This window comes from Callorhinchus milii, unplaced genomic scaffold (genome assembly GCF_018977255.1).
Source record: "Callorhinchus milii isolate IMCB2004 unplaced genomic scaffold, IMCB_Cmil_1.0 Scaffold14, whole genome shotgun sequence".
Lineage (NCBI taxonomy): Eukaryota > Metazoa > Chordata > Chondrichthyes > Chimaeriformes > Callorhinchidae > Callorhinchus > Callorhinchus milii.
This window is the reverse complement of record NW_024704755.1, coordinates 13,340,357-13,481,381: the sequence shown is the minus strand read 5'-3', so window position 1 is coordinate 13,481,381 and position 141,025 is coordinate 13,340,357. Positions and strand designations below refer to the sequence as shown.

Sequence of the window (141,025 nt, the reverse complement as noted above, 5' to 3'; positions counted from 1 at the left end):
AAGTACTTGTAGATAGAATCTGTGTGGATAAAAAAGACAGGGTGTGTGTTTTTTTAAGCTCAGTTGGTAGTGATCTCGCCTTTGAGTTAACAACACCACAACAAAAAACAACAAAATTATATTTATATAGAGCCTTTCACATCAGGAGGATGCCCCAAGGCGCTGGATAGACAGAGTTACGGACCCGAGCTGAGGGAGGGGGAGGGCAGTTGGGGAAGCAGGGAGATTGAAAGCACGGTCGAAGAGGAAGGTCTTGAGGGGGGTCTTGAAGATGGCGAGGGAGGGGGCGAGACAGAGGGACTGCGGGATTGAGTTCCAGAGGGTGGCGGAAGGCCCGCCCGTCAATAGTGGGGCGAGCAAGGCGGGGGATGTGAAGCAGGCCAGAGCCCGCTGAGTGGAGGGAGTGAAGGAGGGTGCTAGGGGATCAGGAGGTCGGAAAGGTAGGGGGAGCAAGACCGTGGAGAGCTTTGAAGGTGAGGACCAGGATCTTGAACTGTATCCTCTGTGTGATGGGAAGCCAGTGGAGTTGGGCAAGGATGGGGATGATAAGGTCAGAGAGCCTGGTCCAGGAGAGGATATGGGCTGCAGCGTACTGGATGATCTGCAGCCTGTGGAGGGAGGAGTTGGGAAGGACGATAAGCAGGGAGTTTGTGTAGTCGAGCCTCGATATAATGAAGGCGTGTATGAGGGTTCCTGCGGCCTGCGGTGTGAGACAGTGGCAGAGCCGGGCGACATTGTGGAGTTGGGAGAAGGCAGAGTGGGTCATGGTGCAGATGTGGGGTAGAAGGATAGTTGAGGGTCAAACAAGACCCCAAGGTTCGGGACTGGCTTAGTTAAGTAGAGTGTGCAACCATGGATTGTGGTGCTGTCAGCGCCTGAGGAGGTGCTGACGGGAGCCAATCAGGAGAGCCTCGGTATTGTTGACGTTCAACTGAAGAAAGTTATCTCTCATTCAGAACTTGATGTCTGACAGACATTCTGGTCCTGGAGTCAAGGATGGAGTCAACCAGAATGTATTCTGGAAAGTGGCCTTCAGGAAGCTGTGACTTACCAATTGGCTCCAGGGTCAGGCTCGGTGGTGTGTACCAGCAAGTGGTCAACTTGTCCACCATCTCCTCCTCATGCATGGGGTAGAGTTTATGCAGGATCTTGCCTCTCCGCAACCTGTTAACTGGAGAGGAGACGCGTGAAGTCAGATTCACAGGACTCTAAAGGTTGGCAGCCACATGGGCCAGGCCATAACGAATGCAAACAGATTGGTTTTATAGACAGAGGAACGAACAGATCACAAAGGTAAGAAAGTATTGTTACATGAAGCACTTTGAGATGTTTTCTGATCTGAAAAGCACCATATAAATGTAAAATGTCCTATTGTATGAAACCTTGGTTAGACCACATATTGTGTGCAGTCTGATCTTCATACTACAACAAGAACAACAAAATTACATTTATATAGCGCCTTTCACGTCAGAAGGACGTCCCAAGGCTCTGGACAGGCAGAGTTACGGACCTGAGCTGAGGGTTGGGGTGGGCGGAGGGCAGGGGGGAAGCAGGGAAATCGAAAGTACGGTCGAAGAGGAGGATCTTCAAGGGGTCTTGAAGGTGGGGGAGGATATTGAGACACTAGAGAGATTTACGAGGGTTCTATAATGCATGAATTGATTGGACGGGTTGGAAGTTTTATCTCTACAGTTGAGAGGCTAAAAGAGGGGAGCTGATAGGGATGTTCCAGATTATAAAAGAAAGGCTGCTTCTACTTATTGGTGAGTCCAAAACGAGGGGGTAGAATACAAAATAAAGGATAAAATTGTTGGAGGGAGCCAGCAAAGCTGCCAGGAGATCAATGCTTTCTCAGACACTGTGTGACCTGCACTCAGCACTGCTCTTTGCTGCTTCACTGGGAAAGCTTGGGAACTCACAAATGGCTTCGCCCGAATACAGGGACTCAGTGGGATATCCCGGAATGTGATGTTCATTCACAGCCTTGATATTCTCCAACTCCCGCTTAACAATGAACTGGCGCTCGGCTAGAGTCAGGAACTCAGTGATGTTATCTGGAAAGGAATATGAGAGTCATTCAGTTTGACAAATAATTGAAATAAGGTTCAAGTACCGATGACGATGATGATGATTGATGATGATACTACTACTACTAATAATAATCCTTGCATTTGATATACTGCAGCCACCTTATCACATCATTGAGACGTCTCAAAGTGCTTCACAGGATACACTGTAAAGCGGATTGACTGTGTATTTTGTGGGCGAAACATGGCAACCAGTTTGCGCACAGCAATGTCCCACAAATAGCCATGGAGTCAGTGACCAATTTTATTTGGGGGTTTGTTGGCCAGGACACTGGGAGAAGCTCCACTTTCTTTTGAAATAGCGCCAAGTGATCTTTAACATCCACCTGGACAGACAAATGGGACCTCGGTTTAATGTCTCATCCAAAGTATAGCTAGACTATGTGATTCTAAGTCCCGACATGGGGCTTGAACCCACAATCTTATGACTCCGAGGCGAGGCAAGAGGCTGACACACACAGGATTGCCTTTCATCCAAGTGCAAATGGTACCTGCAGTTTTGAAGTTCCCCTTGTCTCTGTTGGAGAACGTGACCATGGAGCCGTCTTTGTATGGTTTATAAAGTCCCAGGACCTCAGCCGCCCTCAGAAGGGCATGTCGTGAAGCAGAAACGAGCAGCAAGTTCCCATCATCATCCTCACCAGGGTGGACCATCAGCTCAGCCCCTGGGGAGAGGAAGCAGCCCTGAGGTCAGCAGAGGGAAGACGGAAGGAGGTGTACGGAGAAGGGGGTGCGGGCAAAGAGAGGGGGGAAGGAGACAGGTGGAGGAGAGGGAGCCAGGTGGAGAGGTGAGGAGGAGGAGGAGATGGACAGCGTGGGGAGAGGGAGAGGGAGATGGGCATGGGGGGGAGAGGGGGAGGGAGATTTGACTGGGGTGTGAAAATGAGGAAACATCAGGAAGAGGTGATGTGTAGTCTCGTACCCCCCATTCGCTTCTCGGCCTGGATTCTGGACATCAGCCATCGTTTGGTTTCGAGGCTGACGTTCTCCATCAGCTCCACAGCCACCAAAGGTTCCACAGTGTCAGACTGGCAGCACTGACAGCGAGGTCTGGTCCACGAGCTCATCATGGCTCCTCTCACTTGCACTGTCTGAAACACAGAGACCCACTGTGGCTTTAACAATGATAATAATAGCAACAACAACTTGCATTTATATAATAATAAATGCCTAATAATAATCTCTGCAAAAAACAAAACGATAATCAGTTGGTCATTTTCAGTCCACGACTGTTTGTGGGACGCGACTTTTGGGGAGAGGTATTGGCGGAGACGGGCAATGCGTCAGAGGTGGAAGAAAGCAGTGCTGGTGAGGGACCGGATGTGGGGGAGGAAGGATAATTGGGGGTCGAACCTGATGCCTAGGTTGCATACGGGTTCGGAGAGTTTTAGGGGGAGGTCAGGTAGGTGGAGGAGGTGAGAGACGTGAGATTTTAGATGTTGACGAGAGCCAAAGATTATGGCTTCCGTCTTGTCAACGTTCAGCTGAAGGAAATTTGCGCTCATCCAGCCCTTGAGATCTGACAGGCAGCTGACAGAACATCAGGGGATGGGAGTCGCAAAGAGAGGTGGAAAAATAGAGTTGAGTGTTGTCTGATTACATGTGGAAATGTACCCCATGTCTGCGGATGACATTCGCAAGAGGGAGCATATAGATCAGAAAGAGGAAGAGGCCAAGGATGGATCCTTGGGGGACCCTGCAGGTGACCGAGTGAGAGCGGGAGGAGAAACTGTTTGTGCAGATATACTACTGGCGGTTTTTGAGGTAGGATTCGAACCAGGCGAGTGCGGTCCCACTGAGGTGGATGATGGAGGAAAGGTGGTGGAGGAGGATGGCGTGATCGACTGTGTTGAATGCGGCGGAGAGGTCCAGGAGGACAAGGAGGCAGAGGGAGCTCTGGTCACAGATAGAGAGGATGTCATTTGTGACTTTCACAAGCGCAGTCTCTGTACTGTGGGCGGAAACCGGACTGGAGGGGTTCGAAGAGGGAATGGGAGGAGAGGTGTGCGCGAAGTTGGTTGGCAACAACGCTTTCTAGAACTTTTGAGAGGAAGGGCAGGTTAGAAATAGGGCGGTAGAGGCTGGGGTTTGAGGGATCTAGGGAGGGTTTTTTCAGGAGGGGAGTGATGACAGCAGTTTTGAGAGGGGCAGGAACTGATCCGGAGGAGAGGGACTGGTTGATGATGTCAGCCAGTAGTGGGCAGAGGAGCGGGAGCTGGGTGACCAGTAACTTGGTGGGGAGAGGGTCGAGGCAGCAGGTGGTGGGTTTCAGGGAGGTGATGGTGGGTGAGAGGGAAGAGGGAGAGATGGGGAGAAAGGAATGTAGAATGGGGCTGGTGGTAGGAGCAGATGATGAGGAAGGTGAGGTGGACAGAGAGGTGGATGTTAAGTATTTTAGATGAAAAGAACTCCATGACCTCTTCGCACTTGGCATTTGATACAAAGATTGAGGAGGCCTGAGGGGGTGCACGGAGGAGGTAGTGGGTGGTAGAAAAAAGGATTTTAGGGTTGTGTTTAGCCTCCAAGATGACGTTGCAATGGAAGGCCGTTTTTGCGCGTGTCAAAAAATGACGATAGCTGTGGAGATGCTCGAGCCACAGTTGGCGGTGAACTATCAGGCAAGTTTTCCGCCATCTGCGCTCAAGCAGACGGGTTTGGGTTTTTAGGTGGCGGAGATGGTTGTTGTACCAGGGCGATCAAGTTTTGGAGATGGTCCTGGAGGACGAGGGAGTTGAAGATGGAGGAGAGGCGATCATGGAGCAGCTGGACGGCTGCTTCAGGATCTCCACGGGTGGAAGGCAAGAGGGTTAGGATGTTTGATGATGAGAGGGCCTTTGTGAGGGTCTCAGGGGGTAGCCTTTTTCAAGGGCAGTAGAGGATGGTTGAGGGCTTGGTGGAGGAGAGAGGGATGTGAGAGGAGGAGATGAAAAAGTGGTCCGAGATGGCCTTGTCCACTATGCTGAGGTCGGAAATGTCAAGGCTGTGAGTGATAACGTGGTCAAGGGCATGACCACGGTTGTGGGTGGGTGAATTTATATGAAGGGTGAGGTTTAGGGAGGAAAGGAGGGCAGTGAAATCTGCAGAAGTAGTGCAAGAGGAGTTTAGGTGGAGGTTGAAATCATCCATTATGAGCAGGCGTTCGGAGCAGAGGGACAGGGAAGAGAGGAGAGTAGAGATATCTGTGTGGAAGGAGCTGGGGGGCTTATGGGGGCAGTAGACAAGTAGGATTTTCAATGGGAGAGAGCGGTGGAAGAGAGTGAGGTGTTCGAAGGAGGGGAAGCAGCCAGAGGAGTAGGGGATGAGACCAAGGAAGGCTTTGGAAATGAAGACCACCCGCCGCCATGTTGGATTGGACGGGGGGCGTGAGGAAGGTGTAGCCTGGAGGAGAGGCTTCCGCTAGGGGGACGGGGTCATTGGGGGATAACCAGGTTTCGGTGAGCCCAAGAATGTCAAGGTGCTCGTCCAGGGTGAGGTCGTGGATGGTGAGGACTTTATTTGAGAGGGAACGGACATTTTGGAGGGAAATGCAGGTGAGTTTGTTGGAGTGGGGGGAGGGAGGAGAGAGTGGTGCAGAGAGGATTTTGGGTTGTACAGGAGAGATAGTTGTGCAAGAATTATTATTATTATTATATAGCCCCCCCCCACGCAAGGTAGTGTCACAGATTGCTTATACCAACACATTATGATTAGTCGATTGCGGATTGCTTTCCAGGAGTAATAATTCGTCCGATTTTTTTAAAATTTGGTCACTCAATCCACTTTACAGTATATCATCAATAATAATAACAATAATAATAGTCTTTGCATTTGATATAGCGCCTTATCACCTCTTCGAGACATCTCAAATAGTCACGGAATATACTGTAAAGTGAATTGACTGTATATTTTATGGGCGAAACACGGCAGCCAATTGCGCATGGCAGTGTCCCACAAACAGCGGATGAGTGACCAATTTTTTTATCATTCTTTTGAAGGGATTATTAGCCCCAGAAAAGTAACGCGCCAATCAACTACTCAACCAGGTTCCTACTTACTGCTATGTGAATAGAGGTGGGGTGGAGGAAGGAAAGTTAAAAGTTTTGCCCCCGCCCATGAGTTGAGCCTGGGTCCTCTCACTCTGACCACTATGTTAAGGCACTTTACAGTACTGTACACACTTCTGGTTAATTCAATTTGAATCCCATCAGCTTAAGTGCGCACAGCGGCTTATAACTACTTATACTATAATATATATATATATAATTTTATAAGGTTCCTCTCCCCCTCCCCCCTCTCCCCTCCCCCCTACCCCTCTCTTCTCTCCCCTTTCTGACTCTCTTCTCTCCCCCTCCCCTTCTCTTCTCTCCACCTCCCCCCCTCTCTTCTCTCCCGCTCCCCCCTCTTTCCCCCTCCCCTCTCTCTTCTCTCTCCCCTCTTTTCTCTCCCCACCCACCTCTCTTTTCTCCCCCACCACCTCTCTTCTCTCCCCCTCTCTTCTCTCCCTCCTTCAACAACAACAACAACAAGATTCCATTTATAGAGCGCCTTTCGCGTCGGGAGGACGTCCCAAGGCGCCCTCTCTCCCACTCCCCTCTCCCTTCTCTCCCTCTCTCCCCCTCCCCACTTCCCTCTCTCTGACTTGCCTTCAGAACCAGTTGATTAAAGCGCTGGTCACTGGGCAGAATCCTAATCCAAGTAAATATGTCCCAACATTTACCCAGGAACTGACTGTCCCAGGCTTCTATAAGGCTCAGCAGTTTCAGGTTCGTTGTCCCGCTTCAAAGCCGTCCACAATTACAAAACAAGATCAAGGTCGAGAGCAAGGGACTCAGTTCACAATGCGCAAAGTGCCTCTCTCCAAGGGAATACTGTTTGTATGTGATTTCTCCTCCCTCCTGGCGATGAGTGGAATAAATCTTCCTGCTGAGTGGTGGAAATAGCCTGAGTAGAGGTGATGGGCGTAACTTTTGTGATGTAACGGATGTGCTAGTTAATTCGTGTCCATTAATGAGCACGCCATTAATTGCATTGGAATAGAGGAGAGCATTCTCTCTTCCCAACCTTTCCCAGTTGTCTTGGCCAGCAATCCTTCATTTGAACTGTCCTTCCGCCTTGTACCTGTGTGTTGGGCCCTCACTTTCGCAAATCGTCAGCCCAGTTTGCCTCTCAGAAACAGTCACTACGCTTCTCGGTAATCAGCTCTCAGTCGCCAGGGTCTGCTGGCCATGCCTTTCTCAACGATGGGGTGTGAGAAGCCGATCGCACTGAACTTTACATCTGTGCTGATGATAATCCTTCTGTTTGATATAGCGGCGTTAACATCAGAATATCTCAAATCACAACAACAGGGCAGGTTACTTACAGACAATTACATGTAGTGATGCAGCACAGACACAGACCATTCGGCCCAATTAGTCCGTGATTATACTCCCAGTTGTCCCTCTCGTATTCGTACGGACCAAAGTCTGTCTGCCCACCGGATATTAACCACCACCAGTGTGAGAGGATAGAGTGCGGCAGCCAAGAGCGAAGAATGTGCCGTCTGAATGTACAGGATATGCCGTCTGACGGCACAGGATATGACACTGCCCAGTGACCAAGCTGAGGAGCAGGTTCAGCGCAGAGCACAGCACAGCACAAACCGCTTTTACTGACTAGAGAAAAGCTGAATGAACGTTAAAAGACGTAGAAGTTTACCTGCTCTCACACTCACACTGATGTCTCGGGATGGATCATGTTGGGAGCCGGGGTTAGGAACTCTCAGTGCTGGTATGTGGAGGACAGGCCTGGAGCCCGGAGTGCAGTGTGTGCACCATCCCCTCTCTCTCGCTCTCTCTGTCAGGCTTCAGTATCGGAGAGCTCTTGTCCTTCAGCCCACTTGAAACTGCCGAAAACATCAACAGAATCAGCACCAACCGGTCAGGCTGCTCTCGGAATGTGGCCGTGCCAGGAGCCTCCCAGCTCCACCCAGGCACAGCTCAGGAGCAAAAGGCAAACCCCCTCTTAAGTGTGAGGTGAGTAATGACGGGACTTCACACTGGCTCGGGGTGTGTGTGTATGTTGGTGTGCATTTATGTGAGGAGCTACACCCTCAGGGTGTGTGTCTGCTGTCAACCAACGCCCATGTGTGTGTACTCTGGCTACGTGACCAAGAATGCAAATAGACTTCCCCATCTTAGCTGAGAACAGCAACGATCTGTATTTGTTATAATGATGATCGTTGCCTTTTGATAAAGCACCTATAACATCGAAGCACCTCAAAGCGCTGTGCTAGGAATTGCTGTCGGTCCAAGTGACTGCTCAAAGTCAGTGAGGAATGATTGATGTTGAGTTGCATGTCTGTCCAGGCAGCCTGGCAAGTATTGTCATGCTGTTTATTCATGATTTGGCAAAGTTTAAGGTGAGAAAGGATAGGGTCTGGCATTGATTGCTTCACCTGCAGTATGGGGATACGCTGGTAGCTGGGAGGAAGGAGAGTATGTGGGTATGCGAGTATTTTGTGTGAGTGCGTGTATGAGAGAGTATTGTGTGTGTGTGTGTGTGTGTGTGTGTGTGTGATTATCATGAAAATGCATCATCAGGAATTTCAAATATGTCAGGCTGAGACAGAAATACCTGTTTTAATAGTAATAATAATAATAATCCTTGCATTTGATATAGCGCTTTTCACGTCGGGAGGACGTCCCAAAGCGCTTCACAGAACACACTGTAAAGTGATTTGACTGTATATTTGTGGGTGAACACGGCAGCCAATTGCGCATAGCAATGTCCCACAAACAGTCGTAGATTAAAAATGACCAATTTATTATTGTTTTTGGTTTTGGAGGGATTATTATTAGGCTCTGTGTGGAGTAAGGAAACTTGCCCAAGGTTTCGCCCTCTGCCTGGAATTGAACTCAGGTCTCTCACTTGCAAAGCGAGTGCTCTAACCACTGAGCTACAGGACTCAGTTTTAAAAAAAGTACAGTTACCAGGATGGGTGAGAGCCAGTCAGAATTTAATGTGCCACTGAGCCCATTCGGTAGAACAAATACTATACAAATACAAATAGAGTCATAAAATAATAATAATCCTTGCAATTGATATAGCAATTGTGGAGTCCTGTAGCTCAGTGGTTAGAGCACTCGCTTTGCAAGTGAGAGACCTGAGTTCAATTCCAGGCAGAGGGCAAAACCTTGGGCAAGTTTCCTTACTCCACACAGAGCCTTATAATAATCCCTCCAAAAACCAAAAACAATAATTAAAATTGGTCATTTTCAATCTACGACTGTTTGTGGGACATTGCTGTGCGCAATTGGCTGCCGCGTTCGCCCACAAATATACAGTCAATTCACTTTCAGTGTGTTCTGTGAAGCGCTTTGGGACGTCCTCCCGACGTGAAAAGCGCTATATCAAATGCAAGGATTATTATTATTATTGCGCCGTTCACATCTCAAAGTGCTTCACAGGATATACTGTAAAATGTAGTGTATTTTTTAGACAAATGCGACAGCCAATTTGCACACAATGATGTCCCATAAACAACCATGAATAACATCAAGAGGTTTAGTTTCTCATGGGAAGGAGGTGGCCTCTGACAATCCAGCGCTCCTTGTGAGGTTTGTGTGGAGTGTAAGCACTGGCGTGGGTTAGTTGGGCCGAATGGCTGGATTATCCCATGTCGCCCTCCAACACTGTGGTGGTGTGTCAGCCAAAACTCATGACAGTCTCCCACTGACACCATTCGAAAGAGAAGGGAAACTTCTCATAGTGTCTTTGGCCAATACATTGGATTGATCAGCAGCTTGCACTTGTATAAAACCTTTCCCTGAGAGACAGGAGCAAAGCCTTGTTCAGGCTATTGGGTCCATGGAGATTCAATAAGAGGAGCCCAGGAGTGTTCGTGTGTGAGAGAATCGTCAGAGCCCAGTGGAGTACCTCACCAGCACCGCTTTCTTCCACCTCCTACGCATCACCAGTCTCCGCCAATACCCCTCTCCGAAAGCTGCTGAAACCCTGGTCCGTGGCTTTGTCACCTCTCGGCTGGACTATTCAAATGCCCTCCTCTCCGGCCTCCCCTCCACTACCATTCATAAAATCCAGATTATTCAAAACTCTGCCTCCTGCATTCTCACCCGCACCAAACCCCGCTCCCTGATTAACCCAGTCTTTGCCAGACTGCACTGGCTGCCTGTCCCAGAGAGGATCGACTTGAAGATCCTCACCCTTGTCTTCAAATCCCTCCACTCCTCTGCACCCCCCCCAACCTCTCTGACCTCCTCTTCCTCAAAATAGTGTTCGTTGCCTTCATTCCTCCGGGTCTGGCCTCCTCCTTATCCCCCAAGTCCTCCGCTCCACCCTCAGGGGCCGTGCCTTCAGCCACTATGCCCCGAGGCTCTGGAACTCCCTTTGCCTCGCCCCCTCTCTTCCTATTTTCAGGGCTCTGCTGAAGACCTTTCTTTTCAACCGTACCTTTGGTCACTTTCCTTCCCTTCCCTTCCCCCTGGCTCGGCCCCGGGATCCGTTACTGTGAAGCGCTCTGAGATGCCGTCCGGCGTGGAGGGCGCTATATATATCGAAATTGTTGTTGTTGTTGTCTCATCGCCTACAAGTCACTGAACTGTTTTGAGTAGAACATTGAGGTGAGCACCCAAGCTTGAGATAAAAGGACGCTCAAAGCTTTGTTGCCCTGTGTTGCACATCTCGTTGGAAGAGTTGGAATCAACCTTTGCAATCTGTGCATTTCTATACGTAAACTGGCTGCTACATTTTGCCCATAAAATACGCAGTCGATCCACTTTATGGTGTATCCTTAGAAGCGCTTTGAGATCTCTTGATGACGTGATAAGGCAGCATATCAAATGCAAGGATTATTATCATCATTATTCCTTTTACAGTTCAATCACTCGGGTTTGATTAGACCATTAAGTTGCCCCAATCCTGAAGACTGCCATTATCCAGTACATTATACTGATGGTGTCTATTATGCAGCATTTCTTAATGAGATTTCTTAAGTAAGAAATTGGTGTGTGTCCTTCCACTGATCAGAGGTCAATCATATCAGGCCAACTCGAGAGAATCCCATCCTGAAAAGAGTCCGAGGAGGAGCTAGTTGCAGACTTGTGGATTTCCTAGTTAAGAAATATCGTAAAATAGACCCCAACTATGTTTGAAGTGAATGTTTTCAATAAAAATATAATAGGCTCTCAAAAATCATCCCCACCCTCCGAAAATTTATCCCTTTCCAACCCACTCAGTAAGGATATTTTCGGTCTCCTGTGTTTGCGACAATCACATTCCATTGTAGGCAAAGGGAAGCTTATCAGCCTCAGTGTTTACTCAGTCTGAACTCTCTGACCCAGTGACAAAGCAGAGCCAGAGAGATCTCTCAGTCAGTGCCCCTCAGATCCTCCCAGACAGCCTGAGAGGAGGGACGGGGAAATGAAAGACTGTCTTGAAGCACGGGTGGCTCTGGTGCTGGTGTTGGTGGCTCTGTGCGTTCAGGACTCGGACTCGTCCATGTTTTGGTTTGTCAATGTTTTCTTTCCACCCGTCGGCCCTGAAGACGCGAAGCTAAACCAGAGTGAAGGAGCCCCTATTGTAATTGGTGAGTGATGATAAAACACCTTACATTTGGGACATCTCAAGTGGAGAGGTGGAGTCCCGTAGCGTAGTGGATAGCGCGCTCGGCTCGCAAGCAAGAGGATCCGGGTTCGATACCCAGGCAGGGTGAAACTTTAGGTAAATTTCTTTACTCAGCACGCCTCTGTTAACCCGGCAGTAAGTAGGAACCCGGTTGTTGGTCGATTGGTGGATCGCTTTTCAGGAGTAATAATCCCTCCAAAAAATGTTTTAAATTTGTTTACTCAATCCACAACTGTGTGCCACTGCTCTGGGCCACCAAAGTACACAGTCGATTTATTTTACAATATATCCTGTTCAGTATTTTGAGGCGTCTCAACAAAGTGATAAGGCGCTGTATCAACCTCAACCCCTTATCAACCTGTTTGCTCCCTCCGCTTAGCAGGCTCCATCCTCCTCCACATTCCCCATCCGGTCCACCCCACCATCGGCGGTCAGGCCTTCAGCCTCTCTGCCCCCACCCTCTGGAACTCCATCCCACATTCCTTTTGCCACACTCCTCACTTGCCTCCTTCAAGACCCTCCTCTTTGATCGTGGCTTCGGCCACCTTCCTACCCTCTTTGCTCTCCCTGATCCCAACCATCCCCTTCGGGTCCTAATCCCTCACTGTTCAGTACTTTGGGACGTCCTCCCAATGTGAAAGGGCTCTACAAATGTAAAGCAGGGTGAGGGGGGTGCGGGGAGGAGTGGAGGCAGCTCACCTGAACATTATTATTGTTTGCTATGTGGCCATTTAACTAATAGGAAACTCAAGTGGTATCAGAGCTTCCAAAACTTTCCCAGGTGTTTGGGGTTTAGGTGTTGATGTGATCAATTACTTTGGCGCTTTGCTTTGCCCCACTCCCACCCCCAACTATGTAAAATCAAGTTGTGTGAGTGTGTGTGGGGATGACCCCAGTTGCTTCTAATTCTTGACTGGTTCCGGATTAAATGTCTCCTCATATCAACTCTCCCACTTTATAAATCTTATTCCAACCCTCAGAAGAAAACCAGTGAATAGAGTGGCGTCCATCACAGAGAGTGTTGCCTCCATCCTCTGTGTTTTTCTGGGATGCTGCTGTGCGCAATTGGCTGCATCGTTTCACCCACAAAATATACGGTCAATTCATTTGACCGTATATTCTGTGAAGCACTTTGAGACGTCTCGAAGACGTGATAAGGCGCTGTATCAAATGCAAGGATTATTATTATTATTATTATTATTTTCAGGGCTGCCTTTTAATGAATTCCCATGATGGCACCACAAGATTGGTCTGGATGAAGAAGTCCCTTCAGCCCATCTAATCTCATCCCTCCACAACAACCACCCTCCCTTAGGCCAGTGGTGCTAGACCATGTAGTGGCGGGAGGAGAGAGGGAAGAATTGATCCTCTCACTTTGCTTGACCTGTTCCAATTGTTGGATCTCTCCAGAACCGCTTGTTCTCTCTCTTGTTTAATTACACTAAACTCGAGAGGTTGTCTGCTACCTTGCTCAAGTGGTTACTTGCCCCACATGAGCCTGATCGGTGATAGTGAGTGAAAACAAGCTCCTGATCCACAGCCAAGCTCAACCCTCGCCCAACATCAACACGTGAGCTTTCAGCGGGAGTCTCTGTTACGAACACAAACCGTTCATGATTTTCTCTTCTCTAATTGTAGCACCGTTACCTAAGGCTAGAATCCACAACCTTCCGGCTCAGAGGCAAGAATGCTCACAACTGAGCCTGGCAGACCCCTAACAATGCTTTCAGCGTAGAACAACAGCAACAATAACAAATCACAGTTGCATATATAGTGCCTTTTGTGTTGGGAGGACGTCCCAAAGTCCTGGACAGTCAAGGATGTACACCTGAGCTGGGGGTTGGGATCAGGAGGGATGAACGCAAGGAGCTTGGGGATAGAGGGTGAGACCAGGAATCGTACCTGCGACATTCTAGTTATACAGCCCATTGCAGTGCCAGTTCATTCACCCGCTAGACTATCAGGGGAGCTGAGAAATGATTCACCCTGTGGTATCATAGCCTTTAGAGTATGGAACCTCAGTGTGGTTAACCTGTGAACTGCCTCAGTTTGGGCCAGGTTATAATTTAGCCATTAAACTAACAGCTTTATTATCTACCTGGCTCCCAAATAGACCTTGCAAACTTTGTCTTTGATTTGTGGTGATCCTTCAGCCATATTTCCCTCACTCTCTGGAACTCTCCCCAAATGTTTCTCCCGGGAGGAGAGAGCGGCGGATAATAGCAGCGGCGGTGTTCTGGAGGGATGAGATCAGATGGGCTGAGGGATCTTTTTCATCCAGACCGATCTTGTAGTGCCACCACCACCAACAAATCACATTTGTATTGCGCCTTTCATGTCAGAAGGAAGGCAATTCATTAAAATGCTTTCAAAACTCTGTTCAATAACCATAATATTCCTTGCATCTGACATTGCACCTTTCACTTTGGAAGGACTTCCCAAAGCCCTTCGCATGATTTACTGGAAAGCGTAGTGACTGCGTACTTTGTGGCAAACATGGCAACCTAATTTAAGCATAGCAATGTCCCACAAACGGCCTTGAAGTGAATGATTAATTTTATATGGGGGATTGTTGACCAGGATATCGGGACAGACTCCCTTCTCCTTTCAAATAGTGTCTTGGGATCTTTAACATCCATCTGAACAGACAGGACCTAATGGTCACATCCACAGGATGACACCACTGATAATGCCCTCTCTGCACTGCACTGTCAGTTCAAAGCCCTGACCTGGAGTTTGAGTCCCCAGCCTTCTGAGGCGCGAGTGCTGATACCTGAACCAGACTGACACCCGACTGTGCCTTCAATCATTTCGCACATTGCTCGGGCTCCCTACTCTTCTCTGCAAAGCACTTTGAAAACTTAGCTACGTGAAAGGTTCTATACAATTGCATAATTGTTGCATTAATGAGTGAAATGTTTATTCAATGTAATGAGTGAAGGGTTACCGAGAAATGTGAGCCGAGGCCATCTTTCTTCACGATATTACTGCCCAGAGTTTGATCTTTGTGCTCAAATAGAACTCTAACCCCTTGCTGCATGATTACAACTCAGAGGTCAGGTTTTATCACTGTCTATTGGGATGGATTTTGAGCTCTTGTCGAGAATGCTTTGGACTGTGACAATGCCAGTCTTTGAATGAAAGACAATGTAGAAACGTGCAGTGTTGACCTTTCACAAACTCATCTGAAATGACTGTAATGGGCTTCATAAACTAAGTGGTATTTTTCTTGTTTGTCTCTTCCTTCAATCTGTTCGTGAGGACAAAGCTAAGTGAATTGGTCCAGTCACTTAGCTTTGTCCTGTTCTGGAAGGCCCAAACCCAAAATTCCACCTGGTCTTAGCTTATAAGACTATTCTGTGTTGTGCTTTCAATGGCTAGCTATGTGATTTTAGCTGGTTAAACTGAAGCAGTTTCTCCAATGCACACTCTGGGGTCCCTAAGCCTTGGTTCTTGCCAGCCTGTGCCTAATAATTTTCACAATTAGGTAAGCAGAGTGCATCCCTCCAGGCAGAGAGTGCACATTGCATTCCATCTCAGCTGATCTTGAGACCTTGTGATAGAATTGAGTATTAATATATTGGTCACATTTTCTGCAGTGAAGTGACCAGCAGTAATCAAGCTCTCTATGTGGTCTCTTCTTTCAAAGTGCCTGGGAATATTGGAAATCAGCTGGAAGGGAAACTGAACAAGCCCAGCCTGGTCCATTGGCTCTGCATGAAGAAGACCCATGACTATGTCACACTCTGGCTCAACTTGAACACCTTCATGCCGATTGGAATTGACTGTTGGATTGATAATGTCAGGTAGTGCGAATATTTACATTCTTTTCTGTCATTATTAATAACAATCCTTGCATTTCATCCAGCACCTTATCACACCATGGGTCAGACCCCATCTGCAATACTGTGTTCAGTTTCGAGCACCGCACCTCAGGAAGGATATTTTGGCTCTGAAGAGGGTGCAGCGCAGATTCACCAGAATGATACCGGGGCTTAAAGGGTTAAATTATGCGGACAGGTTGCATAAACTTGGTCTGTATTTCCTCGAGTTTAAAAGGTTGAGGGTGATCTGATAGAGTTTTTTTTAAAAAATAATAAAGGGATTTGATAAGGTAGATACAGAGAAACTATTTCCTTTTGAAATAAGTAGGAAGTGGAAATCTGCATATGAGGTGTTACTGTTCCTATGAGGAAATCTGTCTATCGGGTGAACAGACAGCATTCTGTTCAGTCAGCACCAACTCAGTGTTTAATAGGGAGGTATGATGGGGGCTAGCATTCACCTATGATAGATGAGTTTTTTAAGCAATCGCTGCATGATACAGTGAGTGATGGTCCATACATTCACCACCCACTGACACTAGAGCTCATACAAACACTTGGCTGTTTGCCACCTACACGCAGGAATCACCCGCCAGTCATCACAACCCGAGGAAACGTAACATTCCTGGCGCTCGTTCCCTGATGGCAGAATACTGTGTGAACAAAAACTGTTCTGAAATCTAGTAGAGGGACATATTGCAGAACCCACCCTTGGGATGCACGAGACACGAGGTGTCAGCCTGGCTCAGTTGACAGCTGACAGAAGGTTGTGGGCTCAAGCCCCGCGTGGGGATTTGAGCTCACAGTCTAGACTGAAACTCCAGTACAGTGTTGGGAGAGCACTGTAATATTGGACTCTAAGCAGAATCCTGCCTGCAGATAAGGATTAATGGACAGTAGCACACACAGACTTCTTCACTAACAGTAACAGTTATTCTGTTCTGGGGTCTAATTGGCCAGACTGGTGCTTCTGTGTGTTCACCTTGTTTATTTCTCAGTTTTTGACACAAAGTGAACTTTTGTAGACTTGTTTACAATCAAACTACACGGAAATCCACCAACGCACCTGGAGTGGAGACCCGGGTTCCTGGCTTTGGGAAAACCTTCTCTGTGGAACATCTGGACAACATCCAACTGACAGGTATCATACTGGGGGGGCAAAAAGCTCTGAAGTGTCAATAAACTTGTCTCCTGTGAGCAACGTTCTCTTTAAATGTGTCGATTTCTGCCTCAAGGAACTGTCAAGTCTTCACCAACGCTGCTTTATAATAGGTATTTTAAAGATAAAACTTGCAGTAGTGCCTTATCAAGCTAAAGGGCTTCAGTCAAGAGGTAACTTTGAAGTGGAATGTATTATAGACAAAACAGCAGCAATAGCTCCCATTATTATAAAGCTTCCTTCAAGCTTGTAAGAGCACTTTACTGAGCTGGGGAGGGGGGGAGGGCAGATGACCATAAGCATGGACAAAGAGGGAGGTTTTCAGGTGGCTGTTGAAGGTAAACAGCGTATGAGACAGAGGGGTGGCAGGAGTTCCAGAAGATGGGAGCACAATAACCCAAGGCTCAATGTCAAATGCGAGGATGATATTATTCTCTAAACTGTACAATGAGGGAGTGGGGACACAAGCTCAGAAGGGGGAGAGTGAATCTGTTCCTATTTTCCTGTGTGTGACCTATGGCATATTGTGCTGTTGGCTGGCCTTTTGGAACATAAGAACATGAGAAATGCTGGACGAAAAAAGACCAAGGTCCATCTAGTTCGCCTTCCACCTTCCTGGCGGTCGCATGCACATATGTCCCAAACTACTTATGTACTATATCCCATAATGTTATTTCCTTAAAGAAAACTATCTATGGGGAAGAATCAACACTTCCATCTTCCTAGGGAGCCTGTTCCACAGGTTCACTATTCGCTCACTGAAATAGCGTTTTCGTAGATTAGTTCTGAATATACCGCCCCCCCGACCTTCAATCGCAGGCTGTGTCCTCTGGTTTTACTATTCTGGACAAGTTGAAACAGCCTGTCATGATCTACATTGGCTCGCCCCTTTAGAATTTTAAAGATAGCAATCATGTCACCTCTCAATCTTCTCTTTTCTTGATTGGCTCCCATCAGCACTTCCTCACCTCATGCGCTGACAGCATCACCATCCATGGTCGCACACCTCACCTTACTAAGCCAGTCCGGAACCTTGGGGTCTTGTTTGACCCTCAACTTTCCTTTCTACCCCATATATGTGCCATGACCCACTCTGCCTTCCCCCACCTCCACAACCTCCGTCATTGTCTCACGCCGCAGGTCGCTGAAACCCTCATACACACCTTCATCACATCGAAGCTCGACTATACAGATTCACTGCTTGTTGGCCTGCCCAACTCCTCCCTCCACAGGCTGCGGATCATCCAGAGCTCTGCAGCCCGTGTCCTCTCCCGCACCAGGTTCCGTGACCCTATCACCCCCATTCTTGTCCATCTTCACTGGCTTCCCATCACACAGAGGATACAGTTCAAGATCCTGGTCCTCATGTTCAAACCAATACACGGTCTTGCTCCCCTCATCTCTCCGACCTCCTGACGCCCTACCACCCCTGTTCACTCCCTACCCCAACCCCCAGGGTCCAAAACTCTGTCTGTCCAGCATCTTGGGACATCCTCCTGACGTGAAAGGCACTATATAAATGTAATTTTATTGTTTTCGTTGTTGTTTCCAGCATGAACATGCCCAATTTATTTAGTCAGGCTATGAACGGAAGCTGCTGTTGTGTTTTCACACAGGCTATCTGCACACGCTGGTGCAGTCCTTGGTGAACCTGGGCTACGTTCGAGATGAGACTGTGCGGGCAGCTCCCTACGACTGGAGATTCGCATCAAGTAAGTCCAGAGAGCTCGGTGCAATCCGTGGGCTCGACCGACGATGCTGAACGTACTGAATTTGGCAACGTAAGAACTGTACAGCTGTGAACAAATGGCTGTCACGTTTTGCCCACAAAATTCACTTTACAGTATAAACTGTGAAGCGCTTTGAGTCGTCTCAACAATGTGATAAGGCGCTATATCAAATTCAAGGATTCTAATTATTTCAGATGACTTCCCATTTCAGATTGACACAATGAGGTGGTTTGATAGGTGCCATACATGTGAGAGGGGCTATACACATGCACAAGTTATCGTCAACGTCTCCAGGGCATGTGGGGGAAATGTTCCAATTTTACAAGGTGGCTCTTGCAATGTGGTTTTCACACGTGGTGCTTTTCTGCTTCACAGTTGAACAAGAGGAGTATTTCCACAAACTGAAGAACCTGATAGAAGAAATGTACACCTCTTACAGGAAGCCCGTGTATCTGCTAGGCCACAGCTTGGGCTGCCTGCACCTCTTACACTTCCTGAACAACCAACCCCAAGCATGGAAAGACAAGTTCATTCATGGATTCATATCGCTCGGTGGGCTGTGGGGCGGAGCCATTAAATCGCTCAGGGTCCTGGCCTCAGGTATCAATTTGCCCGGGGATTGTAATCGGCTTATTACACCCACAACACCTGGACAGTGTCACAGCTGGAATCATGCGCTGATGCTCTTGTGTTCCTTGTAATTGTGAAACTCTTTCCCAATTTTACGTCCATCTCGCTCCCTCTCACCCTGCTCCCTCTTCCTCTGCCCCCTATCCCTTGCCCCTAACCCCTCTGCACCTGTTTTCAAAACCCTCCAAAAAAACCTACCTCGTCAATCTTGCCTTCAGGCACTTCCTCTGAACCCACCTTTCTTCCCACCTTGCCCTGGAAACCCTGCAAAGCACTTTGAAACCTTTCCTAAGAATTATTATTGGTATTGATGGTCCCAAACCCAAGAGAAAGAAAGTAATGCAAGACAGGCCTCACCTCTTCTCCAAGGTGGGACCTCCAAAGGGATTTTTCTGGGACATGTATGTGTTTTTCAAACACTTACTTTCTTTGACAGGAGACAACTATGGCGTGTCTCTTCTTCCACCCATGAAGGTCCGAATACAGCAACGAACAACCACAACTAACCCCTGGATCCTGCCCACCAAGCAGGCCTGGCCCCCCGAGCACATCTTCATCTCCACGCCCACCTACAACTACACGTATGATGACTACAGAAAGTTCTTCAGTGATATCGAGTACGAGGACGGCTGGTTCAAGTGGCAGGACAGCAAAGAGCTGCTCTCTAACCTGCCCGCGCCAGGCGTGGAGGTTTACTGTGTGTACGGTATCGGAGTGCCCACACCGGTGACTTACATATATGACGAACACTTTCCCAACGCCCAGCCTGTGGGGTTTCTCTACGAAGACGGCGATAACACCGTGAGCACCAGAAGCCTGTCTCTGTGCAAAGGATGGAAGGAGCAGCAGAAGCAGAAAGTTCACGTCATCGAGTATCCTGGCCTGCAGCACTTGGATATAGTTTACAGCAACCAAACACTGACTCTCATTGAGGATATTGTGCTGGGGTCCTATTCCGAATCCTATTCTGAACGTCAACACGAACCTAGCAACTAGACCTCGGTGATGGGACAAGGCAGGGCCATGTCGCACAATCCTTTCCAGTTCTTTATCGATACCAAACCCACAGCTTGGCCAGAAGCAGCTTTTTGCCTGGGGGAACGGTCAAAGCATCCAAGGAACTCTTCATTACAACAATCCCATTCTCTGCTAAATCAGCGTCAGACTGGCTCAGTTGGTACTTTTGCTACTGAGTCAGGAGGTTTTAAGTTTAAGCTCCATGTCGGGACTTTGAGCTCATAGTCTGTCTCTCCAGTGCTGTGTTGAGGCAAATCACAACATCATCGGAAGTGCTCTGTTTCGAATAAGACGTTAAGCCAATGTCCCGTCTGCCTGTTCAGGTGGACGTAAAGATCCCACACCACTCTTCGAAAAATGAAGAGAGTTTCCCTCATCTGGTGTCTTGGCCAACAATCCCCCAAATACAATTTATAACTCACTTCATGGCTGTTTGCAGACACTACTGTGCATAAATTGGCAGCCACATTTGCCTAAAAATACACAGGCACTACATTGTACAGTACATCCCATGACAAACTTTGGAATGTTTCAGAGTGTAATAAGAGTTAACATCAGAGGAAGAGATTATTATTGTTAGATTATCTGCCATCTACAACATTCTAATGTCATTAATATTTATATGCAGAAATTTTGGACTTTCCTAGCCATAAATTCTTGAAACCCGTCCATTTAAACAGGAATGATTACTTCAGACATGGTTTGGTTTTAGCAGTGATTTCAATAAATGGGATTTATTCTCTGGGAAACCTATCTTGTTTTTTTTAAAAATCTTTGACAATTTTTAAAGAATCTCAAAGGCAACGTTGAGTTCTGTCTCAACTCTTTCAGCCTCTGGGCAAGGCTTACAGTTCTCAAGACAGACCATTAGGTGGAGACATTGTAAAGGAGGGAAGGACTGTATTCTCAATCTATTGTGGCTGTATTTTGTGGCAGCCAAATTTTTGCACAGCAATGTCCTACAAACAGCCATGAACTGAGTGACCAATTTTTTACTAGGCGGTTGTTGGACAGGACCTCCGACAATGCAACACACCCTCAGCGCTGCATTGGGAGGTCAGCCTCAACTCTGAGCTCGAAGTCTCTACGTGACCCACAACCTTCTGCCTAGGAGATGAGGGTACTACCAACTGAGCTTGGGTTACACACATAACTAGGGTGGAATGTGTGGTGGGGGGGGAGGAAGCAGAAACAATATCTGGGTGTGCAAAACAAATCAAAGGCTCCTTGCAGCCTGCAGGAATATGATGGAAAAGAATATGCATATGAAATTTCTAAATCTGTAAGAAATGCAGTATTTTTGTTTAAAAATAAAGCAAACCTTTCTGACTTTAGAGTTTGTGAAAGATTTGAGCCCAACCAACCCCAATCTGGTCCCACCCCTAGTTCAGGTATAGTTAAGCACCTTGGGACGTCCTCCTGACTTGAAAGGTGCTATATAAATGTAAATTTGTATTGTACTGTCACTGGCATGAAATTAACTGCTGTAATTTAGAGCGAATGTTGTTGCACCTGTGGGATGTCCTATATAATGGAGCTTTGTTGGAGCTTCAATTTATGTAAATTTCAAATTACATTTTTTTAAAAAAAGGAGTCCATTTTTTGGATACACTTCATTGATTCGCTGTTACAATATCCTGTTTACTATTAAGATCCCATGACACTATTCGAAAAAAGAAATGGGAGTTTCTCCCAGCATCCTGGCCAACAATCTCCCAGATACAAATCTTGTGTATTGTTGGCCAATCATTTATTTGTCATTCACTTTATGGCTGTTTGTGAGACATTGTGTGCAAATTGACTGCTGTGTTCGCCAGGAAATACACAGTAAATCCTGTGAAGCCCTTCCTGATATTTCAACGATGTGGTAAGGCACTATATTGATGCAAGGATAAATATTATTATCACCGTGACTGCTAGGTGCGAACAGTGAGAGGTAATTGAGGTCTGGCCTATCTTTAACTTTATTTTTTAATGTTGTCACTGGTCACAGATAGTCACTGGTCTGACCTTCACCCCTCTGTATGTAATATGTCGAGATTCTAGATCTGCTTTCAAAGGACATTTCTAACCTGACTATTTTGTCTCAAAATCTAAGGTCGTGCGAAACTGTGGAATATTCTTAAATTCAGCCGATTCATCACAGTTCAAAAAGAACCGGCTTCCAAATTACAACTAAATTTCAGAACTTTCCACAAATCTGTGTGGTTCTTAAATCTTAAGACGCAGGGGTTTCATAGGCTAAGACTAGGTGGAATTTCCAGCCAGCATTTCATGATGCTTTTTCCTACTGATGGGAGGACTGGTGTTCTGGAAGGATTAGATCAGATGGGCCGAAGGGCCTTCTTCATCCAATCCTCTCTCATGATCTTCTGTGGACCTTTGTGGGTCGAACCACTATAATACAACTGCTTCTTGTGTGTGATTGGTACATCAGTGACAGCAAATGCTGGCTCCCAAGTCTGATCTTAACATGTTTCGAGTGTTGTATATTTTGTAGCTTATGATGTAAGAGACAATCAGAATCATAAATGTCTTGCAAATTGGACCGTCATTTTGAGGAATAAGCACAATAAATACAACTTCCAGTAACATTCCCTCATGTCCTCATTGCTGCCTACAATACTGCTTTATTACTATCATTCATCAGCTTGCCTGATGTCAGTTCAGCTCAGTTGCTAGAATTCCCATCTTTTGATCAGAAGGTTGTGGGTTCAGTGCTGTGGGAATGCTGCATTGTCAGAGGTGCCTTCCTTCAAACAAGACATGCAACCGAGTCTGTCTGTGAGGACGTTAAAATCCTGTGGCACTTCAAAAAGGGGAGTTCCTCCAGTGTCTGGCTAACAATGCCCCAGATAAAATTGTACATTTACTCACTTTATGGCTAGCCGTTTGTGGGTTATCACTGTGTGTAAATTGTCTGCCTACAAATACAATCTCTAAAACTCTGTGAGGCATTACAACAAGATACAATCCTGTATCAAATGCAAGGATTATTATAACTCTCTCTTAGATAGGTCAAGCCCTATTTTATTGTGATTACAACAGGGTTTATTTTGGCACTTGATCCAGATTCCAGATGTATCTAGTTCACAGTTTGTAGACGACTTGCTATAATCCCTTTACAATCAACAACCAGGACCGTATCATCAATGTACCTCACATTCTTTAGCAATTTCCATTGATGTTAAAACCAGCTTCTCTGTCGATGATGCTCTCTCTCTCACTCACAATGAAACCAGTGGTTACGTTTAAAAGATTCCGAGTGGTTTGGGGTGATTTGCTTTGCACAGAGTTGTTAAGATTTCTGCACACTTCACTGTAAATGGCTGAAGCCAAGTGTACAGTCATACAATTGTGCATGTGTACGACTTTTTTAGTCTGATTCAGTCTTTGTGTGTGTGTGTTTTTTTCTCTCTCTCTCTCTCTATATATATATAAATATATATCCTGCTTTTTCTGCCTATCTCTCACCATCTGTCTTTTGTTCTCTTTTTCAAAGAAACCTTCAACCCTGCTGTTTTAGCTGGATTTGAACCTACGTCCAGGGGGAGGGGGTGAAAGGGCAGAATCAGACACACTGCTTTATCGGAGAGAGGAGACCTTCCCCCATTCTGTCTGGGGCTAGATTTGTATCCAGGTAATTCAGGCTTGAAAGAAAATGAGCCAGCAATTCAGAAAGCAGGTAGTAAACTTTATTAAGAAAAGAGCCCTGGCTCTGAAACCAGTAGCCATAACACAGGACCTTAAGGAGCCCCAAGAAAATAGTCTCCTCTCATCTGATGGAGCCGGTCCTTCGAAGGGTACAAACTGCAATACGTATCTTGTCTGACTCCATGCCTGATGGCAACAGAGATTCCACACAGCTGGAGCCAAAATATATGAATGGAGGAGTTATTGGATGGAATTTATTCTGAGAAATTCATTCTCAAATCCCTGGAACAGAACGGAAGGGAAGCGGATTATTTGATTTGATTTCCTTTCTTCCCAAATACCAGCATCCAGTCTCTGCTTCATACAGAGCCCAACAGCATTGATACATGTGACAGTTTGGGTAATAATAATCCCTCCAAAATAAAACAATAATAAATTGGTCATTTTCAATCTACGACTGTTTGTGGGACATTGCTGTGCGCAATTGGCTGCCGCGTTCGCCCACAAATATACAGTCAATTCACTTTACAGTCTATTCTGTGAAGCGCTTTGGGACGTCCTCCCGACGTGAAAAGCGCTATATCAAATGCAAGGATTATTATTATTATTATTATTATTATTCAGATCTATATATAACACGCACGCAGAGTCTGATCCTGAAATCAGTTAGCCTGTCTCAGTCAGTAGCTCTCTCGCCTCTGGGACAGGGTTCAATTCCCATGTCGGTATTTAAGCTCTTGGGCTAGGCTAACACTCCATTTCGTACTGATCGGAGAATTAATTTATTGGCAAGTTGCAGTCACCATCGCTTACTGACATCTCGTTTCATTAACCCCACTAGTCAACTGAGCAGCACTTTCCACATCTGCTGCTGGCAGTTCATTTAGTGGAGCTCACAGGCCAGTGTACATACCCCATCTCCCAAAGAAAGCCTAAGCAAGACATAAGGAAAGGATTTTGCCTCGTATGTGCACGTGGTCGTTTGGGTGAGAGGTTAAGGGGTCTGGATGTTTAGCCAAAGATCCCACAACGCTATGGGGAAAGAGAAAGAACCTTCTCCCATCTTCTCCGACTTTTGCCTGTTCAAAAAAAACAGTCACTCCACTTGACAGCTGTTACTAAGTCCTTTGAGGCACTACATCACATTGAAGTATTAGTATTGGAACGTCCTCCCAACGTGAAATGCGCTCTATAAATGGAATCTTGTTGTTGTTGTATAAATGATATTCACTATTTGTAAAGTAGATAGGTAGAAATTATTCCCATTGGTCAATAAGTGAGTCAATAATTAGGATTATATAGGATCCTCACCAAACAATAAGGAAACAATAGGGAAACGTTAGATATTTGACAGAGATTATTATTAGGATGTAGAATGTCTGATGAAAATGTCTGGTTGAAGCAGAATCCATGATAGTTTTTACAACAACAATAATTTGTATAATGTATATAGTGGGTTGACACAGAGTGGCGACTCTGTGCACTTAAACGGAAATGTGGGAGAGGGCGAGGTGGAGGGAGCCAAAAGATTGTGGAAGAGATAGGTCTTGAGATGGGTTTTGAAAGATGGGGAGGGAGGGAGGGAGGGGACAAGGTAGAGGGACTCTGATGGATTTCAGCAGTGAGCAATGATTAGACAGGCTAGGACCACAGAACAGCAATGGTCCTGGAATCAAAGGTGGAAGCAGAAAGTTAGACTCGGGTGTCACCACATACATGTGATGAAGCGGAGAGGGCCATGGGTCGAACCCTGAGGAGCACCACATCTCACTGCGGGGACAAGAGGAGAAACCAATGGAAGGCATGAAGTGAATACGCTGGGACAGGTAAGAGTGAAACCAGCAAAGGACAGAACCGTGGAGGTGGAGAAGGGACGGTAGAGAAGGACAGGGAGATCAGTGGCAGAGAGGTCAAGGAGTATAAGGAGGCAAAGGCTGCCCTGGTCCCAGATGAGCAGAACATCACTGGTGACTTTAAGGTTTAAGCCTTCATCTTTTTTTTTGGTCAGCCGGATGTCTTGACACATATGGAGACCCATCACCATGCTTAAGAGTATTCAAGTCAAGCTGAGAATTCCATGCATCCCAAGTCTCTACCTGAATGGCAGCACCTCCAACAATGCAGCTCTGGAGCATCAGCCTAGAGTGTGAGATCATAGGAACATAGGAACATGAGGAGGCCATTCAGCCCTTTGAGCCTGTTCTGCCATTTGATTAGATCATGGCTGATCTGTACTTCAACTAATCTTTTCAATTCCAATTTCCCACTTTCTCCCCATATCCCTCAATAGCCTGACATACCAAAAATCTATCAACTGGGATAGATAGATCCAAGTTCCTGGAGTGGAGGTTTTAACCCAAAATCTTCCGACCCCGAGATGAGAGCGCAACTGACTGAGGCCGCCTTCACGTGAGAAACAAATGCCATGCACAGCCAGTTTCTTATAATGCGCACACTTTCTCTCACTTGCTCCCTTCCGCATCGTTCATCCCTCTCCCGCTCTCCTCTCTCTGACCTGTTCCGGCATATGTGGAAAAAAGACACCTTTAAACCGACTTATCGAGTCCCGTATTGGTTAAAGCACTCGCCTCGCAAGCGAAATGACCCGGGTTCGATTCCCAAGTGGGGCAAAACCTTAGCCAAGTTTCCTTAATCCACACATCTCTGTTTACCTCGCATTAAGTAGGAATCTGGTTGTAAATCAATTGTCAGATCACTTTCTGAGGATAATAACACCCCCAACACCCCCACCCACCACCCCAAAAAAAATTATATATTTGGTCACTCAATCCATTACTGTGTACAATTAGCTACTGTTTTCGCCCACGAAAATACAGTCAATCCATTTGACATTTTATCCTGTGAAGCGTTTTGAGACGTCTCAACGACATGATAAGTCGCTAAATCAAGTGCGAGGATTATTATTGTTGTTATTATTATTATTACCAGCCTCGCGCTGTCACTCCACGGCCACTTCCCGGAGCCTTGACGGAGCGGTGGGGCTGACTGGGGAGAGCTGCATGTCTTCGGCCTTGTGGGGGTGACAGCTGAAGCCGGCCGTTTTGGCGGCAGCTTTCTTGCCGTTGCTGGTCCGCCAGGATATGCGCCGGGAGATCTTCCTGACGATGCGGTTCAGACGGTTGTCCTTCAGCTGGTAGTCGCTCTCGAGTTCCTCCCAGGAGATCTCGATGTTCCCCGTGTACCAGAACACCCAACCGATCAGGCTGACAAAAACCACAATGGCTCCAGTGTAGATCAGCAGGTCCCCAAAGTCCCTTCCCTCTCGTTGGAGCTTGGCAAAGATTCCCACCAGCAAGGCAATGAGCCCCAATATGTCGAGGACAACTGCAAACCACAGAGCGACCTTACAGCGGCCTAGCCCTGTGCAAGCCATTCTCTCTCGCTCTCTGGGAAGCTCGGTGCTCACACACACTCTGTGTTTACCTGGCTTAAATGCTGCTAAACCTGTTCCGCAGGTATCAGGTAACAAGGGAAGAGGAGGGGACTGGCAGAAGCAGGGTGAGGTCAGGCAGATTTTTCAACCGTGAAAAGCCAGAGGGCTTTTTACAGAGAACAAGCCTGCCCCTGGGGTCTGAACGCTGCCCCTCTCCGAGTCAGTCCTCTGGTTGTGAGCCCATCATCGCTAGGTGATGTAACTCTGCCCGTCTATCAGCTTGAATGAGCTATTACATAACGCCCGCATTTAATTAAGTGTGCGAATTACACAATGAACCAATGAATCAAGTGAGCAAATTTCGCCTACAAATACACAGTCACTCCATTTCGCAGTAAAATCCCGTCAAGTGCTTTGAGCCGTCTTTCCGACGTGATAAGACGCTATACCAAATGTAAGGATTACTATTTAGTAACTTTTAGACGTCCTCTGGACACAAAATAATAATAATAATAATAATAATCCTTGCATTTGATATAGCGCTTTTCACGTCGGGAGGACGTCCCAAAGCGCTTCACAGAACACACTGTAACGTGAATTGACTGTATATTTGTGGGCGAACGCGGCAGCCAATTGCGCACAGCAATGTCCCACAAACAGTCGTAGATTGAAAATGACCAATTTATTATTGTTTTTGGTTTGGAGGGATTATTATTAGGCTCTGTGTGGAGGGATTATTATTAGGCTCTGTGTGGAGTAAGGAAACTTGCCCAAGGTTTCGCCCTCTGCCTGGAATTGAACTCAGGTCTCTCGCTTGCAAAGCGAGTGCTCTAACCACTGAGCTACAGGACTCCAAAAGAGGCCAAATCAAATGTAAGGAATATTATTCTTATAATGGACCTGATAACATGGTCAATTATAATGCACCTTGTTATAAGGAGGGGGAGAAATTTTATGGGTCTCGACTATTGCCTTATGATGGACAGGTAACGGAGTGAGATTGAGGGATGTAATGAGAGAAGGAAAGTGTTAAACAGCAGAGAGTTCCTCAACATCAAATAATAATCCTTACATTTGATACACTTACAAACGCCACGTACTCCCAGTGCTTCATAGGGAATTACTGTCAAGTGTAGTGACTGCGTATTTTAGAGGCAAACTGGTCAGCCATTTTGCCACCCAGCACATTCCTGCCTACTTGCACGATGAGGCAAATGGTCAAATAACTTGAGGGATTGTTGGCCAGGACTACAGACGTCCCAAGGCGCTGAATAGTCAGGGATTAGGGATTAGGACCCGAGCGGGGGTGGGGGTGAAGGGGGTTGGATCAGGGAGCGTGGAGGGCAGAGAGGGTGGCCGAAGGTACGGTCAAAGAGGAGGGTCTTGAGACATGCTCTGAAGGAGGCCAGAGAGGGAATGAGGCAAAGGGAAATTGGGATGGAGTTCCAGAGGGTGGGGGCAGAGAGGTTGAGGGCCTGACCGCCGATGGTGGGGCAGGCCGGGCGGGGGACATGGAGCAGGCCAGAGCCTGCTGAGCGGAGGGAGCGGAGAGGTTGATAAGGGGGTTAGTAGGCCAGAGACGTAGGAGGGGGCAAGGGCATGGAGGGCCTTGAAGGTCAGGACGAGAATTTTGAACTGGATCCTCTGAGGGATTAGGAGCCAGTGGAGCCGGGCGAGGGGGGGGTGTGATTGGGTCATGGAGCCTGGTGCTTACGGCACGAGCGATTTACTGTCTCATGGAGTCCTGTAGCTCAATGACTGGAGTCCTGTAGCTCAGTGGTTAGAGCACTCGCTTTGCAAGCGAGAGACCTGAGTTCAATTCCAGGCAGAGGGCGAAACCTTGGGCAAGTTTCCTTACTCCACACAGAGCCTAATAATAATCCTCCAAAACCAAAAACAATAATAAATTGGTCATTTTCAATCCACGACTGTTTGTGGGACATTGCTGCGCGCAATTGGCTGCCGCGTTCGCCCACAAATATGCAGTCAATTCACTTTACAGTGTGTTCTGTGAAGCACTTTGGGACGTCCTCCCGACGTGAAAAGCGCTATATCAAATGCAAGGATTATTATTATTATTATTATGTAAAGGACGGCACCTCTCAATGCAGCCCTCCCTCAGCACTGGACTCTTAATTCAATCGGTCATTCATTTCCCGGCTGCTTGTGGGACACTGCTGTGTGCAATTTGGCTGCTGCGTTCGCCTTAGAAACACACACAGGCACTGGACTCGACAGCGATTATATTTGGGAACATCCTCCCGAAGCGAAAGGCGTTGTTGCATCAATGCAACTCGTTACTGTTCTGGTTAATTTCCCCGTGAAGCAGCTTCGATACTTACGGACTTTGTATCAAAGGAAAGTATTATCTACAGCGCTATGATGTTGGGGCGTGTTACAGTGTTGCGGCTGTTATTATGTATGAAGGAGTCTCCAAACCAAGTTGAGGTCTCCACGCGTCCCACCGACACGTGGAAATCCCAGAGATAGATGGTTGGAACGGAACGGGCGCTCTCTCTCTCTCTCTCTCTCTCTCCCCCTCCCTCCCTCCCTGGCGGGACGCACCCTGCTATACCCAATTCCAGAAAGTATTAGGCGCAGGTGGGCAGGAGCCGAGGCTCGGGGACCCCGGAGTGCGCGTTGGGGGTAACTGCCGGAGTCCTGACCGGCTTCAAAAGACAACCCACGTCGCTCGCCCTCGAATGGTACTGCGACATCCTTACGGATGGATTGACGGCTGAGCTGAGCCGAGCCAAAGAGCTGCGTCCTCGGCTTCGATGGTGAAGGCCGCCTGAGGGGGGCGCCTTAACGTCGCCTCTTCGGGTTGGATGGAGCCTGTTGGGTGGGGTGGGGGGGGGGGGGAGGGGGGCGTGTTGTGGCTGGCGTGGCTTGCTGTGTGATGTGAGGAGGGCAGGCAGTGAGTGGCAGGAGAGCAGGCAGTGAGTGGCAGGAGAGCAGGCAGTGAGTGGCAGGGGGAGAGCAGGCAGTGAGTGGCAGGAGGGGGGAGCAGGCAGTGAGTGGCAGGAAGGCAGGCAGTGAGTGGCAGGGGGCAGGCAGTGAGTGGCAGGGGGGGAGCAGGCAGTGAGTGGCAGGGGGGAGCAGGGAGGGTAGTGGGCAGGGGGGCAGGAGGGCAGGCAGTGAGTGGCAGGGGGCAGGCAGGGAGGGAGGGTAGGGTAGGGCAGGGGGCAGGAGGGCAGGCAGTGAGTGGCAGGAGGGCAGGCAGGGAGGGAGGGTAGGGTAGGGGCAGGGGGGCAGGAGGGCAGGCAGTGAGTGGCAGGGGGGCAGGCAGGCAGGGAGGGAGGGTAGGGGCAGGGGGCAGGAGGGCAGGCAGTGAGTGGCAGGGGGGGGGAGCAGGCAGTGAGTGGCAGGGGGGGAGCAGGCAGGGAGGGAGGGAGGGTAGGGGCAGGGGGGTATGGGCAGGCAGTGAGCGGCAGTGAGCGGCAGTGAGGGAGGATCGGTGTCTGATCTCACGTCTGTCTGACTGTGGATACATTGTGTGAGCGGCGTTCTGACCCGCGGGCCGCAGCGGGCCGCAGCGGGCCGCCTCTCTCTCTCTCTCTCTCTCCCCCACCCCCTCCCACTCTCCCCCTCCCTCTCCCCCCTCTCCCCCCCCCACTCCCCCCCCCCTCTCCCCCCCCACTCCCCCCCCTCTCCCCCCCCACTCCCCCCCCCTCTCCCCTCTCCCCCCTCTCCCCCCCCCCCGGGTGTGCTGGTGATGATCCCCGGGCAGTGATGGCCGGGGCGGTGCCGGTGCCGGTGGTGGCGGTGGTGGCGGTGGCCGCCGTCTGTCTGTGCTGCTGTGTCGGCGGGTCCTGGCGAGGGGGCGGCAGTGGGACGAGACCCCCCGTCGTGTTGGGTGAGGACCACCGTCAGGGACTCCCCTCAGTTTCATTCCGAGGCGCTGTGGGTTGTTGTGCAGTTCATGTTTTATCAGTGATTTTTTTTTCCCCTTAAAAAAAAACGTTGACATCTACAACCCCCCCCTCCCCCCCTCCCCCCCCACCCATCATTTGGATCTAATCCCCCCCTCCCCCCACCCCCCACCCCACAAAAAAATATTAATAATAATAATAATTTGGTCACTCGGTCCACACACGCGCGGTTTTTGGCTGCTGCGTTTTGCCCGCGAGGTCACGCGGTCGCTGCGCTCCGCGGCCGATCCTGCGAAGCGCTGGCGGGCGGCCCCCCCCCCCCCCCCCGGTGAGGTGGGGGGCACCGCCGCGGTGAGGGCGCTGCGTCCGATGCCGGGGTTCGTGACTGTTCGACGTCGACCGGCGATTCGTTGGAACCGTCGCAGGGGTCGTTCCACGGCGCTCGCTCCAGGTTTCGCGCCGCAGCCTCGTTCCGCTTTAGATCCGCCCGCGAAAAAAAAAGCGCGCGGTCGCTGCGCTTCGAAGAGTATCCTGTGAAGCGCCTCGAGGTGTCTCCACGACGCGATAAGGCGCCATGTCAAATGCAAGTGTGGTTATTGTGATTATTATTATTATTATTATTATTATTATTATTTAGATGCTGCCTTTTAAAAGCAGCCTCCAGACCCGATCCCGGCTCGGGTGCGTAGCCATGATTGTCGAGCACGTTGGAATGTCCTCCCGACGTGAAAGGCGCTATACGCATGTAAGAATAATAATACAGTACTTGCATTTGATATGGCAACTCATCACGTCGTTGAGACTCCCGAATTGAATGTGAAGAAAAACTCGTCTCACGGGCTATGAGACTGGTTGCAGTTTCAGGCCTGATCTCCCGAAGCTCGTGTAGTGTTAGCCCAGGGTGGCGCAGCTGCTCGTGAGCGCTATCAGCAGTCACGATCCCTAGGCATAGCATTCACGCTCGGCAAGTAATCTATCGTCAGTTGCCCAGAGCTTAAAAAAGGCTTGTGAGACATTGAAGGGGGAGGGGAAGCTTCCTGATATTACAACGACAACTTAGATTTATATAGCGCCCCTCGCCCGGGCTAGTGTCCCAGAGCCCTTGACAGTGGCGGAGCGCGACACGGAGCCGGGGAGATGCGGAGGTGACCGTAGGCACGGTCAAAAAGGGAGGTCTTCAGGCCCGACCAGAAGATCGGGCAGGAAGGGGCAAGGTGGAGGGATAGAGTAAGAGTGTTCCAGAGTTTTGGGGCGTCGTGGCTGAAAGCACAGCCGCCAATAGTGGATCGGAGGAGGATATTAATATTGATTTCGTAACAACCACTTGAGAAGTATGTGTGCCACATAAAAGACTTGTAAGCAGAATAGAAGCCCATGGTATTAAAGGGACAGTGGTAGCATGAATACAGAACTGGCTGGGAGACAGAAAGCAGAGTGTAGTGGTGAACGGTTGTTTTTCTGAGTGGCGGGAAGCGTGCAATGGTGTCCCCCAGTATTGGGGCCATAGCTGTTTTTGATCTATATAAATGACTTGAAAAAGTAGGAGGATTTTTTTCACACCGCGAGTTGTTGGGATCTGGAATGCATTTCCTGAAAGGGTGGTGGAAGCCGATTCAATAACAGCTTTTAAAAGAGAAGTAGATAATTATTTGGGGAGGACAAGTTTGCAGGGCTATGGGGAGAGAGCGGGGGAGTGGGATTGAATTGGTTAGCTCTTTTCAAAGAGCCGGCAAAGACATGATGGGCCGAACAGCCTCCTTCTGTGCTGTATAATTCTATGATTCTATGAAATGATGTGGGGCACAGGGTGGAAAACTGTCAAACCTGCCGTCTGCTAGTTTGGGAAACGCGTTAAGTTTGAGGTGGTTTCTGTACTGTGCTACGATCTTCAGACAGAGCACTGCTGTTTACTGTGGGTAAGGGAAAGGAAGTGTTACCAGGGAGAGATGGCATCGACACAGAGTCAGCTTCACAGTCTCTTTGCCAAGACCTCTCACCCGAGGACCAGGATTAAGTAGTTACTATTAACTTCTAGAACAACAAGATGGCTGGCACATCACAAGATGTCCTGTTAAAAGTCGTTCGGTAGCACTCTCGCCTCTTGAGTCAGAAGGTTGTGGGTTTAAGCCTCGTATCAGGACTTTGAAGGCACAGTCTAAGATAATACTCCAGTACAGTGCTGGGGGTGCGCTTCATTGTTGGAGATGCCGTCCTTCGGATGAGATGTTAAAACCAAGGTCTTGTCAAGGTGGATGTTAAAGATCCCATGGTGCTATTCGAAAAGAGAAGGGAATTTCTCCCAGTTTCCTGACCAACAGTCCCACCCAATAGTTCATGTTCGCCTACAAAATACACAGATGCTATACTTTACAGTATATTTTGTGAAATACGCGCACACACACACGCACCAGGCTGTAACCATCACACACTCGCACATATCCCAGGACTCATCCTTCCAGGACACCCGCCTGACTGGTCTCCCAACACAGCATTGAGCTGTTTATTAAATGAATCCAGCATCAGGTAACCCTTTCGAAGCACCCCTGGATAACCCTGAGCCCGTGTCCTTCGACCAACCTCACAGAACGATTTGAGATGAGATGAGACCCAGTTTGACATGGAAGACGTAGCAATACATCTCGCGTGAGAGTGTGTGCGTGTGCATGTGTGTATGTAAATGGATAGCGAGAATGAGTTAATGGGTGAATTGATTCCTATTCAGTGGGAGTAAGTGTGTGTGTGTATAACAAGAGTTAGTTAAAAGGTAGGTTGGTTCCTATAGTAATAATAATAATAATAATTAATTCTTGCATTTGATAAAGCCCCTTATCGCATTGTCGGGATGCCTCAGAGCACTCATAGGTTTTCTCTGCTGTGCAATGCAGTGACTGTGTGTGTTGAGGGTGTTCCGAGTTGTAACGCTTTTTCCTTCAGTTCCAGGAGACCTGGGGAACCAACTGGAGGCCAAGCTGAACAAGACGTCTGTGGTGCACTATCTCTGCGCAAAGACGTCCGAGGATTATTTCACCCTATGGCTGAATCTGGAACAGCTGCTGCCTGTCATCATCGACTGCTGGATTGACAACATCAGGTACAGAGGGACAACAACCCCACAGTGCAGTCTGGAGCTGAGAGCTGTCTCGGGGCCGCTCACTGTGTCATCGGGCTGTGGAACAGTGGCCTTTAGGTGTAGTAAAAACATAGGAACAGGAGTAGGCTATTCAGCCCCTCGAGCCTGTTCCGCCATTTTATAAGATCATGGCTAATCTGTACCTCAAGTCCATTTACTCGCCCTTGCCCCGTATCCCTTAATACCCTGACCAAACAAATATCTATCTACTCCCGTCTTGAAAATAATCTAATGATAATAATCCTTGCATTTGACATATCGCCTTAATGTGAATGGATCCAGCATCCACAGCCTTTTAAATGACCTGTAGTTTGTGCTTTTGACAGATGCACAGGTAACAAATCGAGCTGCCGAGGATTGTGACCAAAGAGGTGCATTATGATTTAGATTATAATTAATTAATGAACAATTAATTAGTCTAGATAGTAACAGAGACCGACCGATGCGTCTAGTCAGCTTCAGGCCCTGTCTGAAGTTAACAATTAATGGGGTAAAAAAAACATGCAGCTATTGGAGAGGATGCTTATTGACGTTGAGCATAGCTGGTTGTATTTGCTTGAATCACAGGATGGTCATGGGGCTGGTCTTGTGCTTTAGCAGAGACTGGCCAGGAAGGAGGGGAGGAGAGGAGTGAGCACTGTTTGTTAGGTCTTGAAAAGTATCGGCTGTAATACAGTAATACTCCCGAAAACTCGATACTTGTCACTAAATAATATATAATAATATATAATCCTGGCGTTTGATTTAGCACCTTATCACGTCTTTGAGACGTCTCAAAGCGCTTCACAGAATACACTGTAAATTGACTTGGCTGTGTGTCTTGTAGGTGAAACCGTGGCAGACAGTTGCGCACAGCAGTGTCCCACAAACAGTCGTGGATTGAGTGACCAAATTATTATTTTTTATTATTTCTTGAAGGATTACCCTCTGCTTAATATTTAATATTTAATTAATACTTAATTATTACACTACCACTTAAGCCATCATGTTGTCAATATCCTCTACCACACTTACCAGCTGCCAGAGCAAAATCAATTCATAACTTACATGAGTTTTACGGTAGACATTCACACAATTTTATAGTGGGCTGGGGAGTAAGCTCACTGGATTCTTTCCCTTTTGTGCTTCCTGAGTGGCTAAAAATTTAAATTTAAATGTTTGGTATAGCACCTTTCACCGGGAAGGAACATCTCTCACAGGAGTTACTTTTTGTTGCGGTCAGCTGGGTGGGTGTCTGACACACGTGAAAACCCATCACCATGCTTTCGAGCACCCAAACCAAACTGAGAATTCCATGCATCCCATCTACACATGGAAATATTCCAGAGATAGTTGTTGGAAAGGAATGCACACTCTCTCCCTGGAAAGACACATCCTGCTTACCCCTTATTGCTGAAATTATTAGGCGCAGGTTGCTAAGAGCCAAGGCTTGGGGACACCAGAGTGTGCGTTGGGGTAACTGCTGGGGTCTAACCAGCTAAAACCACATCACTTGCTGTTAATATCGCTGTCTGGCAAGCTCTCCTGCTGCTTGTCAAGCTAGGACCACCCAACCCGTTAGGGCTTTGGCTTGCAGGGTTAACAGGAGCTGAGTAGGATGACAGGGGTTACTGTAAAGTGTGATGACTGCATATTTCGTAGGTGAAATTCAGAGCCAGAGCTGAGTGTACTGTGTAGCTTTGCCTGTGGCCTGTGAGGTTAATGAGTTATAGACCGGCAATGACTTGCCTGATATATTTGAAGGTTACTGGAAGTCAGTCGGAAACATAAGGTCACATGCTGGTCGAGGTCGTTGAGTGCTGTTTCATCGTTTTTTTCCAAGAAAATGTTTAGTGGTCTTCTCCCCCCACCTCCAGCCAAAAGCATTCCTGTAAACTTCCACCCTCTGAAAATAAGAAATAAGTGCAGCCGTTTCAGGTTCTCTGCAAAACTCAATGCTTTTTCATAAACATTTTGCAGCTGCTTTATTATTGTAATAATTATAATCTGTGTATTTAATATAGCGATGTAACACATCCAGGAGAGTGTCTCAAAACACTTTATAGGATTTTACTGTAAAGTGCAGTGAATTGCATTCTGTGGGCAGTCGTGGTAGGCAATTTGCATACAGCAGTGCCCCACAAACAGCCACGAAGTATGCAATTACAGTATATTGTCAATATAATAACCGGCTGCTGTGTTTGTCTGCAAAAGCAGTCACTACATTTGACAGCACTTAACTGGTAGCGCTTTGAGATGTTTTGACATCATAAGCTGAAGCTCCAATACAGTCGATTCACTTTACAGTATATTCTGTGAAGCATTTTTGAGATATCTCGAAGACGTGATAAGGCGCTATATCAAATGCAAGGATTATCATATTATTATCTAAAAGGAAGGTCATGAGAAGGGCCTTGAAGGAGGTAAGAGAGCGGGCGAGAGAAGGGACTCTGGATTGGGTTCCAGAGGATGGGGGTGCTATATGAAATGCAAGGATTATTATTATTATTAATATATTATTTCACAGGAGAGGTTCAAATGACGAAGGCACTTCGGCTCATCTAATCTCATCCTTTCAGAACACCCACTTACTGTCCTCCCATCACAGTATCGAGCTTTAATGAGTCCAGCTTCCTGTCTCCAACCACATTTTCACAGGCAATCTGTGCGCTTTGCTTTCAGGCTGATCTACAACGCAACCACCAAGACAACGAAAAGCCCCCCGGGAGTCGACGTGAGAGCCCCCGGATTTGGGAAAACCTATTCGTTGGAATTCCTGGATCCCAGTAAACGGAGAGTGGGTGAGTCCCGGTCAGCGACGTGATCCAGTGGTTGTTTGACGCAGGCTGAGCAAACGATAGAGACACAGTAACCAGGTCAGCATTATATTCGTAAGAGTCCTGTAGCCTAGTGCTTAGCGAGATCGCCATGCAAGCGAGAGGACCTGGGTTTGATTCCCGGGCAGGGTGAAAGCTTAGGCAAGTTTTCTTACTCCAGACGCCTCTGCTTACCCAGCAGCAAGTAGGAACCCGGTTGTTAGTGAATTGGCGGAACACTTCCCACGGCTAATAATCCCTCAAAAAAAATTAATAATAATATTATTTTTGAATGGACTTGGTGTTCCCAGGTATTCAGGTTTGATCATATCCCTTCAGAGGCTGATCTCTCGGTTATATACAGTGGGATAAAGTCCTCAACCTATTTTTCTGAGAAACGCTGATATGTAAACACATTTTTACGCTGTGGACGCACTGTGGCCGTGTGGCCTGCTTTGGGCTGGCGCAACAACAACAACTCGCATTTATATAGAGCCTTTGACATGTGTTAGCGTGTTGGAGGCAAGCCACCTGACACAATCTCAGCACGCAATGCTTTGCTGAATGGTGGCAGTGCATGGAAACTTTAGGATCTGCTTTAATTTTCCTGTTCGTAGGTTCCTCTTTCACAATGAGCTGTCCGTGACTGAATCTGTAAAAAGGAGTGTTACTTCCATCTGAAAGAGTTATTATTAATACCTGCAATTATCTAAATCAAAACAACTCCCATGGGAAACTCTTGTCTCTTTCTCTCTGTCTTTCTTTCTCTTTGTCACCTGTTTGTCTCATTCTCTCTCTCCCTGAATCTCTCCACTTTGCCCCCCTCCCTCCCCACTTTCAAATCCCGCCTAAAGACCTTCCTTTTTGATTGAGCTTACAGTCACCTCTCTCTGTGTCAGACTCCGCTATTGACAAGCACTCCGGGACGCTACCCAGCGTGAAGGATAGCGTGAAGTTGTTGTGTGTGTGTGTGTGTGTATGTGTGTGTGTGTGTGTGTGAAAGAGAGAGAGAGAGAGAGAAAGATCATGCTCACCAGTCCAGAGATTCCACAAGCATTTAATGTCTCTGCATAAAGGGTCATCCTCTGGTCTCAGTTATTTATTTTATTATTTAATTATTTCGTTTAATAACATTTCTGGATTTGCTGTTGTTGGCTGATGAACTGGCGAAGTGCAACAGGTCAGAAACGTGTGCTTGGGGATAGTTGTGTGGGTTAAAATGTTTTGTCTCCCTCGTTCTCCTCACACACACATTAATGACTATATATTTGTAGGCAAATATAGTGTTCCACAAACAGCCATGGAGTGAGTGACCAATTTTATTTTGGGGGATTGTTGGTCAGGACACGGGAGAGAGAAACTCTCTCCTCTTTTCGAATTGCGGCACGGGATCTTTAACATCCACCTGAACAGCCAGACGAGGCCTTAGTTTAACGTCTCGTTTGAAGGACGGCACCCCCAACAATGAAACACACCCTCAGCACTGCATTGGAGTGCACTGAACTGTTAGTTCAAAGTCCTAATATAGGGCTTGAACCCACAACCCTTCTGCCTCTGAGGTGAGAGCGCTAGCGAGCGAGCCAGGCTGACATACATGTTCCTTGGACATTGCTAATTTCTCGTAATGGAGGTGCCTTTGCGTGTTTCAGAATGAGATATTTCTGCATGTGGTTTTCTGAGCTCAGCACTGACAGCGAGTGTGAAGTTTACCAGACCTGGCTTGTGCTCAGTGTTACAAGTTCGGTCGCTTTAGAGGGACAGTACAGGAACACCTTCAGTCTTCGCATGCATGTGACTTCCTATAACACATTATCTTTCATTATCTTTCTTCCTGTCTATTTCTGTCTCTCTCCCTCTCTCCCTGTGCGTGATTGGCAGCCGCAATTCGTACGCAAAATACACTTTACAGTAGATTCTGTGAAGCGCTTTGAGACGTGATTGGCGCTATATCAGATGCAAGGATTAATATTATTTCCTCTCTCACACGCATTCCTTTTTCTCTACTCTCTTTTTCTCTTATTCATTTTCTGCCTCTTTTTTGCTGTTTTCATATTCAAAACTCGAAAAGAACTGAAATTTGCTTTTACGTGGGTTCCTCTCTGCCTGTTCGCTCCTTCCTCTGACCCGACTGAAATGTTGAGCCCTGTATTTCGGCTCAAGTCATCCCTGTGGTCTTCGCACGTTGAAATGCAGTTGCTACAGTTTGTCAAACAAACATGTTGCATGAAATTACATAGACTGTTACAGCACGAAAACTAGTCCCAAATCGTCTATGAAGGTGTTTATAGGGATCCACCCCTCCTGTATATCAGGTTTTCTCTTCAATGACTTGATGCTCTCTATTATAACCACAGCTTCCTGCAGTGAGTTCCAAATTCTCACCACCCTCTGCAGCTATCTTACATTTAATTGTACTTTGATGCAAATTATGGCACTAAAGGTGGATTCACAGGATAGGTCGATGTGAACACTGCAAAGAGTTTTCCCACAATTGGTTTTACTCAGATGAGTATCATTTCAGATGATTATTTCCATTGATTATTTCCATTGAGCATTCGAAAAGCTTGACTAGAGAGATTTTGACCAAATACTAATGACTCATAACACACATCTCTAAGCAAATTTTCAGTGAGAATTATCTGAGACACATACTTTCTGCTGAAGCTGAGGTGTCCGTGAACCATACCGAGACTATTCATTAGCCACATTTTTTCGGGTATTTACCGAGCGGACCTGGGTTTGATTTCCGGGCAGGGCGAAACCTTAAGCAAGTTTCTTTACTCCTCACACACATCTCTGTTTACCTAGCAGTAAGTAGGAACCCGGTTGTTAGTCGATTGGCGGATTGCTTTTCCAGGGGTAATCACAATAATCCCTTCAAAAATGCAATAAAATAAAATAATTAAAATTTGATCACTCAATCCATGACTGTTTGTTATTACAATTATACTATATTGTGTCGTCGAGACATCTGAAAGTGCTTCACGGACACTTCATGTTACAATCACTGTAACGTGGTGCGACTGTGTATTTTGTGGGTGAAACCATTTATCATAGAATCATAGAATTATACAGCACAGAAGGAGGCCATTCAGCCCATCATGTCTGTGCTGGCTCTTTGAAAAGAGCTATCCAAATCAATCCTATTCCCCCGCTCTCTCCCCATAGCCCTGCAAACTTGTCATCCCCAATTATCTACTTCTCTCTTAAAAGCTGTTATCGAATTGGCTTCCACCACCCTTTCAGGCAATGCATTCCAGATAATAATAATAATCCTCGCATTTGATATAGCGCTTTTCACGTCTTCTAGATGTCCCAAAGCGCTTCACAGAATATACTGTAAAGTGAATTGATTATATTTGTGGGCGAACGCGGCAGCCAATTGCGCACAGCAATGTCCCACAAACAGTCATGGATTGATAATGACCAATGTATTATTGTTTTTTTTCGGAGGGATTATTATTAGGCTCTGTGTGGAGTAAGGAAACCTGCCCAAGGTTTCGCCCTCTGCCTGGAATTGAACTCAGGTCTCTCACTTGCAAAGCGAGTGCTCTAACCGCTGAGCTACAGGACTCCACAGATCCAACAACTCGCTGTGTGACAAAATTTCTTCGCATCTCCCCTCTGTTTCTTTTAACTATTTTAAATCAGTGTCCTCGGGTTACCGACCCACCCGCCAGTGGTAATAGTTTCTCCTTGTTCACCCTATCGAATGCCTTCATAATTTTGAAAATTTCTATTAAGTCTCCTTTTAACCTTCTCTGCTCCAAGGAGAATAATCCTAGTTTCTCTCGCTTCTCCTGAAAACTGAAATCCTTCATTCCTGGCACCATCCTGGTAAATCTCCTTTGCACCCTCTCCAGTGCCTTGACATCCTTCCTACAGTGTGGTGCCCAGAACTGAGCAATGTCTCTAGCTGAGGCCTAATCAGTGTTTTATAAAGGTTCATCATAACTTCCTGACTTTTGTATTCTATGCCCCTATTTATAAAGCCAATAATAATAATAATAATCCTTGCATTTGATATAGCGCTTTTCACGTCGGGAGGACGTCCCAAAGCGCTTCACAGATCACACTGTAAAGTGAATTGACTGTATATTTGTGGGCGAACGCGGCAGCCAATTGCGCACAGCAATGTCCCACAAACAGTCGTAGATTGAAAATGACCAATTTATTATTGTTTTTTGTTTTGGAGGGATTATTATTAGGCTCTGTGTGGAGTAAGGAAACTTGCCCAAGGTTTCGCCCTCTGCCTGGAATTGAACTCTGGTCTCTCGCTTGCAAAGCGAATGCTCTAACCACTGAGCTACAGGACTCCACGCCAAGTATCCCGGATGCTTTTTTAACAGTTTTATCTACCTGTCCTGCCACCTTCAAAGATTTACTTATATGAACCCCCAGGTCTTTGTTCCTTCACCCCCTTTAAAATTGTACCATCAGCTTATATTGCCTCTCCTTATTCTTCCACTCAAAATGCATCACTTCGCATTTCTCCACATTAACCTTCATCTGCCACGTGTCTACCCATTTTACCAGTCTGTCTATGTCCTCTTGCAGTCTGCTACTATCCTCACTGTTAACTAGCTTAGTATTATCTGCAAACTTGGAAATTGTACTCCCTACATCCAAGTCCAGGTCATTTGTATAGATAACCTTGTAATGTGGCAACAGTCTTATCTATGTATGTCCAGCACGTAGAACCCTCTCATAATGGTAAAGCGCTCTGTCAGATCCTCTTCCCAGCATCTCGTGTCCAGTCTTGATCGTTGTAATCACTCATCCCTGGTAGCATCTGAACAGCAGTATTGCAGGACATAGTGTTGTTTGGAGGGAGGTGTCGGGGTTAGTGTGTGTGTGTGTGTGTGTGTGTGGGTGTGTGGTGGGGAGGGAGCGAGAGAGAATCTCTCAGAGAGGCTGCTATCAACCTGAAAGTCACTTCATGCGAGACTGATGGGCTCCCTGTAAGCAAGCTACATGAGCTGAGCTGAGCTGCTGACTGTGTTGAGATGCTGAGCGCTGGGCTGGGCTGTGGGCTTTCTGCCCAGTGCTTACAGGAATTAGTGCTGATTCACTCCTCACGTGACAATTCTTTAGTTGTGCAAAGCCCCGGTTTTACCAGGGCCAGCAGCACTTGTTGCTTTGTGCAGTGGCTGGTTTGCAGGGAATAGCTGGACACTCATTCAAACTGACTACTGTTTTTCATAGGAAACATATCAGATATGATTGAGCATTCATCCATCACATCGCTCCACCTCTCAAAGTCCTTCTGACTGTATGCCATGTTTACAAATCCCTATAAATACTGTACCCACCTCTCCGAAAACACCTCTTGCCACTTCCTACCCTTCATCTGCTTGCGTTCGCACCACATCAAAAGGGATTTGTTCACCTACAGAACATTGTCACGACTGGATTGAAAAAATGAACCCGGAACGATATTTTCAGACATGAATGAGGACACAGAGTTGCAAAGGGCAATTTCATGACAGACACCAGGAAGTGGTTCTTTACCCCCAGAGAGTAGTAATTAACGACTGGAAAAGGTTGCTGGGAAGGATGGTTTAAGCTCTCTTGTGACGGTACATTGCATGAGGGGCGCTATATATATATATAACAACAAGTTGTTGTTGTTATTGTTCAGGACACTGGGAAAAAGCAGGTTGATGCTGTGATAGGGGTCTGTTAAGGTGGGTGATCCTGAAGGATGGGCTTTCTTCATCGAAACTGATCTAATTCAGCCTCGGCTTTGTTACTGGGTGATTCGGCATTGTCCTGCCCCAACCATCGCCTCCTCTCGGCAAAGGAGTCACGTCAGTCAGCAAATTCTGCGGCTGTTTGATTTTGATTGTTATTAATATCACACAGGTTAGGAGTAAGTACTGCTTAGTAGTTTTATTTGTCTTCAGGAGTAACAGGCTACTAGTGTAGTGTAGCCTGTTCTGCAACTCCTCCTCGCCCACCACACTTCCCTACGGCAGTTTAATAATAATCCTTACATTAGATTTTGCGCCCTAACAGGTCAGTAAGACATCTCAAAGTGTTTCACAGGTTTCACTGTGAAGTGCAGTATCTGTGTAGTTTTGTGGGCGAGCGCAGCAACCAGTTCCACACATCAATGTACCACAAACAGCCATGAAGTAAGTGAATGACTTCATTTATTTTGAGGGGTTGTCGGCCAGAACACTGCGAGAGAGAAACTCCCTTCTCTTTTCAAATAGCACCATGCGGATCCTTAACGTTGACCTGAACAGGCAGATGGGATCGTGGTTTAACATCTCATCTGAAGGACGGCACCTCTGACTGTTTACTTCTATCAGAGTTGGTGTGCGGCCTTCCTTGTGCTGTGTGTTGTTAGTGCGTTCCTCTCTGGTTGGGAAAGGTGTGACTGAAGTGTGCAGAGCTTCCCCCCGACTCCGAACCCCCGAACTGGTGCCTGAGCCAGTCAGGTCCTGATGCCTTATCTGTTTGGCCTACAGGGAGCTATTTCTTCACCCTGGTGGAATCCATGGTGACCTGGGGCTACACGCGGGATGAAGATGTCCGAGGAGCGCCGTATGATTGGCGCAAAGCTCCAAGTAAGTGACCTTTGAATGGGTGGGAGGGGGAGAGAGGAAGTGAGGTTTCTTCTAAAGTGTGGCTCATTCTGAACAAGGTACATTATAAGTGTCTCCATGGTGGGTCTGGAGTGTGGGATGCCCAAGTCCCAAATATTCAAGGTGAATTTAGAAATTTGCCAAAATTCTGCATTGATCGTAAATGTGGATAGTTTTAAGGCTAAAATCAGGTGGAATTTGGGGCTTCTGATCGTCATGGAGCGATCACCGCTAGGTGGTGATGTTATTTGGTTTGGCTGTGAATATCTTCTCCAATATCATCGCACACACGTGAAGAATTGCCACTTGGATGAGGTACCACAGATGTGGGACATGGAAGCCAGAAGGAGAGGCACAGAGAAGGAGAGAGAACTCCATACAGCCCTACGGGGAGTGAGTGATACGCTGTATTTGTAGAATCCCATAGCGTAGTGGTTGGAGCACTCACCTGTTCAAGCAAGAGGAACCGGGTTTGATTCCTGGCCAGGGGGAAACCTTCGGCAAGTTTCCTTAACCACACGCTTCTGTTTACCTAGCAGTAAGTAGGAACCCGGTTGTTAGTCGATTGGCGCATCGTTTTCTGGGGTAATAATCTTGCCCCCCCCACCAAAAAAAATTAATAATTTGGTTACTCAATTCACGACTGTTCGTGCACAATTGGCTGCCACATTTCACCCACAAAATACACAGTCAATCCACTTTACAGTATATGCTGTGAAGAGCTTTGAGACATCTCAACGACGTGATAAGGCGCGATATCAAATGCAAGATTATTATTTTTTATTTCAATTATTATTATTTCTTATTATATTTCAAGGGCTCTGGGACACTACCCTACTCAAGGGGCGCTATGTAAAATTCACGTGGTTGTCGTCATTGTCATTTGATCTCTGATCCTTTTCTTCCCCATCCCAGATGAGAACAGGCAATTCTTCAAGGATCTGCAGGCTCTGATCGAGTCCATGTACGGGCAGTACGGTGGCCCGGTTGTCCTGATAGCTCACAGCATGGGAAACCTCTACACCCTCTACTTCCTGAACCAGCAGACCCAAGCCTGGAAGGACAAGTACATCAAAACGTTCGTGGCGCTGGGCGCTCCCTGGGGCGGGGTGTCCAAGACCCTGCGAGTGCTGGCTTCAGGTGGGTGCCAGCCTAATGTCCAGGCCACAAGACTAACGAAATGTCCAGCGTTCTCTCTGCAACCTGGCATCACTCGCGCATGCTCACTCGCGATCAGGAGTGTGGGATATTAGTCTATAAAAAGCCAATGGGACTGAATAAGAAAGAGAGCGAGGAGGGAGGGGATTTTGTGAGTTTCCATTACAAGAGCACATTAGTGTAAATAGCTGGTTCATGCCCACTAATCAGCATCATCAACAAAATCACCTAATTCTCTCCCTTGCCTCCTTTAAGGTCCATCTCAAGATTCTCCAATTTGACTGCACCTTTGGTTACCCTTCTATCCCTTCCCTCCCTCTACCCCTCGTGTCTCCAACCCCCAGCTCGGGTGCAAATCCCGACAGTCCGGCACCTTGGGACGTCGTCCCGGTGTGAAAGGCGCTGGGTAAATGTAATGTGTTGTTTTGTTGTTTCAATTGAGCTCTGAGACTCAGGCCGAACGTGTGTTTATCCATTTCAGGAGACAACGACCGGATTCCTGTTATTAACACACTGAAGATCCGAACTCAACAGAGAACAGCCGTCTCCACCAACTGGCTGCTCCCTTACAACAACACCTGGCCTCTCAATAAGATCTTTGTCTCCACGCCCACCTACAACTACACCATGAATGACTACGAGCGGTTCTACAAAGACATCAGCTTTGACGTCGGCTGGAAGATGCGGCAAGACACCGAAGGCCTCGTGTACAACCTGACCCCGCCCGGGGTGTCCATTCACTGCCTGTACGGAACAGGCGTGCAAACAGCCGAGTCTTTCCATTACGACGTCTTCCCCGACAAGGAGCCCACGGTCTTCTATGGCCCCGGCGATGGTACGGTCAACTTAGCAAGCGCCTTGAATTGCAGGCGATGGCTGCACAGGCAGAAAGAGGCCGTGTTCCTCATGGAGCTGCCGGGAACGAACACCTGGACATGCTCTCCAACCTCAGCACCATAACCCACATCAAGAGGGTCCTCTTTGACCTGCCGCCGCTGTGAGATTACACTCACTGCCTTCGATCCAGAGACGCTGACACCTGAGCGTCTCTCTGTTAATTGCGGAAGAGTCGGGATGGAAATCTTAGTGCCTGGGCGCTGTGTAGCCAGTCTGGATTATTGTTTATTTTGACTGCGAGTTGTAAGGCAGGTTGCTTCCCCTCTCTCTGGTCACCCCCTAGCCCCTGCTTTGTGCAACCCTTTCTCCCGTGCCTACTTAAGAGTCTTATTGAAGGTCAAGGGGTGAGATGTGTCCTCCTCTCTGTTGCAACGCACATTTAGTATCTGCCACAGAATAACTGGGAAAAACTGTTGAGTAAAGTCAATTGAAGCTGGAGCTCTCTTCTTCGATCTGACAACTTGCAGGGAGGGGGAGAGCATGATCTCTTCGTTTCCCAGGGGAGGGCGGGTTTGGGACAGGACCATGTCACGGTCAATCGCGTGATAAGGCGATACAATGGAAATACAGTGGAAACCGCTTAAACCGGACACATCAGGACCGAGCGTCTAGTCCAAATTAACAGGTGACAATATAAATGAATTGGGGTCGGCTGGGCATTTTGTCCGGTGTACCTGGCGTCTGAGGTTAACTGGTGTCCAGTTTATGTGGCTTCCATTGTATTCTGTTATACCGGAGAAAGTAAGATTAAACAGTTGGTGAATAATTCTTCACTAAAGAGGTCTTAGCATACAGAATAATACTTACTGCACCTCCCTGTGGGTGAAATACCAAGAGTCCATCCAATACCTCCCACACGATTCACAGCACAAGGCTGGGCTGCTAAAGATGGGGTTAAGGACTATTGTGAAGGTAAACCCTACACCGTGTATTGGGCCTGTGATATTCCAGATGTGGAATGCGCTATGCTGCCTTCCCAATGGTTAATGAGGTCCAAAACATCGTAAAAAAAACTCGCCCTTTGACCTTTTACTTCCTGTGAGCGATTAGTAGCATTTAATTTTCAGTTTTTCTCGCTGGCAATATTGGGGCCGTCTAGGATCGTGCAATAATGATAAATATTTTATCCCCAATTTATTGCTTTACACTTTAGCCGTTGTTTCTGTGCCTTCCTCACTGTATTGAGATAGTTTTCCACCGTTGGCTTTTGGTCTGCCTCAGGTTTGCTATGTGGACTGTATGTGGTGTGTGTGTGTGTGTGAGGGGGGTGGGGGGGGTGGGTTGGTTGGGGGGCTAGTGAGCGTATGCTTTGTGCCGTGGTTCTGAGCTCACATTTTGGGGGCCGAATGGGCGATGTTGGCAGTGACTCAACACCAAACGTGGAGGTGGAAGGTGGGGGGAGAGGTTTGGACTGTCTGAATGCTCTGGATCCCTGACCCTCTCACTACCTGGAGTCGCTGTTCAGTTCACAGTCTTGCGTTATAAATGCTCAGACCTCCTTTCCTCCCTCTCTCCCGAAGGACAGGTTCAGCCAGTTATTAACCATCTAATTGCGAGCTGTCCCTTTCACAATTAACACGGGTTTTAAGCGTGTGAGCGAGTATCTGAGCCCCGAAGTGCAGGGCACCACAATAGTGTGTTTCGGAGGCGTTTGGGATCATGATTTGATCAGCTGTATCTTTCAAGTTTTTCCTGCTCCATGTCGCTGAGCACCTTGTGGCATGAGCTCTGGTACCCGAGCTCTGACCTTCAGACCTGATGGAGGAATAGCGAGCCAATGTCTGACTCCTGTTGGTAAAGAAACTGGAACTGGGCTACCGAGACCACCGCAGAGGGTTGCCTGGTACTGATAGCCCATTTCCAAACATGTCATCTTTGAGTCAGCTCAGCTCCAAGGACACCCTCTTCACCCTCCTCCTCGCCCCAGACAATAGTCCCCAGAGCAGCACTGGTCAGTATGACATGTGTGAGAGCATTGCCACCATCCTCCAGCCCCCAGCTCCGACACCCATCCCTACCCATTGAGCGATGGTTCCACCAGTTTGGAGGGTTGGGGAGTATGGGGATGCTCGGTGTTTTAAAGAAAATAAAAATGTAAGCGAAGAAAGAACATGCAGTGCTCTACATTGTGGATAGTAATAGACGCAACGCAAAAGGCAAACACTCTTGAAGCTGCAGAGAATGTTCCACTACCAAAGTTCCTTTCCCCTCTCCCCTCTTGTTCTTGAAACCGATTCTCCTCAATCCACTGATATGCATTTAGTGTGTATCATATCTGACATTTAGTATAACAAGACTGGCTGTAAATGTGGGAAATTCTGGTGATAATGCTGGCCCACCCTATTTGACCATTGATTTCTTATCAATATGAATATTTTCTTAATACCGTTTATATTTTTGATAATGTGGCATGTTGCTCACACCACGGTAATGGGAAATCCAGGCATGGCCATAAATATGGGTCAACACTGATGTTATTAAACATTTCTACGTTTGCTGATTCCTTGTCTATTTTGATTTGTATGCATGAACCCAAGGCTTTAAACACATTTTTTTAGCACCGGTGATAGGGCTGAACACCTCATATGCTGTAAATCTCTGTAAATCCTTCAACACGTACCAATTGGGTTCCTGGTGGTAGGTGAAAAGTGGATGTGAACATTAGTTACAACTCAGGTTTTACACATTGGATGATGGGTGTTGCATTGGCTTTGATTAAGGGGATAGGATCCCCAAGTATCCAGAAATGTATGCCTTGCAGAGATTATAATATATCGTGTTCGGTGTTCAGACATGTCCATTTTTGTTTCTATTTACAACAAGAATGTTCTGCAATTGCCATGCATTATACCCTATATGTTGTGTGCATGTACATGTGTGATAATCCTTGCATTTCATATAGCACTTTATCATGAGGCATCTAAATTTAACGCCTCAGGATTTACTGTAACATGTAGTAACTATTTTTTTGCAGCAAATTTATCTTTCTCTGCTTCTGGTGGAGCTTTTGAAATGCTAAGTAGCATGATTTCGAAAGCCTGGAATCATATGAGACCTGTATGACAACTTGCATTTATATCTCAAGTGCTTCCAACATATGAAATATTGTGAAATTTGGGCAGTACTTAAGGCATTTTACTCAACATTTTTTTTGCTACAGAAACTTTTCTCCCTCTGCCAAATTATATTGTTGCTTCTTGACTTGCCAAATGGACCTGAGATGTAAGTGCAAGTGATTTCCTCAGGGTCTTTGTGACTCCGAAGGTTTAATCAGAGCTTTATCAATGTTGTGGGTTTTCTTGAATTACAACACGCTCCACTGTTCGGTTTTATTATTTCCCGTTAAGACATGATATAAATTTCATTTCTGTTTCTCTGTTCCTCTTTGGTCAATGGTGTGGGAGTAAATTGGGAGTGTTTTTTGATGAATGGGTCGCGGGTCAATCATGAACACCTTGGGTGAGATTATACAGTCTGTGAAGCACTTTATAGTATATTCTGTGAAACGCTTTGAGACGTCTCAGTGGTGTGATAAGGCGCCATATAAAATGCAAGGATTATTATTATATTATTGGGGATCGATGGATTTGATTGATGGTACAAATGGGCTTTAATTTTCCCACGCCTTATGCTCATGGGCCAGCCCGTGACACAGCACTATTCCGATGGCTTGAGTTCACGTAATCTGTAATCCAGTTCCTGAACCAGCTGGGTCCATGGGGCCAGTCGATCTGGGTCATCGGCCAGACCTGGGAGGGACAGACCCATCCTTGAGTACAGGGAATCTTCCCACTCAGCTCCTGTTAACCCTGTAATATGGGCAGGGTGATCCTAGCTGGACAAGCAGTGAGGAGCTTGCCAGACAGTGTTCTCAATGACAAGTTATATAGTTCCAGCTAGTTAAACTCCAGCAGTTACCCCAACGCACACTCTGGGGTCCTCAAGCCTTGACTCTTGCTGACCTGCACCTAACACTGTCCAGAATTAGTAAGCAGGATGCGTCTTAGGGAGAGAGTGCATTGCATTCAACACGCGTGTATTGGAAAACTGCAACTCTGGCCGGTTTGGATACTCTTAAGCGCGGCTGTGGGTTTGCCCACGTGTCAAACACCCGGCTGACCAAAAAAATAGCAATCTCTGGATAAATCCATCAGTGAGAATGAGTGCGACCCAGTTAGCAGCACGTGATATGTACCCGTGTCTTCAGTTCAGAGACGAGAAAGAAACATTGTCGGATAGGACAGATCTTTTATTATCTGAGATGAAAATTCAACGTGTTAGGAAGGCCAGGGGAGGAGTGCAAGGCTTCTCCCGGGCTGTACAGAGTTGGAGGGTTACACCAGGCCACAGGGAGAGGCCATCAGGCACAGCAGCTACACTTGTCGCCGGTTTTCTCTTTGCACACGCAGCCATCGGCGCATTTAACGCATCCGGCGGGACAGCAGCTGCAGCAGCCTGAGAGAGCAACCAGTCAGTGACAGCTTCAACAACAACAACAACAACTTGCAGTTATATCCTGGACAATGTCTCAAGAGCGCTTCATTGGACTCGGCCTCACTGCTCCAAGCTCTCACTCCATTCATCCATCCAAATCTCTTATATATTTAGTCCATCCTCTCTTTTTCTACATTCAATAATTGTGTCTCTTTCTCTCCATTTCTCCATCCAAGTCTCTCTCTCTATTTAATGACACAGTCTCTCTCTCTCTCTATTCAGTGACCCAGTCTCTCACTCTCTCTCTCTCTCTCCAACAGTTACTTACTTTTCCTGCAGATCCCAGCTTTGTTCTTGGAACATCTGCAGTCGGAACATCTGCACAATTTATCACACGAGCAGCAATCTGTGAACAGAGAGCCCAGAGTGACACACGCTGACAGGCACTTGCGGTCAGACGGTTTCCTTTTGACCGATTTAAGAAAGATCCCACAAGTAGAGGTTTATGAGTGGTGAGAGAGGACAGTCCAGTACTCACCCTCCAGGCAGAGGCAAGGCTGAGAGTCGGACATCTTCGGCAAAGCTCTCCTTTCTTCAGTTCTCACAAGTCTGCAAGTCCACGACTTCTCGATCTCCGCTCCTGTCTCCCTCTGTGCTGCACAGGAGTCGGGTTTTATACGGTTTAGGAGGAACAGCGAGTGCAAAAAAAGAAGAACCCAGTGCAACTGCGAGAGACTGCACTCAGGACCCGAGGGAGGGAGAGGGGGGGGGGAGGGTCACAGTCACCAGGAGGCGGACAGGACACTGGGATTCTCTTATCCTTCGGGGATCTGAGTGCAACATTGGTGTCGTCTGCAATCAGAGTGTCGGGGATCGTCCCGACTGGAAAGAGCAGAGTTGTGTGCTGTGTGCTCTTAAGCTGTAACGTGTGCACATTATTATATCACTGCAACTACAGGTGTTTCTTACTCATTGTCAGATACTCTTGTGAGGCAACCTGGCCTTTGATCAGTTTTGCATTGTCTCGAGACCTTGAGTAAGTAATGAAGAATCTTGTCTTAATCCTCCTCACCTTGTGTCTGTGATATCATCATACCGCAGACCCCCAGCCCACTCTGCCCCGTCCCCAGCCCCCCTCCCCCCCCTCCCCAGCGAGTATAATTGTATTTTAAACACAGAGATGGCTTTGTTTTAAATCTAATTGACTCCACAATTCCAGCGGATGTGCAAAGTTACCTCTGTGATCTGACTCAGGCCACTCAACCAATTCAGACCTGCTCCACACACACACACACACACGCAACAACAACAACTTGCAAGTTATAAAGCACCCTTCGTGCAGGGTAGGGTCCCGGAGCCCTGAACAGATTCAGAGCCTGACGCTGAGCTGGAGGGAGGGAGGAGGTGACTATAAGCACGGTCGAAGAAGGTCTGAAGACGTGATCTGAAAAGGGGGTACGGAAGGGGCAAGGCAGAGGGTTTGAGAGAGAGAGATCCAGAGTTTTGGTGGTTAGTGACTGAAAGCACGGCCGCCAATTGGTGGAGCAGAGGGGGAACGAGAGAGAACCAGGAACCAGGCCCACCATCGTCAAGTGAGGTTTCAGCAATGTTGCCCTCCTCTCTCTCTGTAAACCTTCTCCTTAAATCTTCACCTCAAACCCTCCCAGTCTTCAAAACCTCTCCAATAAACCTTCTGTTTTGACTCTGCCTTCTGCCACCTTCCTCCTCGTCCCATCAGCTTGAACTCCCACCCTGGCCAGGCTCCTGCTTAGTGAGTCTCTGTGAAGCTCCATGAGTTACTTTGCTGCGTGAAAGGAGTTGTGTAAGCACAATTTGTGGTTGATCTTAAGTCAGTTGGAATTTTTTTCTTTTGTCTTGTCGGCCACTTTTTTTTTTTTGTCTTTTGCCACTCGGCCCCAAAAAACAAACTGGGATGAGCACAACTTTACAACCACAACTTTACAACCATAACTCGTGACCCAATTGCAACAGCGAGTCATAAGAATGAGTCACGATGATAATGCAGATTCCATTTGCATGCCGATATTTTAGTTGAAGAAAAACAAATTAAAAATTCTTTAAAGTAACATATTACAAATAAAAATGTTTTCACCATGCAAGGACGTGCCTCTGTCTCTCATGTCTGCTTTCTGTCCCTCACTAGTGGAGTCCTGTAGCTCAGTGGTTAGAGCATTCGCTTTGTAAGTGAGAAACTTGAGTTCAATTCCAGGCAGAGGGCGAAACCTTGGGCAAGTTTCCTTACTCCACACAGAGCCTAATAATAATCCCTCCAAAAACCAAAAACAATAATAAATTGGTCATTTTCAATCTACGACTGTTTGTGGGACATTGCTCTGCGCAATTGGCTGCTGCGTTCGCCCACAAATATACAGTCAATTCACTTTACAGTATATTCTGTGAAGCGCTTTGGGACGTCCTCCCGACGTGAAAAGCGCGATATCAAATGCAAGGATTATTATTATTATTATAACACATGGCAGCTCAGTCCTCTATACACTGCTCCATTTTAAGGACATAAGACATTGTTAGGCCAAAGAAGACCGAGGTCCATGTTGTTTGCATCCCACCATCCGGGCAGTCGCTTGACATGTCGTGTCCCAAACTATATACTGTATCCCCAGATATTATTTTCTAGCAGAAATCTATCTCATTTGTTCTTGAAACCACCTGATATTTTTTGCTTCCACCATCTCCCTAGGGAGCTGGTTCCATAAGTTAACTACTCGCTCACTGAAATAGTACATTTACAACAACAACAAAATGACATTTGTATAGCGCCTTTCACGTCGGGAGGATATTTAAGTAGCACTTTTGACACCGAGAAGATGTCTCAAAATACAACCGACGGGTAGCCTGAGTTGGAAGGGGGGCAAGTGGCCAAAAGTAGGGCTTTAGGTATTAAAAAGAGATAGTTTTGAAGATGGTGGGGGGAATGGAGGTTCCAAGGTGGGGGAATGCTGGGATGGAGCTCCAAAGAGCGGGGGCAGAATGGTTGAAAGCTTGCCCACCAAGTAGTGGGGGTCGGATAGATGGGGGAACATGGAGCAGGTCTGTGTTTGCTGAGCGAAGAGAGTGTCTGGGGAATTGTGATCGCGGGAGAGGAGGGGAGAACTCCAAAAAAACAGATAACCTATTGAATTCACCATCACCAGTCCCCATTCTCAGCAATGAAGTGAGTGACAGTAAGAGACTCACTTCTCTTTTTGAACAGTGCCACGGAATCTTTAACGTCCACCTGGTTAGGCAGGTGGGATCTCGGTTCAACGTCTCACCCAAAGTATGGAAACTGTAAACACACGAAAGAGGAAACTTAACCACGGACAAGCTCCTCCCTTAGACGGTAAATGGAAACAAAAAATATATTGTGGAATCACGGTTCGGACTACAGAGTAGCCTCCCATTTGTGTTAAGGTTATTTTCCTTAGTAAGACTTGTAGAATATATAATAATCCTCGCGTGTGAGGTGGCGCCTTATCGCATCGTTGGGACGTCTCAAAGCGCTTCACAGAATATACTGTGGAGTGACACAGAGCGTTTTACGGCCGAAATGCAGCAGCCGATGGCGCACAGGGGCGTCGCACAAGCAGCCACGGACTTTTTGGACGGAGTCGCCGCACTTTGAGACGTCTGGAAGACGTGACGAGGCGCCCGGTCAAAGGCGCGGATTATTATTTTATTTTCTCATTGGTGGGTGGGTGGGGGGGGGGGGTGAGGTGGGGGGGGTTTGTGGGGGCGCCCGCGGGCAGGGTTTGGAAGCCCACGACACCGCGATGAAAGGGGCAGAAGCTGTTTTGATTCCCAAATTGCCCCCAAACCCCAAAGTTGGAAAAAAAGAGAGAGCTTCTGTGTTCGAGCCCAACCTCACGGCTGGTGGACGCCTGTGGCTGCCGCTGGGGGGCAGTGTTCGCTGCTGGTGGGAACTGCTGTGTGTGTGTGTGTGTGTGTGTGTGGGGTGTGGAGGGGGGACCCCGGAACCCCGGAACCTCTGGTGCTGCCGCTGCGCTCCGCCCGGAGCTTCCGGCTGTTACACACGGGGCACAGAGAGCGAGAGGGAGGGGGAGGAGCGACGGCTCCCGCTGACGTCCCGCTGACGGCTCCCGCGCTCGGGGCCGAGCGCTCGGCCGAGGTATGTTTCTCGTGAACTACAGCAGCTCCTCGGACGATGAGAGCGAAGCGGCGGGCGGCGCTGAAGGAGGCGGCGGCGGCGGCGGCGGCGAGCGGAGGCCCCGCGGGGTGAGTGGGACCGAGCAGAGTCGGGCGGCGGCGCCATCTGGTGGTCGGTTCGCGCAACAGCGAAGAGTCCTCCTGTCCCTGTCCCTGGTCTGGGGCTGAGGTCCTGGTCTGGGGCTGAGGTCCTGGTCTGGGGCTGAGGTCCTGGTCTGGGGCTGAGGTCCTGGTCTGGGGCTGAGGTCCTGGTCTGGGGCTGAGGTCCTGGTCTGGGGCTGAGGTCCTGGTCTGGGGCTGAGGTCCTGGTCTGGGGCTGAGGTCCTGGTCTGGGGCTGAGGTCCTGGTCTGGGGCTGAGGTCCTGGTCTGGGGCTGAGGTCCTGGTGGCATTGCACTGGGGCTGTCGGGGGGGGTGGGGGGTGGGGGGGGGGGGGCAGTGGTGGCCGCAGTCACAGCCCAGAGGATTTTTTGGGGTGTATTTAGGTATTACAATACCTTTTGTAGCCCAAAGCCCACCCGACACCAGCCCCGATGTCGTTACCAATTTTTGACCAATGTTTTAGGTTTTAGGGCTTTGTAAATGCTGTGTGAGGAAAGGTCTTCAAGGGGTGGGGGGGGGGGGGGGGGGTGGGTGGGAGTGGGGGGGAAACACACACATGTATTGCAGGTTTAAGTTGGAAAAGTTTAAATTAGTTTTAAAATTAGGCACGCGCCCCCCCCCCCGCCCCCTCCCGCCGACTGCCCAGTGCCCTGGGACGCCTTTCCGACGCGAAGGGTGCAATACAAGTGTAATTCGCTGTTTTACGCAGTCACTACACTTCGTGGTAAATCCTGTGAAACTCTTTGAGGCGAAAGGCGGCGCATCAAATGGAAGGATTATTATTACTGTGCGTTACACAAATGTGAGTTTCCTTTGAGTGCTCCAATGTTTTCGTGTGTGTGTGCAGTGAGCCATCCCGGTGCCTTCCTATCCCGGACAGTGTCATGGTTATGTTCGAGGACACGGAAGAGCAGTCAGACGACAGCAGTAAGCACAGCGGACGTATCCGCTCCTTTCCTCACCAGCGAGGCAACTGGTCGACGCTTGTGTATGTGGACTGTAAGTCTCTGGCCCCCGCCTCAACCTGCTCGAAGCCCTGCACATCCAACAATCGTTTATTAACTCTTAAACACGGGGACTCCCGCGAGCTCGGATGGTCCAACGGAGATCACTCCTAGATTGTCTTCATTTTCCACAGCTCTTAAAAGGGGTTTCAGAAAACCGGCCTCTGCATTGAGACTGAATTTTAAGAATTTTCCAAAAATTCACGTGAACTTAAATGTTACAGCAATGGCCTTAAGCCTAAGACTGTAAGAAATTTCAGGGTTCTAAGGCTGTCAGTTCGGATCAATCTGATGCACTTCTTAGTGTCTTGATAGCAAAAGGAAATGTAATAAAAAAAGTACCTAAAGTTTTTTCTGGATGGATTTATAATGGCAATTAGCCCTGCGTGAACCTTTCACAATGGGAGGACATCTTCAAGCACTTCACAGGATTTATTGTAAAGTGCAGTGATTGTGTATTTTGTGGGCGAAACACAATAGCTAATTTGCCAACAGCAATGTCCCACAAAGAGCGATAAAGTGAATGCCAAATAACGGTAACAATCTTTCTATTTCTCAAGGTAAATGTTGTTAGTGTTGAGGTAACAATATGAAGAAAGAACTTGCATTTTATTGTTGCATTTTTAAAACATTGAAATGCTTCACAGGAATTAGTGTCATGTCTTTTCGTGCCTGTAATTTGCAGATATAAGTGGCAACTCCTTTGCACGTAGCAAAGCCCCATAAATAACCTTGAGGTGAACAAGCAATTAATCTGGAGTACTGGCTCTCCATTAACCATTAATTCACTTTGAATCGCAGTATTATGAAACTTAACTCCAGTTAGGAATAATCTGTGTGAGGTAGGTCGTGTGTTCCTTGTGCAGAGCTGTGTGTTGTTGCCTTTCCTGTGTACCATGTGGTGCTGTGGCTTAAGGCTGCGTTGCAGTTAAAGATTATTAAACCTGGTTTCTATCAGATAACCCTGAGGAGGAGTTTGTGGAACTCACTGACCTGCTGCTGTCCCACCTTCTTGAGGTTGGGGCTTCCATGACCAGGATGCTGGAGTTCCACATCAGCCTTTCACAGACCGTGGTGTTGCGCTATCACTGGATAACCCCCTTTGTGCAGTCCTTAAAGGACTTGCTGTCTCCTTATGACAGGTAAGACTGAAGTTACTGACCTATATGTTGCTAATACATTCGATACGTTTCGCCCACAAACTACACAGTCAATTCACTTTACAGTATATTCTGTGAAGCGCTTTTGAGACACAAACAGGACACCAGGAGAAATTCCCTTTTTGTTTCGAGTAGTACCATGGGATCTTTAACGTCCACTGAACAGGCAGACTGGACCTCAGTTTAAAATCTCATCCAAAGGACGGCACCTCTGTCAATGCAGCACACCCACATCACTGCATTGGAGTGTCAGCTCAGACTATGCGAGTTCCAAGGCCCTACGTGGGATTTGAACCCACAATCTTCAGGGCGAGAGTGCTGCCACTGAGCCAAGCTAACACACTTTGGAGTGTAGTGACTATTGTTTAGGAAGTTGCAGCAGTTTAAACAGGGCAGTGGTGATTGGCCAATTACAGCGCAGTATTTGAGGATATCATTTTGATGAGTGGACACTGGGAGAATGTCCTGTTCTTTGAAATAGCAGATGGGATCTTTAACAACCTCCAGAACAAGCTCCTCTTAAAGCTGATGTCACTTAAAGCCTGAAACGCAGTTGCCGTGTCTGATATATTGCTCAGGGTGGCAGACGCTTTCCTATTCTCTCCGTTTCTGCCGACTCCTCGTCTCTCGGGTGGGGATCCAAGCCTCATTACGTTCACTGACGCTCGTGTTACGTTTTCTTCTCGTTTGGGTTACTGTCATTGACTTGTGGAATTACTCTGCTCACCGCAACAGGTTTTACTGTGTCTCGGACAAGGTGAAGATCTACTGTAACCAAGAGAAGACCAGGTAGAGTGTGCGCTTGGAATCACCCAGTAGATGGCGTCACCCGAGATCCAACCTGTCCCAAGCTCTCTGCAGCCTTTGAGATTGGTAAATCAACCAAAACCTTTGGCCGTGGCTCCGGCAACACTTACTTTCCCTTCTATTGTATAATAAAAAGATGTCTTTCTGGTCAGTGGCTTGTTTCCACTACGTGACTCCTCAACGAGTTGAGGTCACTTTAAAACCATCTCCTGTGGACGTGAAAACCCTAACTCCCAGTGACCAATGGTTATTTCTCATTCATTGGACGTGAAAGTCTGATCATCAGCTGAGTGCTGCTGGGATACACCAACAACAACAACTCACATTTAAAGAGCGCCCTTCACATTGGACGGTGTCTCGGAGTGCTCGTATACCCAGCAGCTCGGACAGTGAGTGTCAGCAGGAAAAATGACGCAATCATACCCAAGCCCAAATCTGTCCCCTCGATGTCCACAGGGTGTCCACAGTCTTGGCCGGATGTGGGGTGGTCTTCACTGGTCCACAATCGGTTAGTTAACCTTGTTGGTTTTACTCTCCCTTTCCATGAGGCACCGAGGCCAGTTGAACTTCTGAGTTGCTTGTAATTGTACTTCACGATGAGTTAAGAAGCGTTCTCCCATCTTGCAGGACCTTCCTGGGTTTGGAGGTTTCCGCTGGTGACAAGTATCTCCTCGAGCTGGTCCATGAGGTGGACAAATGCATGGAGGAGTATGATCTGAAAACGTTCTATAAGGTGTGACCATCTCAACGTTCAACAACAAGTGAATACAGTGTTGGTGGTTCAGGCTCTCAGCATAACAACAACAACAGCATCGCAGAGCGCTTAACAATGCGGAGCCTAATGCCGAGCCAGGGGGAGGGAAAGGTGACCATAGGCACGGTCAAAGAGAAAGATCTTCAGACCCAACCTGAAAACGGGGAAAGAGGGGGCAAGGCAAAGGGAGTTCCATAGTTTCGGGGCATATTGGCTGAAGGTATGGCCGCCGATGGTGGAGCAGAGGATTTGAAGGACAAAGAGGAGGCCGTATCCAGTGGAGCGGAAGCAGCGGCTACTGCTGTGGGAAGAGAGGAGGTTGGAGAGATGGGGGGGTGCCAAGGCGTGGATGAATTTAAACACTAGAGTGAGGATCTCGAAGTCGATCTGCTTTGTGACAGGGAGCCAGTGGAGTTTGGCAAGGACTGGAGCAATCGAGTGCAGAGTTTAGTGCGGGTGAGAATGTGGACTGCGGAGTTTTGGATGAGTTGAATTTTGTGAATAGTGGAGGAGGGGAGACCGGCGAGGAGGGCGTTCGAGTAGTCCAGCTGAGAGGTGACACAAGAGTGGACATGGGTTTCGGCAGCTTGTGGAGTGAGATATTGTCGGAGAGAGGGCAATGTGGTGGAGGTGGAAGAAAGTAGTCCGGGCCAGGGACCAGGTGTTGGGGAGGAAGGATTACTGGAGATCGAACCGGATGCCTAAGTTGCGCACGGATTCAGAGAGTTTTAATCACAGCAGCCAGTGTGGTGGCATGTTGCCTACTGGGGAATTGCTCTTCACAACAAGCAGCTTGCGTATGAGTATTAAGTATTGCCTTCCTCTTATATGGTCCAATAATTTCCACACTATGGTTTTGCGGAACATTTTCAGAATCCTCTGTAGGAAGAAGTGTGTTCGATAGCATTGGTAAACGTCCTCACCGTTATTTTAAGATTGCTTCCTTGCTTTTAGGATCCCGCTACCTGAAGGAAGAATTGTTGAATATATAGCTTGTCGGTGGCCTTCGATATTTTCAACCCGTCAATCAGGTCACTCTTTAAATGTCCTCCACGAACCCAAGTAATCTAACCGATCTTTAGCCAGCTTCTCCTTGTGACTTAAGCAGTTCTGGAAAGACTTTACCAATTGTGTAGAAATGTTGACTAAGCTGCATTGTAAGTCATGTGCCTCTTGCATTTTAACAGAGCCCTTCCTTTCACATTAGCCTGGGCTGGTGCTTGGGAGATGCTACTGCTCAGCTTGCAAAACACCAGCAGGAATTACAGGTAGGCACTGAAGCCAAATTATCTGCTCATTCCTCATGGCTCATCCCTCCAGCGCTGGGGAGTAGCCTGGTTATAGTTTGATTTCACAAGTAATAAAGTTATTTTAAAGTTCCAATGGTATGTGTTTTTTTTAAGAGATATCAGCTTGGCTCAGTTGGTTGCATTCTTGCCTATGGGTCAGCTTGAGCTCATAGTCTTGGCTTACACTCCAGCACAGTAGTAGGAGAGCATTACATTGTCGGAGGAGCCGTCCTTCAGTGAGACGTTAATCTGAGGGCCCTGTTCTTCAGGTGGACATCAAAGACCCCATGACACTATTCCGAGAGAGAAGGCAGTTTCTCCTAGTTTCCTTGCCAAACAATACTCTATAAATTAGTCTCGTGGCGGTGGCTGTTTGTGGGACATTGCTGTGTGTTAAAGTGGGGCTGCCTGGTGTGCTTGCAGTAGCAGCAACTTGCATTTATACAGCTCTTCACTTGGGGCAGCGTCTCGATGCACTGCAATAGCAGTCGCTGCACTTTACATTAATTAGTGTAAAGCATGTTTAGATGCTTGGATGAGATGTGATAAAAATGAAAGTTCTTTCTCGTAGTCATCATATTGGGTGTTGGATGTCAGAGCTATTCACAGTGCAGTCCAGAGAACCACACAGGAATGGGGAGAGATAAGGTGTATTTTACTCTCTCTCTACCCTATTATATACCGCGATATGGTCCCTCCTAAGATGTCTGTTTTTGAGGCTGAAGATGCTGAGCTGATTCAGTCGATCCTCACAGCCTGTAGATGCCTATATATGTACGTGGCGATTGAGAGCGACCTTGGGCCTGTCAGGCATTTAGGGGAGTGATCTGATCATGGTGTTGAAATGCCCTAATAAACAAGTAACAAAGAATCACTCTTTATAACGATGATAGGCCCACTTCATATTAAACACTAGGGCTATTCTTTGGGTCAGTACGTACGTCATGTAAGGAGCTCCACCCTGTTACCCATCTGACCATGTCATTAAGAAACCATTGCATCGCCCTTTATGAGAGCGGAGTGTATGGAGGGCGAGGAGAGAGAGAGGGTGTGTGTGTGTGATGTTGTATGAGTAATTGTCCAGACCAGACCAGTAAAGATATGATGCTGTAAAGTGACATTTTGTCCTTAAAAATATAACCTGGGTCAAGCAGGACATGTTATTCTGTTGTTCTGTTTGTGAAACTCTTATCTTTAATACTTTCTCTTCGCCACTGTCTGCACACAAATTCTGAAATGTCCTTTCTATTCTGCGTAACCTACCTTGTTTATTTATCTTATCTTTGTGTTAAAAGTTTCAGAATAGTTTTCGGAGAATTTTCCCAGTATTTGGTACAGGTGCAGTACTCATTGTTTGCAGGAGGTGGCAACACCAGCCTTACCTAACATTGAGGTCGGAATTTTTGCAGTGCAAATTTAACGGGTGCCTGTTATTAAACTGGCTCGTAACGTCATAGAGATGCAATCACTTTGCGTATGTTATTGCTGCAGAGATTAGGTTCTGGTTGTGTGAAAGCTATTTCCTGTAAAATGCTGAGAGCCCTTTAAATGTCAGGAGTCCCAAGAATCAGCATTAAATGTTTCGTGTAATTGCTTCACGAGAGTTACTGCACTTACCAAATGAGGAATTTGAATGAGCTTCATTCGCAGTCCCACTGGGCCAGGAATGTTGCACCTCAAATCATTGCATTAGCCCATCCAGCCTGCTCTAGGTTTTGCTAACCAGAACACCAGGAGAAACCCCCTTCTCTTTTTAAGGCACAGTCATAGGATTTTTAATAATCATCTGAGCAAGCAGGCAAGAGCCTGGGTTTAACGTCTCGCCCGATGGACGCAACCTCTGACAATAGGCGGTTCCCCCAATGGCTGCAGTGCAGTGTCAACCTGGCCTGTAAGCTGTTCAACCCAATCTCTTCTGAGCCAAGCCAACTCGTTCTGTCTTCCTGTGCTCAACTATTTTGAACTTAAAAGGGTTTCAACGTACGGTGTTACTGCATTCACCTCGTATTTAAGATGTTTTTGTTTGTTTGCAGGATATAGTGGATAAGTTTGAGGACAGCGCCAGGATCCTCCGGGTATACGCAGATCAGGTTCGGTGCAAAACCGGGAACAAGATATTTTCCTTCCCTTTACAATAGTCCTGGCCACTGATCTCCCCAGCGGGACTGGATCCCACAGAGAACTCGCTGCAGGGACAGCTCAGGGAGAGGTCTTGTTTGATTCACACGTCTTCAGCGGTTACAGAGGGAACTGATTCCCATTCCTCAATGCACCAGTCTTGCCGACTGACTGTTGACCTGTGAAGTCTGCAATACCGTGGCTGGTTTATATCGAACACCCCTCTGCTGAGAACTGTTACAATACATTTTTTGAATGGAAAACGTTGCACAGTGAAAATCAAATAGGATTTCACCCCCAATCTCAGGCTTTGTAAATATTAGATTCTCCTTTGTATCGTACCACAGTAGTGCTGATGCCATGTCAAGAGTGAGTGACCCGAGTCTATCTCAAGCTGAAAGTTCCAGGTTCTTTATGCACTTTACAATTTTGGGTAAAGCTACAGTATGTGCGTGAATCATGAGTGGAAGTACTTTGTAAATCTGATCAGCTGTTAATCTTGGAATAACTTGTGTTAAAGGTTTATTTACATCAAATCAGCATTGACTCGTGTCTTACTGACCTCCGGGTGAACAGCTGGCAACTGTTTAGAGTTGTCAGTTAGTTTGTGTTGTAGAATTGCACCCCAACATTGGTTAGCAACTTCTGAGAAGAGACAAAATTGGATAGGGAGAGGAAGGAAAATTTAACAAGAACTCACTCTGTGATGATAACAATCTTTGCCTTTGATGTAGTGCCTGATCACATTGTTGAAACGTCTCAAAGCACTTTACATGGTTTACTCGATTGTGTAGTGACTGTATTTGTCGGCTGACAGTGATTGAGGCTGGAAATTCAGCATTTTGGATACAATGGATGGTGGGAAGCCTGCTCTATTGTGTGACCACAGGGGAATGTTCCACACAGAATATCTGTTGCCAGGCTGACTGACCTGCAAGCTGTGGTTTCACATTGAGGTTGAAAATGTAATTGCAAATGATCACAAGTACTAAATCCTGCGGGAACTCACAGACAAATGTACCTGCAGCTCCTCGTTTATCTGTGGAACATTAAGGATTGTGTGACCAGTCTGATTCATTAACAGTTGCTCTCATGCTGTTGTTGTTAGGTTTTTAAACTAATAGCAGATCTCCCAATCTGCACCGGACTGTATTTTATTAAAGCATCTCCCAACTCTGGTCCTGCACTGGGATTGGCTGTTGACATAATAAACCTTGCATTGATACAGCACCTTATCGTGTCTTCGAGACGTGTTAAAGCGTTTCACAGAATATACTGTAAAGTGAATTGACTGTATTTTGTGGGCAAAACATGGGCAACATCGTGCAGTAATCACAGATGTTCAGTGATCAGGACCTTCCTGTCAGTAGCTCAGACCGCATCAAAGGCAGCAGATTTCTTTTGCCAAGTGCGAGGACAAATCTGGGTGCAAATAGTGCAGTTTTACAGCCACGATTGGGGTTCAACGATATGGCAGCAGTGGAACTAACCATTCTGTTTAAAGCCTGGGACAAAAAGGGCTGCCAGAAAAGACCATCTTATTCTGTTTCACTGAAATAGTTGGGAACCCAAGAACAGAGGAACCAAAGTCACTTGTATTTTGTGCTTCATAGCTCATTTACTTACTGAGGGAAAAAGACATATTATTTCACATTGATTCAATAAACATGGTTACAATCGGCAGGCATACAATATCATGCTCACATAGAGCAGGTCATTATAATGACAATATAATAATAATAATAATCCTTGCATTTGATATAGCGCTTTTCACGTCGGGAGGACGTCCCAAAGCGCTTCAAACTTCATAGACAGCAGACGAACATCTCCGGCTTCTCTTGCTTGGGAACGCTGATAATAGCGGGCGTTCAGTCTATTGCGGTCACGTTCTTGTCAAAGTATGTTTATTTCTTCTTTCATTGTTACTGGAACTTGGCTTGAGTCATAGAACCTCAGGTGAAAGTCCTGTCTTCCTGGAGAAACAAAACATACTCACTCCCCCCGCAACTTAAACTGACAAAGTGCAGCTCAGTTATCCTTTTATATCACGGTCCTCTTCTTTACATATGAGGCTGATATGTGCAGGTCCGTCTGCACATCTTCACCCACCTGACACCTGCTCGCTGTTTAATCAGCCGGCCTTGGGCACTGAGCTGATTCTGATTAAGACAATAATAGGACCAGTACATCAACAATTAACACAACTAGCTGCACTAACAAGTTCACTTCTTGGTTCCCTCTGCCTCCTCGTCCTCCTTGACCTCTCTGCTGCCTTCGACGCCGTTGACCACTCTATCCTCATCCACCGCCTCTCCTCTCACCTCAACCTTCGTGGCTCTGTGCTTGACTGGTTCAGATCGTACCTCTCACACCATCTCCACTTCATCTCCACAAACGGTTTCTCCTGTAGCCCCCGCACAGTCTCGTGCAGCATTCCTCAGGGCTCTGTCCTTGGTCCCCTCTTCAATATCTATATGCTCCCTCTTGGTGGCAACATCCGCAGACATGGGGTCAACTTCCACATGTATGCAGATGACACCCAACCCTACCTCTCTGCCTCCACCCTTGACTCCAGGACCACTGCTGTCCTGACAGAATGTCTGTCAGACATCGTCCTGGATGAGAACTAACTTTCTTCAGTTGAACATCAACAAGACCGAGGCTCTCCTGATTGGTTCCCATCAGCACCTCCACACTTCAGCTGCTGACAGCATCACCATCCATGGATGCACACTCCACCTCACTGAGTCAGTCCAGAACCTTGGCGTCTTATTTGACCCTCAACTATCCTTTTTACCCCACATCTGCTCCATGACCCGCTCTGCCTTCCCCCAACTCCACAATGTCGCCCGGCTCTGCCACTGTCTCACGCCACAGGCCGCTGAAACCCTCATACACGCCTTCATTACATCGAGGCTTGACTATGCAAACTCACTGCTTGTCGGCCTCCCCAACTCCTCCCTCCATAGGCTGCAGATCATCCAGAACTCTGCAGCCCGTATCCTCTCCCGCACCAGACCCTCTGACCCTATCACCCCTATCCTCGCCCGACTCCACTGGCTTCCCATCACACAGAGGATACAGTTCAAGATCCTGGTCCTCACCTTCAAAGTCCTCAACCTCTGCGACCTCCTAACCCCCTACCATCCTGTTTGCTCCATCCGCTCAGCGGGCTCCGGCCTGCTTTACGTCCCCCACCTCGCCCGCCCCACCATTGGCGAGTGGGCTTTCTGCCACTCTCCCCCACCCTCTGGAACTCCATCCTGCAATCCCTCGCTTGCCTCCTCCATGCCCCATCTCAAGCCCCTCCACTTCGACCGTACTTTCGATCACCCTGCTTCCCCCCCTGCCCTCCACCCTCCCCAATCCCGATCCCCAGCTCGGGTCCGAGACTCTTAGACTGTCCAACATCTTGGGACGTCCTCCCGACATGAAAGGCGCTATACATATGTAATTTTGTTGTTCTTCTCTCAAACAATTTAACTCTTCAAAATGCAAGGTACAGCAAACTGGCATTTGCTCGTAACATTTTATCTAGAAATCTATCAGCTGCCTGTAACATCTGTTACGCTTCGCTTGCTAGAGATTCTGCAACTATGCTTCATTGAATTAGGATTGTAGTTCGACAGGTCAGCTTGACAAGAGCTAACAAGCATAAGCATTGGCTGACTTCACTCAGACAAAGCAATCATTCGCTTCTGATCACAACAGTGAACATTTCCAGCTTGTTCTGTAGAACGCATCTTGTGGAATGACAGTCAGATGAGCTGTGGCTCCAGGACTGATCAAAGAGCTACCTGTGGTGAGGCTGTCACGTGATTGATAACTTCCACCACCGATAATTAGTGTAGGTGGTTTTAGAAACGTTTATGTACTTTCACAGTAAGCGGTCTGAGACGCTACCTTGCATGAGGGGAGAAAGTTGTACTTTTAAATGTTACAGACTCTCCCCTGGGTCCCTGCTTGTAGTTTAAGCTCCATTTTAATAAAGATTCTTCCTCGGTCCAGGAATGTCTAACACTGGAACTCGGTTACATAGGGAATAGCTTAATCACCTAGATCTGGTCACATCAGGGATTGCTTTTTTAAACAGTTAGCTCCTGCTTAAAGGGAATGCTTTACAGCTGCAAAATGTTAACCTCCCTCTCAAGGTTAAAGTGATTCATGTCCTGAAATGCTGTGGTCATTGCCAGGGTGTCATTCTTTCCTCTGGTAAGTGGATTTTATGTGGTCCTTGCTACTTGATTCACAGAGGACTTACAACCATTGCGTTTGCAGGACTCTGACCTGCTTCACATCCCCCACCTCACCAACCCCAACTTTGGTGGGCAGGCCTTCTGCCACTCTGCTCCCACCCTCTGGAACTCTATTCCACAGTCCCTCCGCCTTACCCTCTTCCTTGCCTCCTTCAAGACCCATCTCAAGACCTTCCTCTCGCCCACTGCCTTCCACCCTCCCCAATCCCGACACCCCCCAGCTCGGGTCCAAAACACTGACTGTCCAGCACCTTGGGACGTCCTCCTGACACAAAAGGCGCTATACCCATGTAATTTTGGTGTTGATTATAGCACACTTGACATTAAGGGGCTTCACTGCATTTACCCTTAAGTGTAGTTCTTATTTATTTTGTAGGGAAGGGTTAATGCGTGAACAGCAATCTCACACAGCCGTGATTGTGAAGTAGCTCACACAGTGTGTGTCGGTAAACAAGTGACAAGTCATTAGCCATTCCAACTGGTTAGTGGGAAGGGGCTTTTTTTCCGCAAAACCTGTTGTTCCCACCACAGACAAGACACCAGAATCAGTAACTTTCACAAACTAATGTTTATTCCATGCATTTAGAAACTTTTACATAATTAGTGCAAAAAAAGCAAGTACAAAAAGCTTTCAAAATAAACCATAGGCAGTAGTTTTAACATCTCACCACTAGTGGTGCAGAACTCAAGGTAACATTTGAACAATTCTCGGTTTGAAATGAGGTCATCTCCACAGAGAGAAGGAATGTCACTGACAACAGCTGCACTTTTCACTGGCTCCTTTGCACACGCAGCCCTGGGCACACTTACTGCAGTCGGCGGGACAACAGGAGCAGCAGCCTGGAGAGGGATAACAAGAGAAGGGATGAGGTGCAGCTACAGAGACCAATGTAACACATAATCTGCCTTCCATACCGATACCATCCACAAATAGGCACCGTCAAACCCTGCTAATAACTGGATAAAAGGATTTTTTTTACGCTCAAAAAAAAATCTGGATTGAACATTGTAAATAATAGTAATCCTTGCATTTGATATAGCGCCTTATCGTGACTTTGAGGCGTCTCAAGAGCGCTTCGCAGAATACACGGTCGAATGAAATTTACTGTAATATTTTCGTGGACAGAACACGGCAGCAAATTGCACACAGCAGTGACCCCCCCCCCCGGAATAGTGGTGGATTAAGTGGTTTATCATTCCTATTGATGTTTGGTCACCCAACCCACAGGTTCTGGGTGATCCGTTGCGTTCTGTCAGCACTTACTTTTCTTGCAGGACGTGCACTTGCAGCTTTTGCAGGCGCAGTTACCTTTGCAGTTGCAGGTACCGCCTGCAGAGAGGGGGAGAGGGAGAGGGAGAGGGAGGGGGGGGGAGAGAGAAAAAGACACAAAAATACAATGACAAAAACATTCCCCGTTGCATATGTGTGTGTGTGTGTGTGTGCATGGTTGTATGTGAGTGTGCATGGTTGTGTGTGTGTGTATGTGTGTGCATGGTTGTGTGTGTGAGTGTGTGCATGGTTGTGTGTGTGTGTGTGCATGGTTGTGTGTGTGTGTGTGTGCATGGTTGTATGTGTGTGTGTGAGTGTGCATGGTTGTGTGTGTGTGTGTGAGTGTGCATGGTTGTGTGTGTGTGTGTGTGTGAGTGTACATGGTTGTGTGTGTGTGAGTGTGCATGGTTGTGTGTGTATGTGTGTGTGCACGAGTTTGCAAGCGTTTGAAATCATAACCAGATGAAACCACGAAGCATCAGCAAAAATACTCATCACTTACCTTCGGAACATGTGCACGGTGCGTCAGACATGTCTGGTGTGTCTGATGGTCTGTCTGTATCTCTGTCTGTCTGTCTGTGTCTCTCTCTCAGGCTATTTGTTCGCTGTGCTCCAGATCTGCTGTATTTATTGGGACGCGGGCGGTCTGAGACCGGGTGCAAACAGCCCACGAAACCCAGTGCACACCCCACCGCCCTGTGCACACGCTCCTCCAGTGGGAAACGTCAGCCAGAGCTGTGTGTGTGTGTGTGTGTGTGGGGGGGGGGGGGGGTGGGGTGGGGGCTGCAGACGGGTTTGCACACATCTGTCGTAATCCTGTCCGTCTGTGTGTGTGTGTGTGTCTGTCTGTCTGTCTGCTCGGCTTTGCTCCCCTTCCAGATCGTGTGCAAAGCTTTTTGTTTGCTTCTGGTCACAGTAACCCCCCCCCCACCCCCTCCACACTGAGCTCACACACAGACCCCCCCCAGGGGGGGGGGCAACACATAGCCTTTAACTCACACTCACACACACAGAGGCTGCCTGGAACCTGGGGGTTCAGTGGGGTTTCAAGGTTCAATCAAACCCAAACCCCCCCCCATCCCATCCCCACAGCCAACAGCCTGAACCCTGTTACACTGACAGCACCAGTGTCTGGGTATCACGGGGGGAGCAATGCAAAAGATATTTGCCTTTTACCTTTACATCTTTGCAATTTTTTTTGGGGGGGAGTGGGGGGTGAAGGGGATGTAAAAGGAAGTAGTATTTAGCTGCTGAGAGGAGTTGGCGTTTACGTGGAACAGAAAGTTCCTGCATTCAGGAGGAAGTCGAGTGCTGTTTTTTTACTAAGTTCTCTCTCTCTCTCTCCCCTCCTCCTCTCCCTCCTCCTCCTCTCCCTCCTCCTCCTCCACTCCTCCTCCCCCCCACTCCTCCTCCACTCCTCCTTCTCCCCACTCCTCCCCCTCCCCACTCCTCCCCCCTCCCCCCCCACTCCTCCCCACTCCTCCTCCCCCTCTCCCCCCACTCCTCCTCCACTCCCCCTCTCCTCCTCCACACCTTCTCCCCACTCCTCCTCCTCCTCCTCCCCCCCCACTCCTCCTCCTCTCCCCCCACTCCTCCTCCTCTCCCCCCACTCCTCCCCCTCTCCCCCCTCTCTCCCCCCTCTCCCCCCCCCCTCCTCCCCCCCACCCTGTGAGGTTTGGCTCATGTCGGGTTGGACTGGGTTCAGGGTTGAGTTTCCCACTCGTCCGCCCTTTTTTGTGCGGATGGTAATTGGCAGCTTCGTGTTTACCAGAGCCTTTGCTAACGTTTGCACACCACTCGCTTTTTGGAGACGAGGGCACATTCACCCGGAGGGGGGAGGGGAAGGGGGGGGGGGAGCGGAGGGGGTGGGGGGAGGGGGGGTGTGGGGGCAGCAAAAAAACACAGGGCAGACGCTGCCACATTGCGTCTGTGCTCCCGGCAGTGGAAGTCCTGAAGTGCAAGGACTTTGCGGGTGTGGGGTGGGGGTGAGAGGGGGTAAGAGGGGGTGGGGGGTGGTGTGGGGGTGAGGAGGTGTGTGGGGTGGGGGTGAGAGGGTGAGGGGGCTGGGGTGGGGGTGAGGAGGTGTGGGGGTGAGAGGGGGTGAGGGGATGGGGGTGAAAGGGTATGAGAGGGGGTGGGGGTGAGGGGATGGGGTGAGAGGGTATGAGAGGGGGTGGGGGTGAGAGGGTATGAGGGGGTGGGGGTGAGAGGGTATGAGGGGGTGATGGGGGGAGGGGGGTGATGGGGGTGAGGGAGTGGGGGGTGATGGGGGTGAGGGTGATGGGGGAGGGGGTGAGGGAGTGGGGGTGAGGGGTGGGGTGGGGGTGATGGGGGGTGATGGGGGTGGGGGGTGATGGGGGTGGGGTGAGGGGTGATGGGGTGGGCGGTGATGGGGTGAGGGAGTGGGGTGAGGGAGTGGGGGTGGGGGTGATGGGGGGTGGGGTGAGGGGTGATGGGGGGTGGGGTGATGGGGGGTGGGGTGGGGGGTGATGGGGGTGGGGTGGGGGTGATGGGGTGAGGGTGAGGGAGTGGGGTGATGGGGTGATGGGGGGTGGGGTGAGGGGTGATGGGGGGTGGGGTGGGGGTGATGGGGAGTGGGGGTGATGGGGTGGGGGTGATGGGGGGTGGGGTGATGGGGGGTGGGGTGGGGGGTGATGGGGAGTGGGGGTGATGGGGGGGGGGTGAGGGGTGATGGGGGTGGGGTGAGGGGTGATGGGGTGGGGGTGATGGGGGGTGGGGTGATGGGGGGTGAGGGGTGATGGGGGGGGGTGAGGGGGGGGGGTGGGGGTGATGGGGGTGGGGTGAGGGTGATGGGGGGTGGGGTGGGGGTGATGGGGGGTGGGGTGATGGGGGGTGGGGTGGGGGTGATGGGGGGTGGGGTGAGGGGTGATGGGGGGTGGGGTGAGGGGTGATGGGGGTGGGGTGGGGGGTGATGGGGGGTGGGGTGATGGGGGGTGGGGTGGGGGGTGATGGGGGTGGGGTGGGGGTGATGGGGGGTGGGGGTGGGGGTGATGGGGGGTGGGGTGGGGGTGATGTGGGGTGGGGGGTGATGGGGGGTGGGGTGGGGGGTGGGGGGGGGTGATGGGGGGTGGGGTGGGGGTGATGGGGGGTGGGGTGGGGGGTGATGGGGGGTGGGGTGGGGGGTGATGGGGGTGGGGTGGGGGTGATGGGGGTGGGGGTGATGGGGGGTGGGGTGGGGGTGATGGGGGGTGGGGTGGGGGTGATGGGGGGTGGGGGTGATGGGGGGTGGGGTGGGGGTGATGGGGGGTGGGGGTGGGGGTGATGGGGGTGGGGTGATGGGGGGGGTGGGGTGGGGGTGATGGGGGTGGGGGTGATGGGGGTGGGGGTGATGGGGGTGGGGGTGATGGGGGGTGGGGGTGATGGGGGTGGGGTGGGGGGGATGGGGGGTGGTGATGGGGGGTGGGGTGATGGGGGTGGGGGTGATGGGGGGTGGGGTGGGGGGTGATGGGGGTGGGGTGGGAGCAGATGAAAAGATTTCCAAACAACCACAAAGCGATCCTCGTGGTTTTTGTTGTTGATGTTGTGGATTTCACAGCTGATCGGGTGTCAGTGACTCAGCGATACATTGTCATTCATGAGGTTACACTGTGCACCGTGTGCACAGCCTCCCCTCCCCCTCTCCCCCCCCCTCCCCCTCTCCCCCCCCTACCCCTCTCCCCCCCTCTCCCCCCCCCTCTCCCCCCCTCCCCCCCCCCTCCCCTCCCCCCCCCTCCCCCTCCCCTCTCCCCCTCTCCCCCCTCCCCCCCCTCCCCCTCTCCCCCCTCCCCCCCCCCCAGGGTTTGCTCTGGACTTTGGAAACAACAGGACGTGACACAAAGTCTCTTTAACATGTCGACAAAGTGGCACAGGGGGTCGGGGCTTCAATGGGATCTGCACAGGAATGATTTGATGCTTTGCATTATTTTTTACACACAATAAATATTCTGCTCCAAACTGCTCAGTGTTTCCCGTGGGCCTGTTCCGGGCACCACACGCTGCACCCATTTTAATAAGGAGCTCCACTGTTTGAATCGTTCTGCTGCAACATCTCCCAAACTGGGAGAAAAATGCCAATGGAAACAAAGATAACAAAAACATGGGGTGGGGGGTGGGGGGGTGGGGGAATCCTTCTCCTAACCTCCTGATAATAATAATAATCCTTGTATTTGATACAGCGCCTTATCACATCCAAAGCGCTTCACAGAATTTATTGTGCAGTGGATTGACTGTAATGTCTTGCGGGCAACGTATAATGTCAATGAACATATGATAAATGTATGATAAAAAATATAAAATATAAATAAAAACATAATATAAACGAAAACCTCTCTTTGAAAAGAACAAAAAATAATCAATTTAATGCCACAATATTTAATAAGAGGTAACATTTGTCGCAATTGACTATGAAGGGGGGGGGGGGGGGGGGAGCGGAGATAAGAAGGGTTTATTTTCAGGCTGATTTGGCTCCGAGACGATATCCCAGTGTGGCGAGTTCCTGAGCCAGGCAGGTCCGCAGTACTTCAGGGCACTGTTGATGACAGCCTGGTTCATCAGCATCACTTGGTAGGGAAGAACAGTCGCTGGGAGCAGGGATTCTTCCCACGCAGCTCCCGTTCACCCTGCAAGACAAACCCTGATGATTAGCTTGGCAGACAGTGCTTTCAATGGCAAACTATGTGGTTTTAGCTTGTTAATTTCCTTCAGTGCTCACAACACATACTCTGGGGTCCCCAAGCCTCGGCTCTTGCCAACCTGCACTCAATAAACGTTGGGAGTTAGGTAAGTAGGGTACGTCTCCAGGGAGAGAGTGTGCATTCCATTCCAGACACAGGTAAAATTCCACGTGGACGTGGCATAGATATGTGCAATTCTCTCTGGTTTGGATATTATTTAGCTTATTGACGAGTTCCTGCTTGTGTCACACATCCAGCTGACCCCAAAACGATAGTGACTTTTTTTTAAGGAAAATAGCTTTTTTTTAACACAAGAACAGCCTGCATTTATACAGCATCCTTCACACCTCAGAGGCTTAAGAGTTGCAAAGCTTGACACAGAGCCGGGTAGAGAGGGGAATTAACTGTACGCACAGTCAAAAAGAAAGATCTTTAGCTAAGATCTGAAGACAGACAAAGAGGAGGGATTGAGGTAGAGTTTGGGGGCTAAGTGGCTGAAAGAGCAGTTGCTAGTAGGGGAGTGGAGGGGACGAGTGCTGGGGAGTATTGCATTGTCGGAGGTGCTATCCTGTGGATATTTTAAACCAAGGTCCCATCTGCCAATTCAGGTGAATGTTAACCTGATTTACAAGATTTCATTTATAGAGCGCCTTTCACGTCGGGAGGACGTCCCAAGGCGCTGGACAGTTGGGTCGGGACCCAAGCAGGGGGGAAATGGTCAGGGTGAGGGGAGGGAAGGGAGGGAGCGAGGAGGGGGGAAATGATCAGGGTGAGGGGAGGGAGCGAGGAGGGGGGAAATGGTCAGGGTGAGGGGAGGGAAGGGAGGGAGCGAGGAGGGGGTAGAGAGTCGAGCTGAAGGCACGGTCAAAGAGAAAGGTCTTGAGACCGGCCTTGAAGGAGGAAAGGGAGGAAGCGGCGAAGGCACTGGGGGATGGAGTTCCAGAGCCTCGGGGCTGAGAGGCTGAAGGCCCGGCCACCGATGGTAGGGCGGTGAGGGAGAGGGATGTGGAGCAGACCGGAGCCAGAGGAACGGAGGGTACGGGCAGGTAAGTAGGGGGATAGTAGGTCAGAGAGGTAGGTCTAAAGGTATTGTTCGCAAAGACAATGGAAGTTCTCCCGGTGTCCTGGCCAACAATCCTCCAGCTAAAAATTGGTCATTCATTTCATGGCTATTTGTGGCACATTGCTGTGTGCAAATTCATCGCTGTATTTGCTTACAAATATAGTCATTGAACTTTATACAGTAAATCCTGTGATGTACTTTTGGACATCTCAATGATGTGATATTAGCTCAGTGGTTAGAGCATTCACTTCGCAGGCACGAAACTTGGGTTCAATTGCCAGCAGGGCAAAACGTTGGGCAAGTTTCTTTACTGATTACTGAGAGCACCTGCCCAAGTGTATTATAATCATCATGGCAATCCTAACCACGTACAGTACAGCCTGTCTATATACAGTGATAGACACTGGGAGAGGCTGTCTGTACACAGGAGAAGCTGTATGTATACAGGAGACACTGGGAGAGGCTGTGTGTATACAGTGAGAGACACTGGGAGAAGCTGTGTGTAAACAGTGATAGACACTGGAAGAGGCTGTGTGTATATAGGAGAGGCTGTATGTACAGGAGAAACACTGGGAGAGGCTATGTGTATACATGCCTGATAATAATCCCTCAAGAAAAAAACAATAACGATTTGGTCACTCAATTCACGACTGTCCGTACCCTCCGTTCCTCTGGCTCTGGTCTGCTCCACATCCCCCGCCCCAACCACCCTACCATCGGTGGCCGGGTATTCCCCAGTGCCTTCGCCGCTTCCTCCCTTTTGTCCTTCAAGGCCGGTCTCAAGACCTTTCTCTTTGACCGTGCCTTCAGCTCCCGTCTCGACTCTCTACCCCCTCCTCGCTCCCTCCCTCCCCTCACCCTGACCATTTCCCCCTTGCTCGGGTCCTGACTTAACTGTACAGCGCCTTGGGACGTCCTCCCGACGTGAAAGGCGCTCAATAAATGGAATCTTGTTATTGTTGTTGTTTGTGGGACACTGCTGTGCGCAATTGGCTGCCGCTTTTCATCCACATATATAGACAAATCACTTTACAGTATATTCTGTGAAGCGCTTTGAGACGTCTAGAAGACTTGAAAAGCACTATATCAAATGCAAAGATTATTATTATATATTTATTATTATTACTCCATAATCTTCTGCTTACCTAGCAGTAAGTAGGAACCCGGTTGTTAGTTGATTGGCAGATCATTTTTCTGGGGATAATAATTCCTTCAAAAAAGTAATAAATTGGTCACTCAATCCACGACTGTTTGTGGAACACTGCTGAGCACAATTGGCTGCTGCATTTCATCCACAAAATATACAGTCAATTCACTTTACAGTGTATTCTGTGAAGGTCCTTGAGACGTCTTGAAGACACAATCAGGCGCTATATCAAATGCAAGGATTATTATTATAAAATGCTATATTAAATGTAAAGATTATTATAATAAAATGGAATTGCAAGGCTGCCTGGCTTCCATACAATACTTGCTTCTAATATTTAACTGAGCACTGATAATAGATAGTGAACGATAAGGGGAAGAATCTGGAGCAAGCATTCAAATAGCAAGTGCTGACTACCTGCTTTATTTACAATCTTAAAGTCCACTTCAGGAGCCAACCATGCAGTTCACTACCCTGAAGGAACCTCCTATCTCTTAAAGGAAGCTAGAAGGAGGCACAATTTCTCACATAGTGCTCTGCATTCCATCCACCGTTAGGCGGGACACGCAATAAGAAAAACATGTACTCAGAATGCTAAAATGAATGAGGAAATTACATATAATTAATTTGATTATAGCAAGCATGTCAAATGCCTCATTGAATAATGATCTAATTTTGTTTCCTCCCACTGAAGCTTTCTGACCTACAGTTCATCGCATCTCAGAACAGCAATGGCTAAACTTGGAGCCTAAATCCCAGATACAGTACAAACAAGAGATATTGTACATCATGCACCTTGTTCTTTGTACCTAAGCATCTAAAATTATGGGTAGAAACATAGCCAGGAAAATATGGAAGTGGTTGATGATGGGTCTGTCCGTTCTTATGTTTTTTATGTTAGATTCTTTAGTGGTTCAGTATCTGAAAGAGAAGTCGATAATAATCCTTGCATTTGATATAGCGCCTTATCACGTCTTTGAGACATCTCAAAGCGCTTCACAGAATGAAGCAGATTGACTGCATTTTGTAGGCCAAACGTTCAACCTTTTGGTCTAATCTTCCATAAATTTGGCTGGCTACTGGCTGAATAATGATCTCTGTAGCACAAACTTGGAACTTTTTTCCCCCTGTTGTCAGATTCCTAAACGTCAGCCTTGGGTTTTTAGCTACTGTTGCACTAAAATGCCAGAGCAGCGCTGTTACAGTTCCTAATCATATCCCATACTGAACGACTCGCAGAGTGCAGCAGTGCCACCCACGGGTACAGAGCTAGTGCTACACATATTATGGCTTGTGTGATTTTTAAGACTGGCAATGGGGAACATCGCTAATAATTCAATGGGTACAAACCTATAACATTTTCTAAAAAGGAGATTTTACAAAAAACATTTGAATAGTTGAATTAGTTGTTTCATAGTATATTACAACATGTTTTATACCATTACATTTCTTCCATTGCGTGACTGCCTGGCGCAGTAGTAGGAGCACTCTGCTCTGAGTCAGAAGGTTGTTGGGTTCAAGCCCCTACGTGGAGACTTGGAATCACATTGGCTAAGCTGACACTACAAATATAGTGCTGGGGACGTGTGGCATTGTCAGAGTTGTCGTCCTTCAGATGAGACGTTAAACCGAGGTCCCGTCTGTCTATTCAGGTGGACGTTAACATTCCATTTATAGAGCGCCTTTCACGTCGGGAGGACGTCCCAAGGCGCTGAAAGGAAAGGACCCCGAATAATTAATTATTTATCCCCCAAATAAAATTGGTCACTCGCTCCATGGCTCTTTGTGGGGCACTGCCGTGTGCCACCAGCTGCTGCGTTCGGCATACAAAATGCCACAGTCAATCCACGTCGCAGTATATCCCGTGAAGGGCTTTGAGATGCCTCAACAGGGAGGGCGGGCGGGCGGGGGGGGGAGGGCGGCCGAAGGCTCGGTCGTAGAGGAGGGTCTTGAGACGCGCCGCGAGGGGGGCGGGCGGGGGAGCGAGGTGAAGGGAATGCGGGACGGAGATCCAGAGGGTGGAGGCAGAGAGGCTGAAGGTCATGGTGGGGGGGGGAGGGGGTCATGGAGCAGAGCGGAGCCTCCCCACGTGAAGTGTAATCTTGTCGTTGTTATCGCTGCTGCTGCTGAGCGGAGGGCACGGGCCGGTTGGTGTGGGGTTAGCGGGTCACAGAGGTGAGTGGGGGGGGGGGGGGCCTTGAAGGCGAGGACAAGGATTTAGAACTGGATCCTCTGGGGGCCAGTGGAGCCGGGCGAGGGTGGGTGGGTGGGTGGGCGGTGGATGGGGAGAGGACGAGGGTGGGTGGGTGGGTGGGCGGTGGATGGGGAGAGGACGAGGGTGGGTGGGTGGGTGGGCGGTGGATGGGGAGAGGACGAGGGTGGGTGGGTGGGCGGTGGATGGGGAGAGGACGAGGGTGGGTGGGTGGGTGGGCGGTGGATGGGGAGAGGACGAGGGTGGGTGGGTGGGGGTGGACGGGGAGAGGACGAGGGTGGGTGGGTGGTGGGCGGTGGATGGGGAGAGGACGAGGGTGGGTGGGTGGGTGGTGGATGGGGAGAGGACGAGGGTGGGTGGGTGGGTGGGCGGTGGATGGGGAGAGGACGAGGGAGGGTGGGTGGGTGGTCACGGAGTCTGGGAGAGGTCACGAGCTGCGGGGTTCTGGATGATCCGCGGCCGGTGGGAGGGCAGCGTTAGGGAGGCCGAGGAGCAGTGAGATGACAGGACCCAAGGCCTCAGACCCCCCCCTCCCTCCCTCTCTCTCGCTCCTCCATGTTTTTGGGGGTAAGTACCGGAGTTGAGTCAGTACAGGCCCAGGGGGCAGCCTCGAGCGCCGCGTCGGGGTAACGGCCGCAATCTGACCGGTATTTCGAACTGCCCACGCACCGCCCGCGACCGTTGGCGACCCAGGTCGCTCGGCGCGGATTGGCGGAGCCGCCCGTCCAACGGGAGCCAGGGGCCCGCGCCTATTGGTCGGCAGGCGGCGCGCGGGGCCTGCCGGGCCGAGCCGCCGTCCAATGGGAGCGCGGCCTGGTGCGCGGTGCTTGACGGGAGCTCGTGCGGCGGCGGTGAAGAAGAGACCGAAGCGGCGGCGGCGGCACCATCACCACAATCACCTGGAGAGGACAGAGCCAGGTAACTGCAGGCCGGAGCGGCCTCTCCCTTTCGCGCTCGCTCGCTGAGGCCTCGCGGGTACCAGGCCTCAGGGAAGCCCCCGGCTGACAGCGCCCCTCCTCCCCGCTACACACCGCCGCTCGCTGCAGGCGAACCGACTTCGTATCCTGCGTGTCACTGCACAGCCTCGACCATGGCTGCCGCCTTGCCGACCGTGTCTGACAGCCGCTGCCCTGTTCCGTGCCATTGGGAAAGCTGCAGGCGCTGGGAATCTCGCGCCGCGTTCAGAGATGCCGGGAAAGCCATCACCGGGAAAGCTTCCAGCCCCTGGAAATGGATGGTGTAGCACAGAAGGAGGCCATGGAGCCCGCCCACACTGGCCATCTGATCTGATTCCCCACTCTCCTGTTTTATTGTGCTCTAACATTCCTTCCCCCCCCCCCCCCAGCACCTAGTAATAATAATAATAATAATAATAATCCTTGCATTTGATATAGCGCTTTTCACGTCGGGAGAGGACGTCCCAAAGCGCTTCACAGAACACACTGTAAAGTGAATTGACTGTACATTTGTGGGCGAACGCGGCAGCCAATTGCGCACAGCAATGTCCCACAAACAGTCATGGAATGAAAATGACCAATTTATTATTGTTTTATTTTTTTTTGGAGGGATTATTACCTGTCTTGTCTTGTTTTTTCCTTTAATGGAATGATCTTAGCATTCGATGTCACGCCTCTCATGTTGGGAGGAAATATTGAAAGACTTCACGGGTTTCACTCAAGTAAAGTAAATTTCCACAAATTTCCCTGTGTCTGGAATGGAATGACGGTGTCTTCAGCTCCCCTCTCAACTCTCTACCCCCTCCTCGCTCCCTCCCCTCACCCTGATCATTTCCCCCCAATGCTCGGGTCCTGACCCAACTGTCCAGCGCCTTGGGACGTCCTCCCGACGTGAAAGGCGCTCTATAAATGAAATGTTGTTGTTGTTGTTGAGCAGTCTCTCCTGGTAGGGGGGCACCCTGCTTATCTCATTATGGAGTGTATTAGATGCTGGTTGACAGGAGCCAAGACCTGGAAACCCCAGACTGTGGGGTACCACTGGAGTTTAATCAGTTAAAACTGTATAGCTTGCCATTGCGCACAATGTTTCCAAGCTTCCTGGTGTTTATCCAGCTATAAACTCATAGATGGATAAACTGGTCTGCGTCCCCCCCACCACACACACACCAGTTTAGGCTATAGTTTGCACAATAACAGAAGCTGAGTGGGAAGAATCTCTGCCCCCTATAGGTAGTCTGCACTTCCAAGTACTGCTGACAATCCTGGCTCGCTGGTACTGTTGTCAACAATGCAACCCTGCCTGGCTCATGAACTAGTTTACGGGAACATTCCCAAAGTATCTATTCTGGAATTCTAAGATATTCTGTTACCAGGCACATCACTTTGGAGCCAGGTCAGGCCTGAGGGGACCTGTAAACTCCATTAAGATAACTTCTTCAGAACTAATACTTGGAGACATTCTGAACTTCTCTGATGACTCAGTGGATAAATGCACCACTTGTGTGAGGCATTGAGGAATCTCAGCACGTGCACACCATACTCTAGAATTAATGAGCATTTTCAAAGGAAAGAGACGAGAAATAAATCTGCTTTGCTCATTATACTAAATACCTCTGCAGGGAAGCTTGCTGTGCACAGGTGTACAGTGACCATGTGTAGCAGGGTGAAGTGTTAGTACAACATGTCTTTTAGCAATATGGGAACAGGAGTAGGCAATTCAGCCCCACAAGCCTGTTCCGCCATTCTGTTGGATCATTGCTGAGTTGTACCTCAACTCCATTTACCTGCTTTTGCTTCAAATCCCTGAAGGAGTCACTTAAATAACATATTTGGCAGACCTCTATGTAATTTGACATAGGTCTAATGCTGCATGTGCTTTGATACTTACCTTTAGGGTTGTATGTTGTAATCTTATACTGTCACAAAGCATATGGGTAATACATTTATACAAGCATTCAACATGATGAATCTGCAGTGAATATTACACTGATACACAGGTGTTGTAAATGCTACTATTGATTTTATATCTAGCTGTACTTCTTAATATTTCATGGGGTGAATGATGTAGAAATCTTTTCATTGAATTTCATTTATATGACATTTGGGCTTGTAGCAATTTTAATATTTGAATGCCATTAATTCCACCCAGAGTTCCTGATGACTGAAAAGGTGCAATAGTGTGAAATAGCTGAATTCTTATGAGTCTTAGCTACCATTTTTAGGGTCTGCATCATTTTATAGACAGCACATAAACTTGCTTCCTCCCAGGTCTCTTGCTCCTTCCCTCTCCTCTTTCAAGTACCTCAAAACTTACCTCTTTGACCACACTTTCAGTCATTTTCTCCTCCTCGCCTTTCTTACTTGGCTCCTGCTAACTCTAACAACAAAATTGCATTCATATCGTGCCTTTCACTTCGGGAGGACGTCCCAAGGCGCTGTACAGACAGAGTTATGAACCCGAGTTGAAGGTCGGGTTGGGAGGAGGGCGGGGGGGGCGAAGCAAGGAAACTATAAACCCAACTGTGACTGCTAAGGTGGTCCTAGCTGGACAAGCAGTGCAAAGCTTGCCAGACAATGCTCTCAATTGCAAGCTATGCGGTTTTAGCGGGCTAAGCTCCAGCAGTTACTCCAGCGCACATTCTGGGATCCCCCAAGCCTTGGCTCTTGCCAATCTGCGCTTAATACTCTGTAGAATTCAGTAAGTAGGGTGCATCCTCCAGGAAACGAATGTGCATTCCATTCCAGATAGCATTACTGTACTGTTTTGGGTAACATTTCAATTTCATATGTATGCATCATGATTTTCAAAATTGCACATAATGTTTCAAAGAACTTGTTGGACCATTTTTAAATTTGCCCAGAATATCACATAGTATCTATTGATTCCTATATATTTATCTAAACAAAAATCCTGATGGAATCTCAGGTGATAGGTAGCCTTACAATTCTCAGCAAAGTGTTTATAATGTGTAGTTTTCCTTGTCTTCCCCTCTCTCCTTGCTTGTTCTGCTATGCACCAAATCTTGCTACAGTTCCGTGGGTTCAGTTGCTCTCTGGTATCTTGCCTTAGTGGCCATCCTTCTCATGTGAGCCTAGACAGGAGGTGCCTGAGGACTATTTGACCATGCCATACAATACAAAATTACACTTGTATAGTGCCTTTCACGTCGGGAGGATGTCCCAAGACGCTGGCCAGTCAGGGATTTGGACCTGAGCGGGGTGGGGGTGGTTTGGGCAATGCCATAGCATTGTAGCCAAGCCCAACACACATCCATTGTCAGCAGGGATCCCTGAGTAGCAGCCCAAAATGGGACCACTGCCTTAATTTTTCCCCTTCCTTTACTAATCCCAAGGGCATTGAGGTCATTTACCACCTACTACCACCACAGATTTAAAAAAAAGTACTGAATTTATATAGCCTGCAGCTTTTCCAGTGTGGTTTTACTGATTGAGCCAACAGGGTCTCTTCATGGTTGGGAGTTAATATTTATGATTCTGTAGCTCTCTCTATGAATAGTATTGAAAAATTTCCCTGAACGATTTGCACTTAAATATTCAGTATCAATGATTTTCTTTCCTATAGTTGTGCCTTATTGATTGAGATTTAATAAATAGTGCTAATTTATCAGATATCTACAGTACAATCTATTTTTTAGCTCTTTGGTTCAAGGTGAGATTCTTTTGAAGTTTTTTTCTTTGAAAACTCAATGGATTCATTTACTGAGTACCCTGTCTCATCTGTAGACCCAGAGCAATACTTTTAAATCACATTTCTTATAACGTCATAATTCCCTGAAGAAAGTTAAAAGCTATGTTGTAAAAGTTAAGTTACTGCAGATGATTAGCTACTGGTTGGCTGCCAGTCCTATCGTCCGATATGAAACTGTTAAATCATCCAGATTTATGTTTGTCTGGAGCACAATGCATACTTCATCCACATTATGCACTACAGTGAGGATAAAGACTGCATTGAATGTTTACAACTAAATTACAAGAAAGATCGGTTGAATTTTAATGAAAGAATTGACAAGAGTGAGGGAAGAAATAAATGGGGGGAGGGGTGGAGGGGGTGAGTGTGCATACATTTTCTATTCAATTCAACAAAAATTCAATACAGCAAATAGTATTATTAGTCTGTTTATTTTGATAACTTGTGTTAACACTGCATTTCTCTTTTGGTGTGCACTTAGATTGTAAGCACTAATAGAGCTGCTGTCTCTGTGCCAACCATTACTTTCCTAATTGATTTTTTTGAGAGAGTAAGTGACAGTTTTTAAAATTCTATTAGCCTGCTTGAAAGAATGCTGCAAAGTGCTTTATTGTTTCCCAGTTGTTTCCAGTAGATTCTAGGATTTTTCATCAGCCAGAATTGCGCATTATACAACACAAGTTGCATTTATATAGTGCATTTCATGTCAAGAGGATGTTTCAAAGCGTTTTGCACTGCTGGTTGTGCACTTGAGTCGGGAAGGAGGGGGGCTATTTGAAAAGAGAAGGGAGTTTTTCCTGATGTCCTGATCATCATTTTGGAAATAAATACATTGCTAAGAGACCAGTAGAGTGCAACATGTACAGACCTAAGCTGCAGGGAAGCAAGTGTAATATTGCTTACTTATCACAGGGGAAAATAAATTGCCATCGAAGGCACCAAGAAGACATTTCACTGAATATCAAAAGCGACTGGTACAAATTTAGCTTTGCGTAAGGTCACGCTAATTATTTTATAGCCTGGAAAATGTAATTATGCCAGTTGGTAGTAGCGTACAACAGTAATATTGTGAATATTCAAAGCAACAGATTGATAATGTTTAAAGTTTTGCATTTTTTTGCAAAAGTTTTGCAAAATGTGCTATGCACGTTTTAAATAACAACAAGTTGCATTTATACAGCGCCTTTCATGAGAAGTAGCATCCTGGAGCACTTTAAACTAACTAGCCTCCATCACTTGTTGCAGGTTTGAATTCTCTGAGGGTTAGCTGATTGCAACCTGTGCAAAAATTGAGGACATTACAGTTGATCTAAACCCCCTGGATATGGGAGAACAAAATAGCCTGCCAACACTCCTTGTCGAGAGACATGAATGAATAATAGTCACTTTATGTCTTACCAGAGAATTCATATTCCAGTAGAAGGAAAAAGTACTCAAAAACCTTCCTGGGGTGGAGGGAAATATTGTCTGATTATAGTTTAGTTACAATTATAAATAGGAGTGATTTGCATCCAGAGAGCCTCATCTTAATGTAATTAAAGTAATCACGAAAAGCAAATCTCGTCTTTAAATATTCAGATTTTTTTTTAAAAATCCACTCACTACAGCTTTGTTCTATCACTTACTGTAGAAGCGTTGCCCACATCTAAATTTAGTTACCTTAATTATAGATTTGCCTTATCTTTCTTGCCCCGCTCTCGTTGACAGATTAATTCAGTCTTGCATTCATCTGCACGTATTGTTTCAGCAGTGTGTGATCTGAGTAATGTAAACTGCTCAGCCTTTGGTATATGGTCATATAACCTGCTTAGAAATGCATCAGTAATTTTTATTGCAATCCAGCTTTCTCCTTTTACGAGTCCTACATTAAGTAATTGCAAAGTTACTCCTGGTATATTGACGTCTAATCAATTGGATGTTAAATATAAAATTGTCTACAAATGCTTGACAGCATTATCAGTGAGGTGCTTTGAGTCTTTTGGACTTTAAAGGAACTATATCAAATGCAAGGATTATTGTACTTGGTTTGAAACTCCTATGTGAGAGATGAAAAGGAAGCCTCATTTTGACTTGGTGCTTTCTTTCATTATTTCTACCCTATTTAAAGATATTCTTGTACAAAAGGAAGACTGGAGTCTGCAATAAGTACCAAAGCCACTGGATCTGTGGCCTCAATAGTGGTGGTGATAAATTGGCGAGACTTGTACCTTCAGTGATTCTGTTGTGTGCAACAACAAAAGCTATGTGACCTTAACAATGTGGAAACATCTTTGTGCTGCTCAGATGTTGTGCTGCAGCAAATGCAAGAATTATCACATTGTCAAGATGTCTCAAAGCGCTTCACAGGATTTTACTGTGAAGTGAGGTGACTATGTATTTGTGACTATACTGAATTATGGCGAATGTAGCAGGTGATTTATACGTGGCAATGTCCCAGAAATGGCCAGGAAGTGAATGACCAATTTGAAACGTGCCTTTCCCAAGTAAAGTTCCTGTGGGTCAGTTTTATGCACTTCTGGTTGCAGCAGCTTTTTGAATCTGTTTAGAAATACAGAGTGTGCATTGAGGTACTGTTGGAATTTAACCAGCTAAAACTGCATTAGTTTGTATGTAGTTGGGGAAGGTGGAGGCGATGACAGGAACAATGTGTTAGTATTGTAGTTTGAACCTAACCTATATTGTGTTAATAGCATGGCTTTACCGTTGGGACGCAATCCCCTTCCTCCTCCACGCTACATATGTTCCAGACTTTGTACAGTAGAAATAAATATAAGCAGCAAATTGCCAACTGAAGGAATGGCAATGTTGGTAAGTGGAACATCATTGGTATTCTCCTCCTGTTTGCACAAGAGTCCCTGGCCATGTAGTGTAGCCCTCTAGTGAAACAAGAGGCCCACAATATCTCCTCAGCAGTACGATGCCTTCACAGACGATTTCTTATTGAGACTTCACTTTACTTTGTCCTTCAGTATAAAGTTTTCTTCATTGTAGTTGGCTTTGTGTTGGACCAAAATCTGATTCTTTTAAATGATTCTTGGGCTCTGTTCCTTCAGAGCTTTTATTATCTCCTGATTATATAATGGAGCCCGAGTGCAAAGCAGAGAGTGCTTTAATTTATTACACTGATTTCTTTGTTGCAGTACAGAAGAGGTTGGCTTTGGTTCAGGACTGGTTTCCAGCACTGGCCTATTTTCCCTTAGCCTATGCATGCAGTTGACGTGCTATGCAGGGAGTGTGTTATATAGCTGGAGCGACCAAGAAATCGATAACACATTTAATATCAGTACTGGCTTCTGTTCATGTGGCTGCGGCATACTGCCTAGAACGTGCTGCATTGCAGAGCCTTATGAGAGCAGGTTAACTCTTTTCTGAGTGTTTAATATTAATTACAGAGGGCGTGCCTTTCCAGCGCTGCAGAATCAATTCTGGTCACCCTGATGTGCGTTCCTGATATTTAACAGTACCACAGTTGGTAATGCATTATGTTGAATGAAAAGACAACCCTTCTCATTCAGACCGACTGGAGTATTTGTGATGGGTTCTGTGGTGTAGAAAAAGCTTTTTAAGTGCAAATTGGCACCGGTTTTGCAGTTGCTGATAATTGTTCCCAAATCCAGCACAGCTAGAACCTAGTTAGTTTGACTTACGTTAAAGGTGAGTTGGCCATGCAGCATCACAGGTAGCAAATCCCTTTGAATCCCATCTACCCCAGTTATGTACATCTGTTGTAGAAGTACAATATATGGGATTGCAAAAGTAATCCCAAAACAATGCTTTCAGATAAACCAAGACAGCAGAATGAAAGGGAACAGGTTCACAATGGCAAAAGGCAATTTCAGGACGGACCGTGAATTCAATGATCCCCAATTGATGCACTTCTTCGAACAGCCTGGGGGTATGGCAGGCATTTAGTTTGGGTAAATGCTGAAACTATAATATTGCAATGTTATCAGATTGGGAGCATCACTGTAGAGTGCAGCCTTCACCTTTAAAGTATTCTTCCCTAATTATGGCAATTGGAAACTTTTCTGCAATTTAAAATCTCTTCCTGTGCATTTTCGCTTTGCAACCATTTCGCTGCCAATCCGCATTAAACCCCAGAAGTGAGGTGTTTCAAATAAAATGTCAACTACCCACGCCGATGCCTGTTTCTTTTTAATTGTTCTTTTTATTGAATAACTCTTTGGAATATTCCATAGCAAAGACTGGCTGATAACCATCTGCCTTGGAAAGCATTGCACAAAATCGTAGCAATAGCATCCTCTGCTGGTGATCATATGTTGCACTATTTCTCCACAACAAAGCACACTTGTAAAGCCATTTCTTGGAGAATGTGAGGAGATTCAGCAGACGAAGAGCACTGGTGTCAAAGCCCAAAACATGTCCTCCCTTGAAACCAGACTCAAACTGCATTAAATCAATGTGAAAAATGCAATATAAAAGGGCACATTATTACTTATTTTTTACTCGTAATAAACCCCCCTGTATTTTTCTTGCCCTTGAAATATCTAAAATGTCCATTGCTAATACTTTATACAGGTTTTAGATGAAAATGTTACACGTTGAGTGGGGAAATGACCTGACCCCAATCCCTTCCTACTGTTCACAACAAGCTGAGTCCAAAGGCAGCGAGAGGTGTAGAAACTATAAAATCTGTGTAACCCGAAATGTACTTGTTGGGAGTACGTGGTTCATTAGTAAATTTATAGGAACAATTTTTTTGAAAAAGGCCTGCAGCACTTTAAGGTTGTATCAATATAAAAGCCACCTGGGACAGCCACCACAGAATGCACTGGGCTATAACCTACTCTTGGCTTTTAGACTTATGGCCCCACATAAATGGAACCATAAATATGGATTTCCTTGTTTATGTTGGAGCATTAACTGTGAGTGTCGGCCAACCATTCAACAAAGGGAAGACAATATCAGAGCGCAGCCCGATCTCTTCACCCAGCACATGTGTATCTTCCAACATGGCTCTTGAGAATGGGTACCATAGCTATCATTCCTCTCCTTGATGCAGGAACCCAATTGCAGTACATCAGCTGCTGTCTAGTTGAGATCAGCTAACTGAGCACAAACAAGGCTTTGGAACCTGTGATCTGATCTATGTGATCCAGTGCTGCACCACACTTTCCTTTTACTCATCAGCCCATCAGAGGAGTTGTGAATCACCAGATTTTTATTAGCAGAAATAGAATATCATAGGACTTACAGGAGGTTGAATTATATGTTATCCTGTAGGGAAGAGGAGATGTTTCAGCTTGTAACCTGTGCACTGCTGGTTCAGCATTCAGCGTTTGTCTTTGTTTAACCTCCAGGAGAATGCAATAGATTTTTTGGAGAAATTAAAATGAAAGGATATTCACCTGAAGACTCAAAGCTGTTGAAGGCTTTTTCGGATCAGTACTAAAAGAACAAAGCTTAATGTTACCCGTGTAATTACATGCTTTAATATTGGAATATTATTTAGTAATTTATATTGCTTACCATGACCTTGAATACTGATATATTCCGCATGTTCTGATAGTTTGAGATGAAATTATTTTCAAATTTAAAAAAAAAAGCCTCACCTGGGTACAGAATGTGCAATTTATTCTGCGTATTCTTCTAGTTGTAGAAATATTAGGAATCTCTCATTGCATGTCATTCTCCTCACTTAGAATCAATTAGATGCTCTCATATTATTTTCTCAGTATCTTGAAATAAAATATTTTTATACTATTTGACACGGTATATTTTAATTGCACTTAGCTAATGTTGTCTTGCATATTAACATGATTCTGAATGGCATTCTGGTTCCTTTCTCTAGAATCTGTGTGGCATTTACTATGGACACAGACGGCTTTGGAGAGCTGCTGCAGCAGGCTGAGCAGCTAGCAGCCGAGACTGAAGGCGTTTCTGAACTTCCGCATGTAGAACGAAACCTGCAGGAGATTCAGCAGGCTGGGGAGCGCTTGAGGTCCAAAACCCTGACTCGGACATTACAGGAAACCGCAGATGTTAAGGCGTAAGTTTAAAAAGCTTGCATTTTGTCAGAAATTCTCTGCTTGACATATCATTTTTAACCCTAGTTTAAACATAATTTCCCACTAGATACATATAGATAATATACATAAATCGAATTTTCGACGTTTGCACTTTCACTATTCTTTATCAGAAGGCATTCAAACTGAAGGAGTAATTTTCTCTTTTAGGAAGGCAGGTATTTATGAAGAAATGCCTTCAGTTCCATGTGATGTGTATGCTATGGTTGGGGGGTAGGGGTGGAAGGTCGGGCTGGATCTTGAGATCAAAATTGGGTTCGGATTTCCAGGGACCTCACCGGGATTCTTGGATAATTCTTAGAGTTACTGGCACTCAACTGGCATTGCTACTGAGGCTCGGGGTTCAGAAGGAAAGTTTCCAGATTCATCAAGGGTTTGAAGAAATCCTGTTAGTTTTGGATGTCCAGCTTTGTAGTGAATATTGAGTTGCAATTTGAATTGGCTAAGTGTCCTTCACTTCTGGGACATGGATTGGAATCAAGCTTAGACTAAGTCCCTTTACCTTTTAACCTTTCAAGCACTTCTACACCGGGTATAATTGGGTTCAAGGTATGGTAAAGCTGCCTCTATGTTGCACAAACAGTGTGCTGACAGCATGGTGATGGGTTTCCGTATGTGTCGGACACCTGGCTCATCTCCCCCCAAAAGATTAATTGGTTGAAAATCTCTTGTGACTGATCACTAAAGATCCTGGAAGAATCCAGCTTCTGATTAGTGTGCAGGACAAACGTGACCTATAATGTGGCACTGCATTCTCTCTCTGCTGAGAGGGTGTTTTGATGGCTGATGTGGGAAATGGAAGATTTCACAGCGGTAAATTAGGGATTTCTTCTAACAGTATTGTTGATTGTATTTCAGTAAAGCATAATGGTCGGTGGGTGAAATTTTTACCCTGTCAGAATGCAAATTAGTTCTTTTTTTCTCAAAGGGAATTCAGGAAAGGGTAAAGGTGGGTGTTTGAAATGTTTATACTCTGCCCAGTTGAACTGGCAGTGCAACAATGAAGAGACTTAAACGATTTTTTTTCTCTAATGCATTTCGCCACCAATACTCTATTAAGCTGAGTGACAGCACTGTTTGAGACAAGACTCGGCATATTGTTTGTGCAACATAGAATCAGCTTTACAATGCATCTAACCCATATTATACCTGGCATTAGAGTTTTTGACTCAGACACTGAGAGCACGGAATGGAAAAGAGTGACATCGAGTGTGTTCAGCTTAACAAGCATGAGGGAGAAGGGAAGAGACAGTATGGGTAAGGGAAATAGGAAAGATAGAAATAGGGGATCGTGTGGAGTACAAACACCAGCACAGACATATTCGGCTGAATGGCTTGTTTCTGTGCCATATTGCTCTGTGTAACTGTGCAAGCACAGAAATTGTCAAAAGTCAGAAAATAGGGGAGTAATTTTTCAATCTATACTTTTTATTTAAATATTGATCAATTTTGGTTTTCGTGATAAAAGGCACCTTTTAGCTCATTGATTTCTGCTCTGCTTGTGAACTCCATTGCCTGGATCTTCTCTCACAACCTCAATAATGATCCCATCTGTTGTCCTTCTGGAGCTTAATGCCTGTAGTTGGAAAAGCAAATGATCTTTTTAAACCTAAATGAGTTAATTATGACAGAATATGCTAAATCACTTTTCATTCAGATTTGTTTAGACACTACTTTTGTCTTTAATGAAATCCTAAATTGTAGGTTTTATATATCCATCTTTTTACAATTGCCTTTCTTTTACTTTTAAGTCATCTTGTGCTGCATACACTGCTGTTACTGAGAGAGCAGCCAACCTGCTTACAGGACTCTGCTAGTGCTGTGCTATAATTAGCAGCCACAGAGTGCAATGAAGCAGCCTGGGGTGATCCACACATTAATTCCCTCTCCATCCCAGCAGTCACCCAGTGAGCCATCATTTCAGAGTTGGAGGATTTTTCCTAGTCTGGGTTGTGCTTTCCTGTGGGGATTCGTGGGCCAGATTGGGTTCCAAAATCTCCTCACAGTGTCTTGGTATGCAAATATGTTGTGCCAGGGCACTGCTGCCAATGCTTCTATTCTGTTTTGACAGCATATAATGAACCACTTATTGTAACATATGTGACCCCTTTGCACGTGTGCTTGCTTGATTAGAAAATCCAACGAGGAAAGAAATTGTCAATGTTTAGTTGCCAATAATAGCTAACCAATTACGTGAAAGTGGAATGATTGGCGATTGTTGATTTGGAAGTTGTGGCAAATGTTTTCCTGTTTTTCTCCACACAGTTCCATACTTCTAGGCTCCAAAGGGTTAGATATATCGCACATCTCTCAGCGATTGGAAAGTCTTAGTGCAGCTACAACCTTCGAGCCCCTTGAACCAGTGAAGGACACTGATGTACAGGTAAATGGAAACGCGTTATTTGATCTACCTTTTTACAGCAGTTGGAAAGTAAATGATCACTTTAATAATAATAATAATAATAATCCTTGCATTTGATATAGCGCTTTTCACGTCGGGAGGACGTCCCAAAGCGCTTCACAGAACACACTGTAAAGTGAATTGACTGCATATTTGTGGGCGAACGCGGCAGCCAATTGCGCACAGCAATGTCCCACAACCAGTCGTAGATTGAAAATGACCAATTTTTATTTTTGGTTTTGGAGGGATTATTATTAGGCTCTGTGTGGAGTAAGGAAACTTGCCCAAGGTTTCGCCCTCTGCCTGGAATTAAACTCAGGTCTCTCGCTTGCAAAGCGAGTGCTCTAACCACTGAGCTACAGGACTCTGTGAAGAACTTTTGTGGTTAAACGACCACAACTTGCATTTGTATAGCGTCCTTCAGGGTGGCGTCTCGGAGCGCTTGACTCGTTAAATTTTTTTTAAAAAGTGCTCAGTGTCTTTCCTGGTTGATGTCTAAATGCTTATTCATCAAATGGGCAGTCTGGTCTGCTGCAGAATTCATGGGCATCAATGTTCTCTGAGACAAGCTGACATAATGCTTTCAGTCTTTCCTCCCCTGCTGAGGTGTGGGATGGCTCGCTTATGCATGGAATTTCATTCAGTTGCCCAGCTGAGACTTAGAGAATTGCTCCAACTCAGACAAACTCAGGTTGTGGGCAGCCCTGGGACTGCAATGTATGAGTGTTCTGCTTGGGACCAAAGAATTCAGGGATTTTGATCTCCGGAGCTGTTTTATACGCAGTTTAGAACTTCACATGTTTTGAGGCAAATTTTGCTGTTTTAAAACCTACAACTTGAAACCGAAATTAAATTCTGGGACTTTCAAAAGATATTTCAGAATGGTACAGCTTTTGCGCAGAGGGAGAATATAGATACCTGAAAGACAGTTACAAATCTGTGGTCTGAAAACAGGGGAGAATGTTGAATAAGCTTAACTGTTTTGTAAGTCACCTGAACGCCTGAGATGAATTAATTGACCCTTAGCCCGGGGCAGATTCAGTGAATATTCTTTCCCCTGGGTCAACAGTTTTGTAAGCTTCTGTGTGATTATGCTGAAAATAGCACTAATAATATTCAACATCAGGAATAAGCTTTATAACTAAGAATAATTCTAAACAACAAAACACTGGCACAGATTTTAAAAATAAATTTAAATACTATTTGAACTGCCTCCCTTTCTCTTCCTTTCCTATATTGCCTTTACCCAGAGGGTAGTTAATAAATAATACTTGCATTTCATATAGCATCTTATCATGCCATTGAGACGTCTCAACGTGCAATTTACATTTATATAGCACCTTTCACATTGGGAGGTCTACAATCCTGCGAACTGCTTTGAGATATTTTGATTATGTTTTGAGGAGCTATAACAAATGCAATCCAAATAATAATAAAAAACAACCTTACATTTGGTATATTAATGCCTTTTACATCAGGAGGATACCCCAAGGCGCTTGACAGTCCTGGTACTGAGCTGGAGAGGGGAGCTGAAGGGGTGGGCATTACCTAAGGCATAGTCAAAGAGAAAGATTTTGAATCAGAACCTGAAAGAGGTGAGGGAGGGGGCAAGTCAGAGGGACTTGGGATGAGGTTCTAGAGAGTGGTGGCAGAAAGGCTGAAAAAGCCTGACTTCTGATGGTGGGATTATTATTTTATTAAAGTGCTGGAATTTCACACTGAGTCGAAATGGAAAGATCAATTGCCATTTTGGGGGTAGCTCTGCATAGAACTGATGCAGAGTGTCACATCTACAACGTTATGCTTTCTGCATATTGAACACATTCTGATGGTTTTATAGCAGTGTTTAGTTTTATTGCTATTTTGTGCTAGTTGAGAAAATGATCAGTACAAAATTTGCATTGAATTATAAACTGGATTATTTGATGGATATAAATTCGAATAAAGGCCTCAATAGTGTTTAAATTGACAAAAGTAGGGTAATGGACCTTTCAGTCCGTTGTTTACAAGCCCAATGGGAATAGAAAATCACCATGTCCAAAATTTGATGTATATATGGTTTGTTTCCTGTATTGTGATAAACTGGTATTTGTAGGACATAAATAAAAAATGGAACAAGGTGATTCCTTACCCAGACAATAGCCTCTCTAAGATTATCCAGCCATTGTATCAAGGTAACCTATTACAGCCTATAGGGATGTTGCTGGATATTGACAACAGTTAAAGTAAAGAGGAACCACAGCCTGCTTCCAATGGTGATCCAATACAAATGGCTCTATGCTTACATTCATATTATTATTAGATGTCTTGATTAAGGTTCAGCTAATATTTCTTATTTTAGGATGAATTGAGGTGCATTGAATTGGAAAGAAATCTAAAACTCATTGTTTATTAAAATGCCATTATTACAGAAATTATAGCCCACGATGTGCCATTGATCCACTGAACTAATGTTTTTCCAGAGGAGTTAGATGCCAAATCTTTGCTCATTATAATAATAATAATCCTTGCATTTGATGTAGCGCTTTTCACGTCTTCTAGACGTCTCAAAGTGCTTGACAGAATATACTGTAAAGTGAATTGACTGTATATTTGTAGGCGAAATGCAGCAGCCAATTGCGCACAGCAGTGTCCCACAAACAATCTTGGATTGAAATGACCAATTTATTATTGGGTTATTTTCTTGAGCATTCCCATGCTCTTTTATATTCTAGTACTTAGCCAATTCCTATTTAAATATTATTATGGTCTTTGCTTAAGTAGCCTCTTATATCTAAGCATTCCTTGTTCTAATAACCTTCTGCATAAAATCATAATCCTTGCATTGGTATAGTAATCCTTCATGTCAGGAGGATGTCTCAAAGTGCTTCACTGTAAAATGTCGTGACTATATTTTGTGGTGAATACAGCAGCCAGTTTGCACACAGTAATGTCCCACATACAGCCATGAAGTGAATGACTATTTTTCTCACGGGGATTTTTGCCCAGACACCAGGAGAAATTTCTTTCTCTTTTCTGATGATGATATGGGATCTTTAGTATGCACATGAATAGGCACAACCTTGGTTTAACATCTCATCCGAAGGATGGCACCTCCAACAATACAGCGCACAACCCCAGTACTACATTGGAGTGTCAGCATGGGCGATATGAGTTCCAAGTCCCAATGTGGGGCGTGAAGTCTTAGCTTTGACTCGGAGGCGAGTGTGCTACCAACTGAACTAAGCTTCCAATGGCAGGACAGTAATAGCCTGGGTCAATTGGTACAAAATGTTGCTACTTCACATGATGGGTCCAAGCACTTTATAAAAGGGGGCTCTATTTCTAGATTGTGATATCTAAAGTCAATGATTGTAATGATTTTGATAGGCGAAACACCAAATGTTGACACCTGGTGTTAGGTTATTTCAGTGTTTGTGCACTGCTGGATTTTGCCAATAAAACGTGTAATGATTGGATAGCAATGTATGTGACTGATTGACATGCAGGACTTTGACTCAGGGAAGAATAGAAGCACTCACAGACAATGCATGGATTAAGAGTCAACAAAGGCAGCATGAGACCTTCCTGGAAAAGCTCTCAGGCTTTCACATTCTGTAACTCTTAATAGGTTTGCAGTAACCTCTGGAATGTGCCAGTTCCAGTTTTAATCTGATTTAATTGATTAAAATTTGGCAGCAATCATTTACTAAAATGTTCTCGTGCCATTTTACATTGCACCGAATAAAGTCTCCATTAATGTTCAAACATAACCTTCATTGGGTGAATATCAGCAGTTTTCAGGCCAATAGAGCAAACAAACATTAGAGGAAACAAAATGTCCTGTCTGGAGTGCATCTTGTGTCAGCTGACTTCAATGTTAAACGCTTAAATTGACAGCAGAACAGGGCAATTTCAAGCTTCCTGGGATGACTGATTTCAAAACGTTTTAAGCTAACGTTGTGCTTAGACAAACATTTCTGTTGCAATAAATTTGGAATCTATATTAGCATTGCCCTTATTCTGTGCTTCAGGTATCAAGGAAACAAACTCGGCTCATAATGCTCTGTCACTTGCTCCTTATTTCATGAGTTTGCCAGATGCACTTTGATGAAAGGACCTTGTATGTTGAGCAGATGGAGTATCATTTTAAGGGCTTTGTCATCATCTGAATCTTTGAATTAACACAGCACTATACCCAAGGACAGACTTCAAAGAGCACATTCAACACTGTGGCACTTGCTGCACGGTCTATACACAGCTACGTAATCAACAGCCTTATTTCGTTGCTTTATCCAAGACCTCAGACCATGATCCAGTTAATAAGAAGGTTGCAAAAAGTCTTTCATAGTTTTCTGCTCTGGCCCTGCAACAACTTCTCACTGAACCTCAATAGAACTCCAGTGATATGGGTGCTCTCCATGCTATGTAAGTCATATTTGACAATTAACCTGATCTCAGCAAATTGTAGATTTCTATTGGGGTCTGACATGATCTGTTATCTAGTTTCTTTTTTTTTTGCTGTATCATGTTTTCCTAGAGTTGGAAATAAATAGAAATTTTAAATTTCAAAGGGCTTTTGTGTTTCTATAAATCTACTCTGTAGCAAAAACAAAAATCAATATTTTTTGTTAATGCCTGCAAGAGTGAATTTTGAATTCAATTATATTTCAAAAGCTCATTGCTGTAACAGAATTTCCTTTTCCATTTTTTTTCTTCAATGAGATTGCACCAACCTTTTAGTTCCAATTAGATCTCAGGCTAAATTACATTCAGCTTGTAAAATATGTGTTGTTAAGTTGCTTTCTGGATGCTCTTTGGCTATGTTTAGCTGAAACTCTATCTTGCCGATCTTTTACATAAAGCTGTTATTCCTTTTCATGAGGGGATTTTGTTTCGTCAGTTCCGTAAAATGTAAACTCCGAGTGATTACCCGAATGGTCTGCTGATCGATTGGAGTCTTGAGAATATAAAACAGCACTGACTTTGATCAGTTTTGAAGTTGTAAAATTGACGAAGGAGAGATTTAGGAGCTCTTTAAGTGATTGGGTGGAATAGCAATGAAATTTTAAGTTCAGAAGGTAAAGCTGCATCTTAGGAGTACAACAACTTGCATTTACATTGCGTTCTTCACACTATAAATAGTCTCAGAGTGCTGCACAGTGATGGGGTTGGGCATCGAGCAGAGGAGGAGGCGACCAGGACTTGAGGTGGCATTTAAAGATAGAGGGGGCGAGGCAGAGGAATGCAGGCAGGGAGTTCCAAAGTTGGGGGCGTAGTGGCTGAACGCACAGCTGTTGATGGTGGTGCGGAGGAGTGGCAGCAAGCTTATGCCAGCTAAGCAAAGGGGGTGGGCAGAGGAGTGGAGGGCAACTAGGTCACAGAAGTAGGGAGGTGGAGTATAACTCAACCAAGTTATAGGTAGAAATCACAATAATTGCAAGCAAATTGGATACGTTACTGTCCTGTAATTCTGATTACATTGAATTTCACTGTACTTGTACTTACTGTCGGCAGGTCACAGATAAGAAGATCCTCCCCCACATCCCAGACAATAACCATTCCAACACTGTACCAATATTCAGGTTGTCTGGGTAACTTCTTACAGCTAAAGGGATGCCCCAAATATTGACCACATAAACCTTTGATATGGGGATTGATTGGGGCAAGACAAGATGGAATTAATCTGTGGTTCTCTAAGGGTTAAGTTTGGAGTCACAAACTTGTCTGCCAGGAGTCCTGCAATCCAGGATATGAGATTGTTGAGGAAAGTGCACAGCTGACATTCATACTCAGTCCATGAGAGGAAGACTAATAGAATTAGCAGTGTGGTCAGCTTGTTAGTCTGACTATGAAAAGGCTAAATGTCCATTATAGCATCCAGAAAGCCTACGCAGATGATTAACAGTGATGATTGGTAGATTATGTGCTTAATGTAGAGATGGAACCTTTTGCATGTGATATTAGATGTACCAGCCTCAGTTTATAGCACTCCAGAGTCAGAAGGTTGAGGGTTCAAGCCCCACGTTGGAATTTTGAGCTCATAGTCTGGGCTGTTGGAACTGTCGTGCTTTGGATGAGGCATTAAACTGAGGTCCTGAGAGACAGAGTTCAGTCAATGTCAATGTCAAACCTTTTATAATCTGTTGAACAGCAACGCAGCAATTGGTGAACGACTCTCGTGAGGAGTTGGTGGTGGGAAGCTGAGCTAGAAGGGGAGTGAGTAAGCAACGCAGGTTGGTTATAGGGAGCTTGTTCTGAGGATGCAAATCTTCTGGATGGACAAGCCCACAGTAACTGCCGCAGGTGGACCAGTTAAGCAAGGTGCTTGCCTTTATATCCTTTATATTTGGATGAATAATAATAATCCTTGCATTTGAGATAGTGCCTTATCACATCGTTGAGATGTCTCAAAGAGCTTCACAGAATAGACTGTAAAGTGAATTGACTGCATAAGGACGAAATGGAGGAAAAGGTTATCTTTACCAAAAATGCTTTCGGGTCAGGCTATTCACATCGAAGCTTGGTGAGATCGTTATTGGAATATATTCAATGTTCAACAGCTTCTTCACAGGACTTGATACTGTCAGACTTTGATCCAACGTTTGTAAGACTAGAATGCTAGTTAAAAGGCTGAGGATAACTACGACTTTGTACAGTAATTTCTCCACTGGAGAAATACTTGTTCAAAACGTGCACGTTTTCGCTTTAAAAGCTTTGGAGCCATAAATCAGTAAAAGTTTATTAAGTGACATCCCTTATTTTAATATCTCCATCCTGATTTGTGAAATGGTTCTTTGATTGCATTCAGTACTGGTGCTGCACTGATAACAAAATTGGAATAAACCAAACATAACAGTTTAAACACTATTTTCAATGCAAAAAGGCCCAAAGGTTCTAAAAGCGTTTAAAATTATCACTTCTATCCAGGGATTCCACCCATCAATGGATCATTTAGCAACTCATGTAAGTGACTAACATTGTAAAGTTTTACAATTTATACCTTCACAAAAAGCTAGCTCCCTCCCCCTTCTCTCCTGCTTCCTGTACAGAAAGTTTCCTTGCACCAAATTAGTTGAGAGTTCCTGCATTATGTTCCTGGCACGAAGAGCTATGGGTTTTATTCTCTTTCCTGACTTTGTTTGAAATTAAAATCAAAACTCTCTTCTACGTGTAAACCTGTGTTTAAATAGCACAGTTGGATCCTTGTGTTTAGTTGGTCAGGATAGACAACTGGAGAAGACCAGGAAAGGTCATTTAAAGGTGGACTCAGGCACAGAATACGCTATTACCATAACGTTTACTGGCTTCGTGCTATGTGAGCTTACTGACTTTTCCATCTATGTATCTGTTTGCCTGTGAACAAATTGATGTGACTAGTATGCCACAGAACTTGCAATATACTAGCACTCAATACGTTTGGTCAAATGGTTTGAGGATGGTTTACTGGTTTGAGAATGGAAGTTCTTAGTTTAAAAAAAATCCTGTTGGCTTTCTAATTATTGCTTCTCTTCCTACAGTCTAATGGATTTCTGAAAGTCTTCACCAATCCTTTGAATGTGAACGGTTTACTCTTGTGTATACAAAAAGATTTTTTGGCCCATGCCCATGTGCTATTAATATCTTGTTGCTTTTCCTCTCCTCTCTGAAATTTTTCCCCTCCTATCCTTAGTACGTTGGGGTACAGTTCCAAATGCACTAGCAGCTCCCTGGTTCATTGGGGAATGGGATATCCTGGACATGAGCTCAGACAGTGTCTTGTCAGATTTGTGGCCATGAGAAGTCATTAAAGCTGAACTGTATCTTGTGTTGACTTATAATAATAATCCTTGCATTTGATATAGCGCTTTTCACGTCTTCTAGATGCCTCAAAGCGCTTCACAGAATATACTGCACTCCATCCGTGTTCCAGCAGGGATCACTGAATAGTAGACAGCAGTGGCAACCCTCATCTCAGGGGCAATTGCACACCCTAGCTGATTTCAACTGATTCACTGCAGCCCAGGGATGGAAGCAGGGACTACTCGGCTCATCTTTCGATTCTCTCAAATAAATTGGTCATTGGTTTCATGGCTGTTGTGGGGCATTATTATATGTAAATGGGCTGCTGTGTTTGCCTACAAATCCACAGTCCCTTCACTTCACAGTAAATAATGTGAATTACTTTGAGATATCCTCCTGACTTCAAAGGTGCTATTTTTCCAAATGCAAGGATTATTATTATTCTGTTAAATTGATGCAGTAGATTCACCCCTCTTCCTCCAATCCTTGGTTTTAAGATTTGATACTGATTCAGGGGAAAAACATTCCTTTGCTGCAGTTGACTCTCCCTTGCTGCAAAGTGCATTTTGTTATTGTCGTATTAAGATAACTGATATGTAAAATGCTGAATGTTGGTTGTGTTTTGCTTGCCAGCTGACATTAAATTTGAGACTCATTTGGGAAACACAAACCTTGAGTTTGACCTCTCTGGAGCATTTTGTGTGCCCTGTGCTGATTCTGTTTTAAGAGTTCACCTTGAACAATTTGAGGCACAAGAATTAATTTAATATTAGGTTGCTACCTTTCACGCCAGAAGGACATCCCACGACCCTGGACGGTCAAGGGTTTGCACCCGAGCTGCGGGTTGGAATCAAGGGGGTGGAGGACAAGAGGGGTGGGAGGATGGCTCGGTGAGGTGGAGAATGCATCTATGAATAGTAATGATGTCTGTTTTTGAATCGTGTCATGGACTCTTTAACGTCCACCTGGACCCCGAATGACAATGCAGGATTCTCCCGTATTGCAGTAGAGAGTCAGCCTGGACTAGCAGTTCAAGCTTTGCATCAGCTAAAGTCCTGATTTGGAGCTTGAACCAGCCATGTCTGTAAACCAACAGACTGCTCCTGACCAAGTCAATCTGAGATATTTATTGAAAACGGTTGTTATTTCAGTAGTATTCAGGGATTTAAATTCTAGGCATGTGTCCATTTTAATGTTCCATTTGAGTGGATCCAAGTAATTGCTAATGGCTACTGGGGTGTCTGCACTGCACACGTGTGTATACTGTTACATTAGCTGCAGTTAAAACAGTGCTCTAATAGTTATTCACTTCCCGTGATAATGACCGTACTGAGGCTTCATCACCAACTAAAGCCCTGATGAGTTTCAGTGCACGTCTCGCAGTCAGCCGGTCTCTGGCTGTTTTATCTCTTTTTGTTTAATTATAATACTGTAAAATGGATGCAATTGGAGCGCTACATCCCAGTTCACATTCTGAGATTGCGATTTTGCTTCTGATAATAATCCTTGCATTTGATATAGCGCCTTAGCATGTCAATGAGACGTCTCAGAGCGCTTCACAGAATATATTGTAACGTGGATTGACTTGTATTTTGTGGGCGAGGAAAGAAGGAAAACTTGCATTTTATAGTGCTTTGTCACGTTGAAGCAAATCAAACGGCTTCACAGGTAATTATTGTCAAGTGGAGTCACTATTTATGTAGGCAAATGTGGCAGCCATTTAGACCAGGGAAAAAAGTTTCACAAAAATCCATGGGGTAAATGACCAATTAATCTGGAGAATTGTTCTGCCGTGACACTGGGAGACAGACACCTTCTCTTTTTGAATAGTGCCCTGGGATTTTTAACATCCATCTAAATGGGTAGACAGGACCTTGGTTCAGCATCTCAGCCAAAAAATGGCACCTCTGACTCTGCAGCACTGTATAAGGAGTGTCAATCTATGCTGGGAACTTGATCCCACAACCTTCTGACCCAGAAGAGTGCTGCCATCCAAACCAAACTGACATAGCCCTCAGGGCAAAAATAACGTACTCTTAAAATGGTTTGCTGCTCCTATCTGGTTGTTTGCTATTTTTCAGAGGAACAAACAGATGTGAAAAAGGGTTTGTGACATTTCTAGATGCTGCTCATTTCCGCTCACTGTAATTTATGCAGTGCAACAGCTGCCATTTTGAATCATCTTGTTTTCAAAATGAAACATGTAACTGCAGCTTATTTCTTATTCCAACTCCAAGAATTAAAAAGGGCATTTAATGTAAATATTTAAAGCCTGTGATCGTTTAAATAGTGCCACCTTGGTTTAGCTCTGTCTAAAATTATTTCGGTGTCACTTTAATTATTTCAGTGTGGATCTATCTATTCCAGTAGAAACACGTGGGAAAGACACGTCGAGCCAGTACATAATTAGCAGATAATGATTCTGTAGCAAAATGTGACCACCTGACCCATACATTGGGATGATGCAGTGACCTCCAGAAAGCAGGTTTTAAGTAAAGATGATCTTTTGCCTGTTGACTATTTTACTCTTGGAAGCCTTCACAGGTTAAGGAAGTCGTATTTTCCAGTCTCCTTGTAGAGATACTTTGGGGAGTTTCTGGCATCTAGGCTGATCATCTTAACGAAAATTCGTACATTTACAATAGCACCTTTCATGTCAAGACAACATCTCAAAGCGCATCACAGGATATACTCTAAAGTGGATTGCCCGTGTTTCTTATGGACAAATCAGCAGCTGACAGATAAGTCTCTTAATTTCAGGAAAAGCGCTCAAATTGCTGGAGTGATGCAATGTTATATTGTGATGGGTGCCTGCAAAATACACAGTCACTGCACTTTACAGTAAATTCTGTGAAGTGCTTTGAGACATCCTCAAGTGAAAGGCACTATACCAAATGGAAAGACTTGGATTGCTTGTTTGCATGTTGTCTAGACAAGCTAAGGAGTGATTAACGTGACAAACTGCTGCCCGTCTCAACTATACAACAGTATTTAGTAAATCGTTTTCAGTTCTGGATGGTCAGAAGCATTCAAAGGTGAATATTTACTCTTGTAAGTGAAGTGTGTAAGTGGCTCAGAATTTCTCAATTTGATTATTGTCTTGCACAGAAACCATAAGATTCCAAAGATTAATGTGATGTCTTATAAATTAATTTATATGTTTATTGTAAGGGCAGAAATTATTAAGATGCCCCTATCCATGTATCTAACACTGAGTATTAGACTCGACTAACTTGCACTGTAGGTAACGCACAATACAATCTGAATTTTATTTTGCAGTTACAGTTACAATTTACATTTATATAGCTGTTTTCACGTTGGGAAGATATCCCAAAGCACATTCACAGAGCTGCTTGTACAGTTTTGTAGCTTGAAGCTTACTTTNAAAAAAAAGGAATTTAAACGACCAGTCGGTGTCCAGATCAAGGGGTTAAATAAATCATCATCTGAATTCCAATTAAATGACTGCTTTGAGTTATTAATTTATTACTGTTAAGTGCTGAAGCCCGATGGCTGCAGTGTTTGGGAAGCATTGCACTGAGACGTCTTGAAGGATTAACCTGTTTGATGAAATCGCGGGCAACTTTTTGAGAGATAATTTTCAGTTTATTAACAATATTGAATGTGGCCAATCTACCACAGTCAGGTATTGATGCATTGGTGGGAGCAGCAGCTGCCACGGCATCACAGAGGTTACAGGGATGAGGCTGCTGGGAACACTTCCCAATTAAAGCTCCCAGCCTCAAGCGCTATTAGATTTTGCAGTGAGCAGATAATGACAGAACTGCGAGATTCTTATCCCATCTACAAGGGAGAGAAGTGCAGAACTGCAATTGAATTGGGGGGACTTTAGCAGCTTCAGGTCTCATAGTGCCATAGTACCGATGCAGCTTGTTTGAATTGTTCTTTCAATTAAAGCAAAGGGTTTGTGACACGCTTCTATCTATTGTGCACAAGGTGTAATGTGCCCTGCCCGTGTGTAACGCTTTGTAGTGGAAGTGTCGAACAACTCTAGATATTAGAAGAGTGGACATGGACAGAAGGGAAGTGAATGCAACACTTTAGTTCCCAATAGCTAATGCTTCTCCTCAAAAGTCTTAAATTGTTCCTGTACTTAACAGCTACTGATCTACCCAAGTGATATTTCCTCTCAATAAGGTACAGCTAGTCTATACATGCTCCATATGCAGTAATAGGTTTTTTTAAAAAAGACCAGTCTGTCTGATCAAAAGCCCTGTTGTAAGCATCAGAACAACTAAGGCATCCCCTGTGAGTTCAGACAGATGGTGGATACCTTTTAAGCGACTCATTGATTGCCGATTATAAAAAAAATGCTGCCTAATCTGGGTCTATAAACTGGGGGAGTCGTAATTCAGGTCTTCTAGCTAAACTGTAACCACCGTGAAGTAGAGATTGAAAATGGGAGGTTCGTTTCAAAATTGTCCTTGGTCTTATTTTGATCAATTCAAAAAAAAAAGGTTCCAGAAGAGTTCTATTAATCCAGCTATTTTGGAAACCTGTGGACAAAGGTTGTGTGGGCGTCAAAGAGCCCATCCTGTTCTGGTGGGTCACTGCTAATACAGTAGCTCTACCCATAATATTATTAATAATGCTTGCACTTGATATGGAACCTTTCACATTGGGAGGATGTTTCGAAGCACTTCACAGAATTTACCTTACAGTGTTGTCCAGTGCTTTGGGACGTCCCCCTGACGTGAAAGGCGCTCTATTAATGTAATTTTGTTGTTGTTGTGATGAGGCAGCCAATTTGCACTCATCACTGACCTATAAACAGCCAGAAAGTGATTGTACGGGTGTGGAGCTTGAACCCGCAATCTTCCACCTCAGGTGCGAGTGTGTTCCCAACTAAGCCAGGCTAACGCATCCTACCCACGAAAGGAGAAGATTTTTTCTTTTTGCCTCTTCCTCGGTTATTTTGACATCTTATCTGTCTCTGCTGTATTTCGAGGATGCCAAATTAGTGAAAATATTTGTCTCACTTGGCACGAGATGGGAGCTGCCAAGTCAATGAGTAAGAATGACATCCCATTCCTTACCTATAATTTGCCTTGTGATGTTCCCAGTTTTGTGAACCAATAGCAATACACTGAATTACACTGTTTAGGGGAATAAGTTAATGAATTTCCTGACAATATATGCGCTAGCGTGGATTCGAAATGGCCATTAAATTGCCTTTTTATTTACCTTGTGGTTTAATTTCTACTGCTGACGGTGTAGATAACTGTGTGGTCCTAATTTTCCAAGTCCCTATATCCTGGTTTAATTGGACATGCAGCTTTTACAACATTTCAAAGAGCTAGACAGTTGTGCAGTAGCAAGCCCGGCAAGGGGCCATTGCAACAGCACTTCAAATAAAACAATCATACTCCTGTCTTTGCATGTATGCATAGCGGCTGGGAACAGCGGCAGTAAATGTTACGTTCTACAGCTTTAATCCTTGATTCCTTTAATCCTTAATGTGCCAATAATATTGCAACCCTCCTTGGGTCAGCAGGTTTGACACTGGGAAGATTCTGCATTGCTTATCCTGATGTAGTCACACCAGGAAGGTATTTAAAACCATTTGTAAAGACAGTATATTAGTGGCAGGAAGGAAGTAGATACAACACTGAAAATATTTCCCTGTAAACCAACTAATGTTTCTCCTTAAAGGACTTGTATTGTTCCTATACTTTATAGCTACTGTTCCATCCCCAGTGACAGTTCCTCCCTATAAATTGGCAGATACTCTTTATGTTCCAGCAATAGCATTGACTGATTCAGTGCTCTTGCAAACTACACCTTTGTGAAACCCATTTTTCAGCATTTCAATCGCCAGCAGCATTGACTTAGACATTTGTACATGTATATCATTTGTATTCTCTGTCCTTCCTTACTCACGTCCTCCCGACGTGAAAGGCGCTCTATAAATTGAATCTTGTTGTTCTTGTTATAACCAAATGAGAGAATGCAGTAATCTATGAGCCTGTGAAGAGGTTAAGTTCTCCCCTCTGCTCCTTTTTAAAAAATAAAATGCACATTGTCTATAGACTGCACAAAGAGCAAAGAATTTGTAAAATCCAAGTTGTTACCATTACACTTACTGATTAATTAATTTGATGTAGCACTTTAATATAGCATTTGATGTCGTGCCTTATTGCGTATTCGAGGCGTCTCAAAGGGGCTTCATAGAATAGACTGTAAAGTGAATTGACTGAATATTTTGTGGGTGAAATATGCTCATTTCCTACATTATATTTCTGATCCCTTATTGTGGGAGACCAGGATGCTCAAGGTCAGATCAAATTAGATGAAGTACAGAACTGAGAAATTGATTCACGCTGTGAAGATATGGCTTGTATTGCCCTCTGCTCTGAGTTGATGGACTTCTGACGACTACCAGCAGCATTGATGTCCTGGTATTCAGCTGTTAGTGGACCATGCTGTGAAATTCAAAATTCCTAATCTCTTCCCTCTCCCTCCAGTTGCATCTCAGTAAGGCTGCACTCATTGATATTGTCTCCTTCATTCAGAATGGCTGAAAGCCTATTGAACTACTTAAGTGTTGGGAAATCCAGAATTATTAGGAGTTATTTTGTGGGCGTTTGCTCACAAAACACACTTTACAGTAAATTCTGTGAAGTGCTTTAGGATGTACTCCAGACGTGAAAAGCACTAACGCAAATTAGTATTTTTATTATTATTATAATATCATCGCCAAAAGAAATCGCTGGGAGATTTGAAAAAATATTTAATGCAAAAGTTACACAGAGGTGGTTTAGAATATGGACTACCTTAGCAGAAGTTGAAATCAAGTTCATAGATGCATTTAAAATGGAACTGGATTTAAGCAATGAAAATGCCCATGAGGAAAAATATCAAAGGGGAATGAGCAGCCAACTATCCCCCAAATAAAATTAGTCCTTCATTTCATGACTGTTTGTGGAACATGGCTGTGTGCAAATTGGCTGCCATCTGCGCCTACAAAATATACAATTATTACACTGTACAGTATGTCCTGTGAAGTGCTTTGACACAGCTACCTGATGTGGAAGGCACTATATCAAGTGCAAGTAGTAGTATTTTGTGGGAGGGATGACTGAAAAGGAGGGGAGGACTTCAGGAAATCAAACCGGATTTCCCCAAAGCTTTTACCTGCTTCGTTAAAAAGCTAGACATTGTACTAAATGTTGAAATGCTGTCCAGCTCCTTGGGACGTCCTCCCGACATGAAAGGCGCTACACAGATGTAATCTTGTTGTTTTAATAATCCCTGTGAAGTTAGTGTCTCTGATCTGCCATCATTCTTTCAATTCCCCCTACCCAACATACACACACAGTAAATTCCAATTCTGGCTTTGAGTCAAGTTTGGATGGAAAACTAATAATGCTGACTATTCACTTTAAATATTAAAGTAAGCATATTGATTAATCTCCACAATATTGTTGCACTTATTGTACTCTGACCATTCTGACAAGGCTGATCAATAAACAAGAGGATGCTGTGCAGACTCGTGCTTGGACGTTTTTTATTGCTGCCCTATGTTGGCGTCCGCAACGGAGGACCATCTCCTTAAAAGTGCTCTGGATATTAAAATGAAGTGGTGAGGCAGGCAGTAACCGTAGCTGGTGTGATCTGCTGCATTGAAGTAGTTTGCGAATAGGGTGTCAGGCGTTTTTGCTCTCCCCTAATAAACTGCCTTTGATTGTATGATACGATTACAAGTGGGATTTACAATGGTAAAAAGACACCATCAGCAGGTCAGACAAAGAGCGCTTGCATCGACCTTACCCACAGGTCTTTAATAAATCACAAGGGAGAAAAAAAGAAATCTTTTTAATAGGGGCTGAGGCAGATGATGCATTTAAAAAGCAGAAGGATTGTGTTACCCACTGAGTGTGTGTGGAGGTGGGTAGGAATGGAGGGGCGGGAGTGGGTAGGGGGTAACATTTACGCTAATAACTTAATGGTAGCCTCAAGCTGTTGCCAGGTCAGATTCATTAGTTGCTGACGCGGATGTGCAGACAGACGCGCGCTGTACTGGAACATGAACTTGCTCAGCTGCAGCGTGCGGCTGAAAGCTGCTGTGTCACTGGCATGGAGGAAGGAGTTAGCCCAAGAGTGAAGCGGCCATCCTTTTTTTTAAATCGATTTAATGCTGCAAACCTTCTCTCAATGTTTACGTACCTCTTTATATACGTTTTAGGAGGTATTTTGATTTTTTTTCCCCCTTTTTTGACCATCCCTCACTGTCCGTTGAACCTGCATACTTTTAGCATTAAATATGTAGCTTGTAGCATCCTGACGATTTCAAATTGTCGCTGTGTTTTTGTGCGTGCATAGAAAGAGAGGGAATGAGAATGATGTTTCTTTCCTTGAAGAAGATATTTCATTGAGTTCCTTAATTTCACTAAAATAACTCATTGAATATAACCACTTTACATCCCGTTTGCTTTCATTTCATTTTGTAGATCTCTTGATTGTATGCTGGCCACTTTAATAATAATACAAATAATCCTTGCATTTGATATAGCACCTTATCGCGTTGTTGAGATGTCTGAAAGCACTTCACAGAATATATTTTAAAGTGGATTGACAGTGTATTTTGTGGGCAAAATTAAACCTATGAAGTTCTATTAGTGTCAGAGTTTGTACCTCGACACCATTCATCCCGATTACAGAGCAGCCTCAGTGTGTGGTTGTGATACTCTACAGAAATACTTGTGCATGCAATCTGGTTTGTCCTCAAATGGGTGGGGTCACTGCTGGGAATGAAACCATTCCTCAATTTTGGGTAGCGAGTAGCAGCACTGAGCTCCACCCAGATTAGGTACAGCAGAAGGCCAGGTGTGGAGTAACGCTCCCTTTATTTTGTTTTAACCCTACTCTGCCTTAATAGCAAACTCGGCAGTAAACCTTTGTGTGAGCTTTCCAGTTCCCAAAGAAGCTATCCTTATGTCCCTTCCTAAAAGAGAGAGTTTGTCAGTAATTTTGTACTAAGGTGGCTGCTCCCACCTGAAACCTATGTTCAAACATCCAACATTCAGGTTTTCGGAACTGCCAAGGCACAGGAGGAGAGGAATTTTTATCCTGTCTGTTGCTTTCATACTCAAATAACTCAAATCTTAGGAGAAAATGGCAATGTAATATCTTCGCCTCTCATAATGCCCAGTTCCCTCTGAGTTATGGAGGAAAGGAATCAGAGAGAGTTTCCCCTCCTGATTGCTAACATGACCTCTCTGCTTGAAAAGGTATTTATGGAGATGTTGAGTAAAGGCAAGCTGTGATGGCCTACTCTTAACTTGCACGGTCGAGACACGTATGTGAATAATGAACATTCAGGTGCGATGCTGGAGGGTGACCAGTACCTGTTGAGCTGTACCTAGTAGAAGGAAGAATTGAGTCAAACACAGTCAGTAGAGGAGTTGAAGGGAGAAAATTGCTAAGGCAAAGCTTCAGTAATCAGGAGATCTGAAGTTTCTGATAGTGGAATCCTGCCTTTGTGAGTGACTGGAAACAATTATATATACAATACAAAGAAAATCCAACTCTATTTACGGTCTTACATTCTCTGAAATTTCATTATATTTCACAAGACCTACTAAACCCAAATTCATCTGAAAAATAGACCAAGTAGAATGTTTTGGCCCGGCTGTAGGATATGTATCTTGAGAAGCTGTTGCGATATTTTACATTGTGATTTATAACGGCACAAATTCAAGAATAATTTTACTGACGTTTTAAAATGACAGGGGAATTGAGACTAATTATGTGTACACAGCTTATCCCTCAAATCACAGTGGTCCAGGAGTGGCAATCTTCAATTAGTATAGTACAGGTTTATGCTCCTGTGCTCTCACCAGCTAACCAACAGCATTACACAACAAAAGTTCAATGGATTTGTGTATATTTTCAATCTAACAAGAAGTACATTGTTCATAGAATATTGAAACGATTAATCGAAATATAATGTGAATTATACTTATAATAATAATCCTTGCATTTGATGTAGTGCCTTACCACGTCATGGTGATTTCTTAAAGAGCTTCACAGAATATTCTGTTGTAACTATGTATTTTGGAGGTGAACGCGGCAGCCAACCTGTGTACCGCAACATCCCACAAGCAGCAATTTTGCTTAGCTTTGCAAGAAATGAACATGAGCACTGCCATACTTGTCAGTGTGCATAATATCATAGAAAATATCGCCCTCGGATCCGAATTGAATGAGTGCTTCCGAGAAGTTTCTTTGGCTTTCTGCAGTTTAAGTGTTCCATCGCCTGATTGCATTAAGTATACTAACTGGCCTGATTTGGATCTCTCCAAAGCTGGCTTTCACAGTAGATTTGCTGTAACAGCTCTACATCTCAGATGTAACCAACACTCTGACCTGGAACGCATTATTTATCTGACCAGCGCTACAAGATCGTAAATGCACCAGTTCAATACCAGAAAGCGTAAAACCACAAAGAATTGAAAAGCTACCTCTTCAAACTCAAATCAGTTTGGGACTATCATGACCTCTTGCTCGGAAACAGTGCTATTTTGTAACTGGATTGCCACAAGGGCAAATGGCACAAATATTTTGTACTTGATTATATATGTGGTTATATCTATAAATTTGGATAAAATACAAGAAATAGATCGAGATCCAAAACAGCTAGAGAATCGCTTTTGTTCCATTACTGCCCAACAACTCCTGAATCACTCTTCAAGAGACATCCATTGCAGTTGTCTTTAAAATCTCTGGTGCCCGTAACACACAGTTATGAAACACATTGTGTGTGGCAAAGGATAATTTTAATGTACATAGTCTTCTGTAGCATGCCCGAATGGGTGGATTGTATAGACAATGGTACAAGATTTTTCTTTTTAGATGCTACGTTTGGAAAATACAGATTGGAATGTGAGAAGGGGCTAATGCTGATACCTAGCAGTACATCCATGTGTTCTTTATTGTGTTTAAAAGGACAATGACTCGCTGATTCTATATTTCTGATCTGTCCCTGGCTAGCAGTTTACAAAAATAATCTGATGGTTTGTGACATTAGTGCCCGGTTGTAGCTGCATAAGGGAAGGGAGGCGACACCATATCTCTCTCCGTTCCATGCACTGTGACATATGCTAATAAAGTCTTTAAGAAAATAGCTTCACATCTGCGCTTACATTGTGCAGCTCCCAGTGTTGCATCATTCTGCAGCACCATTTACCTCATTAACAAAACATGACAGCTAAAAGGATTATTAGACTGATTTCAAGGCAGGATGTCGGAAGTCATCAAAAATTTCCATTAACATAAATTGCATAGGGCGGGGGAGGGAGGTGGGATAGAAAAAAAGGTTGAATCATCTTTCCTTCCCCCACCCTTCTCCCTCCCACCCCTTCAAGTTTACGTGGTACAGTCCTTCAACAATACAAAATCCCTGTGTAACGCTAAAAGCGTAGCACACACACAGCAGCCGGCTTCAGATTGCTAGGGTGCTTTCGGAATTCGGTTTGCCGTGCTGTACAACAGCTGAACTGCAGTGCATGCATTTGTGAACTCGCCTGAGCTGACTGTCAGCTCCCCAGGCACCAAGCAGCTTGTTAATTATGTTCCCGGACTGTTGACTGTATCAACAGTTCCAGGAATGCCGGTGCTCTTTCCCCCCCCCCCCCCCCCCCCCAACCACCGCTGTATGACTGATAGCGGCAGCACCGCAATATACATCGGGCAGAATCTGAAGCCGGTCTGGAGCCGAGTGCAGATCAGAAAGGCCGTGAGGTGCATTAGCTGTATTTAGTAAGAGCACCGGCAATCGTCTGACCAGAGTGGAGTCCCTCCAAGCCCGTCCACTGAATCAGTATTAGTTTCTTTTTTTCCCCCAAAAAAGTGTATTCTCCAGGTAGGAAAATTGATATTCAACTTATTTCTTCTTACCGTTGCTGTGAGGAAAGCAGAGTGCAGGGTGGGGTTGAATGCGTCTTCTAGCCGAAAGCTACGTATTGCGTCGTTCTGCTGATCATTTGCCATTTTCAATTGTTCTGTGTTAAGGAGAGCGCTGAGGAGTAAGTATCGTGAGCTCTCATGTCTTTATAACTCCAGATATGTTTATTCTTTTTGTTGAAAAAGAATTCCTCAGCATATGGGAGGAGTTTGCTTGGTTCCATATAGTAATGAGTAGCCTTTTTTAATGCGATTTCTTTGTCAGGTTTTCTAATGACCCTGGTAATAGCAACTGTACAGATGCTGGGCGAGTAATGTTAATCTTATCGTCTGACTACAATCTTTATTTCTCCTTTTGTCCCTGATAGCTGCACGTCGGTAAACTGTATTGATGACTCAAAGTACTGACTGTTACTCCCATCTTTGTCCCTTTCTCTTTGCCTTCTGCTCCCTGTTCTTTGTACAAAACTGCTACCTTTTGGTCCAACACCTCAGTAAAATTGTCGCTGAGGAGTATTTAACACAATGATATAATTCCGCCACGGTCCTTTTAGGTCTGGTGAGGAAATTCCTCTACTGAAAACATAATGTGGAGGGCAAGCCGCATTTCATTAACCAAAAGAGAGGCAAATTACAGCATTATAAAGGGTTGATGTATATTGATGTTTTAAGAGATGCAAATTGCCTTTGATAATATGTTTTGCTCATTGGGTTACAATATAAGTTCATGTTAATAGTTAATATTATTGGTTTCATTCAAATGCTTGTATATAAAAAAATTGCATGGAGTCTTGCATGAGAGTAAACTGGTTGCAAAACATTTATCTCCAGTGCTGATAAGTGCTCATTTTTATTCAGTCGCTGTGTTTGTCAATTTTAAGTTTGAAAATAGGGTGCGCCCTTCCTAGGGAAAGGGGTCTGGGGGAGGGAGGGAGGGAAGGAGCCTGGAAGGAAGTATATATTCAAAGATATTCTAATCACCCATTGTTCAAAGGACTTGCCGCTGAAGACAAGGGTGTGTCGAATAACTGCGTCACATATAGCCTGGTTGCAGTTTGAGACCATTTCTCTGTTGCGCGTCTAGATTATTCGCATCGTTGCTTTTTTTAAAAAAAAAACAAGGTGTGCAGTTTGGAGAAAGCAGTGGGAGCAATGCGCATGGGGGAAAAATTGCAGTAACAAAGCAACACGCCAATTCTGATTTTTACAGTTGTCGATTACAGGACCATTTAGAAATTGACGGTCTGGACTGAAAACGGATGCGGCGGAGGACGCCGAAACTGCTTTAAGATTTTTTTTGCATTAAAACAAAACCTGTTCCAAGTGCTGGAAATGGCGGCCTGGCTGACGCGCCATTTTAGAGTCCAAAACTTTCAACTTTTTGCAGCATCACCCTTGCAATTGGTATGCTGAGAGACGAGTCATTGTCCAATGGGCTTCTAAGAGACGGGGTGGGGTCACTTGAAGGATTGCTGCACCGCGGAGCATGCGTTGTGTGCATTCTAGTGGGTGTGGGGGGGCACATAAAGACAGCTCTACAACCCAACCGGCCATGGCAAGGAGACGAAGAAAGGGAGATGTTAAGAGAAGCTAATTAACAATTCCCACACTCATTTCAGTGGTTTTTATATTCAGGCAAAGGAGAAACGTAGACCCCTGCAGAGCGAGGCCAGTGGGACACTGCCATTTCACCTAATAATATTTTTCCATCATAGTTTCTGCTTATGTCGGAGCGGCAGCTGTTGGGTTTTGTCCCAAATCTGAAGCAATAGGTAGGAATACATTATCTAAATGAACTGCCTTCCCAATGTACAGTGCAACCCAATGTGTTAAGCGGCACTGGTTAATTGTGTAGGCGAAGGCAATGCTACATTCCTGCTGAGAATGCCTGTGCTAGAAGCTAATAATGGTGTTTAGGAGGATATAATTTTACATTTCTCACAGTTACTCCAGACTATGTGTGTGACACAAATTGCTCCAGGCATCTGTAGTTAACTGCTTTCACCAGGTTGATGATACGCTATAGATTTTTTTAAGCTCTATCCTCTGGATTTGCTAATTATGCAGATTGAGCAGTGATGTGCGGTTAGTCTGTGCTGTGGTGAAGGCTGGTTTGACAGTATTTCAAGCACTGATGTGACTTTCTTTGCCCTCTAGGGTTTTCTGAAGAATGAGCGTGATAATGCACTGCTGTCAGGTATTGAAGAGTCAAGGAAGAGGGTGAGTGAAATTTTCCGATAATGTTTCAGTACATTTCATGTCACTACGACGGAGCCTAACATATTCCGCTTTTCTTAAGATCGACTAGCTGGCACTGAAATAAGCATAAATGCAATGTTACGGCAAACGCAGCCAGTCGGTGGATCGGAGTGGGTGATTACACCACATCCGGGCCCACATTTCCTCCAATCTGTTAACAAAATCAAACCTTTTTTTTATTCTTGCCAAAAAGATTTTAATCTCCAGCCTAATATGGGTTCATTTAAAAAAAACATTCTGAGGACCCAGCTAATTGGTCTCTTTGTTTGAGATTTAAATTCAAGTCTTGGCGTCGCATACTAATAATCTTTTGAAAATCTGGAGCTGCGGCGTGGCTTAATGGCGGATCAGCAATGGATTCCCTTCACACCAGCAGCGTTGCACAATATGAGCCCCCGCAGTAGATGGCACACACACCACCTGCCCAATGTCGGTGATCAGCCTCCTCACCGCATGGTGGCGTGTCCTATCATGTAGAAAAACTCTTGTCGAGCTGTCCTGCTGCATTGTAGACCGGCGTGCTTTCAGCGCTGATGCAGACCCGCATTGACGTCAAACCCCACCGAGATGTCTGCAGGACCACTTACCAGCAAAGGATTTGATGTACAAAATTGGGATGGTTTGATAAGCAAGGGGCCAGCAAAATATTCAAAAAAAAATCCAACATCATGACAGACCTGTAGCTTAATTATCCGTCAGGCTGGGCGCTGACATTATCAAACAGGTTTACTTTGAAAAATCCAGATAATGCAATCCAACGCAATTTTCAGAAATACATGGATAGACAAAAGGCATCCCACATGGTGCCTGAGGAGGAGAATGAATAGAGCAGAAGAGTAAAGGTTTCTTTCGAATCGTTCATCTTGAAATTTTGCAACGATCAATAATGATAATAAAAACAGGCAAAACGTCCAAGGTGNAAAAAAGACAAAGGAAAAGAGGCACACAAAGCTTTCTTTCACATCAAAACATTCAATATTTATTTCTTTTAATGTCAAATTTATATCCATTAACGGTTTGCAATGTTAAATCACTGAAGTGGGGACTAAATCTCTGTCCTTTAATCATTTGAATTTATAAATGTAGTTATCAAATCAACTGAATGGAGTCACAATGAAAGATTGGAGACTGATAATTGTGATCAGGAAATAAAACATTCAGTGTGTTGCACATAACGCTTGGGACCAGAGCTGCTGGGTGTTCAAATTCTGTTGGACCCACTCAGTCCTTGATCCTCTCAAAGTTGCTTTTAAAGAAAAATCTTCCTTGGAAGAGGTAAGCAAAGTCTCCTTAGGATGGAACTGGCTCTGAGGAGCCGGCATTGTTCGAAGGCAAGACAGTACCACGGGTTCCAGTCGACCTGTTCTCAACTGTACCATCCTTCATATTGGTAAGACAGGGATTTGATATATAATGAACGACTTGTGTTTGATTACACCCTCCCACGTTTTTAAAAACGTGTTTGTATAGTCATAAGAAAGGTACCCTAAGTATTCCAAAATTATGTTTAAATAAATGGAGCCTCATTTTTTATTGAAATCATAAAGCAAAATACTCCTTCACATCTCTTGGAGTTGGTGGACACTGCTGGAATACAGTTCTGTGGGTATGAATAGCACTCCAGTGCTTCGCACAAGTGGCTATTGTACGTTCGTGCATGGAGAGAGTGAGTATCAGCAGGTTATTGTACCGTGGAAGAAATCCCAGCCGAGTCTGATCCTTACCTCAGCCATTGCACTTCTGTCTGAGTTGCTGGATGACATTCAGCAATTAGAACCCTGGTTAACTCTTTCTCTTCCCCTATCCCAGTTTCAGTTGTTGTGCCCCACTGTCATCCAGTTAAGATCAACCAACTGATCATGGATTGGACCGGGGAATTTTCACATCTGTCTACCTCCACTTTGCCTCTACCACTTAGTACCACTAGCACTTTGAGATGACCTTTTTGAAGTGAGAGATGCTGTAAAACGTGTATTTTATTGTACCATACCCAAAAGTGAATTCAACCATTGAGCCCCAGGTGCTGGATTTTAATTTGCTATTTTACTAGAATCCACCTGCAGTTGTAGATGTTATAATAATAACCCTCATTACAGTTACAGATGTTATTATAATAACCCGTACATTTGGTGTAGCGCCTTTCACGTCTGGAGAATGTCCCGAAGCCCTTCACAGGACATAATGTAAAGTGGTGTGACACTGCATTATTCTTTGTGATCCATGTGATTTGTGTCCACAAAGTGTGCAACTGTGCCAGACATGGAAGATTTCGCCCGCAAAATACAGTCAATTCACTTTACAATGTATTCTGTCAAGCACTTTGAGATGCCGCGAAGACATGATAAAGTGCTATATGAAATGCAAGGGTTATTTATTATTTTAAAATAAACAGGAATGCTCCTAACTGGTTAGTTATTTTGCAATCTGCACATGGGATGGTGTTAAGTCAATAATGTGTAACACTGATTTGAAACTGCTTGGAAGTTCAAAGTGAAACAAATTATTCTACCGCCTGCTTGTCAAAGTAATATGGGATCAATTCTACTGACCATTTCTAAACATTGCATTGCGATAATGTATCAGCACCTTTTACTTTTCCTCTAACCCCTGACATTCTCAAACTACGTTTATATTTACTTGAATTTATTTCAAGTTTTAAGATTTTGCGCGATAAAAAAATCTTCATCCAAGTGAAAATAGTTCATAACTGAGACGCATAGTTCTTTATTGTCTCTACAGTACGTTGCAGCAAGAAGGTAGAATGCTATGTTCTACATCGTACTGTAATAATCTGGTTCAGCCATTGCAGCCGATTCAGATTCACATCACTTACAAAGTGTGTCTGCAATCAGATGACATTTGGAACTGACCAAGCTGTATCAATATGGTGTGATTTGTCTATACCCTTTTGTCAGCAACTATTTTCAGTTATATGGATCCTTTCAAGTAGGGTGAACATGTCAAAGCACTTTGGCTAGGCAGTGGAAAAACCTGAGGTGAAAGGAAAGCCAATTTAACAGTGTTGACTGAAGGCAGTCCTGTAGCTCAGCAATTAGAGCACTCGCCTCACAAGCAAGAGAATTGGATTCTATTCCCGACAGGGCGAAATATTAGGCAAGTTTCCTTACTCCACTCGCCTCTGTTTACCTAGCAGTAAGTAAGAACCTGGTTGTTAGTCGATTGGCGGATTGCTTTTCAGGGATAATAATCCCTCAAAAAAAACAATAGTGATTTGGTCACTCAATTCAAGACTGTTTGTGGGACACTGCTGTGTGCAATTGGCTGCCACGTTTCTCCCACAAATATGCAGTCAATTCACTTTACAGCGTATTCTTTGAAGCACTTTGAGACGTCTAGAAGATGTGAAAAGTGCTATATCAAATGCAGGGATTATTATTATTATTGTCAATAAAAGAGTTTTTTAAGAGAGGATTCAAAGGAACAAGGAAGAATTTTAGTAGTGAGCAGCAGGGCTTAATATCTGAAGGCAGGACCCACCAATGGTGGGTGTAAGGACAAACCTCGGACTAAAGTAAGAGCAGAAAACAAGGGAAGGAAAATATGGACTGATGCCGATTAAAGAATAGCTAGTGGAAAGATATTGAAAGGTTTTAATTGCAAAACCTGCCTATTTGGACCAGTTTTCAGCCAATGAAACATCACATTTTAAAATGAGTGTCACATTTCAAAATGCTGCGAGTTGGATATTGCAATTGAAAGGTATGAGAGTTTAACAAAAGGATTAGATAAAAATATTTATTATAAAAAAAAGCTCGCAAGGGGAAAAGGGAAGACGAGGAAATAGACCAAAAAAAGTGATCATGGGGCAAATATTGGTAAAATATTTTAACTTGATTTTATGTTTTAACACTTGTTTTAATATTTTATTTTAAAGGATTAGGGTTAAAATATCAGTAACATAACTCCTGATTTCCGAGTAGCTTTAATCCTGCAATATTAGAGCATTTCTCAGTGTAAGTCGCTTTGAGATGTCTTCCAGACGTGAAAGGTTAATTGTGAGAGGTTAATTGCATTGCATTAGTCGATGTACAGAGGAAGCTTTTAGTGCTCAGAACGGAGTGCTGGCCCTGTAAGGGTTAACATTTTCACATGTAACGAATCCACACAGTGGCAGGTTGTCGTAGAAGGTTGCCAAAAGCCAGAGAGTCAGCTCTGTAATGGCACTAAAACATTTCAACACGAGGTCAAAAGAAATCAGTAGAAGTGTGATGAAATGCTCAAGTTGAAGACTTTCTCAGCATGTACTAGCCTGCAGACATGAGCTGAAAAATACCATTGTGAATTGTATCTAACAGCAGTGGAAATATAACATGTCTTCCCCCCACCACCCCATCTGTAGTTCTGTTATATCAAACCACTTTGGGGTAAGTAGCTTTGTATTAGTTCAGGTAACTGAGAGAGATGGCTGCTTGAATAACCAAAGTAAATGTCGGGCCTCGAGATTGCTGGGCAGTTTGCAATGGAATTGTTCTGTCTGACATCAGGGTCCAGCTTGCAAGATAGATGAAAGCTCAGTGAGAATTTTTGTTGATGGTCAGATTGCCAGGAGCAAACAATCTATTTCACCTGAAAATGCAAGAAGAGGTTGACTGGTATTTGCAAGTAAATGTGTTGAACAGCAACTTGACATCTTGTGATTGGATGATTCCCCAAACAGTTGGTAGCACTCTCGCCTCTGACTCAGGTTATGGGTTCGAGCCCCGTGTCACGACTCGGAACTCACGTAGTCAAGGCTGTCATTCCAATGCAATGCTGCATCGCTGGAGGTGCTGCCCTTCGGATGAGATGTTAAACCAAGGTCAAATCTGCCTGTTCAGATGTCAAGATTTTTCCCGATGTCCCGGGAAACAATCCCCGAAATAAAATTGCTCATTTGCTTCATGGCTGTTTGTGGGACATGACTGTACACGAATTGTTCATCTGCAGATACAGACACAGTGACTGATGTGAAAAGGCACTGTATCAAACTCGAGCATTATTATTATTTTTCTCTTGTGGCAATCACAAAATATTACAGTCAGATTTAAGATCCCTGAGTTCATTGGATGAATTGAGTTACTGCTTTTGTGGCTTATTGTACATTTAGGTGACATCAAAATACTGTAGTGCATTCAATAAAATGTGCAGACCCTCTCATTACAATCGCAGTAAACCATTATCATTCGGTTAATTAATAGAAGTGGTTGTGGCATAAGTGGTGGACTTCACAGCTGAAACAAGACCAGGTTGCATGTTCTATATTTTTTACATGACAGGAAATATAAAATTATGTTATTTGTACTCAGGTTTATTACACTACTCTTTCCTCTTTTTTCTCTTCTCTCCCCCCCACCCCCGAGTCGTGCTTTTCTCCTTTGTATGACTTCTAAAAGAACTTAATTCCCTTGACTTGCACCACACATGGAAGAAAAAAGAAGTTGCATTTTTATAGTGCTTTATCACGTCAAGAGGTCCCAAAGCTGTCGGAAGTGTGTTTTCGTAGGCAAAAGCATCAGATTTTGTGCACAGCAAAGTTCCGTTGACAGCCATGAGGCTTAATCAGGTCTTCACCAAACAGTACGGAAGATTGTTTGCTAACGCACCATGAGGAAACTCAATTTTCTTAATAAAAAGTCACGCGATCTTTCATCTCTGAAGAGCAAGCAGACGGTACCTCAGTTTAATAACTCACCTCAGAGAGGGGGTGCTACTTCATGCTAAAGATTAGCCCATAAAAGTAGACGAATCAAATAGAATGGAATGGTTTCATTGTGGTTTAAAGAGTTGGTTTGGCCATTGAACTGAATTTATAGCAGACAGTCTGGTTCAGAACCCCCCAGCTTTCCTCAGCAGGTTCTATGCGTTATTATTAGACCATGTTCCTTTTTCGTGTGTCGGGGGGGGGGGGGAGAGAGAAAACAAAAGAGGGGGAGGATTAGTTGAGATGAATTGACTCCTCGACTTGCATGTTGCTCGTGCTAAAAGGCTCATTTTCAAGATCAATGTCTACAATGAGCAGCTGCCAGCTACCAATTTAGCTTTACTTATTTTTGTATCTATAATAGGCCATTAATTTATACTGGACTGGAGGCAACCAGTTGTAACAGCTCCATCATACTGCTGCTTTTGAGCTTCTGTTTCCATAGCAAAGATAGCTAAAGTGGATCAGTGAGAAGTATCCGTCTTGCGAGCAGTAGTCTGGCCTCGTTGCAAGTGAGTTATAAAGAGGGACACAGATCATAACCCATTGCTACTCCTCTTGTATTCTGAGCACATCTCATCAAGCAAAGAATTTAAACTGAAAGGATGAGCTTGACTTGAAGAACTGTGCAAACAATATGTAATATCGCTGGTGTGTTTACCACTCATTTAGATACACTCCATATATAACCATTAGGTTCCTTTTAATGATACAGAATATTGACTGATCAGACAATTAGTAGGTAAGGGACAACGTTACTCTATCGCAATCCTATTCAAAAGAACAAACTGTAGTATAAATCTGTTTTATTCTCTCTACCCACCCAATACATACAATGCTATGTATGTGATGTTAATTCTGTTACTGTCCAATCTTTCTTTCCCCCCCATAATAATAATAATATTCTGGCAACAATTTGCCAGCAGTTGAATTTATGGTCCGGAATGTGATAGCCCTAATTATGGATATTTTCCCTTCTTGGCACTTTACGGCATGGTTTGTTATCAGTGCACTGACAATAGATTAGATCTCGTTCACTCTGCAAATTGTGGAGTAGGTTTCTCTGGAGAATGGAAGTAACAAAGAAATAAACTGGTTATGTGCGTTGCATCGAATTGAATCAGTGTTGCCGGGAAGATTCATATTAACAATCTCACGATTTATAGTCCAACAGATATTCTAATTTTGACCACAACAATTAAATGCTGCCCTTACTGGTAGCAAAGTCTATTAATACAATGAGTCGAGTGCATAAAGCAATGTGCTAATAAGAATGGTAGTTCATTACAATCTCTGCCAGGGCTGGTTAAGTGTTTTATTAATAAGTCACTGATTCAATGTGGGGCATATCTTTCTTTGTGTTAGTATGAGTCATAGTGTAAACATTGGTAATTTTATTTTACTTACAGATATTGCTAATCTTTCACTTTGGACTGAACACAACCCAGAGGATCAAGTGTAGAACGAGGGTTCAGGGATGGAGGTGGGGGGAAGGGGGGGGGGGTCAAAGTGCAATCTTGGCCAAATTGAGGTGAGGGATACGGGTGTCACCAGTGGGGTTCAGATTGGGATCGTGATTGAAACATGATGTAGCCAATGGCTTTACAAACGTATGCAGAGCTAAGTCGAGAGAAGGAGGCAGAATTGTGGAGCTGATCACAGTGAACACTTCTTATGGTCTTTCTCACATATTCCTAATGACCCTCTCCCCCCCCCCCCCCCCCCCAACTGGCTCTGCCGCTGCAGAGGATACATCGTTAAATGTCAGCTCTTATTGATACTTGTAAGTGGTCAAAAAACAAAATGATTTTTAGTAGCCTTGAGTGTTACCCAGGGGATGTGACCCTCCACAAAGAGCCGTAATCAGCTCGAAGGGATGCTCAGTTAAATGTCAGCCACGATAGAAGTGGGGTGTGTTCTGCAGGATTTTGCATTCTTAAACCATTGCTGAGGGGTGCCTTTGTTTAAGTGCAATGTTGTGCATTTTAGAAATGAAACACATCTAGCATTTGAAGATTGTACCAAATGGAACCATTACTGGTGATAATAAAAGTCATTCGTCAGACTGTCGTAGGATGATGGCACTGATTTCCATTTTCTCGTGGATCTTGAAACGTGCAATGTTGAAGAAAACCAAGTCTAGTCTACGCTTACCCTCCAATGCCCTGCCTGGGGAGTGCCACATTGTCAGAGATGCCTTTCTTCAAATGAGATGTTAAACAACGGTTCAGGTGAACTCCAAAGACCCCATGGTGCAAATTGAAAAGAGAAGGGAAGTCCTGGACAATGGTCCTCCAGATAAAATTGATTCACGGCTGTTTGTGGGGCATTGCTGTGGGGCATAAATTGACTGCTGACAGTCAAACTAACAGATTAATTGAACATTTATATTTTGTTACTTTTTCAGTTTATAATCGAATGCTCTTCCACATAGGTGGTAAACATTTACAAAGTTATTCAAGTTTAGATGTGCGGCTTCATTCTCGAACCACTTTGCCTACACAACGGTCACTACACCCAAAAGTAACTGTGTATGTAAAGGGCTTTGAGAAGTTTCAATATGAGCTATTGTATCAAGTGCAAGCATTTGTATTTAACCGGGCACACTCTTTAGTTCCACCATTGAAATTGTGAATGCATCTGTGATCTGCTAAAAGCTAAACTGGGTTTATTCTCTCCGGTGCATTTCCTTTTGCACTTCAGTGTAATACTGTATTGTGCACCAAGGCCAAAAGTATATTTGCCCCAATGCTCAGATTTAACAATGAACCAAGTTGAAAAGCAAACAGTGATTTGAGATCACAATGGGATGTTTGGCTGCGAGATGGAGATCCTTTCATTTCTACCCAGCAGATTGAAGTGCATAGAAATTAGGCATGCAGTAGGAAGTTTCTATAATATGTCTTCTAAATTAGAAAGTGCTTCCCCTCGACACTCACGAGAAGGCTGAGTTGTTTCTGGAAACTGTCCAGAATATGCATCCGACTGAAGCATTCCTGACTGTAGAAATCACTGATTTTTCACAGCGTCGGTGGCAGTGATTGGATTGTGGAAGTAAATTGAATCAATGTGGCTTTTAATTTGGAAGCAAAGCTTGAATGCTTCCTGAAATAATTACTTCTTAAAGCTGCAAAGATCAATTTATTGATCGCAGAGTCGCAAATTTGAATTGTAGACAAGGTGCAGATGGTTCAAATGATGCTGACTCTATGACATTGTGAACAGGTTATATCAGCAGTAAAAGTAATCTAAAATGACATGGTGCACATTTATGGCTGACGTTGTTTAATACAGAAAGCTGGCTTTGCTGCTCCTCAGCCATGATAATGTGCCGTATTGGTTTGTAGACATTAATGTCGTAACATTAGTGGAAATATATTATTATAGATTTTAAAACCCATTTGGTGTTGGCATTATATTTGATAGCGGAGATATGTGGCGAGAATTATCAGATTTGAAACTAATGTAAAAATCATAAAACAAGTGAGCTGTGAAAAACCCCAACTATCAGATAATAAGTAAAGTAATTGGGTCTTGCAGAATCGGTGTGAGAAGCAAGTCTGAGTCAATCAGCCTATAATCGACCAGGTTGCCCATATGTTAGGCCATATGTCTTGCGTTAGGCTCTAGGATAAATTGGTATTCATTGTGTAAATCCATAGCCTCAATTTGTAATTTTAAGGACTAATAGCGAGCCAACTGTAGAACCTTTACAGATTCTTAAAAGTGTAATAGCCTTTCTTTTCAATTAAGTTATTCTTGTTTTGAGAAAATACAAAACAAGAATATTCCTAAGGAATAATATTCCTTCATATTTCCTTAGAAGGAAATACGTAAAATTGAAAATTTGGTCAAACAAACTAATCTCAGCTCTGTTTCCATTTGCTATTGTTTCACAGTACAGTCCCATTCACGAATTTGCACCATCAATCAGAGAGGTTTAAAGGGATGACTCAGTTAGACAATGGAAATAAAGCTTATTGTTGGGGTAAATAGATTTATCCTGGTTTACACTAAGTGACAAAAGTGGAGCAAATCCCATTTCCCTTCATCTCGATTAGCACAAGCATCTACCTGGGCATGCTGATGTCACTGACCCACTGTATATGTTTCTGCTTTCATTGACTTCAGAGATCTGAGAATGGCAGGTGGAAACAAGTCTAATTCTCCCATTCTCCAGCACACATCTCCACCATGGAGTAGACCCAAAAATGTAATGGCAGCCACTTTGCCCACAGCAATCTACCACAAACAGCCATGAAATGAATGAGCGGTTTTATTTGGGGAAATTGTTCACCGGGAAATTCACCTGCAAGATTGAGATTTTGAAACGTAACTCTATTCCACCCGAGATTGTAATACTAGATAAACAAGCATTTGCTTTGCGATACAGGCTTCAATCTCAATGCTACACTGATGATCATTTTCTGGCTGTTTGCCTGCTTAGTAATGTAGTCTGACTTCTTTTTAAAAATGTGAAATTGTCCTTTTCTTTTAGTCTCTTGTTATATTGCCATATAACTTCTTATCTGCAGAATAGTACAACTGGACTGTTCTCATATTAGGTTAATCATGCATTACTTGTGGCTCCATTGCAAATAGAGACATAATGGAAAAGGGCTGTTGCTATTTTGTACTTTTTAATCTGTTTTTAAATCCCAATCGGGAGGATCTAATGCATTTCAAAATTTTATAATAATCCTTGCATTTGATATAGCGCCTTATCACGTCTTCCGATACATCTCAAAGTGCTTCACAGAATATACTGTAAAGTGAAATGACTATAATTTGTGGGTGAAAATTTTTACTCTAAACTGGAGCCATAAATCACTTTGAATTGGATATTCTCTTCCTCTGCAGGCTGTTTAGAATTTGACAAGGTTCTCTGAATATCTGTTTGTATTTTGTTTCTACAGACCTTCCGTATGGCCGAAAGGTTTTATTGGGAGTCCATGTTGGTGGAGTGGGAACACGACAAGCAGAAGATCCTTCACACACTGCTGGCATCGGGAGAGGATGCTCTTGACTTCACCAACGAGAGTGAGGTGAGGTGTATGGTCACCTGAAAAGTATAAACCGTAGAAGCAGATTAAATAAACCTCATGCTGATCACAGCGCGAAACCACTTCAGCAGCTAAATACCGGGTGGCTGAATACTAAAAGCTTCTTGATTAATCTTCATTTTTAATTTAAAATTGAAAGAAAATTAATTTCCAGTGCCTTGGGACATCCTCCAAAAGTGAAAGGTGTTGCACAAATGTAATTTGTTGCTGTTGTTGTTGCCTTGTTTCTTATTAAAAACGCAATTGAAGCAATAAAAAAAGCCCATCAGGTCGCTCAAAAGAATAACGACTTGCATTTATATAGCAAAAATAGTTTGTTTTTAGATAAGTCAACAATGAGGATGTTTATATGGAACTTTGCAGGTTTTATCTGGGCAGTATTACGTTTTAGAAGCTACTAGTCTGGTGCCAGTACCCAGTGAGACAACCCTGTATAGTTTAAAACCTGCTTGGCAGTACAATTTACTGAACTTGGATTGTAATTGTCATTTCGATTTTAAAATACTCGTGTCATAATAATTCTGCTTGATTTGACATGGACAGTTAAAGGGAATAACACCCAGACACATTGTAGAACTACAGAATTGTATTTTGGAGACCTCTCAAATAAAATAAATATAAGGCGGGCAGTGGGATTAAATTGGTCTCCTTGCTCTCTGAGTTTGGTGGAGAATCAGTTGGCCAAATTGCTTTCCTTCTGCTTTGTAGATTTCTATATTTCTAAGCTCATCTTTTAGCCAGCAAATATTGTTTTGAAACAAAAGCAGAAGTCACTGGGAACACTCAGCAGGTCAGGCAGCATCTATGGAGAAAGGAAAGTGAGTCGACGTTTCGGGTCCACGACCCTTCGTCAGAACGGAATATTGTTTTGACTTTGAGTTACAGACTGGCATACAATTTCTCTTCAAACATAATGATGCTTCTGCCTTTGTAAACAGCCGAGTTTCATCAGTGAGATGGGGCCACCAGGCCGAAGTGCAATGGACAGTATCGAAATGGCCTATGCTCGACAGGTGTGTATGTGCCGTTTTCTATCTGCTGGTTTTAGGCTTTGTGGTGCAATAGCTGTCATCAGTTCTGAAATTTGTTTTGTTAATTCTTATTCAATATACTCTGACAGTTTTTGGTGATTATTATGTATCTAACTCCTATCAGAGTCTACAAACACAGAATGCCCTATACCTAGGGCTTCTGACTTTCGGTTTTACTTGAAAAACCCCGATAAAACACGTTACAATTTTTATGCAAGGCTCTGCACAGTGAGTTCCTCAGTCTGTGGCTGTGCACCTCACAGAGGCAACACAAAGCACAGATGTGGCAGTGGCTGAGCAGGAGGTTCCTTCTGACCAGGAAATGATACATTGCACGGGGTGCCCAAATAAAAAGAGGGGGTGTGGAATGCCCTAAAGTGATACAGGAGGGGCAGTAAATACCACTGGCTGTGAGTAACAAAAGATACATGCAGACTCCCATATCAAACTCCTATCAGTCTACAAATACAGAATGCCCTATACTTAGAGCTTCTGATTTTCGGTTTTACTTGAAAAACCCCGAAAAAACACCCCCGATTCAAAAAAAAAATGAAATCTGTCTTTATCCAATAAACCCCAGAAAACACTGACCTGACGGAAATTGCTTTAATTTCTTTCTCCGCATTTCTCCTCCATGTGCGCAGATGTGTCTGGTGACGTGTTTGTGAGAGGAGGGAGGCACTGCGTATGAGTGAGCGTGCCTCGCTGCCCTTCCGAGTGCACAGGCACTCCTGGATCTTATTAACAAGTAATAAATGAAAGATCCCAAAACCCCAAATTTTTAGAACTCAAAAAAAACCTGAAAAATGTAATTTTTAAACCCCAAAAAGCAGAAGCCATACCTACACTGTAACACTTGATTTAATCTATGTTTCAGTGTGATGTTTCTCATTGTGACTTTCATCTTGTGCTGACTTGCTCACATACCCAATATACCTTGGTCCCTGATGAGATTATATATGATGATTCAAAGTAAATGAAATGTCCACCTACAGAGCCATGACCACATACACATCCATGGGTGTGTGATATAAATCGCTGTCAGTCTCAGAAAATGTATCTTATATTTTCCTTCCTTTACTGCAGATCTTCATATATAATGAGAAGATTGTCAATGGGCATCTCCAGCCAAACCTGGGAGATATTTGCAGCACTGTAGCTGAGTGTTTGGATGACAAGGTACCTAGACATACTCCTCTGGAGCTGATATTTTATATCCTTCCTATAGTGATCATAACCAAATAACAAAACTTGCTTGTGTGCATTTCCAATTTAATATAACTGTGTTTCTATACCGTTACACCATGTTTTGGGCTTTTTCCATCAAAATTGATGAAAAATTCCGGCTGGGGTTGCAGTCGGTTGTTCACCCCAACTGTTGTGACCCACCTTGTATTTAGTTATCCTGGTCAAACTTTGACTTTGTCTATAATTATTCTGTTCAAACGCTGAGCCTCTGGTTTCCTGGGTGCAGCTCGTCAATTTGGCCCTTTTTGTTACGATTAAAGCTAAGTCTGTTCAGTGGTATTGGAGTGTGTGTGTGGGTTAATGCCAGAGACTCCTTATGTCAGTGGTCATCATTTCGCCTCGTCACTCCGCCCATGTTACAGAAGTTATGGACCGAATACAGTGACAGATCATTATCTGTCATGAAAATAATGGCAGCACGCGCACATACATACACACGCATACACATACACACACCGATCCTTTGGACATCTAAATACAGTTAAACACTTGTACTGAATACAATTAAGTACTTCTAAATATAATCAGCATTCTTCCACGTGTTTCAATTGTTGTTCAGTGCACTGTAGAGAAAAAAAACCTGGGGTAACAGGACTTTGTGAACACTGTGTACTTCACCCTTTCATCACTATGAACCTGTCGTAATTGTGCAAGCACGACAGGTTCAAAAGGGGAAACCATTTTACATGCATAGATTCATAGACATGGAAATAGGAGTAGGCTATTCGGCCCCTCAAGCCTGTTCTGCCATTTTATAGGATCGTGGCTGATGTGTACCACAAGTCCAGTTACCCGCCCTTGCCCCATATCCCTTAATACCCTGACCTAACACAATATTTATCTACAAAACCCAAGATACTGTAGATACTGGAAATCTGCAACAAAAACAGAAGTCACTGGGAACACTCAGTAGGTCAGGCACGACAGGTTGATTCACTTTCCTTTCTCCACAGATGCTGTCTGACCTGCTGAGTGCTCCCAGCGACTTCTGTTTTTGTTTCAAATGTTTATCTACCTCCAGCTTGAAAAAGTGAATGGTAACCTCGATTTCAAGGGCATCGTTTACGGTGCAGTGGAAAACATTTCAGCTCATTTGATTAATTTATTGCTCGCAGAATGTCTCTGAACTGTGGGCGATGGTGAAGCAGATGACTGATGTCCTGCTGGTGCCGGCCAGAGATGCACTGAGTTGCCGCACGGGAATGGAGATGCAGATGGGGTTCGTAAGGCAGGCAATGCAGTTCCTGGAGCAAAGGTGAGAAATCACGTACGAGTTTGAGAACCAGCTGCGTTTTAGTGTCCTCTTTGTGTAATAATTGTGTGCATGCAATGTCTTTCATCCCCTGACTGTCCAGTGTCCTGGGACGTCTTTCCAAGGGTAACTTGTTGTTGGAAGTTCAGCTGCACTTTAAAAATCCTGATGCAAAATAAAGCCAATACTCTTTGGAATTATTTCATGATGTCGGAAGGTTTTGTTTTATTTGTTAAGCTATTCGCCACAGCAACCATTCCAAAATATAATATCTTTGTGAATTTTTATTTCTTGAATAATTTAATTGATTTGAATTAATTTCAGGGCCATGGGACACTCCCGACATGAAAAGCGCTGTATAGCTGTAAATTTGTATTATAGTGTAATTATTAGTAAGTACTGTTGTAAAATAAATGTGAATGCATTTTGTTTTCAAGAAAAGGATCAGTTGTTTGAGCTTTTGAGAGAGCTTTGAGAGATAGGTCTCAAAGTAGCGGATGGTTGAACTTTGATTGTGCGCCATAATTAAGGGGATTCCTGTCAACTATTATAAATGGTAGATAATTGAGGTTCTGTCTGTTCTGTGTATAGGTGCAGTACTTGCACCAAAGTACTTGCCACAGCCTCATGTAATTTGTTTCCTTCAATTATCGTATCCACAGCTACAAGAACTATGTTATGGCGACAGTCTACGGAAACCTGCACCAAGCTCAGTTAGGAGGGGTGCCTGGCACTTATCAACTTGTCCGCAGCTTTCTTAACATTAAGCTACCGGCTCCTCTGCCAGGACTGCAGGTATTTATATCCTCATCCAAAATATGGTCGGGAATTTAAAACGATATCTATTGTTTAGCAACATTGTACATTTATATAGCAGGATGACCAGAAAGGGCTTTACGCACTGACTGGGAGCTCAGCTGGGGATGTGGGGGTAGGGTCTGAGGTGGCCGGAAACATGGTTGAAGGCTACAGGTGTTAACTTTGCCCAGTTGATAGAATTCTTGCCTTTGAATCAGAAGGATCAAGTCCCACGGACTTTGAGTTCACAATCTAGACTGACATTCCAGTGCAGAGCTCGGGGACCCCTACACTGTCGAGATGCATTGTCCTTCAGATGAGATGTTAAACCAAAGTCCTTTCTGCCTTTTGAGGTGGACGTTCAAGATCCCAAATCACTATTATAATAATAAGAATAATCCTTGCATTTGATTTAGCGCCTTATCACATTGTTGAGACGTCTCAAAGTGCCTCACAGAATATATTGTGAATCGTATTGACTATTTTGTGGGCGAAACGCGGCAACCAATTTCGCACAGCAGCACAACCTTCTATCCGAGAAAGAAAAGGTTGTTTCTCCCGGTGGCCTCGGTGAATCCACTTTACAGTAAAATCCTATGAAGTGCCTTGTGATGTTTTGACAATGTGATAAGGCCCTAAATCAAATGCAGGAATTATATAATTCCACATTCTACTCAGTGAACTGAGTGCTAATAGTCTTGAGATAATTAATTGCCACATCTACCAGTGAAAAATCCAGCAGATAAAGAGCTGTCAATGACCCGTTTCCTAACTTTGTTTGGATTGATCTAGGACGGTGAGGTTGAAGGTCATCCGGTCTGGGTTCTCATCTACTATTGCTTGCGCTGTGGGGATTTGATAGCAGCGATGCAGGTGGTGAATCGCGCACAACATCAACTGGGAGAGTTCAAGAACTGGTTCCAGGAATACGTGCAGGGTAATGACAGAAGGTAAGTGTTGACAACTCATGGCTTCCAATCTGCATTGCTGCTTAGAAAATTGCAACTTCATTGCCTGCATTAAATTCTAATCTCAGCATTTTTGTTATTGTCAAGTGAGCAACGGTCTACTTAGATTATGGACATGTTTTGTGTGTCCCCCATATCCTGAATCTCCCACGTCACTAAGACTCGTTCATCCTTGTTTGGGCTGAATTAGGTTTTTGGCATCATAATCAAAACAGTAATCTTGCACTGGACTTACTTCAAACCGTGTTTCATTTTTATTCTCTTCCTTTATTTAATCCCACTTCACCTCACAGCCGAGGTTCTGTGGTTTACATCAGACTGTTCGTACCACAACTGCTGCTGTACTTTGTCTAAGCCTGAACAGTAAGTGTTATTGAGGCTGTGAGGGACTGAGAAACATTATAGCTAAACGCAGTACTGCCCTGCCATCTGATTTGGGGGGAGGGTGGGTGTGGGGGGGAGATAGAGGTAAAGAAAGATCAAAGAGTGAGAGTAGGGATACCTTCTGGGGGTGTGTGTGGATGCTTTCACGTACACAATCAGGGATATTGCCTCATCTCAGCTTTTTTTCCTTCTATGTTTCTTTGTGTGTGTGTGTGTGTGTGTGTCTCTCTCTGTCCACATGTGTCTCTGGTCTGGCTCGGTGGTGTGGTTCTGTGTGTGTGTGGCTGTGTCTCTATGGTTTTGTCGGGGTGTGTGTGTCTCTCTCGGGCTGTGTCTCTCTCTCTCTACGTATCTGTCTGGCTCGGTGTGTGTGGTTCTATGTGTGTGGCTGTGTCTCTATGGTGATGTGGGGGTGTCTCTCTCTGGCTGTGTGTGTCTCTCTGTCTCTCTCTGTCTGGCTTGGTGTGTGTGTATGACTGTGTCTCTGGCTCTGTGTGTGTCTCCACTAGGTTGTCTCCTACAGCAGAGAACAAACTTCGCCTCCATTACCGACGTGCCTTACGAAACAGCACTGACCCATACAAGAGAGCCGTCTACTGCCTGATTGGCCGATGTGATGTCACTGACAGCCATAGTGAAGTTGCTGATAAGACAGATGACTACATCTGGTTAAAGGTACAGTTGCACTCTCCTTACTGCCTATTTGTAGGGTACATGTTTTGCCACCTTGTTTAACGTGGTCCCAAAAATTAGACGCGGGTTATGTAACTGATCCACAAGCGCAGTGGCTGCTTGGCCCTCCTCTGGGCTGTAAAGCCACCGCATATGCAGGGATTCAGCTGGTTCATGCTGGAATCCAGATCTGGTGACAGACTCCATAGGAGGTCCGTGCTGCAAGCGAGCTCACACTTGAGCGAGGTGCTTAACAAGGGATCACCTTCTCCACAAGCTTTGCGATTGCAGCTTTAAATCCCAGGCACTATCCTTTCAGTTGTCGAATGTTCAGATTGATAGATGGTGAAACGTGAGGCTCCAGTGAAGCACATACTGCTGGAAAGCGCTCTGGGACGCTACCCGGCATGAGGGATGCTATATAAATGCAAGGTGGTGGTGCTGTTTGCATGTCTACTACCTTTGTTTATTTCACTCGTTTTCAGCTGAACCAGGTGTGTTTTGAAGATGATGTCACCAGCTCCCCTCAGGACAGGCAAACACTGTCTCAGCTGCAGAGCCAGTTACTGGAGGAGTATGGTAAGCTCACTGCTTTACCCTCAAATTTGAACTGTCAAGTCGGGAGCTTGTCCACTTCAATGTTCTGATCAATGTTCCCAAGCACCTGGCCTCGGGTGCAATGCCTTTTGCCTGACCCTGGATCTCCACATGTATTGATAATTGCTGGGTGAGTGAATCCTGCCCTTTTGGGTCGGTCTGTCATGGCTGAAGATTTGTGAACTCAAGTGAGAATCCTTGTGTTTCCATATTAAAAAAAGTAACCAAATATATGAAAACTGATGAGCAATAAGAAGTGTGGTGAAAATCTCCGTGGAGCTGTAATTTTAACCTGTTTCCTCATACTTTTGCTGCCCTGCACGAAAGGAGATAAAGCCACAGTTCCAGAGCCAAATTGCTTTGCTCTTGTATTAAGGCGAGATGCCTCAAGTAGCTCAGTGCTCATTGTGCATCAATCCTGACAGCTACAAGGAACAATGGTCTTGTTTTAGCAGAACAGCGAGTTTCCATCTGTCTTGATGGAAGAGACTTCTTTTGCCCCAGCACCAAACACAAGGTTTTGTTCTCTGTGTTTGATGTTTTTGAAATGTCATGGAAACTATCAGCCCTGAGAGAGACAGTTAAGTATTTCAGCGTTGGCGTGGACCTGAATATTTCTCCTTTTCCTCTTCAGGTGAATCCCACTTTGCAGCCGCCCAGCGTCCGTTCCTGTACTTCCAGGTCCTTTTCCTGACGGCTCAGTTTGAGGCGGCGATCGCCTTCCTCTTCCGCTTGGAGCGATTGCGTTGTCACGCCGTTCATGTGGCGCTGGTCCTTCATGAGCTGAAACTTCTCCTGAAGTCGTCAACCCACAGCGCACAGCTACGTGAGTGCACAGCTGGAGCTGTCTCTTGTGGTCTGTAACTAAAATGATTTGGCCGAATCTTAAACTCCCCATTCTCCAAATGGCAGTTTGAAAAAGGATTTGGCTTAATCCCAGTTACTCCTTGCCCATTTTACTGTCGCCAATTCCCGTGCTCCTAAAGTAGATGGAAGGTCTGAGGTGCATCAGTAATCCAGTCCTGATCCAGCAGTCTGCCTGACTGCCCCACATGTGCCTCACTATACGGCTAAGTCCCTGTGTTGGTTGACTTTGATCTTCCAACCTGCCAGTGTTCTGTAATTGGAGCTTCCAAACTACCACCTGAACCCATTCATACACTGACATTTTGGTTCTCTTTCAAACATTGTATTTATTGCAGTGAGACAGACACATGAATTTCTTATTTTAGCCTCCAAGACTTTTTCGCACACGCTAATCCCCGTGACATGATTCAGATTAAATTTGATTCTCCCCGATCCTGTTTTGCAGAAGGTTTGCACATTCCCTTCCTGAGATTTTGCTTGACTTGCCTTTGGTTTAAGGAACATTACATGTCAAGTTTTATTGACCCGGTTGCTGATCCTACTCAGAGCTGTCCTTTACAAGTTACTGTAATCCAGTGTCTGTTGCCTCTCCACAGTGACCCAAGAACCCGGTGATCCTCGTCCAATACGACGTCTTAATTTCATCCGCCTGCTCATGCTCTACACCAGAAAGTTTGAGCCCACTGATCCCAGAGAAGCTCTTCAGTACTTCTACTTCCTCAGGTACCACTTTCTCTGTCGGTATTAGTTATCAAAGCAATAGATGAAGCTGGTGCTCAAATAGACCTGATACTACAATTGATTAAAAATGGATGATGGGCTTTAGGCATCTGAATGCTTAGGTATTGATTACGTTTTGAGTCCCAATGAAACGGAATTAATGAATTAGAGAGAAGGGAAGCAGACTGGAGAAAAGTTTGGAAACCGTATGCAGTATGGTCAAAACATCAGCTGTCACCTCTCATCGAGGCTTGTTTCACTCCCTACAGAAACGAGAAAGACAGTCAAGGAGAAAATATGTTCATGCGATGCGTCAGTGAACTTGTCATTGAGAGCCGAGAGGTAAGGCACGGTGCCCTCAGAGATCTCAGCCATACTGGCTGCCGCGCACCACGGTCCCTTGTGATTTTGAATTGGTATTTTTTATTGTTTACAGTTTGACATGTTGCTGGGAAGATTGGAAAAGGATGGAAGTCGGAAGGTAAGATGAGAAATGCAACCCCAAATACTGTAGATTTTTACTCTTTTTCCCCTTCCCCATGTCGTCTTGAACCCGCCCCACTCCAAAAAAGAATTTCAACAATTAGAGAAAGCTAATGCTGATAATAACTGAGGAACGCATAATAATTATTATTAATATTGAAGCGTCATACACCTCCGCTAGCATATCGAAACTAACAACTTGTGGCAGGGTAAGGTTCCACAGTTGGTGACCTGCATCCGGCGCTTCATCCACCTAGTCATTCGTCACACATGAGCCTGGCCAATGATTCCTTCCTGAGCCTCTCTATCTCCTGGACTCTGCAGCTGTGGCCAGTGGTAACTATGTATTGATCAGAACCACTCTCCCAGGTTGCTCCCTGAAGTACTCACAAAACCAGGAATGATCAGGATAGTTGTCGCACAGCACTGCTACCTGCTCATTACACAGTAGGTTTGGAATCAGAGACTTCTGACCTGTATGGCACACTGAGCCATTAGAGGAACTTCATATGCCCCGTGGAGAGATGATTCCACAAAGGACAAGAAGTTCCTATTAAGCAATTCGATAGCAGAATGACTCATCCACTACAAGCTTAGAGTGACAGAAATGTGCAACAAGAGTTCTCCCTTCCATTGTCATCAGTGCATTGTAGCACAATCGTGCAATAGTGACAGGTTAAAGATGGCCTTGAGATAGACAGCATTTCTGATACGACCAGCTTTACGCCGTGAAAAAATCCGAACTTAAGCCTTTAATTTGAAATTGTTGCTCTTTGAGAATGTAACTGTTTATTCTCTGAAAATTTGCAAGCCTGGTATATTTCATTACTGGGTGTCACAACATGAAGTATTCCATCTTGCAGTGCCACCGTTGCATTAATGATGTCTTTAAGCCAGCAAATGGGGCGACGGAGTAAAACTAACCAGTAGAATGACATTGATGCACAAAACGCACTTGGAGAAATGCCATTGGTTTATGCTGAACGGGTTTTCTCTTTCCCCATCAGCCTGGTTTAATCGACAAGTTTGCTGGCGATACAAAGGCTGTCATCAGTAAAGTTGCGTCAGTAGCTGAACACAAGGGTTTGTTTGAAGAGGCAGTGAAGCTTTATGACCTAGCCAAGGTAGGTGGCTCCTTTTGCCTTGTGTTTAGAATGGCCCATGGTGAAATATAGGAGTGAGGATCCAAACCACTTTTTATTTTTACTTTGGTTTGAGGATAGCTGGGCATTTATTGTAGTGTCTGCTATTTCTGTAGATGTAAATACAGCTAATAATTTAGTCGGTACAGTTAACCGTGTGTGGTATTCTTAAAGCCAATTTCAATTTATTCCCGCGCCCCCCATCCTGATTTTGGCTGAATGGGGCTCTGTGGATGTTGAGCTCTGGTGCCTGTAATGACTATTAAAAATTCACTTTACGGTATATTCTGTGAAGTGCTTTGAGACGTCTCGAAGATGTGATAAGCCACTATATCAAATGCAAGGTTTATTATTATTAATCTATACGGGCTCCCGTAGAAGATGTGCTCAATACTTTCTTTTGGATCGGTCCTAAGGTTGCCTTGTTACCTTTGGAGCAGCAAATCATCTGTGTTTGGGGCTAGCCTGCTCACTCTTTCACCCAAGCATGGTACACAGGCCAAGTTTGTTGCAGAGTGTTGAGAATGATGCTGCAACAAGGGATTGCGTGTCCAGAGTGTAAGCTCCTCTTTAGCTCATCAGTAAACTAATATTTCCCTCATCTCCTGTCTCCAGAATCCAGACAAAGTGTTGGAGCTGATGAACAGGCTCCTGAGTCCTGTGATCCCGCAAGTCAGTGCACCTCAGTCCAACAAGGAGAGGTTGAAAAACATGGCACTTTCAGTGGCTGAGAGGTAGGAGGACCTGCACGTTTGGTGAGGTTTTGGCGCAGTTGTAACCATTGTACAATAAGGGGGAACGGTTTATTGAAGAGCGGGCTTTATTTCTAACATTGTATTACACCTCCCCCCCACACACACACATGTGCAGGTATGATAGATTCTGGATTGTTTTGGAACATGCATGTTGTGAATTACTTCAGAGTAAAGGAGCTCAGCTAATGTTGTTCTCATTAGGAATTCAATGACAGACGTGGTTCTTAAAGGTGAGGGCCAGCGACAGGCCGTGGCTGTGAAAAAAAGCTCATTGTTATTAGGCTGTAAGTAATGTTAATACTAATCATAAAACTCGTTCTTTTTTGGTAGGTATCGCAGCCAGGGAATTACAGCAGACAAGTCCATTGACAGCACTTTCTACCTCCTGCTGGACCTCATTACATTCTTTGACGAGTACCACGGGGGCCATATTGACAGAGCGATTGATGTGAGTTATTTGGATTGTCGCAGACACCGTCCTTCAGGTGGACATTAAAGATCCCAGGGCACTATTTGAAAAGAGCAGCGAGTTTCCTTCTATGTCCTGACCAACAATCCCCCAGATAAAATTAGTCATTCACTCCATGGCTGTTTGTGGGACATTTGTGGGAAGCAATTTGGCTTCTGTGTTTGCCTACAAGGTGCACAGTCACTACACGTGACAGTATATATTGTGAAGCACTTGGAGACATCCTCCCGATGTGAAAAACGGAATATCAAATGCAATGATTTTTTTAAAAATTCAATTTCATTGGATGTTCATTTGATTTGATGATATAGTTTGGTCCTGAAAAAGGCATATATTATTTCCCTGCCATTTAACGTTTAAACATCTCAGTCAGGAAACTAATATATATGTAGTGAAGGACGAACTCCAGGAGTTACCAGTTCTTGTCCATAGCCAACCTTCTTGTTTGTGCAATATCAGATTGGGTTCAAATCTCAAAGCTTAATGCCAGGTTGATGTGGAAAGTGTTCGCTTGCTGGCCAGTACCTTTCACAAGCCTCCTCAAGAGGGCATCGACGAGTCCCATTCTGCTTCCATAAACAAGGTTCAGTGAGCTGTACGATTTTAAGGAAGGGTGTTAAAGAATTAGCTCTGTGGTAACCTCGCTTTCCAAATCTGCTCTTTAAGGCTTTGAGTGGTCTTGTCTTATTGTCTATCTTCTCTTATCACCCAGGTCATGGAAAAACTGAAACTGGTGCCTCTCAGTCAGGACAGTGTCGAGGAGAGGGTGGCGGCTTTCAGGAACTTCAGCGATGAGGTAAGAGATAATAATAATTATTATGAAGGAATTATTACCCCCGGAAAAGTGATCCGCCACTCGACTAACAACCGGGTTCCTTCTAGATGAACAGAGGCGTGTGGAGTAAGGAAACTTGCCCAACATTTTGCCCTGCCGGGAATCGAACCCAGGTCTTTTGCTTGCGTAGCGAGTGCTCTAACCACTGAGCTACAGGACTCCACATAAGGAGATACAGAAGAAGCCAGTCCATTTAGTGATCTTAGAGTAATATACAAACAATGGTAGAGGGGGGCAGTGTTTCCGCATCTCAGCTAGTCCCACTGAGCCACTAGCTGAGTGAATGCCCCTCTCTCTACTGCAGCTTCTTATACGATGGTGTTTTTTGTCAAAGAATGAAATCTGCCACCGATTATCTTATGTTCAGGACCCTGCAAGTATCTGCAGATTGGATTCGGCTCTGGATCCCATTCCAGAGAGCAGTTTGCTGCAGGCACTGGGTTGATGAATGTTAACTGCTGTGTTGCTTCTCTGTAATAATTTACCTTGTGCTGAGGTTCCAGTTTTAACCCAATTCTGAGTTACCAGAATTCAGGTTTTGTTCTGTCATTGATAGTGTTTGGAGATTTTTTCTCAAATGGTTTGGGATATACACCTCTGTCCTTTCCTCCTCTGCGGGCAGCCAATTGCGCACAGCAGTGTCCCACAAACAGTTGTGGATTGAAAATGACCAATTTATTGTTTTTTTTGTTATTTTGGAGGGATTATTATTAGGCTCTGTGTGGAGTAAGGAAACTTGCCCAAGGTTTCGCCCTCTGCCTGGGATTGAACTCAGGTCTCTCGCTTGCAAAGCGAGTGCTCTAACTACTGAGCTACAGGACTCCGACTATAAGCAAAATGCCAGCAGGGAAACATATTACATACACTTACAGCATCGAAACAGGCCATTCGACCCAACTCGTCCACACCAGGGTTTATTCCAAATGAACCTCCAACCATCCTAATCTCCCGCCTTCCCCCATTCCCCTTTATAACCTTCTTTCCTATTAAGCATCGAGTTTCCTCTTAACAATTTCTGTTTCAACCATGGCTTCTGGCAGTGAGTTCCACATTTCCACCAACCTCTGTGTAAAGAAGTTCCTTTTAGATCTGTCGGTGACTATCTTATATTTATGGTGCTACAGTTAGTATTAACGTTAAAATTACTGATGTCCTGAAAAACAATTGTTATCTACTGCAGCAAACTGATGGACTGAGTATCAATTGATTGAGAAACGCTGGTATCCCTCCAGTCTGACTTCTGATAAGGTCAATGGCAACACTAAGGAGCAAACATTTTCTTCCTGTACAGATCAGGCATAACCTGTCCGAAGTGCTTCTTGCCACCATGAACATTTTGTTCACCCAGTACAAGAGGTTAAAAGGCACAAGCTCAGCCACACCTGCCCGGCCACAGCGAGTGATGGAGGACAGGGACTCAGTAAGTTTACATCAACCTGTCTGTTGTTGCTGAAGCCTTTTATATCTGGTGGATATATGACGTCCAGCACCTTGGGCCATCCTGCCGAAGTGAAAGGGTCTATATAAATGCAATTTGTTGTTGTTGAAGCAAGCACTCAGAGGGGGGGGTCGCGGGAGGGGAAAGAAAGGGAAGGACTTATGGATAAATTTGAAAGGCAATAAACCTTATTATGCTTATTAAAGTTTTCACTGAATATGTATGAAGGCCAAACCATGCCCTCAGTCACCTTGTCTTTGAATGAGATGTTTATCATGATCACGGATTGCTGATTGTTATCTTGCTCAGTTGCCTACTCAATCATATTCAAAACTAAATGGGTTTTGCTTTAAACGGCATTGCAGAATAATGTGAAAACTTTGAAAGTAATGTGAGCTCTTGAGGTTTTGTGTATTTGATTTGTTCAAAGATTTATCCAATGGACATTACAACAACAACAACTTGCATTTATATAGCTCCCTTCACACAGGGTAGGGTCTCAGAGCGCATTACAAGAGTCTCTGGAAGAGGCCTAACTGCAGGTGCTTATGTGGTAAATATGTTCTGAGTCGAAAGGGATTGTTGGTCACTGGGGAAATGATGAATGTTTGCAGTCCAAAAACTTTTAGTCTCTGTGAAAATCTTCCAGTCAATCTCAGTTCCCCTTTCCCTGCTCCCACTCCCGTAGCACATCACATTTCCTCACTGAGAAGATGTGAGCCTGTCCCATGCTCAAAAATCCACCTAACTTGACCTCAGTGAGGGGAAGCCCCAAATACCCTGCGATGACTGAGATGTGTTCGTTGTGGTGCGTCCTTGCACGTACCCTAACCCACCACTTACATTGACACTACGCCACAAGTTAGACTCCGAGTGCAGAGGGGAAACCCAAAAGCTCCAACAGATGGGACATCCGCTTTCGAGCTTTCTGCTTTGTCGTTGGAATACGGATCCACGTCCAGTGAGTGGAATCACTGGACGTGGAACGTTAGTTGTCCCGTCTCCTGAAGTGGGAGAGAGCTGGTGGCTGGCCCAGGATTGTCGCCTCTCCAGCAATGCAGGGTAAGCACTAGCCCACGTGGAGGGCGCGATATAAATACGAGTTGTTGTGTTGTTACCTTTCGTTCCTTTCCCTGCAGCAACTGCGTAGCCAGGCGCGGGCGCTGATCACGTTTGCTGGGATGATACCGTACAGGATGGCAGGCGACACAAATGCACGGCTGGTGCAGATGGAAGTCCTCATGAACTGAACGCAACTGCAAGTGGGAAGGTTTCCTCACTGGAGGAGTAAACACAAACTATACTTTGTAGTGATTTTCTACATTCACAATTTATTTTATTTTGTATTGCGTTTCTTTTTTTTAAAAATATTGGAAATAAATGTGTTTTTTCCCTGCTTTGAAAGTTTATGTTTTTGTAAAAATCTCATGGGTTTCTTTTTCTCGTTGAAAGCCGTTTAAACCTTCAGCACCGGAGGGAATTAGGCTTACGTTCTCTCTGGTGCTAAAGTGACGTGAGGCTGTTCCAGATTGAAATGCATTTGGAAAGTAATGGTGCGTGATATTTCCTAAAATTGGTTGAACGAGAAGTTGAAATACATTTTGCTCAAATCATAACTAGATAATAATAATAATAATGCAAATAAGGACTCCCGCCTGCCTTGACCTGCGGAGGCCGGTTGATAAGGAGTGTGTGGGGGAGGAACACAATGATTTCGGATAGTTTTAGTTGCAATTTTGCAATTGATGGTGAGACGAGGGAGGGGAGGAGGGAAATTCCTCTTTACTGAGTGACCAGAGGTTTTGGGTGAAAGCAATTTAAACTGAAAGGGGCTGGCTTGGTTTTATTGTAATGCACATGGGAAATATATCATGTAGAATTTATATTCTTTTCTCGATTGCACTGTGTTCGTATTTTTATGTTTCGACACCAAAAGATGCAGAAGAGTGATATGGGGGTAATGTCACTGTTGCTCTCTTTCTCCCTGTGGTTGGTTAAGTTCCGAACCTTTATTTTAGACGCTGTCAGATTTGAGAACCCATTGCCTGGAGACTCTTTGGAAAAGCTTGGTCATTCAACTCACTGTGGTGTGGTTATTTGTTTAAGTATTAGAAATTTACTATAATAAAATTAATAACCCTTGGATTTGATATAACGCCTTATCATGTCATTGAGACATCTGAACACACTTCACAGGGTGTACTGTAAAGTGGATTTACTGTGTATTTTATGGGCGAAATGCGGCAGCTAATGTCCCACAAATAGCCATAGAACGAGCGACCAATTTTATTTGGGTGATTTGTTGGCTGGGACAGCGGGAGAGAGAAACTACCTGTCTTTTCGAATAGTGCCATTGGGATCTTTAACATCCATGTGAATAGGCTGACGGGACCTGGATTTAATGTCCCATACGAAGGAGAGCCCTTTAATGCAAGAGGCCAGCTGACCCGTATTGGCGACTATAACCAGAGCCAAATGACATTCACTTATTTTCTTTCACTTCTGATCAAGTGTGAAGTGCTTCGTGGTGCAACATTTGTCCAATTGCAGGTGATTCAAAGCTTCATTTAATAATTCCTGTCCATAGCCACTCGGTGACGACTCGCTTTAGTGCCGTCCAGACTTGCTGCCAGAACCAGGTATTGGTGCTGCAGCTGGTGTTGTGAATCAGGCCGGCAAAAGCAGCTGCTACGATCCGGCTATTTCACAACACCAGGGTCGCACCGTACCACTCTCATCACTCCAGCAGCCGCCGAGTCACCTCAGCCCGGTCCTGCTCAGCAGAGAGGGTAAGTGTCAGACCCAAATAGTCCTTAGGTAACGGTGGCGTCATTTGGTTATAAAATCTTTTGTGTCTTTAGTGCACTTGATGTTCCATTAGAACAGGACAGGCTGTGATTCTCCACAACGTCTTCAGCTGCTCTGTCGAGGGAAAGCTTTGCCAGGAAGGCAGAGGGGCCAAATCCAGCAGCGGCCACGACTCTTAGCCGGTCAGTTTGAAGGAAAGCTGCAAAATGAACATGTGCAAGACGCAGAGAACTCCTGCATTGCGCTACAGACAATACTTTGTGGCTGGATAAAGGCTGTACATCAAGGACGCTCAGTAAATGCAAGTTGTTGATGCTCCGCGCTGACTGTTCTACGGAGCCATTGTTGAGAGTGCGATGACCTAGAGTGCAGCAAACATCTGCAGCTTTGCTGTAAGCGCCTTGTTTGGAAAACACAGGTTTCATTGTGAATGATTGTTGTGCTGTAGATTTGCAGATAGTCTTGCAATGAAAACCCATCTCCCTGGTGAGGTGACAGCAGAGTGGTTTTGAACTAGCTGGAACTGAATCCTCCATTCATAAACCAGTTGCAAATTCCCAAATTAGTTAAACTCTCTTAAAAATGTGTTTCTCTTCACAGGCTATTCTTAATAATAAAACAATAAACAATCCTTGCTTTTGGTATAGCACTTTATCACATCAAAGGCAAAAGTTTAAAGGAACTGTGCTATATACAGAAGCCTATTTGATGTCATAGACATTACAGCACAGAAGGGAAGCTACTTAACCCATATAACTTATGTCAGTTCCTCCACTGGAGTTATCTGCAATAAAACTGGTCATTCACTTTGTGGGACAGTGCTCTGCATAAATTGCTACTGCATTCACCTACGAAATGCACAGTCATTGCACTTCACAGTATACCCTGTGAAGCGCTTTGAGACATCCTCCCTACACTATATCAAATATGAGAATTTTTTTTTAGTCCCAGGGGAATCCTAACATTTTCCAACTTTCATTTCCTGCTAAATCCTGTTTGGGATTTTTTTCAAAAAAATGTTTTAAGGGAATAAAACTCAACTGCATGTTGGTGCTGTGCTGGCAGGAGACAGGGTGAGATCAGGGTAATCTCAGCCAGATATACAACCGGTCGATCATACGTGTTCAATAAAGATCTTGCCAGATTAAAAGCTATTTTCTGTGATCTATATTGTGAAAATACAACTGCAATATTGTCCTCCCCAATTAATTCCTCCCATGCTACACGCTTCAGAACTCTGCAGCTCTCGTGTACTGTCCCGCACCAGGCTTCGCGACCACATCACTCCCACCCTCGCCCTCGCTCGCCTCCACTGGCTCCCCATCCCCCAGAGGATCGAATTCAAGATCTTCATCCTCACCTACAAGGCCATTCACGGCCTTGCTCCCTCCTACCTCTCCGACCTACTATCCCCTACTTACCCGCCCGTACCCTCCGTTCCTCTGGCTCCGGTCTGCTCCACATCCCCCGCCCCAACCGCCCTACCATCAGTGGCCGGGCCTTCAGCCTCTCAGCCCCTCGGCTCTGGAACTCCATCCCCCAGTGCCTTCGCCGCCTCCTCCCTTTCCTCCTTCAAGGCCGGTCTCAAGACCTTTCTCTTTGACCGAGCCTTCAGCTCCCCTCTCGACTCTCTACCCCCTCCTCGCTCCCTCCCTTCCCTCCCCTCACCATTTCCCCCCAATACTCGGGTCCCGACCCAACTGTCCAGCGCCTTGGGACGTCCTCCTGACGTGAACGGCGCTCTATAAATGAAATGTTGTTGTTGTTAATACCTTGTTACCCCTTGATGTCATGTAGCGAATTCACCATTTACCTTCAGGCCTGACATTTTGTAGCAAGAGCCAAAAACGCATCTGTTCTGATCTTTAACTTGTTTTAACTACATTGTATCCAGATTTGTTGTTTGAAACCTGATTTTTATTTATATATGAGGTGCGAGAACACTATTATGCAAAAATGTTTCAATGTATTTCTTTTGAATAAATGCAAATAAACAATTCTCATCTTTGGTTCAACGGGACTGAACTTAAAGATTTTAAACCTGACGCGTGATACAAAGTTATTTTTAAGTATCGTGTGACATCTCACTGGCCATTAAATAAGTATATAAGAGTGGTGGGTTCCACTCTGATTCCAGGGATGGTGCATACAGTGCTATAAGGTACTGTGATGACTGCTGAGATCACTGGGGCCTCCGGTGCCCTCGGTACAATTGCTGTGGAAGGTTTGGACCCGGACGTATTGTGATGGGGAGAACCATTTATGTAAGCCACCCACACATCAATATTTCCTTGTGTCGGAAACAGAATCTGCACTTTTTCCCTGAAGGACGCACTCTGTTTACCTAATTCTGGAGAGTATTTGGCACAGCTTGGGGAACCCCCGCCTGTTGGCAACCTTTTTGCTGTTTGGACAGCTAGGATGCACCCTACCCATTATGCCACTGTTATAGTAACAAGCCCACTGGTAGGAAGCAAGCCGTGCTTCACTTAATCATGATGGAAAGCACAAACTGAATGAGAAACGGGTAACAAATCTAGCAAATGACAAAGGCATAGACTGCCGAGGAGAGAGAACTGACTTCTTTCGCCTGTAACTGTTAGTACGAGGTGTATATTTGTCCAGTAATCCTGCCTGGAAATTTTTTTCAATGTCAATTGACAAAAGAAAAAGGACGTGGGTTTTGTGTCTCTTGCGCTGTTGCAGTGACTGGCAATAAA

At 45.3% G+C, this 141,025-nt stretch overlaps 8 protein-coding genes across 16 annotated transcripts in view; 4 read left to right on the top strand and 4 right to left on the bottom strand.

The window, feature by feature from the left end:
- The window catches only part of ano10b (anoctamin 10b), a 16,989-nt gene extending 9,408 nt beyond the window's left edge, over positions 1-7,581 (bottom strand). The window contains exons 1-6 of the mRNA XM_007907598.2: positions 7,429-7,581; positions 3,010-3,178; positions 2,579-2,752; positions 1,920-2,054; positions 1,052-1,171; positions 1-19 (exon numbers count right to left, since the gene is read on the bottom strand). The exon at positions 1-19 is cut by the window's left edge and continues 548 nt beyond it. Of these exons, the coding sequence (XP_007905789.2) occupies positions 1-19; positions 1,052-1,171; positions 1,920-2,054; positions 2,579-2,752; positions 3,010-3,157 (596 nt within the window). The 5' untranslated portion in view covers positions 3,158-3,178; positions 7,429-7,581. The remainder of the gene's footprint in view (positions 20-1,051; positions 1,172-1,919; positions 2,055-2,578; positions 2,753-3,009; positions 3,179-7,428) is intronic.
- Positions 7,582-11,464: 3,883 nt separating this feature from the next.
- lcat (lecithin-cholesterol acyltransferase) lies at positions 11,465-21,274 on the top strand. Its single transcript, XM_007907597.2, has 6 exons — positions 11,465-11,652; positions 15,340-15,496; positions 16,540-16,655; positions 18,290-18,385; positions 18,779-19,003; positions 19,470-21,274. The coding sequence occupies exons 1-6, from the start codon at positions 11,487-11,489 to the stop codon at positions 20,027-20,029; spliced, it is 1,320 nt and encodes a 439-aa protein (XP_007905788.1). The 5' UTR covers positions 11,465-11,486; the 3' UTR covers positions 20,030-21,274.
- Positions 21,275-23,939: 2,665 nt separating this feature from the next.
- Positions 23,940-27,220, bottom strand: tmem238a (transmembrane protein 238a). Of its 3 annotated transcripts, XR_488929.2 has the most exons (3): positions 26,651-27,220; positions 26,161-26,219; positions 23,940-23,986 (listed from the first exon to the last, which is right to left on the bottom strand). XR_488929.2 is itself a non-coding variant. In XM_007907595.2 (2 exons), the coding sequence occupies exon 1, from the start codon at positions 27,096-27,098 to the stop codon at positions 26,664-26,666; it is 435 nt and encodes a 144-aa protein (XP_007905786.1). In that variant the 5' UTR covers positions 27,099-27,220; the 3' UTR covers positions 23,940-23,986; positions 26,651-26,663. The 3 variants fall into 3 exon arrangements, 2 of the variants coding, with proteins under 2 accessions (XP_007905786.1, XP_007905787.1); XM_007907595.2 differs by lacking the exon at positions 26,161-26,219; XM_007907596.2 differs by lacking the exon at positions 23,940-23,986 and having other exon boundaries at positions 25,973-26,219.
- Positions 27,221-30,830: 3,610 nt separating this feature from the next.
- Positions 30,831-46,814, top strand: pla2g15 (phospholipase A2, group XV). Its single transcript, XM_042340408.1, is given in 7 exon segments — positions 30,831-30,954; positions 33,905-34,061; positions 36,762-36,880; positions 43,372-43,470; positions 44,404-44,628; positions 45,128-45,559; positions 45,562-46,814. Coding segments are annotated over 7 exon segments (1,242 nt in total). The 3' UTR covers positions 45,648-46,814.
- A 2,960-nt stretch (positions 46,815-49,774) lies between these two features.
- LOC103187887 (metallothionein-like) lies at positions 49,775-52,152 on the bottom strand. Of its 4 annotated transcripts, none has more exons than XM_007907591.1 (4): positions 52,091-52,152; positions 50,516-50,627; positions 50,306-50,383; positions 49,775-49,998 (listed from the first exon to the last, which is right to left on the bottom strand). In XM_007907591.1, exons 1-4 carry the CDS (start codon positions 52,091-52,093, stop codon positions 49,904-49,906), a joined length of 288 nt encoding a protein of 95 aa, XP_007905782.1. In that variant the 5' UTR covers positions 52,094-52,152; the 3' UTR covers positions 49,775-49,903. The 4 variants fall into 4 exon arrangements, with proteins under 4 accessions (XP_007905782.1, XP_042196334.1, XP_042196333.1 ...); XM_042340400.1 differs by having other exon boundaries at positions 50,516-50,632; positions 52,091-52,133; XM_042340399.1 differs by lacking the exon at positions 52,091-52,152 and adding an exon at positions 51,729-51,928.
- A 2,054-nt stretch (positions 52,153-54,206) lies between these two features.
- On the top strand, positions 54,207-61,931 carry usb1 (U6 snRNA biogenesis 1). Of its 2 annotated transcripts, XM_042340484.1 has the most exons (7): positions 54,207-54,231; positions 55,111-55,262; positions 56,226-56,409; positions 57,163-57,216; positions 57,862-57,967; positions 59,176-59,256; positions 61,311-61,931. In XM_042340484.1, exons 2-7 carry the CDS (start codon positions 55,148-55,150, stop codon positions 61,413-61,415), a joined length of 645 nt encoding a protein of 214 aa, XP_042196418.1. In that variant the 5' UTR covers positions 54,207-54,231; positions 55,111-55,147; the 3' UTR covers positions 61,416-61,931. The 2 variants fall into 2 exon arrangements, with proteins under 2 accessions (XP_042196418.1, XP_042196417.1); XM_042340483.1 differs by lacking the exon at positions 54,207-54,231 and having other exon boundaries at positions 54,903-55,251.
- Positions 61,932-66,200: 4,269 nt separating this feature from the next.
- On the bottom strand, positions 66,201-67,639 carry LOC103187886 (metallothionein-1C). The gene is made up of 3 exons (XM_042340493.1): positions 67,424-67,639; positions 66,916-66,981; positions 66,201-66,491 (listed from the first exon to the last, which is right to left on the bottom strand). Exons 1-3 carry the CDS (start codon positions 67,452-67,454, stop codon positions 66,400-66,402), a joined length of 189 nt encoding a protein of 62 aa, XP_042196427.1. The 5' UTR covers positions 67,455-67,639; the 3' UTR covers positions 66,201-66,399.
- Positions 67,640-76,824: 9,185 nt separating this feature from the next.
- nup93 (nucleoporin 93) lies at positions 76,825-136,894 on the top strand. 3 transcript variants are annotated; one of them, XM_042340266.1, is made up of 22 exons: positions 76,825-76,934; positions 86,494-86,691; positions 88,994-89,111; positions 110,973-111,035; positions 121,692-121,820; positions 122,777-122,851; positions 123,956-124,048; positions 125,233-125,372; positions 126,032-126,164; positions 126,960-127,117; positions 128,029-128,194; positions 128,677-128,770; positions 129,423-129,614; positions 130,252-130,378; positions 130,645-130,717; positions 130,812-130,856; positions 131,866-131,982; positions 132,616-132,734; positions 133,086-133,203; positions 133,937-134,020; positions 135,351-135,479; positions 136,637-136,894. In XM_042340266.1, the coding sequence occupies exons 2-22, from the start codon at positions 86,513-86,515 to the stop codon at positions 136,745-136,747; spliced, it is 2,463 nt and encodes an 820-aa protein (XP_042196200.1). In that variant the 5' UTR covers positions 76,825-76,934; positions 86,494-86,512; the 3' UTR covers positions 136,748-136,894. The 3 variants fall into 3 exon arrangements, with proteins under 3 accessions (XP_042196200.1, XP_042196202.1, XP_042196203.1); XM_042340268.1 differs by lacking the exons at positions 76,825-76,934; positions 86,494-86,691; positions 88,994-89,111 and adding an exon at positions 93,352-93,536 and having other exon boundaries at positions 136,637-136,835; XM_042340269.1 differs by lacking the exons at positions 76,825-76,934; positions 86,494-86,691; positions 88,994-89,111 and adding an exon at positions 108,816-108,937 and having other exon boundaries at positions 136,637-136,835.
- The last annotated feature ends 4,131 nt before the right edge of the window (positions 136,895-141,025 follow it).

Bases quoted from the DNA above. Each gene is read 5' to 3' on its own strand.
- usb1 (XM_042340483.1), top strand. From the start codon at position 55,089: ATGTTTTCGTGTGTGTGTGCAGTGAGCCATCCCGGTGCCTTCCTATCC. The intron at 56,410-57,162 runs GTAAGACTGAAG...TCACCGCAACAG, and splicing joins TTGCTGTCTCCTTATGACAG to GTTTTACTGTGTCTCGGACA. The intron at 57,217-57,861 runs GTAGAGTGTGCG...CCCATCTTGCAG, and splicing joins TGTAACCAAGAGAAGACCAG to GACCTTCCTGGGTTTGGAGG.
- nup93 (XM_042340266.1), top strand. From the start codon at position 86,513: ATGGACACAGACGGCTTTGGAGAGCTGCTGCAGCAGGCTGAGCAGCTA. The intron at 130,857-131,865 runs GTAAGATGAGAA...TTTCCCCATCAG, and splicing joins AAAAGGATGGAAGTCGGAAG to CCTGGTTTAATCGACAAGTT. The intron at 135,480-136,636 runs GTAAGTTTACAT...CTTTCCCTGCAG, and splicing joins TGATGGAGGACAGGGACTCA to CAACTGCGTAGCCAGGCGCG.
- LOC103187886 (XM_042340493.1), bottom strand. From the start codon at position 67,454: ATGTCTGACGCACCGTGCACATGTTCCGAAG. The intron at 66,982-67,423 runs GTAAGTGATGAG...CCCTCTCTGCAG, and splicing joins ACCGTGCACATGTTCCGAAG to GCGGTACCTGCAACTGCAAA. The intron at 66,492-66,915 runs GTAAGTGCTGAC...ATCCCTCTCCAG, and splicing joins GTGCACGTCCTGCAAGAAAA to GCTGCTGCTCCTGTTGTCCC.
- lcat (XM_007907597.2), top strand. From the start codon at position 11,487: ATGAAAGACTGTCTTGAAGCACGGGTGGCTCTGGTGCTGGTGTTGGTG. The intron at 16,656-18,289 runs GTATCATACTGG...GTTTTCACACAG, and splicing joins GGACAACATCCAACTGACAG to GCTATCTGCACACGCTGGTG. The intron at 18,386-18,778 runs GTAAGTCCAGAG...TCTGCTTCACAG, and splicing joins CGACTGGAGATTCGCATCAA to TTGAACAAGAGGAGTATTTC.
- LOC103187887 (XM_042340399.1), bottom strand. From the start codon at position 51,770: ATGGAGCTTCACAGAGACTCACTAAGCAGGAGCCTGGCCAGG. The intron at 50,384-50,515 runs GTGAGTACTGGA...CTCTGTTCACAG, and splicing joins GCCTTGCCTCTGCCTGGAGG to ATTGCTGCTCGTGTGATAAA. The intron at 49,999-50,305 runs GTAAGTAACTGT...TTGCTCTCTCAG, and splicing joins AGCTGGGATCTGCAGGAAAA to GCTGCTGCAGCTGCTGTCCC.
- tmem238a (XM_007907595.2), bottom strand. From the start codon at position 27,098: ATGGCTTGCACAGGGCTAGGCCGCTGTAAGGTCGCTCTGTGGTTTGCA.